At 37.1% G+C, this 144,179-nt stretch overlaps 2 protein-coding genes and 1 long non-coding RNA gene across 4 annotated transcripts; all 3 read left to right on the plus strand.

The window, feature by feature from the left end:
- Positions 1-2,448: 2,448 nt before the first annotated feature.
- Positions 2,449-64,514, plus strand: LOC139123633 (transient-receptor-potential-like protein). Of its 2 annotated transcripts, none has more exons than XM_070689803.1 (10): positions 2,449-2,661; positions 9,677-9,819; positions 19,642-19,792; positions 27,138-27,313; positions 57,811-57,975; positions 58,226-58,938; positions 59,527-59,770; positions 60,957-61,118; positions 61,281-61,349; positions 61,472-64,514. In XM_070689803.1, the coding sequence occupies exons 1-10, from the start codon at positions 2,538-2,540 to the stop codon at positions 61,739-61,741; spliced, it is 2,217 nt and encodes a 738-aa protein (XP_070545904.1). In that variant the 5' UTR covers positions 2,449-2,537; the 3' UTR covers positions 61,742-64,514. The 2 variants fall into 2 exon arrangements, with proteins under 2 accessions (XP_070545904.1, XP_070545906.1); XM_070689805.1 differs by having other exon boundaries at positions 57,814-57,975.
- A 10,812-nt stretch (positions 64,515-75,326) lies between these two features.
- LOC139123710 (uncharacterized) lies at positions 75,327-81,535 on the plus strand. The gene is made up of 3 exons (XR_011549774.1): positions 75,327-75,465; positions 77,251-77,401; positions 81,363-81,535. It is a non-coding gene; the product is annotated as an uncharacterized lncRNA (long non-coding RNA).
- A 6,194-nt stretch (positions 81,536-87,729) lies between these two features.
- Positions 87,730-90,083, plus strand: LOC139124129 (transient receptor potential-gamma protein-like). Its single transcript, XM_070690272.1, has 4 exons — positions 87,730-88,249; positions 88,886-89,047; positions 89,212-89,277; positions 89,410-90,083. The coding sequence occupies exons 1-4, from the start codon at positions 88,187-88,189 to the stop codon at positions 89,539-89,541; spliced, it is 423 nt and encodes a 140-aa protein (XP_070546373.1). The 5' UTR covers positions 87,730-88,186; the 3' UTR covers positions 89,542-90,083.
- Positions 90,084-144,179: the final 54,096 nt, after the last annotated feature.

Below are 144,179 nucleotides of genomic sequence, written 5' to 3' on the forward strand. Positions count from 1 at the left end.
ACTAGGGAATAACAAATTAGCAACCTGTGGGCGAAACAGAAAACATTTCGTCAATACTTTTGCAGACCCACAAAACGTTGGCCACAACGTCAAAAGCCCGTGGACTCTATTGTCAGCAATGTTTTCACCCGACAATATGAAAGCATACTGCCACATCCGGGTTTTTGGTCTTTACATTTTAATGAATTTGCAACACAACTTCCGGGTCAAAACTAGAGCTTATTCTGGCGTACTGTATAAAGTAAAGTAAAAGGAAATTTCCCCAACAATTCTGCGTTTTAAACTTCTCGAACCATTTTTTGGAATAATATCAATACGCCGTTGGGGATTTGTCAATCATTTCTAGTCGTCGGTCAAGTGAGTGAGGAACACGGCGCTTACGTCTGTGTACGGAGCAAATGACAGATTACCTCACACAGCACGTAACTTCAGCGAAGTTATACACGATTTCAAAGATAGCATAGGGCTAGAATTTAACAAAGTTACGTTATTTTTCGAGAACAATAAACCCACAGAATCTCGGCGCGTGCGCTGTGTAACGTCTCGCTCGTCCGACCGTAGCCTGGTTTCAATGCTTACGAAACGCACGGTAATGCAACCAGCTTTGAGTTCGTTGCTTCCGAAAATTATATCTACCTAATTCCTTCTGAATATACAGATGTTATACTCTTACGCTTCCGTAGTTTAGATTATTATTGTCTTAGTCCATGAAAATATTGATTTCATTGCACGACTCTTTTTGAGGCTCAATCTGCGGCGTGAGTGAGCACTAGACTACCTATTGTTGCAGTTCAGGTGGCCATTGGGCCAATACGGATACGAACCCCAATCATGACTACAAAACTAAAATACGACTCAAAATTTGTGAAGTGGATGGATTTTGCAAGACTCTAAAAAAGTTACGACTGTTTTCACAAATATTCAAGTCGAACAAAGTTTGATCGCAGGAGAAATACGGGCCGCCATGTTGATTGTTCATTTTGACGTAAGAACATCGAAGATCGACGCAAAGCATGTTCCGACGCACCAAAATTGATGACATAGACGCGGTTTGCCGTTACGTAAAACGACAAGAGTTAAAATCCCGATATTTCTGTGCAGAGACGACAGACTTTGCCTTTACGTGTGAAAAGAAGTTTAAACCATGGAATGATTTTAGAAAATCGATAACTGATGAAGTTGTAACCTATAATTTTTTGACTGGTGTACTCGCCGCGTAGTCCATCACCTAAGGTTAAAATTCGAATATGGCTTGCGAAGATGCAGGTGAGTGGCTATTTATGATGTCGGGAAATGGACAGAGAGGGCGCTGTGAGAAACTAATTTGCTTTCGAAAATTTGGCAGATATATAAGCCAACGGGTGAAAGTATTTTTAGAATCTGGATCCACAGTTATTCTTTTTGTTTGCAGAGTTTGTCATCTGGCTGATTGATTTGCACTATTGCAGAGATTGTGATATCATTGATGTCACGGTGATCAGTATTGAAATGAGAGGTTACATCGGTGTCGCTTGTGGCGTGTTGTCGAAAGATGATTGTTGAAACGCTGCGTAATGGATATCTCAGTGCCCCCCCACGTAATTTTCAGCGGACACTACTCATTGCTCCAGCACTGCCAATAGCCACCAACTATGAATTCAGAAACAACATTCTGTCAGACTAAGAACCTTATATTGCTCACTACGTGCAAACGCTGCTTAAAACAACATGTAATCTGTGAAAACAATAATTTATTTATTTCTGCCTTACAAAAGGTCACTTTCTTCACTGAAACTCCACACATTGGGAACTAGGTAGCAAATTATTTGTAGAAAATTTGTCGGGAAATTTTTAAGAACAAACTCAATAATAATATCCCAACACCTGCATGTCATTCTAACTGGACAAGAGATAATAGTGTGAATAATTTCAAGATACCAATCGTACAGAACAAATCCTTATGAAGTATAGAGTACAAGTGCTCTAGAATGCTATATGTGTCTTATAATTGTTTTATCACTAGTGTTGGTTTATGGTTCATTTGTTTTCCTTTGTATTCTGTTTAATGTGTTTTTTCTTCTCTCAGCCTACTTTATTAGATTAGTTTTAACTGTTTTATAGCAAATATAATATTGTTCATTTGAATTCACAGTTTTAGGTTTTTAAAAATGTTAACTAAAATATGACTTTTTATATTTTGAATATACCATAATTGTTACCCCTACTTAGAGATTTTGTACTTGTTAGTTTGAACTGCCTACGGTACATCTGCAACCAAACCAGGACTGAATTCCCCTCTGGACGGAAGGGACATTATCTAACTGCAAATTTGCAAGTACAACGTAAAGCCATATTAAGCGTTTGACTGTGATAAGCACGATTTGCTGTGAACAATGGAGTTTGTTAGAACGTAGGTATGAGAGGACAGTTACTTAGCAACGAATGCGTGTTTGTAATACTGTCTTAAACAGGAATAAGCTGGACAATTAACATGTCAGAGATATAGCATTGCTTGGAATCAGCATTGCCATTCAACGAAGCCTTTCCATATATGTAACATGAACTCGACTGACTTTGCGACTGGCGAAAGTAAAAACGCGTTTGTTATGGAATCACTTTCGGGTGTTAGTGGAGAAAAAAACAATCCACCAGACTCTGAAGAGAGAGAGACATATTACTATGGTGAGTGATCAGTCGTTCAAAATTTATCTGATCAAGTTTTATGTGCTAGTTTTTCCCATGTAGTCTGCACTCAATAGTTCTTTGACAAGGGTTTTATCTTCTCATTGATTTTCATCTCGGACTGCCAGTCGTTAAGCGTATGTTCACCGACTTGATTTTATATTGCGTGTGAAGTGAAGAATACATACGCATCTTCTCAGTTTTACTGGACGTGTTTAGATGACAGTTCTAGGGCGAGTACGAGGAGGTTAATGAGAAATGCTGAGAACTTTGGTGGTCTCAGTCAAGTAACATTTTGTCGGCCAAAATAATCCGTGGCACATTTCGGTCAACCAATAAACTAATTTTCACCTCCAAAAATGAAAATCGTAATTGAGCTAATTTTCATTTTTCATATGGTGTTGTAATCTTGATTTGTAACTTTTAGGCCCATTTTTAAATTTAAAATCTTTGGGCTGATGGCTTTCACAATTTTTACAACGTGCAAGTTTGCGACATTGACGAGGAGCGCATAGAAGATTAGTAGGTCAGGTCAAACTGATTATATCGGACTTTTCTTTCCGACGGCGACAAAATTGTTCTTTGTATGTTCGTTACTAAGATCCATTGAAAATAACTTGCCCGTGCAAGTAACTATCACAATTTGATGCATTCTCAGGCCAAAGATAGATACTATCACCTGCCACGCCCAAAATAAAATAGGAAAAAGAGATCTTAGGTAAACTGAAAATTGGGAAAACGGAAATAGGGCATTTGTCCGAGGGAAAATTGGATGGCTGCAAAGTGCCATTCTCAGGGCAGTATACACGTAATTCCTATATTGCAATCTCAGGTCGAAGATTTTAAATTTAAAAATGGGCGTGGAGATGGTGCCTTGGATATACCTTCCCTTCGAAATGTCATTCCGTGTTAAATAAAATCCTGGTCCGTTGTTGATATGCCTCGCCAGCCGACAATATGACATTAAACTGGTCCAATAATCATTTTCATTCAAGGTAATACATTACCAGGTCCATGGGACATTGAGATTTAGAAATTTAAGTAGGACCATCCTGAACCACTGATAGTTAGTGGTGGTACCAGGTGTCCGGAATGGGTAAGCGTACCCTGCTAGCATGCTACACCCGTCAGGATTGGTCCCAAAATTGTCTAATATTGTATGAAGTGATACAGTTTATGAATCACTGTTATAAGTCAAAGCCGGGAATGCTGTCGCTAATCATTTGAGTGACCGAGGTGTCATATTTGGCCACAATGTCATTATATCGACCGTAGAACTTTTTGAAAGTCCTCACGAGTCTTTTGGATGTATATCCCTGTCTCACTAGTTTTGATACTAATAAGCTGTGTCTCATTTGAAAATCCGCGTAGGAATTACAAGCCCTACAATATCTGAGAAGTTGAGACACATACACACCATAAGCAGGTGCCGATGGAATATTACTTGATAAGTGGGGATAATTTATGATTTTAAAATCAAAATCATCCCTTTTGTCATACAGCTTGGTGTTTAGCCCATTAGTACCCACTTGCAGGAACAGATCAAGATATGAAACTGAGTTCCTACTCTCAGTTGTTTCTTTGATTTCCAATTCATCAGGGTATATATGATGTAAGTAATTTGATATGTCTGGATTGTTTAGACTAATCAGATCATCAATATATCTGTGCGTGTTGTTAAAACGCCTTGCAAGTTTTTTAGACCCTGCTTTGTAGAGAGATTGTAGGAACTCTGCTTCATATGAATAGAGAAATAAGTCAGCAAGAAGTGGTGCACAATTTGTACCCATTGGTATGCCAATAGATTGTTGAAAGGTCATACCACCAAACTTAACAAATATGTTGTCGATTAAGAAATTAAGCATGTTAATAATTTCTTCATCTGTGTATTTGTGCTGGGCATCCATGTTGTTACTAAAATAACCTGACCCATGTTTGATGATAATGTATTGGTACCTTCTACTGCCATTTTTATGCAGGAAAGCTTGTTTAACAAGAGATGACAGCCTTGTTTTAAGTTATCGTGGGGAATTGTGGTGTATAGTGTGGAAAAGTCAAATGTTCGGATTGACCTGTACTTGTTTTTCTTGACTCTTAAATCAAGCAACAATTCCTTTGAATTTTTTAATATCCACATTTGATTCAACCCACTCGTTTCATACACTTTGTCACAATATCGAAAAAGACCATTTTTGATGGTTGTTAAAATTATAGTCAACAATTGTGACAGATGTTCAGTAGTGCATTTGCTTGATCCTGCAATAAACCGATGTTTGTAAGGGTTCTTGTGCAGTTTAGGTATCCAATACAACATAGGCAGTGTTTTGTCCTTCTCTTTCAAAGGAATGCCAAATTCATTGAGCACAGATGAATGGTTTGAAAAAATATCTTCATCAGAAAGGGAGGAAAGAGTATAGGTTGTATTACTCTTATCTGAATGAAGATTTAATTCATCTATTATACACTGGATATAATAATTCCTACAGACAAAGATTATGTTGTTTGAATAATATTGCTAATATTTACTCTAATTCTACTACAAGGGGGCCGAGATCTCCATGCTCACCTAAGCAGCGCCCATGTATGTACTCAAACGGATCTCCTCTGTCAATGGGCTGGAAAGTAGTATCCGATGCAAAGTCAAGCGTAAAGATTGTGGACCGAAGTAAGCAGTTATTGTCTATAACTGCATTTGAAACATACCGTTGGAAATCGCCCTTCAAAATTCTGACAGACTTTATGAACCAAACGTTATTTCTCACTACATCAAACTGGATTCCTTCATCATCATAACACCCGAATCACAATACATGATATACTTCCAGTGAAGACGACCTTTAAAATGATATAAAACCATAACTACATGGCTAAACGTTGTCCATACGACGTTAATTTGCATATGAGTTTTTTTTTTTATCACAAGAACGATAGACTTGTCTAAGGAGAGTACGAAGGAGTGACTGCGTACCTGTACTGGGAGAACTGGCAGTATTGGAAATTAAGTGCAACCGAGTGTGAAACATGAATGCAAAAACAAACATATGGTCATCGAAAAGTCACTCATAAGTTACAATTATCCAAATTAAAACAGTCAGCGTAGGTGTTGGAGTAGATATGTGACAAAGTCGTTTTACGCTGTAACAACAACCTTAATTGCAAGTTTCATGAATTTAACGAAAACACGATTGAAACAAATTTTTAGGAATTGGCTCTTTTAATTGTTCAAATTTATCAACAGTGTAGGGTGCCCTTTTGCTGAAAGTCGCAATATTACAAATCACAAAAAAAACTAAAAAAAAAAAACAAGTGAGCTGAGTTTAAATTTTCTGATTAAACCTACATTCATGGAATATCCAGTCATCCCAAATTACTTCAAATCGTGTTTGATAAACACTGAAACGTAGGTCGCAAATACAGTCAAAGTTGACAAGCCGAGAACTGGGTATTTTAACATGCTGAGGTCCGTAGACAAAGAAAGTGATGTGATTATGCAAAAAACTTGAGAAGAAATTTGTCAAAAGTGACTTTGTGTTGAATTTCTCTTCTATTTCTATAGCTAATACCTTATTTCATGGAATTCTTCTCTACATTTACACATATGTTTAAGAAAATATTATATTTTCACATGATTTCATTTTCTCGTTGGAAAAGGTCATTATGAAATCTTAGCTTCAAGAATGTAAGGTCTTGTGGGGATCATGAATATGGCCAACAGCACAAGCAAAGGACATCAGCTCCAGATAGATACAATACTACAGCCGTATCCAACTCATCAGCTGTATGGGGCTTTCCATTAATGAAGGAGATACGCACGCAGAGGCTATGATGCCATCTCGTACGACAACATAATGCGAGTTTTTAGACAAAAAGGTTTTGACCTTGCAGAGCTGTAGTTCCACTTCACAGGCTACAAACTTTTCATTGGGCTACCAAAACCCATGAAATGGTAGTCAACAGGAACTACCAAAGCCTGATACATAAACCTCTGTAAAGTATTTGGCCTGTGATATCCGTCAGTTTTGGAGGAGTTGCAAATGCACAGTCAACCGTGCTGGACACAAAATGGCCACACTATGACTTTCTTTAGGCAAATTAAAAAGGCTACAGTGCTGATATGCTTGGATGATAGGGACAGGAAATGATAGCCAATGAAAATGCGCTTTCATTGAATTTTGATCGTAATGCATCAATCCTAATTACGTATAAATATATGTCTCATCCCAACAGAAAGCCAAAAGCCCGGCTAATGTATGCCTCTATGCAATCACTGAGTGAAATCATTGTCATGGCGACGATCAAAGTTTGCATACAACCTCTGGGGTTGAAATCAGTCGACAAACGGTCACCAAAGTTTTGAGTGTCACTGTTGTCCATTATAACGGTTTCCCTCGGCTAAGTTATACAAGTATTCACGTCAAAAGACTAAAATTTCACTTCATGGGCAGAATCTCGCAAAATAGGCCTTTTTCGTTTGGTGATTGGTGAATAAATACAACATTCCAACTTTTCCCCACACAGAAACTGGCCTGCTTGGGATTATAACACATGCGTTAATACAATTGTTCTCGATGTTAAAGTACAAATGTTAGATCAGCCCAATGTTTTGACACCTTTCAAGAAATTTCGTTTAAGATGTCATGCCGAGTTCCTTCTCAGTGGGTTCTAACATAGGGGCGGATTAGATCAGACACTAAAAGACAGCAAACGATACAGAACTGTTGTAACATACATTACAAGTGAACATACATTGTACAGTATGGCAATCGAAAAATCCGAACTTCGGTTATATGTTTTCATCTTGATATGACGGAACAAATGACTCAAATTATGTTGGGGGGGGGGCTAGAACTGCAACAAATCGACATCAAATTGAAAAAGAAAACTAAATTCCATGGTGTCCAACCAATGCAAATGGTGGATCCATTGAGTAAAAATCTATGATGTCCCCTACAGCACAGACAAGGTCTGTGCCTACATGGATTGTCAATACTAAAGGGTCCGTTTGTGTTCTCTAAAATGTTGCTACAAGCTTTAACTAGATGTTAATTTTATGCATTCAATCTCGCTGTATAGAGAAAAAAATTCTCATGTTTTTTGATGAACCATAGGTACGATGCTGTGTGGACCTTTGTGTACATGTTCCGTTCACTATATTACCCTGCACCAGAATAGAGGGAAACACTGGGGACGAACACAAATCACCATACACAGACTTAGGTGGTTGCAAAGTTTGCAAGGACCAAAGACCACGTGTACAATAAAAGAAGGGCCTTGGCTACTTCTTAGGCGTCTATACACATGCGCTACTCCGCTCTGCGTGGCAGGGCTATAATACGGTGTAGTCATAGCAAAGCACTCTTGATTCCAACCGGCCATAGGGCTAATGCATCGGTTGATACGGTGACATAAATTGCTTTGATAGTAACCTCCTTGGCTTTATTTCTAGGTCACGCGTACGTCAGCCCAAGGAGGTAAAAAGCTCTCTTTTACCCCCATGGTTAGTCATGGAGCCAGGAGCGGAGGTATGGTCACGGTACCTCAATGCTATACGGCAAGCACTGTGGTATATCTTGGTCATTGCATGCTCACTGTTTCGAATGTCATTACAAACGGCTTTGCTAGATCTGCATAATTTTCCCTGTTTGATGAACTTTAGTGTTGTAATTGTAGGGGAATTGGTGAAAGCAACAGATTTGCCTTGCTTTGTTCAAAGTCGCAACAGTCTTACAAAGAGCATGGATCTCGCTTCATGCAAATAGTAATCTTAATTTACTGTCCACATGTGGGGGTTGTCAACCTGATGAAACAGCCATTCCCCAGATGTCAAACCGATAAGTGTGTGCGTAAACAAGAAAAGTAAACTCATGAATTTTAATAGACGTGTTGGGTAGGGCGATTTGGCCCAAATAGGCCATACCCACCACGTCTAAATCTGAGCGGGGAAAAGCTGTGATGAAAATATCCCTCAAAAAAATTTATGAGCTACCAGGCATCGTCATTGAGCTAAAAAGCTCTTAGAAGGGTAGCCAAAGCTGACTACCATGGGAAAACTTAATTTGAGCCCGGGCTTGCAATACTGGACGTTTGGCAGAGCACTTGCTATAGCAACGACAATAATGGCATAACAAGCCCCTATAGAACACAGTGGGTTGGTATTATGGTAAATGCAAAATATGTGTGCAAAATTACCATTTATGTCAAACTTTTTGACTAATTAAACAGGCAAACTGTATTTGCCTGGGTCTGACAAAGTGTGGGCGATTAACTGTGCACATCAGTGGGTGACCCAAGAAAACTGGGTGTTTGAATTTATTTTTTCGCATTTCGTATTGGAACCTGTAATGTAACAATTATATCCATTCCATTCTTTCTCATTATGAACCATTACTGTTACTGACTATGTAAGGGTTGACTGTTCATCTTCAGATGAAAATAAAAGTCTTCGACCTCCCACAACCACAAGGACTGAGCCCCATCTGATATTATGAAAACGAGGGAATCAAAATGAAAAACAAAGTCAAAATCGTCAAGTTTGATAGTTCTGTCCCAAAGTTCTTCACAAAAATAGGCAATATTTTAGGGACCCACAGTGCATTACGGACAGAATAAATGAAAAGTGCAACTCGCTTTCACCGGGCAAAATGCTTGATATACAACAATATACACACATATACTGATTCTGTACGTGTCAAATACAGTAAGTATACAGTACGTATGCTAATAAAATGGAAAACTACAGTGTACACTTAGTGTGAAAAGATCTGCATAAAGATATACACTGCGTATGCAATTAGTATTGTGTTCCATATACGTTAATATACGTAAATATGCTACGCGCATATCAAGCATTTTGTCCAGTGTTTGCATAACACCATTGTCAAATATCTTACTCACCCTCTCCGATAGGGAATCCACAATTCAGGTTACATTTGGGTCTCAACCTTGTGTTCCGATAGTGAACCCGGCACCGAAACATAGTATGTTTTAATCGATCACAATAAACTTTTTTTTTCAGATCATGAAAACATTGCAGACTTTTTGCAACTTCGTCCCAGAGTCAGAGACTGGCTTGAGAAAAAAGAATTACAAGAGAACGAGACGGCGTTGATTGACTTAATCGAAACTGGTGATTTACCTGGAGTCGTTGCATGGATCAAGGTATATAATGGTTTTACTATCTGTCAAATGAACAATATCCACGTCTCGCTCGATTAAACTGACTAATATTGTTTATTTCATTGAAAGAGCTTTAGGTTTGTCAGCTGGTGAACTCTTCATTGTACTTAATTTCATGTTTGCAAGTTATTCTACTCTGTATGGTGACGCTGTTGATCGGCTGCCTTTTTAGTGCGCTCTTCAAGTTTTATGGTTTACCGAACAGTCCGGCGTTTTTTACCGTGCGTTTTTATCCTGTGACTTTTTAAAGACTCAGTGCATCTACCGTCGATTTTACTTAAGCAATAACCCCGCCGCAGGAGGGTATACACGAGATTTTGGTACAATGCGCGACATATAGCACGAGCCGATAGGCGAGTGCTATATGGAGCGAATTGTACCAAAATCGAGTGTATACCCGACTGCGAAGGGGGTTATTGCTATTATATTATATCAACTTGTGTGTCTTTGTTGTCTTATTTGAGTATTTTCGTCACTTTAAGCCCCAAATGCAGAAAATGGACGTGTGAGAGATCGATCGTCGGAAATTCTGCGCCCGAGACCGAGCATTTTTAGGTTGGGATTACGTACACGCACACAGTATCGTACGATAAATACGCATACGTTCATCAACATTGCATTTTATTCGCATGCAACGCGAAGACTATGATATAAATACCTGCTGCAGACACAGAAAACAGGTCAAGAGTTCAAATCAAAAGAAAAAGTAACAATTTTTTCGTAAATTTACATATGAACAATAGTCCTGGTTTTTTTGGCATACTAAAAATAGATTTGTCTCATTCTGTACCGCTTACGCGTATACGGTATACCGTACGTCGACCGTCGCGACATTCAGAGGTGGTACAGTGAAGTTACAGGATGTATTTTTGATGGATAATTCGGACGTACCAGAAAACATGCAGTTTTGAAATAATCCAGACGTACGATGACTGCAATTGTGATGAACAGTTGTACAGTGTGTGTTGCCCGATGCAGCGAGAGCTGGACGCTGATATTGTTCGTAGCATTTGATGTCAAATTTTGTCGCAGTCGCCAGAAGTCTTCCATTGTTATTTTGAACTTCTTGGTCTACATCGTTAGGACACCCTGGTCTGTTGCAGCCCAAACTTTTGTAAAGAATATCTGACATACCGTTACTGTGAGGAAATGTCAATTTATTAGTGTGTGAACGAATACTAACTTCATTTTAAAGAGCGGTAGGATATATCGCGTCTTGATTCCCGCAATATCAAGAAAAGTGCACGTTGCGCTGTCGCCTCAATGCAATAATTCGTCTACATCACACTCAAATGTGCTGCTTCATAGATGTATTTTTATCATCGATCCCAACTTATTTTAACCAAGAGGTGAGTTACAGACCCACACTTTATCTGTGTATCAAAATTCGGTATTCTTTCTTTGAAACAAAGCGGACTTTCGGTTTTTCGCGAGGGTCTATGGTTTAGATGGGTACGTTCAAATGCAGCGAGTGGGAAATTTTCGAAAATGCTGGTTTAGGGGCCCGTTTTACCACTGCTATCAATGCTAAAACAGTATTTTAGCATCGCTGGAATGAGCTCTCGTCCAATCAGAATGGCGCATGGTAGCATGATATAATATAATAGTGTTTTTACCTATCCTTGGAGCTGTATTTTATCATTGACTTTTTGTGTGGTCTTGGCTCAACGCTGGCAACATGGCAGTACAATCTTCGTTTTCCTGTGTTCGTCGCACCTTGAGTTCTTCTTGGCGGTCTATGACCAATCGCTGGCAACCGCTTAGGCCACGTGGGCGAAAAGCTGGATGGAAACACCCAAAACCCAAGTTCCGAATTCCAACTATTGTTACTGACCATTGGAATCGAAAGAGGCCTTGTGAACATATTCGGACACGGGCACTACGGCAGATTCCGATCTCTAAACAGGTTGGTGCAAATAAACAATGCGTTATTCAAACAGTTATAACACCTGTTCCGCCGACCAAAATGAAAGGAGCTCCGTTCTGGTGAAAATCCCAAGGATCTCTACTTGTTTCAAGAAATTACAGCTGAGTGCAGCACTATGGAACACGCGCTCGATGAACGGGAAAATTGCTGCCGTGGCGACAACCTTGGTCGAGGAACATCTTGACATTCTAATTAATCACAGAAACTGGATCAAAAGTCAGTCCGATCCAATCTTGGCGGAGTTTCATTCTTCGATCAGCGGTTACAACGTCAACCAGCAACCTAGGGCTTAACGGAAAGGTGGTGGTGTGGCTGTCGTAACAAGATCTAATCTTCAAGTTGTTGAAAAGCAGTCCTGCGCATACCAGTCATTTGAATCATTAATCATAACTCTCCGTTCATCCAGTCAATTCCTGAACATTATTACTATCTATCGTCCACCAAAATCATCGAAGAATACCGCAACTATAAATCAATTTATCTCCGAATTTTCAACTCTTCTTGAAAGCGCCGTAACTCTACCAGGTCATCTTGTTATCACCGGCGACTTTAACTTTCACTTTGAGGACATCACTTCACCAGACACTGTCAAACTCTTCAATCTACTTCAGTCGATGGGATTGCAGCAGCATGTGCATGGTTCAACAACATCAAAGGACACACTCTCGACTTACTTATCACAAGATCAGCTGACCAGTTTTTACATTCTATCAGAATCGACAATTCTCTCATCTCCGATCACAGCCTTGTCCATTTCAGCATGAAAGTACAGCGTCCACCGAACTCCAAAGTCACTACTTCTCGCCGGAACTATCGGAAGATGAATATCAATGATTTTCATAGTCAAGCTGCAGCCAAATTCTCTGATTGCCCGTGCGACTCCAATCCTGAAATATTATCAAATTTTTTCCACGCGACTGCTACGGACGTGTTAGATGATGTTGTTCCTGTTACTACCAAAGTTATAATCAATAAAGTCCGTGCACCTTGGTACACCGAGGAACTCCTACTACACAGGAAAAATCTACGGCGTCTAGAAATGAAATGGCGAAATACACAGCTTGAGATAGATCGACAAATTTTCATCTCCGGGCGATCTGAATACTTTCGTCGCTGTGATGACGTGAAATCCAGGTACCATCGACGTCGTATCCAAGGGGCGGACTCTAGGAAACTATTTAGCATAGTTGGCGAACTTTCAAACGCGAATGCAAGTAACACCAATGCATTGCCAAACAACATACCTCTCACGGACTTGCCATCCGAATTTCTCACCTACTTTGAATCCAAGGTAGCGAAGCTCCGAAACGGACTTTTAGTTCAACAGGTCGACTCCCATGATATCCTACCACCCCATGTATTCACTGACTTCCATCCGGTTACAGCCGATCAGGTACAGACAGTCATAAAACGATCCTCCTCGAAGTCTTGTGCCTTGATGTCTTACATCGGACATTATCAAGAAATCTGTCAACACTCTCACACCTTTCTTAGTTGACTTTTTTAATTGCTCGCTCCGGACAGGCATTGTCCCAACTCACTTCAAATCCGCCATTATTCGGCCACTCCTGAAAAAACCGGACCTAGACAAAAACATGTTGAAGAGCTATAGACCGGTGTCAAATATTACATTTCTTTCAAAAGTTCTTGAAAGAATTGTTGCACAGCAACTACATAGCCATCTTAACAGGTTTGATCTGTTCTCAAAGCGCCAAAGTGCATACCGTCCTAACCACAGCACCGGAACAGCTCTACTGCGGGTCCATAATGACATCATGCGCGCCCTAAACGATAAAATGGACGTCATTCTCATCATGATGGATTTGTCAGCTGCGTTAGATACGATCGATCATGACATTCTATTACACAGACTGCAATCAAGATTTGGCATAACTGGCACCGTTCTGTCCTGGTTCCGATCATATCTGTCAGATCGCAATCAGTGTGTCAAAGTCGGCAATGTAACATCGTCCAGTTCGACAATGAAGTATGGTGTGCCACAGGGATCGGTACTCGGGCCAATCCTTTTCACACTATATACATCACCTTTGGAGGATATCATCGAAGGCCATGGTCTGGATTGTATGATGTACGCAGACGACACCCAAGTCTATGTTATTTGTAGGCAACCGGATGACGTACTCGCCTCTCTCCAGGAATGTATCGACGATGTACGTAGCTGGATGAAGTCAAATTTGCTCATTCTGAACGATGACACAACTGAAGTTGTCCATTTCTCGTCACGCTTGAAATCTGATGCGACGGGACTATCTAGCCTAAGGATCGGCGACACTGATGTCATCCCTTCAAACTCTGTACGTAATCTTGGCACGATTCTAAACAGGAATGGTGCTATGTCTGATCATATAAACCACGTTTGTAGAAATGGCTACTACTCATTATATAGAATTGGCAAGATCCGTAACCTTCTCGATCAGGACACCACCGAGACATTGATCCATGCCTTTGCAACATCTCAGTTAGATTATTGTAATAGTCTATTGTATGGAATTAACAAAGATCAGCTCCACCGTTTGCAATCTCTTCAAAATGCCGCAGCACGTTTAGTCAGCCGTTCCCGCAAATTTGATCATATTACACCTGTACTAGTTGATTTACATAGGTTGCCTGTTGAAGCACGTATTAAGTTCAAGATTATGTTAATTATTTTTAAATTGATCAGAGGCTTGGCACCTGTGTATTTGACAGAGCTGATAGAGCAATATGTTCCTACCAGTTCTGCAGACAAGTTACGTCTGATTCCACCTCGCGGAAAATTCAGTAAAGCATACGGCCAGAGAGCCTTTCAGTGTGTGCGCCACCGTTGTGGAATATGTTGCCTGTAGAGATTCGTACTGCAAGAAATGTTGAGTCTTTTAAACGCGGTCTGAAAACCTATCTTTTTAATCTGTATTATCAGTGATTTGTTTATGCTTTGCGGCACATTTTCTTCACCGCTCGTGTGGTGGGTTTATATCCCTGACACTTGTATTTTGTAAAATTGCATATTCTTTTGTGTGTTCTGTACAGCGCACTGTGACGTATGTGTAGTGCGTTTTTTAAGAATTTTTAATAATAATAATTAATATAAGTATTATATAGAAATAATAACGCGAATAATAATAGGTTCAATTTCCATGAAAATTTCACCATTAGAGTATTTTGGGTCGAAAAGACCAAATATGATATCGATTTCACTGCCCCATGTTTCCATGGTAACCGTTTTAGGGGATGAAAATTTCAATTTTTCTAATATCCATGAATCCCATGAAAAGTTACCTTGATTGATATGAAAATTGTCTAGTGGGGTAGTTCGGGTCACAGAACACAAAAACCAGACTTATTTTAATGTTTCAAGTTGCCATGGAAACTATTTTGGCATCGAAAATGTTACTTTTTCCCTAATTCCTATTAAAAATGTACTCGGACATAAATCCCGGTATTTGGGAATAACCTCATTATTATACACATTTTTTAATTCAATTTTACCTCGAAAAAAATCTAAGTTAAAGCTTTTTTGGGGATGCCCGTCCCGCACTGCACTGAGCGATCGCGAGCAAACGAGAGAACGCATTAAGAGCGTCCGCTAAGCGCACAAAATGAAATTTCAAACCCGCGCAGCGCAGTGTAAGCTTACGTGTTAGAAATTGTAGGTCGGCAGCATAATTTCACCCGAATTCACAGGCTTTTGATTCACCACTACTAACTTTGTGAGTACCGAATGTTTAGAAGTATTTCCCCGCATTGACGTTATGGTGTTTTGAGGTCAAAGGTCAAACACCGTCCAAAAACACCAAAAGTTATTGTACTCCGCGTCAAAGATATTGAACTCTGCGTCCTCTGATACCGAAATTTACTGTACGAAGAAAACTCAATAGATTGCAGACGCAGGTGTATAATAAAGATAATGTATATTGGGCCATTCCGGTCAAAATTATGTTTTCCGTTGATTTTAGTGTGTTAGAATTAATTTTATATGGACCAGAAATAATTTTTCAAGCATTTTTAATTTTGTTTCATGCAGTCATCTCAAATAAGTGTTATATAGTATATTACTAACTTATTATGCATTCATCGAATCAAGTTTATGCCTTCAAATTAATTTTGTGATAAAATTAATTCTACTAGTATCTCAAATTAATTTTATGAACCCAATTCCCCTTAGCACCCAATATACCATTATTTATCACAAGCAGTAACAGTAGCGCACAGTTTTTTTATTTAACACATGATTCACTGGTAATTATTATTTTATGGATTTACAATTAATGATTTCTTTGCCTCATTCCAGGAAGAATAATGAAGACAAATTATTTCTTATTGTTAAACTATAGTAAAATTATGACCATGTAGTAGTGCATTATTTTAGTGTGACCTGGCGTGACCCCATAAACTCTATGATTAGCTAGATCCCTTTCCATGGTAGCAACGGCTAAATTTGAACATGATGCCTGTATACCTTTAAACACTTTTTTAAATCCAGCAAGCCAAGCAAGGGGGAAATATTACAAGATAAATGTTTCACGTTTAATACTGCCCTACTTGACATAGTATAGGGCCCTCACTTGTGCGAACGTCGTAGGAAACACTTATTGCAACAATTTACCCTAAATATAAAGAATCGGCTGTCAATTAAACTGCGGTTGCTAACCAACTGGAGGTAAACAGTGAGACTAAACGTACCAAGAAATACAAGCGCAATAGACTTAATCGTTTTGGCGTGTGCCAACTTACAATACACAATTATAGAAAACCGCAAAGACTAGTCGTTTTGGCGTGTGCAGGCTAATCGGCTAACAAAAAACAGGAAACTACAAGACCGCAAAAAGTGTTAAAGAAATGTAAATAGCTATTAAATAGTTTCTATAAATTTAAAGCTCTACATATGTAACGTCAACCTGGGGAATAAGATTTGACCTGTAGCACAATGCTCAATTGAATAGCCAGTATTATTGTAAAAGGCGATAGTCATATCAAACTATTGACATGTGACAAAAATAATTAATCTGTCCACCTTTCAGCTTGGTGAAAAACGCATTTATTGATTCGCCAAAGGCCTGTGGATTCGGTTAATTTTGCACAAGTGCTACATGGACATAGGAAAAAGTTCGACTCACCCTCTGGATTGTTGAGAATATAACTGACTATTTCAGTGAATCCGCCATGATGAGAGTTCTCGATCTCGAATCCAAAACTGTAGCCGTGCTCGAATACAAATGTCTTCTCATTACATGTAAATTACGTCATTGTATACAAGAGTTAGCATTCCAAAGTCTGTCACCCTGTTTTTTCGAAGTTTGGAGAAGGGCGGCATTTCTATCTGAATGATTGAACGACGTGAAACACAAAATTCCATCGCACATGTTCCGGCAATATGTACAGTAGAAATACGCTGCAGTTACGTAAGCTTATAAGCTTATACTCCACAAAATGGCCACAGGCGGCGTGAACTTTCTGAAAGGGTTTTCATAAACGTCCTACTTGGTACCTTAACACTCACATGTGATATCCTGAAAAGTATTCTCTGCAGTAATTCCAGTTTCTGTCAATATTCAACTGTTCAACGAGACGATAGCACTAGCATTACTGACACGCGCACAAAGACTCCATTGCGCATACTCTCTGAAGGGCGTGCGCGTGAATTGCGCGTGAACGTTCCAACAGTGAAGAACGCAAATCGCAGGATCTCTGCCTAGACTACTCTGGCAGGGCGAAACAAGGGAGATGCAAAAAATGTTTATTCTGCAATGCCAATATGACGCTTACGAGGTTCGGTGGCCGCAGTACAGAAATTTCACTGCACACACAGAGAGAGAGAGAGAGAGAGAGAGAGAGAGAGAGAGAGAGAGAGAGAGAGAGAGAGAGAGAGAGAGAGAGAGAGAGAGAGAGAGAGAGAGAGAGAGAGAGAGAGAGAGAGAGAGAGAGAGAGAGAGAGTGTTATGTGGAAATCTTTTTCATTGTCGTGAGTTTAGATGGATGAAAACTAAAATTAAATTGAACTGATTGAACGTGTATCCATAATGTTCGCACAAAAGTCAAAAGTCTAGGCCTGCTGGTATCGCTTAAACTGCTTAATGTCACTTTTCCGACATGCATTACCCCTTAGGTTAATGATATCCCCCCTCTCTCCGAACAGTATGACGCATAATTCTGCGCTGCACGTACAACAATTGGAAGTCACCCCATTGAAAAATTAAAATAAACAACACCTCTTTTTCAGAATTCCAACACAGTTTCAATGAACTGTTATTTCTATATAATACTTATAGCCCCTAAACTTGTAATAATAATAATAATAATAATAATAATAATAATAATAATAATAATAATAATAATAATAATATTCTATAGAATGACTTATGTTTCAGGTAAAGAACTCTTCAGAAGTGAAATAGCAAAAGTGTCCTTGAAAAATACATTTATATAGATAATAATATTGCTATTTTGATTTCATAATTGGTTCAGTGTTTGATATTGCCGAGTTAGTATATGCAAATGTCACTCAGCCATATTTTAATTGATATATACCTGTAATTCTCTCCGGAGAGAATATACTTCGCACTTTAAACTCCTGTTTTAGGACATCAATTTGATTAAAAAAGGCGAATTTCATTAACTTAACTTAAATGACAACATAAGATGACACATTGAGCAAGCCAGGAATATTAACGGATTCAGTAAACACATGCACACTCACATAACTTGACCAGCTGTGGTTAAAATAAAATTTCGATCTTTCACTTTCTGTTTTACGTAAGGAATATCAAATAAAACAAAGCTAAAAGGTAATTTACTTGTAGTCCTGGTTATCAAACACACCCCTTAATTACAGCAGAAAATGAACATTTTATCGCTTTGAGATTCAGGAAAGAAAACATAATATTGGAAACGTGTTTCATGCATTATTTACTTACGCAAACATTTGACATTTTGTAATCGAAATGAGAAACGTTTTACCATGGTAGTAATACTTGACATTTGAAACCAATCTTGTATTTATCAGTCTACATAACTACAGACGTTCTTTTGTATTTCACATGAATAAAATGATTGTCATCGAGAGAGATTCCACCGTGATAAGGTGGTTATCAGGATCTGTCAACAGACCATATCAATATCTATTTGACGTGTTTTTTTTTAAAAAGACGATTCGTACATTTTAGAGTTCACTAAAGTGAGTTGAATTTCTGGTCCTTTAAAGTGTAGACAGTTTCGACCTTACATGGTTCGCCAACATATATTTAACATTACCGCCAAGACCCCGGTCGTGATACACAACTATATATCCTGAAAATTTTGGCATACAGACATATTCTGTTGTAGAGTGACTCACGTGTCCGACAGAAGAAATATGTTTACTTTTCTAATAAAGGCGTACATACATACGTACATACGTACATACCTGCCTTCCTGCCTACCTACCTACTTACCTACCTACCTACCTGCTACCTACCTAAATACATACATATATACATACGTATGACCAGCTGTGACTATTTTTTGCAAAGCATCATTTTGAAAAACAATCCCCCCGTTAGTCCTATTCAGTCCCTTATGAAGGATAGCCTTTGGTTATTTCAGAAGGTAGTAGTTATGCTTTATGGTACTTTCGAGTGTAAACCCCACCCCAGGGCCTTAAAGCGCAAAGGGTCAGCACAAGAAATGATGTAATACTATGAATCATGACAGAGATTAAAGTGTGAGATTACTTCTTATATCTCGTACGCTCTGTTTGAATATTTAAATGAGATAAAGTTTTTGTGCTATGTGTGATAGTGTGAGAACAAGCGTGAGTGGGAACTCAACAGCGTATGGAGGGGTCACAGTCAGAAAAATTGTAATAACTTAGTTTCGTCTACCTCCCCTTCTCTTATCAGGAAAGAAACTTCAACATCAATCGGACAATCTCAATCAATGGAATCATGGTTACTGCGTTGCAGGTGGCAGCAGAGAACAACAGTTTTGAAATGGTTTACTATCTACTAAGTCATGGAGCTGAGAGACTGAAAGAACCTGAAGTATCCACACGTATGTATATTATGAATTTTACATACATACATACATACATACATACATACATACATACATACATACATACATACATACATACATACATACATACATACATACATACATACATACATACATACATACATACATACATACATACATACATACATACATACATACATACATACATACATACATACATGCACAGAAAATGAGGCTCTCCTTGTGTGTCCTAGTCCGTATCAATAATATCTTACTTGACATATAATTTTCATTTGACCTTTGAACTTTCAAAGAATACTTTTCAACCTTTACACATAATCAGGGCACAGCATCCAACTTTATATTTGTTGTTGACATCAGTTCTTTTGAACCCCTTATTCGCATGACATACATTTATATCAATTGTCAACATTTATAAAAGTATTGGAAAAAATAACTATTGTTTCCTATAACCTACAATGTATTGTAAAATAACATTTTTGCGATATCCTTAAATCATTTTTTTGCACATACATGCACTTGTAACCACAATGATATAATCACATACATCAATACCAATTACCAGGTGTCTATAAATGCACAAATGTAGCTAGTTTTGTATTGTTAAACATATTCATATTTTCCTATACACTACAATATATAGTGCATAAACATTTCAGTGAAATCCAAAACCAAATTTCCTGCACACACATGTACTGGTCACCATCCCTGTGTAATCAAGTGCATTAATATCAATTATCAAGTATCTATAAATACACAGATTTGATTAGTTCTTTAAAATACTCGTAGTTTCATATTAGACTACAATGCATAGTGAATCAACATTTCAGTAAAATTCCAAAATCAAATTTAGGAGCATCTACATGGTCCTAATATCTGCTCCTATACTGATATAAAATCACTACCACACTATTGTCCTTTGACTCGAGAATGGATACCTGACAGAAAATAGACTCATCACAACCGAGTAGTACAAAAGTGTACTTTACCTCTGTGAACTTGACAGTCAGTCAAAGTGGCTCGTCAGAATATTTGATTAAAAAAGCATTTGCGTTCTTATTTATATTTTTTAAATCTGATATTTAAATATATGTTATTATATGTTATTATAAAGTCCATAGTTCTTTGCAAACACCATATACAACACCATGCTTTCAAAAATTGGAGCGATTTTTCCCAGTTTTCAAAGTGTTATAAAAGTTGTATAATGTACATGGCATCACACTTGTTTCTCTTGGTCAACTGGAAAATGTTCTTTTTCTGAACAAAAGTGCTCTTTTCTGCTTGTTATCACCTGTTGAGACAAAATAAAGCCATGTTTGCATTCTGTCTTGTATCCTTTTGGTCAATTCTGGCGAAGGTTGCCATACAATTTGACCCCCGGCCCCCAAGCTAAATCGGTTTTGTAAAAGTCACCCCATGATTTCGACCGTCTCCCTTCCCTGCAAAAAGCTAATGCTTCCTTTTTTTAATTATGCATGATAGAGCGATAAACGACTAAACTTCCATGTGACTGACATGTGATCATTATTGTGTTGTTATAGGTTTTAAGCCCCAGGAGTCACAAAAAATCGATTACCTGTTTGCACAATAAACAATATTTTATCACACATTTGATAGATGGAGGACCAGGGAAATCGATGATTAGCTACTCAAATACAGTTTTAATCGCACTCTGACTCACTCTCGGCCCAAACAGGAACTACTAAGTCTGCGTCTGCGTCTGCGTCTTGGCAATGACTCGTGAATAATCGTAGTAACTTTTCTTGTTGCCAAATATTAACGTGTTAGACTTGGTCGCTCACTTCACACAGCCATGCAAAAACAGCACATCGTAGTCACTGTCATTTTGAGAGTGAATTAAGCAATACCCCCCCCCAGGAGGGTATACAGAGATTTTGGTACAATGCGCGACATATAGCACGAGCCGATAGGCAAGTGCTATATGGAGCTAATTGTACCAAAATCGCGTGTATACCCGAATGCGAAGGGGGTTATATGCTTTTATATTATATCAACTTGCGTGTCTTTGTTGTCTTACTTGCGTATTTTCATCACTGTAAGCGCAAAATGCAGAGAACGGACGTCTGAGAGATCGAGAGAGATCAGAAATTCTGCGCCCGAGACCGAGCAGTTCTATAAGTTGGGATTACGTACAGGCACACAGTATCCTACTTTAAATACGGATTACGTTCATATCGACATTGCATTTTATTCGCATGCAATACGAACACTTGTCAAAAAATACCTGCTGCAGTCACACAGACAATCGGTCAAGATTTCAAATCAAAAGGAAAAAAGTAACAATTTTTTTTTGTAAATCTAAATTTACGACTGCAACTGTGATGAACAGTTATGCAGAGTGTGTTGCCCGATGCAGGGAGAGCTGGACGCTGACGCTGCTCGTTGCATTTGATGTCAAATTTGGTCGCAGTCGCCAGGAGTCATCCCATTGTTATTTTGAACTTCTTGGTCTACATCGTTGGGACACCCCGGTCTGTTACAGCCCAAACTATGGTAAAGAATATCTGACATACCGTTACAGTGAGGAAGTGTCAATTGATTTATGTATGAAAGAATACTATCTTCATTTTAAAGAGCGGTAGGATATATCGCGTCTGGACTCCCTCAAAGTTCACGGTGCGCAATGTCGCCCTAATATTTGTATGCATCACTCCCTAAATGTGCTGCTTCAAAGGTGTCTTTCATCATGTATCCCAACTTATTTACACCAAGAGGTGAGTTAAAGACCCACACTTTATCTGTGTATCAATATTCGGTCTTCCGTCTTTGAAACACAGTGGACTGTTTCGGTTTTTCTTGAGGATTTATGGTTTAGATATGTACGTTCAAATGCACCGACCGGGCAATTTTCGAAAATACTGATTTAGGGGCCATTTTACCACCGCTATCAGTGCTAAAACAGTATTTTAGCATCGGTGGAATTAGCTCTCGTCCAAGAAGAATGGCGCATAGTAGCATGATATAATAGAATATCGTTTTCACCTCCTGTTAACTACGTAATAAAGGGTCGTAATACAGGCAAGTGTGTAGTCCCTTAATCGTTCACTTCTACCATTCTCTGCGCCTAGTGATTTCACATTGTATTCTCATCAGCATACTTTTCTTCACTGTGGTGACGCAGTTGTAACTCGCAGGTGACTCAGCAGTTTTTTGTCTCATGGACAAGATTGAGTGTCATGGACTACTATCCATTTTGCACGTCTACAAATCACGCATAAATGTCTTGCATCCAGATTGCGACCCATTTTATGCACGACCCTTCCAACACTGGTAGAAATGAGACGGTGCCAGCAGACCAGCTGGATCAACTACGTCATTGACTGCAGTGCTCATAAATTTCACCATTTTAGCTCAAGTGTTCACACACGTATGCTAATGTCGTAGCGATATCTGTCTGTCTGTCCATGTGTGTGTGTGTGTCTGTCTGTCTCTGTTTACACGATAACTCAAGAACGCCTGAACCAATTCAAATCAAATTTAGTAGACATGTAATATTTGCTAATGGCAAGAACTGCTTAGATTTGGATTAGTGTGGCTTGCATATTTATGACGTTATGAAATATTTTTGTTTATATAATGCGCTCCTATGGAGACAGAAATGACAGTGTCGACATATATCAAGAAATACTTTACAAAATTTTATGAAACGTTTCATTGATGTCAATCTCAGAACATCATGACGATGCTGTGAGTGTCATGTCAACTTTCCGCACATTTGCATATTCAGTGAACTTTTGTATTTAGTGATATAGCTCCGAAATTTCTTCGACAAATTTTGATGACGCTTGCTAAAAATATTGCTGCGATGGATATCTTATTGTACTGAGAAGCCTTGAACAGTGTCAAGTTAATAAACAACTAATTTGCATAGTTAATGAAGTTTTGTAATAAGTTATAGAACATCGAAATAATTGCACGAAATTTGATAAAATCTTCCTTCTGCAGATACTGATCCGACAGACATCTGACTGTGTTGTAAAGCATATAGTGTGAAGCCAATTGAGGATTGATTTGCATATTTAATGAATTTTGTAATTAATGATATAACTCTGAAATTACTGAACCAAAATTTGGTAGAATCTGCTACAGATATTGATCTAATAAATATCTAGTTTTCCCGTAAAACATTAAGCAGGGTCAAGTTTGTTAAAAGGTTCATTTGCATATTTAATGAACTTTGAAATTACAGCATTACATTTGATGAAACGTGCTACAGATGTTGATCTGATACATTTCTAATTGTCCCATGAAGCATTCAGCAACGTCAAGTTAATAAACAGCTCATTTGCATATTAAATTAAAGTTTTGTAATCAGTGATTTAACTCCGAAAGTACTGTTGTAAAGCTGATGGAACCTGCTACAGATATTGATCTGACAGATATATGATTGTTCTGTGAACAATAAGCAGTGTCGGGCTTCGAAAAAACCTGTGATCATCCGTCGAATGCCCATCAATTATCTCATTTCGACCTCCAGATTCTATTTTGGGTGGTCCATCTTGACCACCAAGTTTTCGGCAATCACACTGGTACACTGCACAGCTGTAAATGTTACACGCCTCACACAGGGTTATTGTTAGAAATATTAAGATACATAATAGATTGTCGTCAGAGATAGATACCTTGGCAGTTATGTCGTACACATCTTGTCTGTTCAATAACAGTCCCTCCACTTTATCAATGGCAGTCAATCAACAACAACCCCAGTGAATTCCACTCAGCCGTCGTTTGAATAGACAATATCTCTATTTACTGCTTACTGCAATAATTAACTCTTCAAACGTTGCATGACATCTTTTGCAAATTTCGTCTAGTCACCAGGTGAGACAGATCAAGGTACAAATCTCTTACATGACTTCATACAAGTCCAAAATTATGCAATACGTGTCAAGTCACCATGTGGTATGTATCTTAAAGGCCAGGGCTGGGTATAAATAGCAACCTCCCCCTGTTGGAGTTAGTTTATGCAAAGCGTGGCTTGGGTGGCGTCACGCTTGATCGCTCTGTAAAAACCATGCCAAAATGGTCACAGGCGAAGAAACTTAGACGTCCATGCACATGCACCTAACTATGAATGTCTAGTGATTATATATATAGATATTTTTTTTTGATTTGAGCATAAATAAAGCTGATTTTGGTCGATGAATGTATTTCTCTTTGTCTTCAACTTGCGTGGCAAGCGGCCACAACAAAGGTCTGCAAGCTGTCAATCAAAAAAGGACGCGATACAGGTGTGAATCGGTAAACGTTTGCGATGTCAACATGTTAGGTACGCACAGCCATGTAATTAGATGGGGCGACCGCAGTGCAGAGCCGCATGCACAGGCACTCTTTAGCTGGGTAGTCTGCTAAATAGATCGATTTTCAGCTCGATCTATCGATCCCGTAGTCGATATGCCCACCTATTAAAACACCCATTTAGATTGCAGTGCCGGCATGTCGACTACGGGATCGATAGATCGAGCCGAAAAGCGAGCAGACTACCCAGCTCGAGCCCCTGTGACTGCAAGTATGCCACCCAAGCCATAGCGCGTTCTCGCGTAGACGTCGTACACGCCGCTATTTCCGATCGTTTCTTCCACAGAACTAGTCATTTAAAGTTCAGATTCAAGTTCTTTTAGATTTTTCTGTCGTGAAAAGTATTATTAGGCCTATTATCGTCTTGCCGTTTTAAAACATTTTTGATGACCTAAACGACATCGTGTGTTGTTCCATTGCCATGGACACAACTTCTGGCGCAATCAACGCGAACCTAAGTTGCGGTTTGTGCACGTGTCGCCCAATCTGCGTTGACGTAATTCACACAAACTAAATGTCAATCACAGACTTTTTTAGATACATTTGTGACGTTCTTCTAAGATTCACTTGCCGACCGTGCAGTACTTCAAAATAACTTATGCGGCCTCGCGAGGTAGACAAACTTTTTTGGCAGATAGTTTGTGGAGTGATCGCTGTAAATATGAGTATTTTACGGTAATATTTGCACTAGCGCAAACAAGGCATTGTGCATTTTCGCGAGCCAGAGCGTTATTTCCGCTCCGTAGACCTAGGCACAAGTCAAGCAAAGCTGTTGCCGTAAAGAGGTGCGTTGTTTACGACGATGGGCATTGTGTAACTCTGAGAAACGACGTTGTGGTGATTTACGACGGCGCCACGAGGGCCAGCGTGAGTGGGATCGTCTGAGAACAGAGAATCGACGACTCGATGTGATGATTAGAACGATGTTTTTTGACACAAGATCTAAACAAAAGCGTTATGATGAGGAAAAACGCCGTAGATGTTATCTCCCGAAGTGGAAAGCACAGTGGCCTTCATATGTGGCCTTGAAATATGACGGTTCCAAAATGTTTTGTTCATCGTGTCTCAAATACCCCATCATTGCCAAACCACTGGGAAAGCGAAATGCTTTTCTTGACGGATGCGGCATGTTTTGCGTTGAATCGATAAGGTCTCACGCGTAATACTGAGCCCGATACGGTTTCACTTGCCAACACCCTGATCGCATGCACTCGCAATGCGTGAACCGAATGACGACGACCAGCGACAGAAACTGACCAATCTTTTTACGACGGCATTTATGCTTGCCAAACACGGGAAGCCGATGTATGATATGCCCGGATGTATGTACCTTCATTGATGTTTGACCTGCGTACAGCCTACAGGTCTGTGTGTTCCCGGCGTTATACAGCCTCTTGTGATGGGGGGGCGTATAACGCCGGGAACACACAGACCGTACGCAGGGCTACTTCAATGTGAACTTTTGAGAAAAATCCGCGTCAACATCGGCGAAAATTACTAAAACAAGAAAGCCCTGAAAGCGGCTACGGAATTCGCTGCAAGTATTTTGGTCCTGATTATTACAAATGGAGGACAAGTAAAATTTTTGTGAGGACAAGTGAAATTGAAAATCCACTTGTCCGACGGACGAGTGAAGTGGAAAAAAAATTGTCAAGCCCTAGTAATAACGTCGTTAGTTGCAGCGGCGGCGTGGTGTTGTACCTTTGTCATTACAGTTGAAGTCGTTGAAGTACACCTGTTATTGCTACAAGCACCGCGGCTTCACAAAACGTTGTTTCTCAGTGTACTGGTCTCGCCGTTATATTCAGTTACGTATAATCTATTGTTTGCATGTCGACACATTGGCCTGTTTACAACCTCCTGTGCACACTAATCGTGACCGTAATTTGCAAAGACATAAACATTCGATCCCGCCCGTGAATGTCAAAGGTGAACGGCATTATAATAACTTGATCCCGGGTATCAAGTCCCTAGCCTTTAAGCACACACAACGACAAGAAAACTAATTAGCTTGTCGGATTCGTTTACGTTAATGCAGGTAAGAGAGAGGATATCGATATTGCTTTAAAGCTTCAGCTCTTCAAGTTCTATGCAGCAATATCTAGTCCGGCCTACATTTGTTTTACCAGTGATGATCCTCTGCATACAGCCTTTGAGATATCAGAGAGACTTCGCAAAATGGAGAAAACTTATGGTCCGTGCAGCACCTCTAACGTGAGTGACATAGAAAGCCTATTGTAATACATGAATGAATATCACATTTGACAAATTATGAAGGTGATATGTATAAATATCTTACATATTAATCCTGATTGTTATACTTTGTTTCTTAACTTTGTTACCTTCGTCATGATATATGTATCCATGTATGCAACCTGTTTTTCTTCCTCCCCTCTCATATCTGTCTACCTGTCTGTCTATATGTCAGTCTGTGTGTCTGTGTGTCTGTCTCTGAACTTCAATCAAGGAACAATTGATTTGAGATACTATGGTGGACCCCGTCAGAGCAAGCAATTAGTCAAATGTGTCTAAGAGGAGCAGTCTTTTTTCTGACAGACAAAATACTCAATATTCATAATAAATTAAAACTCATTTCCGTTGTCGAACGTCCTACAAGATACCATTTGAAAGAGTAACACTACATTTGAACTATTTGAGCAAATGTGTGCCATCAAAGTAAAAAACAATAAAATATATTATCTGATGATCACGTCATTGCATGAGACTCGGGTTATAGGTAGCACGTGATGATCGCCAGTCTTGTTGATTGATCTGAAAAGGAATCAGCAGTGTAACCAAAACCTTCAATCTGGACTCTTGTCATTCTTTTTGAACCAATGCACTGTAATCTTACAAGTATTCTCCAACAATTGACAAGTCTTCAGTGACTTCAATGACGTAGTTTTGAGATGTTACAGTTTGCAAAGCTTACTGACAAGTCGCTGAAAATTAATGTTACCATGATGCTATATTAGTGAAGGCAATTATGCACTGCCAGATATTAGTTATCAGCCCAGTCCTGTGCATTTGCGTGTTTGGTGAATTTGCCTTCCCCAAAAATATAGCGGTCGTATCTGTAGGGGGTATTGTTTAGATTTTAATACTAATTGGTTTCACTGTATCAGCAGCATGTTTACCCTCTCTGACTGTCTAACTGGTATTTTTACTGCTGCAGTACCTTTCTAATGACTTAGCTGACAAGGCTTGTCATTGATGTCTACAGTACTCTTCTTATGCAGTACTGCAATATTTTTTATCTTCCCTGTTGGTGTTACAGATGAGTCCTTAGAAAAAGAGAAAGTACAGTATGTCCCATTTCCGATACATTTACCAGTCTCTATGATATCTTTCGATATTGCAGCACAGACTTAAATGTGGAAATATCGCCTGAATGATGGAGCACTAAAATCTTCCTGTTCATAGTGAACGCTCACATAACCCGTCATTTCCCATGTATTGAACACCTACCTAGTGATCATGGGACATTCCTTGCCGTGGAGGCACTCGGTATTTTTGGGTAGGGTGTCGTTGTTGGTAACTAAAAGTGACAATTTTTGAGTCTCTACTAATATTGAATATGATGATGAACTCACTTCTTATGTTGACTACAGAGTATCGGAATGGCGTTATATGATATCAACCAGCGTATGGGTTAAAGGCAGGGGGAGCCAAAATACTCCCTATCTCCCTGGGCATTCATAATCCAACATGAGTGGCACATGTTAGCAGCGTCAATAAATGCTTCCAAAAATCTGGATCTTTCAAGCACCATGGTGTAAATTAAAGCACTGTTCCAAAATATTACGTTTTGTAAATATTTGTGGAATCACCTTGTTGGTGAAATTCTCTCATTTTTTCTATTTTAAGTTGCTTTTTGATGACAAAACTGTTCGAAGCGTTCACAAAACAATAGATGAAAGCATTCAAACAGCTGCCAATCACGAGGGGACGCGCAAAGGTGCAAACGATCAAACGTTTGTTGTGTACATCGGATCGATTACGACGTCAACAATGAATAAACGATCCTTACTATCTACTGAGCAAAATCCTTGACCAACGGTTACATAGACAAAACCCGCGACATGCGGACTCACTCGATGACGAAGAACAACTTTTCTAACTACTTTCAGCCGAAATCAACTCGATTCCGATCTATGCCTTCACATGGAGCTACCAAAGTAGTAGCTTCATGGCCTACCCAAATCACTCAACCGCTCACAGACGGCGAAAAATTGCTCTCGTGACGTCCAAAACCGTTGTTTGCTGGCGATGCACGGTCAAAGACCAATGCAGTGGCCGGCCACTGGAAACGTTCTTGCGACGATTGTACAGGTGCCCATGAGCTGCATTATTTCCCGGCGGTCAGGTTGGGGCAGTGAAACTAAATCGCTATCCATTCCTCTCTGTTGGAGTTGTCCAAAAAGAGACACTTGCCATAGATTATAGCATCAGATGGTGACCGTTCAGACTGAAACATGAAAGGTCTGAAGATTGCCGTGATGTCGTTCTTCTCTATGCGTTTTTCTGGGCTTGTTTTTTGACAAAATTGCTCTAATATTATCTGACGTTTGTTTGAAATCTTTATCAACTTTGCTTTACGGACCAGGGCGCAACATTACCTTTTTTACTTTCATAGTAACCTAGGATTCATTTAATTCGCTGATTAATATACTCTTCTGTCCTTCCTCGATTGTCTGTAACTGATTTTACTTTTCCGATATCGATATCAAGAAATTTGAACGAGTAGTCGGCAAAATTTACAGAAACTAGCAACAATAATTAAATGTGTAGTAATTTATCGTCTTTAGCCTAAGCGGTTTGCTTGGCGGAAGCAGTATATAACGATCTGAGTTCTAATTTTTACCCTACAGTGTGAGTGAAGTATTCGAACAACTGAGATCATAATCTTACCCTGTTCCGAGTGGCCTTAGGATTATTTATAATATACAATAAATTGACGCTATCAAAATTACTGTTTTTTTTGCATTGCTTGCATATCGATATTTTTTCTATATTTTTTGCCTTTGATTTGAAGTCTTTTGATTCTCCATTGGCTTCAGCTCGGGATTTTTCAAGATAAACAGCCCATTTTACATTTCCTACATCTTTGAAATGGGGATTACGGTAATCTTTCTTTTGATGGAAAATTTTTGATAGTCTTTGTAAAATGTTCCCACCATGAGTGTGAACTGATTCTTTGTTAGTAAAAATCGTCAAAAATGGTCCAGTGGCCGTGATAAAATAGACTCGGGTGCAGAAATTCACATTGCGATATTTGCTGTCGTATTTCTCAACAGGAATAACCCATTTTTTCGCATTGTGTATAAGAAGATCAAGGTGTTCGGCAGTCAATTGCTTCTATCATAATAATAATCTTGATCGCAGCTATTAGGCGAGAAGACAGCGAGCTCTGATTATCTCGCAAAATTATTGATATTATGTCTTTGTGTTGAAAATTTTCGATCGAAGGCAGCAGCTCAGATCAACAGCCGTGGTATAATGGGTGTTTATCACTGGATGCAGAACTACCTTGATATCAACATTACGTTCTGTACCAATGTACGCCCCTGAAAGTTATAGAGTCAGCTGTGGCATCGGCAGTTACACATTGGTCGTAATCTTTTCTTATTCTGCCCCGTCTTTTGTACGATCTACAAATTTCAAAGCTAGAAATGTTTACCGTGACACATAACACAGTGACCTTGCACAATAATGATTATTCACCAGTTTCTGTTGGAGTTTGTTGGTTTTATGATTTGCCCCGTGGCCACGGTAAAATATTTTCCATACGATACAGGGTTTAATTTTTTTATGTACATTTAGTATATTCCCAGTTTCTGGGGAACAGTTGTCTAGAATGAAAGGTTGAGTTGACGCTGATGGAGTAGATGTCGGGCCCGGCACAGTTGACTGAGGTCCGGTCGGTTTGGGGTCGTTTAGTCCAAAAACCTGCAAAGTTCTGTATGATCATCGTTCGGCATTGGGGTGTTTTAACTAAATTTTTTTGGACAAAGTAATTCAGTAATAATGTACGCCAGATTCCTTGTGTTGTTTTAGCCACCGTCATACGCGTATACGGACGGCTTAGATTAAAAACGGTAAAAATGTTCAGTGCTCGTAAATGCGTGCAAAGTTTATTTAGTGACTGTTTACGCAGTATAGTCATCAATACGACTAGGATTTGCCACCACGTAACGTCTGTAATCCCGTATCAATAGTCCATACGAAAATTATGTGCTGAATCGAAGGAGGTAAAAATTACGGTACGAAAGGTCGGTCCATTTTCCGTCAAAGTTGTTGATCTGCAAAATCTTCAATGAGCACAAACTACATGCGTGGCTGTTATAGGTCTACGCGTCCCAGGTGCTTTCCACTGTTCCTTGTTACGAGCTATGTTCAAAGCGCGGAGTTACAGATATTGGTGAAGTACCGGGTACATTGATTGTGTTCAAAACCTCTACCTGTTTGCTCCTTGTGTTTTTTGTGTGTCCCTAACGTCGATTGGCTCTATGCTGTATGTTGCGTACACACACAGCAGTCGGGATTAGGATTTCCCGGGTAAATATATACACTCAATAGTTTATTCCGCCTCTGACGCAAAGATACACACTGTTTTACATGTGCCACTCCTAGGCACTGGGATCGATTGCCATACCTTTAAACTCTGTACATTCAAATCCCAATCTGTTAAAAATCAAATCCTTTCCCTCCTTGCCCCTTGAAAAAATAGTCTGGCCTTGGGTAAGCACCTTGCAAATTTTGACTCGGAATATAGGTAGTCCCTGCTTGTCGATGTAGGATCATGCTTTGGGTCTTCAAATTAGGTAAGGTTCGCCCTCCCCTTTGGGTTCCCCATCTGGCAAGATTGGTCCTTCCCTTCAGGACCCCGTCTTGTAAGGCTGGCCCATTCCTTGGGGTATCATTTTATGGCAATGCTATTCCGTTCCTGGAGGTCCGAGTCTAAAACGCTTGGTCAGTCTTTTGATGTCTTTAAGCTCCAGCGAACTTGTCTTGGTTAGGTCCTTGCCATTGTCCAACATCACACGTGTGGTTACACAGCTTTGCTTCCATCTGATAAGGGTGATTGCATTCCTTTTGATTCAATCACACAATTCTTACGATCATACCCTTGGGATACACCAACACGTGAATTGTCATTAAAATCTTGTAATCTTTACAGCAGAAGTTTCATAGGTTTATAACTATACCGTAGGGGTTTCTTCGTACAGAGATTCTAATAACGTTTCCCTATCCTACAGAGCAGAACATGAATAAACCATTAAACACCTCATGGACGAAGATGGGGATATGCAATATAACTAGTTCATATACCTCAACAACATTTCAGTTTCCTGTAGAAACATTGAATATGGAATAAATATAGGCAAATAAGCGTATATAGGCTGTAGAATTAAGCGCAAACTATGATTTCACTTTTCCGATGAGCACATGTATGTTGGTACTAGCATAAACAGCCATCCAGTATACTCGTCATGTTCTTACATATTTCTTTTTATATACCACGCCACATGCTTGTTCAGCAATTCGCCAGATAGCGTCACGGGATGAGAAAATACCTACGTCTAGTCCCTACTGCTTGGAAAAAGTGACATCAAAGGGTATTTTGAACGGTTTCCTTCGGGACACTGAAAAAATGCCTGGTTATATGACCAGACAGTCACTTAGTTAAAAAAACACTGTGGAGTGTTTAGAGCATGCATGTGCATCAAACCCCTGATTAGAACAGTAAGATTTTCTGTTCCAGCAGCGATTGAACATGAAGAGTTCATTGGTAACAATCATTCATTTGTAACCTAGACAGTATGCTAAACATACACGTACGTTTTGCATGAATGTGCATCAAACCCCTGATTAGAACAGTAAGATTTTCTGTTCCAGCAGCTATTGAACATGAAGAGTTCATTGGTAACAATCATTCATGTGTAACCTAGACAGTATGCTAAAGATACAAGTGAGTTTTGCTTTATTAAAATAATTAACATAAGTATTATACAGAAATAATAATGCGAATAATAATAGGCTCAATTCCCGTGAAAATTTCACCTTAAGAGTATTTTGGGTCGAAAAGTCCAAATATGATATAAATTTCACTGGCCCCATGTTTCCATGGTAACCATTTTTGGGGGTGAAAATTTCAGTTTTCCTAGTATCCCATTATAAGTTACTTTGATTGATATGAAAATTATCTTGTGGGGGAGTTCGGGTCAGAGAACACAAAAACATACTTATTTTAATGTTTTGAGTTGCCATGGTAACTATTCTGGAATTGAAAATGTTACTTTTTCCCTAATTCCTAGTAAAGAACTATTGATGTAAAAAAAATGATAATAAGGGTTTTTCTGTAAAGCAATAAAATCATACTCATTTTAATGAGAGATGTTTCCATGGCAACCATTCAGGAGTAAAAATTACCATTTTTCAAAGATTCCACCAAGAATCACCAGAATGTGTTATATCAAAAGGGATATTTTGGGTAAGAAAGACCAAATATCAAGTGTAAAAATCCAGTAATCAACAGAAATATTATACCAAAGGGATATTTTGGGGTAGACAGACAAAATATGATATTCCTGTTGAGAAATACGACAGCAAATATCTCAAAGTGAATTTTTGCACCCGAGTCTATTTTATCACGGCCACTGGACCATTCTTTCTGCCCTGTGTTTCCATAGTAACCTATTTGCATTTTAAGATTTCAATTTTTTCCAAATTCCATTAAAAGTAATCCCAGCTACTATGCAAATGTTCTCCTAAGTGTATTTATCACAGCATGAACTCCATGTTCATTTTTGTTTTATGTTGCCACGGTAACTATTTTGTTAACAACAGTTTTTTTTTTATTCAAAACCATAGACCCTTGAGAGGATCTATGCTAAAACATTATTTACTGTTTAAATTAAATTTAGTGTGTTAAATTAATTGTATATAAACCAGAAATAATTTTTCAAGCATTTTTAATTTTGTTTCATGCATCATCCCAAATAAGTGTTATATAGTATAGTACTAACTTATTATGCATTCCTCGAATTAAGTTTATGCCTTCAAATTAATTTTATGTGCTATGATTAATGCTATTAGAATCCGAACCCAATTCCCTTTATCACCCAATGTACCATTATTTATCACATCAGGAACAGTAGAGCACAGTTTTTTTGTTTTATTTAAAACATAATTCACTGGTACTTATTTATTTTGTGGATTTATAATTAACGACGTATTAATGTTCATTTTATTATGATTTATTTTGATTTATTTGCCTCATTCCAGGAAGAATAATGAAGACAAATTATTTCTGATTGTTTAACTAAAGTAAAATTATGGCCATGTAATGGTACACTACTGTGGTGGACGGGACTCCGCTTAGGATCAGATGGATATCTGGTAACGTGGCTTCGATCCAACCAAGAGAAATCCCGCTCCCCAACTGTTCTACACACACATTGTTTAAATGTCCTCTCCGGCTACGCCACTGGGTAAAGACCCAGAAAAACGCCCCGGGTAGAAATAGCGACTACTACCAACGTCCTAAGCTAAATAACATAAGGATCTTGTGATTGCTGAACTCCGGACTGGCTACCACAGCAAGGAAAAATTGAAATTAACTAATACTCGACAGAGCTGAGCGACAACGATGTCGACACTACGCCATGGAAAGTTCTTCTCTCTGAAAGCATGCAAACATTCCACAAAACACGTGACTCCTATCGCACTTCTTATTGGCCACAACCCCCCCTGTCGAGCAGGTAAGGAAACCCGTCACTCACGGCCGACAAGTGGGGAAGTGAAGCCGAAATGAAGCAATATACCGACCACGTATCTCATTAGCATTTCCATAACATCTCCTCCCGACCTCAGCGTTCGAAGTCCCTTGAGAGAATAAGGAATGACAAAAATATAGCAAAGACTAGAAGAAAAGAGGATAGCCATCCCGGAGTCCTGCAAATCAGGGAAAGACTTGCGATATCCGCAAGGTCCCTATCGTCTGTCAACAACAAAAACCGTCGTCGTAGTAACACAACTAAAATCCGCTGCCATGTGCAAAATGCACACTTGTCACCTGTCTACAGTCTGTCCAGGCAGCTAACCAACAACTGCTGCCCTATCATAGGTCCTACACTACCTACAAAAACTTTGAAAACACTGCAACACCAGAAAACAGTCAGCAAAAATGACTGTCAAAAAAGCAGAAAATTACATTTACTTTACTGTATCAAGTGTAAAAATCTCAATGAACTACCTCACCACAAATGTTTACATGGTCCGTCAAAATTTGAACCGTGAAAATCTTCATCTTAGAAAAATTCATAAAAATGCTTCTGAAACTCGTCAAGCAGTCGCTAACTACAAAGTTTGGTCACACAATCTGTGTAAAAACCAGCAAAACCCTCGCTGAATAAGTAATGAAACCTCTCTGATACTAAATCTGTCAAAACTCAAAAAACATTTAGACTGGCATCAAAACTTTACAAATGGGTCCTCATCTTTTTTTTTCTTTTCTTAACACTAATTCCGTGAATTCACAAATCTTTGAAACACAAGGAATTCTTATAAAACTTCTAAATTCTCATCTCAAGATATACGACATCTTTGCACTGTATCCATACTACTTAGGTGACTTTTTCTGTCGTCTAGGATACCTAGTCTGCTCTGTGGATTTCTGACTCTCAACCACAGGATTAACACGACTATCACTTTCGCTGCCTACTTCAGCTAAATCTGGAGTTTCACTTTCTATAAACACCTCCACTGACTCTTTTACCACTTGGGCAAGATCAACTATGGGTTTTGACTCAGGAAGATGACTCAGTTTTGTTCTCACCGTCTCTCTTTACACTTTCAAAACTCTTAGAAATGACTACATCAGATTTACTATCCTTAATTTTAACAGTTGGTAATACCCCATTGGATGGTTTACCGATCTGCTGTCTTTCATCAACTTGCAACAATTTCACCTGGTCTAACCATGAAGTGATATCTTTCCTTTTATAAGCCTTTAATTTCTCATAATGTACAATCTTAGGTTTAGCTCGTGGACTTCTCTGTATGCGATATACAACATCAGTCAATTTACTGATAACCAAGTATGAACCATCATATGACAACTGAAGCTTTGAAGAATAGCCTTTTCTCCTCCTTTCATCCTTCAACCACACGAAGCTTCCCACCTCAAACCCGTGCTTTGCAGCAAAACGATCATAACGAATCTTCTGCCTACGAGCTGTAGTTTGCAAATTAGCCCTGGCATGTTCATGTGCCTCATGCAATCGTTCCCTTAAATCGGTGACATAATCTGTCTCCTTAGACGTATCTGGTGGCTCAGATGCAACTGCTACATCTAATGGATATATCATATCCCTACCTAGCATTAGCATATTTGGAGTTTCCCCAGTGGAAGGATGGCTACTGCTACGGTACGCAAAAGTTGCAAGACTCAAATTCTTATCCCAATCTGACTGATTTTCTCTTGGATCCATATATGTACGAATATAACTAACAATACACTGGTTAAAACGCTCCACCAAGCCCTCCGATTGAGGGTGTCTGGGGTTGTGCATTTTTATTTACTCCAAGCAGTCGGCACACCTCTTGGAATACATGTGACACAAAATTCCTACCCAAGTCGCTATGACACTCTAGCGGCATACCAAACCGACTCAAAAAGTTGTCCAACAGTACCTTTGCAACCGTAGAAGCTTCCTCGTTCGGCACAGCATATGCCTCCATCCATTTAGAGAAATAATCTCCAACTACAAGAATTTTCTTATTTCCTGAACTTGATTCAGGGAAGGGTCCCAACACATCAATTGCTATCCTTTCCATCGGAGCACCAACAACATAAGTCTGCAAGGGTGCATATTTCTTAACCCTCTGTGTTTTGTTACGAGCACACAAATCACATGCCCTCACATGAGCACGCACATCTATGGACATGCCAAACCAATGGTACTTCAACCTTATTTTACTCAGGGTACGACTTGTACCACTATGTCCTCCAAACAACGAATCATGGAGAGTCCGTAGGACCAGTCCTACAAAAACCCGTGGCAACACTATCTGCCACCTGACTATTTTCCCATCTGGTGATTCCCATAAGCTGTACAGAATGCCATCATGGACACGCATGAGCTCATACATAGACCAGTATGACTTCAATGCAGGTGAGCGGGATGATACATCAGACCACAATGGCTTTTCTTTACCCAGGTCAACACATTGCATAAGAAAACCAATGTTTGGGTCGCTCATTTGCTGCTTCCGTAATTTTTCCTGTGACCACAACGGTTCATGCTTGAACATGGCATCACTGCACACTTCCTCATCATTGAGATGATTTACCTGGAAGGATGACTTGTGCACTAAACCTTTTTGGACGAGGCGTCCCCCAACCTCAAACTCGTCATTAACCTGACTTTTGTGAGTTCCCACTCCCTTAAGGACCGGATCTTTTGCCCCATCAAAAGACCTATAATCACCAAAAACATCACCTTCAATTACCAGACTGACCAATTTCCTGGTCCAACAGTAAGTCAAACTGTTTGTTGTTCCCATCTTGACCTATGACTTGCATAGAACAATTTCCACAGTGCTGTCTACCACACTGCTTACATGGACGAAACGGTACCCTACTAAACGCATCAGCATTGGCATGCTCATTGCCCGGACGATGGAAAATCTTGAAATCAAACTGACTTAAAGACTCTGGCCAACAAGCTAGCTGACCTTCAGGATTTTTAAACCGTAGTAACCAAACTAGGGATGCATGATCTGTCCTGATGGTAAATGGTCTCCCTAACAAGTATTATTATTATATTTATTAATCCTCGCTGGGAAATTAGATTGCTCGCCACAAAAATAAAACAGAAGCAAGTCACCACAAATGAAAACTACTTAAAAACATAACACTAAAATACATACAGTAAGAAAGACAGGTAGACATAAAAGCATGCACATATATACATCTCTGCATGTTAAGAAGATGTGCGAATGGTCATGTGCGCGGTCCTTAGTTTCTATGAAAAACTTCTAAATGATAGACCGAAATTGCTCTTGGAACAAAAGACATTTTGTAACGCTTTGTATTTGTTCGTGGTATTCTCAGTCGTCCACTCCTGTCGATACGTTCATTGTCAAAGTTATTGTACAAGGGATGAGTCGTGTCAGATAATATATGTCTCACTCTATCAGTAAGTCGTCTGCTATACAGGTCTTGAATGGATGCCTGGTTTTCCCCTATGATTCTACTGGCTTTCTTAACGATTTTCTCAAACCTGCCCTTGGCATGAACAGAAATCACATCACCCCAGCAGACAATGCCAAAGGAGAGAATACTCAAAACTGAAGCATTGTAAAACATGGAAAGGAGTTTTCGATTAACATCAAATGATCTTAATTTACGAAGGCAGTACGTGCGACTATTAGTTTTCTTTATGATAAAATCAACATTATCACAAAACTTCTGTTTGTCATCTAGTCTTGTACCAAGATATGTATATGTACTAGTTCTCTCAACCTCAGCCCCGTCTATTAAAATGGGGTCAGGTTTTTTCGCATTTCTCCGAAAGTCAATGTGCATTTCCTTGGTCTTCTTTACATTAAGATGTAGGTAATTTTCTTTACAATACTGTACAAAGTGATCAATTTCATCAATATGCTGAGAATGATTGTCCTGGCTAATTTTGCCTACCAAACACGTGTCATCTGCAAACTTGACAAGTGGACAGGTCTCAGTGCAACTACGACAGTCTGCCGTGTATAAGGTAAAAAGAAATGGGGCTTGGACAGTACCTTGGGGTGCACCTGTGTTAGAACTAATGATGTTTGATTTGATGTCTCCTAATCGAACATATTGTGACCTGTTTGTTAGATAATCAAAGATCCAGGCGATCATGTTTATGGGGACCTTCATTCTCAGTAATTTTTGAACTAACAGATGTGGCTGAATGGTATTGAAGTAATGTCTGAAATACACAACGGCCAACAATTCTTTCCGTGTAACACAGTAATTCCGTTCCTGTGGACTCAATACACGATCTGCAAAACTTATGGGACGCTCTACACCATGCTGAATTTGACTAAGACAAGCACCGATTGAGGACTGTGATGCGTCTGTATCCAAAATGAATTCCCCCTTCTCAGGTGGGAAGGCCAACACAGGGTGAGATGTCAGTAGTTCTTTCAATTTGTCAAAGGCCCGCTGGCATTCATCACTCCACACAAAGATTACATTTTTCTTTGTCAAGTTCGTAAGCGGTCTTGCAATTTCTGCAAAATCCTGTATAAACCTCCTATAGTAAGAAGCAAGCCCAAAGAAACTTCATACCTCGGACAATGTTATATATATAGGCACGGGCCAATCTTTTAATGTATCGATTTTCTTTGGATCCGTTGACACACCCTTTTCTGACACAATATGCCTTAGGAATCCTACCTGAACTGCAAACAAAGTATTTTTCTTGGCCTTTAACTTCAATCCAGCCAAACGCAATTTGTTGAAAACAATTTGCAACCGTTCTAATGCCTGCTCAAAGGATTCACCAAACATGATGATGTCATCTAAGTCGAGTAATAAAATTTCCCATTGCAATCCTTGAAAAACCTTTTCCATCAATCTTTCAAAAGTACCAGGCGCACCACATAATCCCATGGGCATTGTAGTCCGTTCTAACAGTTTGCCCGAGGAAGTTACCATCGCAGACTTTTCCCTACTATCTTTGTCAAGTTTAACCTGATGAAATCCCATATACAAATCTAAAGTGGAAAACCAACAAGCTCCATACATTGCTTCTAAATAATCTTGTATCCTAGGAATAGGTTGTGCATTTTGAATAGTGACTGCATTCAGACGTCTATAGTCCACCACTAATCTTTGACTTCCATCCTTTTTGCCCACCAAGAGACATGGCGAACTCCAAGGTGACGTTGACTCAACTAACATGCCCTTGTCTATCAATGATTGAACTTGTCTGTCAATCTCTGTCTTTTTCCAAAATGGTGCACGATACGGTGCCATTTTGATTGGGGCAGTTTGCTGTGTATCAATTCTATGCTCAACCACATCCGTCAACCCTAAGTCATACTCATTTTTACTAAACACATCAGAATTGTTGATCAACATTCTTTTTACCTGTTCCTTTTGTTTATCAGACCCAAGATGTTGTACACTACGCATGTACAAATCTATTAAATGTAATGGCAACCCCTCAACACTCAAAGCATCAGACAAAACTTCACAACCCCCTGCAACAGCGCTACCACAAGAGGGCGCTCTATCAGAAACAACTGCAGTACCATCAAATTGTGTACTGACATTACAATCCACCGATCTCTCTAGTTTGTATAAACCTACAACCTGACCGCGCTTGACTTCTATGTCCTTTGTCCCTAAATTTATAACTCTAACAGGTAATAACCTTTGACCTGGCATCACCAGAGCAGATGCTGTCCCCATTCCTACAAGGAAACTATCGTTTGTACTAGTAGGCTCCACTTTAGCAATTAACTCAGACAAGGGTAGAGTACTTGCTGCAGTTTGCTTACAATGAGATGTTTGTGACCCTTGACCCTTGAAACTGTCATGGCCCAGTTGACCTTTTCTTGGTTGTTTTGTCTTTTCTAGCTGGTATAATGGACTCATGTCCTGCTGGAATAATTTCATGAGAGACAGCCTGTAGCCTACAACAGAATGGTTTCAAACTTTCAGGGTTGGTTTTCAAAACTTTATTGCCAACAATCACTGTACCGTTCTGCAAATTTAGTTTACAGTCAAACTGACTCAATACATCCATACCAAGAATACCTGCTGACCCATTAAGATCATTCCCAACAAGAACAGAAGTGTCAATTTTTCTGGAACCAATTTCAATTTGCACTGTAATACTGCCTGCTATATCAAGCTGAGATCCATCTGCCTGAACCAAATGATGACCAGTTTCAGACAAATCGGGACGCACGTTGTCTGGGATAGTGTTATAAAAGTCAAGCGATATCAATGTATGTGTACACCCAGTGTCAACAAGCATTTTCTCTGACACACCTTGAAATTTCACATCAAGCATCATACTACTGACGGAATCCCTACTTCTGTTACCAACTTGCTTAGTTTTATTCATATCACTAGTTTCAGAACTACAAGGCATGGGCGTTACAGAGCCATTGCCTTTGTCGTTTGCCATAACAATGTTCAAACCAATTTGACCTTTGCCCTTGTTATTGAACTTCGACCCTACCTGGGATTATATATTTCCAGGTTGTCTCACTGGGACTCTTCGACGGTCGGCCCAAACAGCCCGCTTGTGATTAACTGCTTATTCATAGTCTTTCCTTTTTGTTTAGGTTGAAAATCCGGACAGTCCCTTTTCAAATGATCAGGGCTATTAGTTTCTATGAAAAACTTCTGAATGATAGACCAAAATTGCTCTCGGAACAAAAGACATTTTGTAACGCTTTGTATTTGTTCGTGGTATTCTCAGTCGTCCACTCCTGTCGATACGTTACGATACGTTACCATTTTCTAACTTGTCTAGTCGTTTCATGACCTTCGAAAACATCTCCTGTACATCATTTTGTTTTTCAGTAGACTGACCTTTGTCATCATCAGTTGCCTGTGACACTTTACCCTTTGACCTACTATGCCTCTGTAAAGCCTGAAAATTTTCCTTTAACAAGACAGCCTTGAGGACACTTTCCGAAGTAGCATTGGGCAACCCTCCAGCATCATGAATCTTTCTCTGCAAAGACATATCGGGAATTGCTTCGAAAAATGCTTCAATACACAATCTTTCAAAAATTGAGCCTGTCATACCAGGGTAAACTTTTATTATTATTTCGAGGACCTGTTGTGCCAACTCACGCAAAGGCTGGTTCTTACAACGTACAATGGTTTTTGCTGAAAGCGTATATACATCTTGCATGTGTGTGCTGCCAAACCGCTGACTGAGTTTTCACATTGCCGCAACCGTGTGTAACAAAACGCAAAGCCCTGTCTCGAAGACGAGACATAAGAACATTACATTTCTGTTCTGGCGACCAACCACTGAGATCTGCACAAATGTCAAAGTGAGTTTGGAACTCACAGAAATCAACACTACCATCATAGGTTTCTGGCTTCACAAAACTAAATTTCCCTGTACCCGTATTTGATACATTCAGAGCTGTGTAATTTGGTCTTGACTGTGACATTTTAAAGGCAACAGAACCCTCATCAGTTGTAACAATAGGGGTAGGACAAGAGACTGTTGTTACCATAGTACTTGCAGATACTGATGAAAATATTGGCTGTGTTGCCAATGGCAACCAATCCATTCCCTGAGAACTAACTGACCTCGCGACCCCTACTGCTCTTCAGTTGCTGTAACCGAACCAACCTCTGGTTGTTTATTGAAACCCAACCCGCTACTATTCAACTCACCAGGCTCCGCACGAGAAGGTCCACCAAAAGCACTTCCTGTCATTACTATAGGCGTTACCACTGATTGGCTCGTCCCAAAGTGACGGACGCATCTTTCAACCTTTCAGCTTGGTGAAAAACGCATTTATTGATTCACCAAAGGCCTGTTGATTCGCTTATTTTTGCACAAGTGCTACATGGACATAGGAAAAATTTGTTGAATACTCACTGTTTCAGTGAATCCGACATGATGAGAGTTCTCAAATCAAAAACTGTTGCCATGCTCAAATACAAATGTCTTCTCATTAAATTACATCATTGTTATACAAGAGTTAGCATTCTAAAGTCTGTCACCCTAATTTTTCAAAGTTTGGAGAAGGGGGTATTTACATTTGAACGATTGAACGAATACAATCCGGCAATATGTACAGTATAAATACTGTATACGCTCCAGGTACATATAAGCTTATACTCCACAAAAAGGCCACAGGCGGCGTGAACTTTCTGGAAGGGTTTCCTAAACGTCCTACTTGTTGCCTTAGAGACTCACATGTGATGTCCGGAAAAGTATTCTCTGCAGTAATTCCAGTTTCTGTCGACATGCAAAGCTCAATGACATGATTATAGCATGAGACGTAGTGTACAGATGACACATTCATGCGCAAGTAGACTCAATTGCGCATGCTCATATTGGCAGACTACAACGGCAAACGAGTGTGCATGTGTGAAGTTATATTTGCAGCACAGATTTTGAGGAAAAACTCATGCTTTGCTCTATTTCCATCCCAAAACTTCCTCGATTGCTTACAGTAAATGCACATGAACAAAATAAAACCCAACAACTTCAGCACAGGGAGAGTGTTAATGGTTTTCGCCACAACTACAAATACCACGCTGAAGATACATTTAACACTCCACTGGCATAGACTTGTGCCTTCTTTGTGAGAGCCCAAGACTGCCATGATGGGCCTGCAATCGAAGGCTATGCTGTGCAGCTCAGCAGCTGTGAGCACGCGCTGCCAGACAAAACGACTGTTGGTTTTTGCAAGTATATGAATATTCATAAGGGTAGTGATGTCAAAAGAAACACCTATCTAACTGGGCGGAGAGAATATACGTACGACAATTAGAACCCCTATTGACAAAATTAAATTAAACAGCACCGTTTTTTCAGAATTCCCACAGCTTCAATGAATTGTTATTAGATTTCTATATAATACTTAAAGCCTCTAAACTTGTAATAATAATAATTAATATAAGTATTATATAGAAATAATAAAGCGAATAATAATAGGCTCAATTTCCTTGAAAATTTCACCATAAAGGTATTTTTGGTCGATAAGTCCAAATATGATATCGATTTCATTGCCCAATGTTTCCATGGTAACCATTTTAGAGGTTGAAATTTTCAGTTTTTCTAATATCCCATGAAAAGTTACTTTGATTGATATGAAAATTATCTAGTGGGGGAGTTCGGGTCAGAGAACCCAAAAACCAGACTTCTTTTAATGTTTGATGTTGCCATGGTAACTATTTTGGGATTGAAAATGTTATTTTTTTCCTAATTCCTATGAAAGAACTATTGATTGATGTAAAAAATTGATCATAAGGGTTTTTCTGGTTAGCACACCAAAAAAATCACACTCATTTTTAATGTGATATATTACCATGGCAACCATTCAGGAGTAAAAATCACAAGTTTTTCAAACATTCCACCTAATATCCAGTGATCAACAGAATATGTTATATCAAAGGGATATTTTGGGTTAGAAAGAACAAATACCTAGTGTAAAAATCCAGTAATCCACAGAATATTATACCAAAGGGTCATTTTGGCTTAGAAAGACAAAATATGATATCCATTTTTACTGCCCTGTGTTTCCATAGTAACCTATTTGCATTTTAAAATTTCATTTTTTTTACAAATTATATTAAAAGTAATCCCAGTTACTATGCAAATGCTCTCCTAAGTGTATTTATAAGAGCATGAACTCCATGTTCATTTTTGTCTTATGTTGCCATGGTAACCATTTTGGTAACCACAGATTTTTTATTTAAAACGTAATTCAGTTTCTATTGATTTTATTGATTTCTAAGTAACAACTTTTAACATTTGTTTTATAATAATAATAATTGTAATTTCTTTGCATCAAGCTAGGAAAATAATAAAGATAACGTAAATTGGGGCCATTTTGGTCAAAATTATGTTTTCCGTTAATTTTAGTGTGTTAGAATTAAATTTATACATACCAGAAATAATTTATAACCATTTTCAATTTTGTTTCATGCGGTCTTTTCAAATAAGTGTTATATAGAATAGAACTAACTTATTATGCATTCATTGAATAAAGTTTATGCCTTCAAATTAATATGATGTGCTAAAATTAATTCTACTAGTATCTCAAATTAATTTTATGAACCCAATTGCCCTTAGCACCCAATGTACCATTTATCACAAGCAGTAACAGTAGCGCAGTTTTTATATTTAAAGCATGATTCACTGGAACTTATTTATTTTATGGATTTATAATTAACGACGTATTAAAAATAATTTATTTTGATTTCTTTTCTTCATTCTAGGAAGAATAATGAGGACAAATTATTTCTGATAGTTTAACTAAAGCAAAATTATGACCATGAAGTGGTGCATTATTGTATGACCTGGCGTGACCCCATAAAGTCTATAATTAGCCAGATCTCCCCTTTCCATGGTAGCAATGGCTAAATTTGAACATGGTGCCTGTATACATTTAAACACTTTTTTTAACCCATCAGGCCAAGAGAAGGGAGAAATATTACAAGTTAAATGTTTCGTGTTTAATACAGCCCTACTTGTAAATAAAATTAAACTAACACCAACTGTCAATGAATTTTGCCCTATTTCTCACTTGTGCGAACGTCATAGGAAACACTTATTGCAACAATTTACCCTAAATATAAAGAATCGGCTGTCAATTAAACTGCGGTTGCTAACCAACCGGAGGTAAACAGTGAGACTAAAAGTGTCCTGAGAAATACGAGCGCAATAGACTTATTGTTTTGGCGTGTGCCAACTCACTTATAGAAAACCACAAAGACTAGTCGTTTTGGCGTGTGCCAGCTAATCGGCTAACAAAAACAGGAAACTGCAAAACCGCAAAAACTGATAAAGAAATGTAAATTGCTATGGAATAGTTTCTATAAAATTCTCTACATATGTGTATATACCTTGGGCCTATAGCACAATGGAATAGCCAGTATTATTGTAAGGCTATAGTCATATCAAACCATTGACAATGCGACCAAAAGTAATTGATCCTTCCACCTGTCAGCATGTTGAAAAAACGCATTTATTGATTCGCCAAAGGCCTGTGGATTCGCGTATTTTTGCACAAGTGTTACATGGACATTATCCATAGGAAAAAGTTTGACTCACCGTCTCGATTGCTGTTTCAGTGAATCGGCCATGATGAGAGTTCTCGAATCAAAAACTGTAGCCGTGCTCGAATTCAAATGTCTTCTCATTAAATTACGTCATTGTTATACAAGAGTAAGCATTCCAAAGTGTGTCACCCTGCTTTTTTTAAAGTTTGGAGAAGGGCGGCGTTTCCATCTGAATGATTGAACGACGTGAAATGCAAAATTCCATCGCATATTCGGCAATATGTACAGTAGAAATACAGTAAACGCTCCAGGTTATACTCCAAAAAATGGCCACAGGCGGCGTGAACTTTCTGAAAGGATTTCCTTAACGTCCTACTTGTTACCTTAGAGACTCACATATGTTTTCCTGAAAAGTATTCTCTGCAGTAATTCCAGTTTCTGTCAACTTGCACATCATTTTAAAAGCTCAACGACACGCACGAGACGAAGAAGTTCCAGACTGAACGTTCACGCGCACGGAGATAATTGCGCATGCTCAAATTGACAGCTGCACTGGCATAGACTCTTTCTCCACAGTCGCTAGCGCTGTGCCCTGTTTTGTGCGCGCCTACGGTGGGCCTGCATTCGAAGGCTACTGTGCATGTGAGCACGCGCTGCCAGACACAGCGACTGTCAGTTTTTGCAAGATATGAATATTCATAAGGGTGGTGACGTAAAAAAAAACTATCTAACTGGGCAGAGAGAATATATACTAGCTGGTAGACCTATAGTATACGCGGTATGTTTTTATTTTTCATTTTTAATTTTATTTGGCTATGGTACTTGTCGTTTTTTTTGATTAAAGGATGTGTGCATTTCTCTAAAGTACCCGGATCAGGCTGCAATCCGACCAGTCGCTTGCAAGAACGTCCAGACCCTGGGATTCGCGTCGCGTCAGTACCTGCTTGTATCACTTAAAAACTGCTTAGTGTCACTTTTCTGACAAGCATTACCGTTTACCCCTTGGCTTAATGATATCACCCCTTTCTCCATACAGTATGATGCATAATTCGGCGCTGCACGTATGACAAGTCACCCCTATTGACAAAATTAAAACAAACAACACCTCTTTTTCAGAATTCCCACAGCTTCAATGAACTGTTATTAGATTTCTATATAATACTTATCACATGCACAAACCAAGTTTGTCGTCTCCGAACAAAAAATAAACAAACCGGAATTTATTCTCTGGTCGTTCTACGTCACGACAACCCGCGTCTATGTCATCAATTTGGTGCGTCGGACCTTTTTTTTGTCGATCTTCGGTGTGCTCGTAAATATATAAACAAACAACATGGCTGCCGATGTTTCTCCCATGATCAAAAGTCATGTAATGAAATCGATATTTTCACAGACTACGACCCCGGGGGGGGGGTACCTGGTCTGAGAAGTGGTAGGGGTGTGCGGCCGCACGTAAAAAACCCGGGGCCCATTTTAGACCTAAAATCTCGTTATTTTAGGACCCCATTTTAGACCTTATGACCTTTGACCTAGGTCAAAAGTCATAGTGTCAAATTTGCAAAAATGTAATCGGGTAAAAAGCAAGCATTTGCGTGACCGAGCTACCGGCAGAGCTTACCACTACACTGCATTTACGGTTTTGTTGTTGCTGGCCAAGCCATGATTTCCCAAAAACATTTTTGGAAATACTAAAAAAATTGAGTGAAAGAAACTATCTTTCACCCTCACCAAAGTTTTGTCCAGCTTCTGAAATTATCACTTATCTGCAGTTACAGTCTAACTGGTGTTTTTAAAATTCCAAACTACAAGCAGCCTAGCCGTTCTTCAATAAGGCACTGCTAGTTTTCCGTTGGTCGACCTGTTATGAGAGTAGTAGTAGAGCCACTTTGTTTCGATATTTTCTATTGGGCAAAATTCTTCCATATATGGAATTCTGACCAATTAGTGACAGTGTTTTAAAACAAAGTCTACATTTATTTTGGCTAAAGCCAGGGGGTCTCTTTAATGGTTCCCCTGCCACACAAAAAGATATCGATGCTTATTGAGTGCAGCTCAAAACCCTGTGCTAGGAAGACGGGAAACTGACAGTTGGAATTTGTTTTTGTGTGGCACTCAAAAATCGACCCCATTTTAGACCCTGGTTTACTGTGAATTGATACCCCCATTTTAGACCAAGTTGCTGAAATACCCACCCCATTGGGCGGCACGTATACATATTGGCAAGTAATGGAAGTACCCCCCCGGGATCTACGACATTACTTATCCGAACGATGTAAACACAAGAGTGTACCGCCTGTATATTCCGAACGAATTACGTGAATAAAACGCGGAAACAACGAACTCGAAGTGGTCGCGTATAGGCCTACCGTATAAGTTCCGTACGCATTGCAAACAGGCGCGACCTTTACAGTGTTCGCGCCGTCGAGATTCAGTCGATATTTGTTCCCGAAAAATAGCGTATCTTCGTCTGTGATAAATTTCAAGGACTATGCTATCTTTGAAATAGATTATAACTTTACGGAAGGTAGCCTACGTGTAGACCGAAAGCTGTCATTTGCTCCACACACGAACGAACGTGAGCGCTAACGCACCCGACGGACGACTGGAAATGATTGACAACTTGTGCACGGCGTACTGATATTTATTCCTAAAGTAGTTCAAAGTTTAAACGCGGAATCGTCATGGAAAACTTATTTTATTTTGCAAAAAATAACGAATTCTTGGCTTGTGCATGTGATAAGTATATTATTCCCTAATATTTTTCTTCATTCCGCTCGGAAAATACTCGTGACGTAATGACCGTGTCACCACCGTCTTCGACTCGTGGTGACACGGTCATTACGTCACTCGTATTTTCCTTCGCTGAACGAAGAAAAATATTAGGGAATAATATCTAATTATAGCCCCTTATCTTGTAATAATAAAATAATAATAATAATAATAAATAATAATAATAATAATAATAATAATTGATATAAGTATTATATAGAAATAATAACGCCAATAATAACAGAATCAATTTCCATGAAATTTCACCATAAGGGTATTATCGATTTCACTGCCCCATGTTTCCATGGTAACCAATTTTTGGGTTGAAAATTCCAGTTTTTCTAATATCCCATGAAAAGTTACTTTGATTGATATGAAAATAATCTAGTGGGGGAGTAAGAGACAGACAACACTAGAACCAGACTTATTGTAATGTTTCGAGTTGCCATGGTAACCAGTTTGGAATCGAAAATGTTACTTTTCCCCTAATTCCTATGAAAGAACTATTGATTGATGTAAAAAATCGAAAACAAGGGTTTTTCTGGTTTGCACGCCAAAAAAAATAACGCTCATTTCAATGTGAGATGTTGCCATGGCAACCATTCAGTAGTAAAAATTTCCAGTTTTTCAAAGATTCCACCTAAAATCCAGTAATCAACAGAATGTGTTATATCAAAGGGATATTTTTGGTTAGAAAGACCAAATATCCAGAGTAAAACTCCAGTAATGAACAGAAATATTATGCCAAAGGGTTATTTTAGGTAAGAAAGACAAAATGTGATATCCATTTTTACTGCCCTGTGTTTTCATAGTAACCTATTTTCGTAAAATTTCAATTCTTTTCAAACTGCCATTAAACGTAACCCCAGTTACTATAAATACTCTCCTAAGTGTATTTATCACCGCATGAACTCCATGTTCATTTTTGTTTATGTTGCCATGGTAACCATTTTGGTAACCACAGTTTTTTATTTAAAACCATAGACCCTTGAGAGGGTCTATGTTAATACAAAATTCACATTTATTTTATGGATTACTAAGTAACAACTTTTAACCTTTGTTCTATAATAATAATAATTGTAATTTCTTTGCCTTCATTCTAGGAAGAATTATGAAGATAATGTATATTGGGGCCATTCTGGTCAAAATTGTTTTCCGTTAATTTTAGTGTGTTAGAATTATTTTATATAGACCAGAAATAATTTTTCAAGCATTTTTAATTTTGTTTCATGCAGTCATCCAAAATAACTGTTATAGAGTATAGCACTAACTTATTATGCATTCATCGAATTAATTTTATGCCTTCAAATTAATTTTATGGGCTATATATATTACAATTAATTCTACTAGTATCTCAAATTAATTTTATGAACCCAATTCCCCTTATCACCCAATGTATTATTATTTATCACAAGCAGTAACAGTAATGCAGTTTTTTGTTTTATTTAAAACATAATTCACTGGTACTTTTTTATTTTATGGATTTATAGTTAATGACATATTAATGTTCATTATATAAGAATTTATTTTGATTTCTTTGCCTCATTCCAGGAAGAATAACGAAGACAAATTATTTCTGATTGTTTAACTAAAGTAAAATGTGGCCCTGTAGTGGTGCATTATTTTTTGTGTGACCTGGCGTAACCCCATAAACTCTATGATTAGCTAGATCTCCCCTTTCCATGGTAGCAATGGCTAAATTTGAACTTGGTGCCTGTATACCTTTAAACATTTTTTTAAAACCCAGCAGGCCAAGACAAGGGGGAAATATTATAAGTTAAATGTTTCATGTTTAATACTGCCCAGGGCTCGAAATTAACCTTTTTGCCTGGTAGTCCACTTGGGCTACCATTTTTTGAAGTTGGTAGCCTGCGCCCGCCCGATGACAGTGGCTGGTAGCCCATGCATATTTTGGATCAGGGGTATCTTTTTTCTTTAACCAGACAAGAAAAGGCTATTTTACAAGAGTCTCCCCATGAAGTGAATTTTCTAGTCTTTTGATGTGTATACTTGCACACCTTTAATACCCAAGGAAACGGGTATAATTGACGACAGTGGGACTCAAAATTTTTGTGACCTATGAACAACCTGTTTCACTCTCAGAGTTGTATGCAAATTTTAAAAGTCGCCATGACAACATGACAACAATATGGCCTTTTCAGCACTGAGACATACTGTAGCACGGCTAAAAATAGACTGTGGCCCTTCTGTTGGGAGGAGGCATAATTTCTGTGTCATTGTGATTGATACATTATTATCAAAATGCAACGAGAATGCGGTTTTATTGGCCATCGTTTCCTGTGCCTGTCATTCAAGTACGTCAGTTCAGTTATTGAAACTTTGTTGCAAAGTTCCACTGCACGGCCAGTCGTCTCCAGAACAAAGTCATACTATGGCATATTTATATGCCAAGCTGGGTTTGACTGCATTCATCTAGCTCGTACCAAAGGGACGGACGCATCTTTCAACCTTTCCGATCGGTGAAAAACGCATTTATTGATTTGCCAAAAGCCTGTGGATTCGCTTCTTTTTGCACAAGTGCTACATATGAAAAATTGTTGAATACTTACTGTTTCAGTGAATCCGCCATGATGAGAGTTCTTGAAATTGAATCAAAAACTGTTGCCCCGGGCTGTTGCCTTGCTCGAAATCGAATACAAATTTCGTTCTCATTAAATTACGTCATTCTTATACAAGAGTTAGCACTCCAAAGTCTATCACCCTGTTCATTTCCAAGTTTGGAGAAGGCCGGCATTTACATCTGAATGATTGAACGACGTGAAATGCAAAATTCCATTGCATATTATCCGGCAATACAGTACAGTAGAAATATCGTATATGCTCCAGGTACGTATAAGCTTATACTCACAAAATGGCCACAGGCGGCATGACGTCCTACTTGTTACCTTACAGACTCACATGTGATGTCCTGAAAAGTATTCTCTGCAGTAATTCCAGTTTCTGTCAACATGCAAAGCTCAACGACATGATATTGCACGAGCGAGATGTAGTATACAGACTACACATTCACCATTCACGCGCACGTTGACTCAATTGCGCATGCTCATATTGGCAGACTACACTGACAAACGAGTGCGCATGCGTGAAGTTATATTTGCAGCACAGATTTCCATCCCAAATTCCTCGTTGCTTACAGTTAATGCCCATGAGCAAAACAAAAAACAACAACGTCAGGACAGGGAGAGGGTTTATGGTTTTCGCCACAACTACAAATGCCACGCTGAAGATACGTTTACAAGGCATTCATTCCAAATACTCACTTGTGTGTTTGTTTCCATGCTCGTCAAATAGTTCCACATATGCGCAGTACGTTTTGAAGCGATGTTACACTGGCATAGACTCTCCACAGTCGCTGTGCCTTGTTCCACGATGGGCCTGCATTCGAACACCTCTTTTGCAGAATTCCCACAGCTTCAATGAACTGTTATTAGATTTCTATATAATACTTATAGCCCCTAAACTTGTAATAATAATAATAATAATAATAATAATAATAATAATAATAATAATAATAATAATAATAATAATAATAATAATAATAATAATTATTATTATTATTATTATTATTATTATTATTATTATTATTATTACAAGTTTAGGGGCTATAAGTATTATATAGAAATCTACAAAACAATTCATTGAAGCTGTGGGACTTCTGAAAAAAAAATGTTGTTACTCCTGAATGGTTGCCATGGAAACATCTCACATTAAAATGAGTGTGATTTTTTTTGGTGTGCTAACCAGAAAACCCCTTATTATCAATTTTTTACATCAATTAATAGTTCTTTAATAGGAATTAGGGAAAAAGTAACATTTTCAATCCCAAAATAGTTACTATGGCAACTCGAAACATTAAAATAAGTCTGACATTTGTGTTCTCTGACCCGAACTTCCCCACTAGATAATTTTCATATCAATCAAAGTAACTTTTCTAGGGATACGGATAGTTTTCAATCGGATTCGAACCCACAACATACGGCATCAGTCGCCTAGCTGAAAGGCCAGAGACAGAACCAGTCGGCTAAATCTCCACTCCCAAAAAGAGTGGTTCAATAGCCGCTAAGATATTAGAAAAACTGAAATTTTCAACACCTAAAATGGTTACCATGGAAACATGGGGCAGTGAAATCGATATCATATTTGGTCTTTTCGACCCAAAATACCCTTATGGTGAAATTTTCACGGAAATTGAACCTATTATTATTCGTGTTATTATTTCTATATAATACTTTATTAATTATTACAAGTTTAGGGGCTATAAGTATTATATAGAAATCTAAAAAACAGTTCATTGAAGCTGTGGACTTCTGAAAAAAAGGTGTTGTTACTCCTGAATGGTTGCCATGGAAACATCTCACATTAAAATGAGTGTGATATTTTCGGTGCGCTAACCAGAAAACCCCTTATTATCAATTTTTTACATCAATTAATAGTTCTTTTATTGGAATTAGGGAAAAAGTAACATTTTCAATCCCAAAATAGTTACTATAGCAACTCAAAACATTAAAATAAGTATGGCATTTGTGTTCTCTGACCCGAACTTCCCCACTAGATAATTTTCATATCAATCAAAGTAACTTTTCATGGGATATTGGAAAAACTGAAATTTTCAACACCTAAAATGGTTACCATGGAAACATGGGGCAGTGAAATCGATATTATATTTGGTCGTTTTGAATCAAAATACCCTTTTGGTGAAATTTTCACGGAAATTGAACCTATTATTATTCTTGTTATTATTTCTATATAATACTTTATTAATTATTATTATTATTATTATATTAGTAATAATAATATGACAGAACCCCATGGCCGGTGAGTGCAAGCGCGCCATACTAGCAGTATTTGCTCGAGTGCTGAGGTGTATTCGGCGACAGTCGCGAGTGAAAGGACAGCCGAATACACCGCAGCACGAGTGCAAATACCGCTAGTATGGCGCGCGTACACTCACAGGCCATGGTGTTCTGTTATTATTACATATGTTCTGTCTTTTATTTGCATCATTTATCGAGACAATCGACGATTAGTCAAGCATACTACTTGTCTGTCAAAGCTTCAGGGCTACCCTGCGGAGTTATATAAGATTGATATCACTGTAATGAGGCATTGAATCAGCTTTCACTGTTCATTGGTCAACGCTGCCACACCCTCTATTTTGATTGGCTAAACTATTGTTTACTTGTTTATCAAGGATGACGTAAGACGAACGTCGAAGGGCTCGAACTTCGAGGTCTGCTTGCGATCGCTCGCACGTACACATACGTAGCAACATGCCATAGATAGTCAAACGAAGAGAACTATGAACATGGAAGCAAACGCTTTTGATTTTTTTACATGTTGAGCTCGAAATTCTTCTAAATGATCGATACAAATAACAGTTTGAAGATTTTTACGGGAAATTTAAGAGTAAGATACGGCAAAACGACTTGGAGACCCTCTAGCATGTTTCGAATTTTCCACGCCGCGCTGCTGCCCCACTGCGCGCTGCGCTTCAATCTCTGTGTGGAGATTTGCAGAGACCCTGCGATTCGCGTTCTTCTCTGTTAGAACACGCGCGCCCTACAGAGGCGCGACGTGAATCCCAGAGCATGCGCAATTAAGAGTGCATGCGCGTGACAGTAGAATGTCTCCGATCTCGTGCTATTGTGTCGTTAGCTTTCGAAATGATGGAATGTTGACAGAAACTGGAATTACTGCAGAGAATACTTTTCACATGTGAGTGTCTAAGGTACCAAGTAGGACGTTTAGGAAATCCTTTCAGAAAGTTCACGTCGCCTGTGGCCATTTTGTGGAGTATAAGCTTATAAGCTTACATAACTGCAGCGTAAAGAGTATTTCTACTGTACATATTGCCAGAACATATGCGATGGAATTTTGCGTTTCGCGTCGTTCAATCATTCAAATGGAAATTCCGCCCTTCTCCAAACTTTGAAAAAAACAGGGTGACAGACTTTGAAATGCTAACTCTTGTATAACAATGACGTAATTTAATGAGAAGACATTTGTATTCGAGCACGGCTACAGTACAGTTTTTGATTCGAGAACTCTCATTATGGCAGATTCACTGACAGTCAGTTGTATTCTCAACAATCCAGAGTGTGAGTCGAACTTTTTCCTATATATGTCCATGTAGCACTTTTGCTAAAATAAGCGAATCCACAGGCCTTTGGCGAATCAGTAAATGCGTTTTTCACCAAGCTGAAAGGTGGAAAGATTAATTATTTTGTAGCATGTCAATAGTTGTATATGACTATTGCCTTTTACACTTATACTGGCTATTCCATTGAACACTCTGCTAAAGGTCAAAATCTTATTCCCCAGGTTGATATACATATGTAGAGATTTTTATAGAGACTATTCCATAGCTATTTACATTTCTGTGTCACTTTTTGCGGTTTTGCGGTTTTCCTAATTTTTGTTAGCCGATTAGCCGGCACACGCCAAAACGACTAGTCTTTGCGGTTTCCTTTAATTGTGAGTTGGCACACGTCAAAACGATTAGTCTATTGCGCTCGTATTTCTGGGCACATTAAGTCTCACTGTTTACCTCCGGTTGGTTAGCAACTGCAGTTTAATTGACAGCCGATTCTTTATATTTAGGGTAAATTGTTGCAATAAGTGTTTCATACGACGTTCGCACAATTGAGAGCCCTATCTATGTCAAGTAGGGCAGTATTAAGCGTGAAACATTTATCTTGTAATATTTCCCCCTTGTCTTGACCTGCTGGTATGGGTTTAAAAAAGTGTTTAAAGGTATACAGGCACCATGTTCAAATTTAACCGTTGCCACCATGGAAAGGGATCTAGCTAATCATAGAGTTTATGGGGTCACGCCAGGTCACACAAAAATAATGCACCATTACATGGTCATAATTTTACTATAGTTAAACAATCAGAAATAATAAGGGGAATTGGTTTCATAACATTAATTTGAGATACTAGTAGAATTAATTTTATCACATAAAATTAATTTGAATGCATAAACTGAATTCGATGAATGCATAGTAAGTTAGTAATATACTATATAACACTTATTTGGGATGACTGCATGAAACAAAATTAAAATTGCTTGAAAAATTATTTCTGGTCTATATAAAATTAATTCTAACACACTAAAATTAACGGAAACATAATTTGACCAGAATGGCCCGAATATACATTCCACCTTCGTCTGCAATCTATGGAGTTTCTTTGTACAGTAAATTTCTGTATCAGAGGACGCAGAGTCCAATAACTTTGACGCGGAGTACAATGACTTTTGGTGTTATTGGACGCTATTTGACCTTTGACCTCAAAACACCACTACGTCAATAAATCCTGGTATTTTGGGAATAATCTCATATTATTCTTCCTAGAATGAAGGCAAAGAAATTACAATTATTATTATAGAACACATGTTAAGAATTGTTACTTAGAAAGCAATAAAGTAAATAAAAAACCCCGATGAATTATGTTTTAAATAAAACCTGTGGTTACCAAAATCGTTACAATGGCAACATAAAACAAAATGAACATTGAGTTCACGCTGTGATAATTACACTTGGAGAGCATTTGCATAGTAACTGAGATTACTTGGAATTTGGAAAAAATTGAATTTTAAAACGCAAATATGTTACTATGGGAGCACAGGGCAGTAAAATGGATCTCATATTTTGTCTTTATAACCCAAAATAACCCTTTGGTATAATATTTCTGTTGATTACTGGATTTTTAACTTGATATTTGGTCTTTCTAACCCCAAAATATCCCTCTGATATAACACATTCTGTTGATTACTGGATTTTGGGTGGAATCTTTGAAAAACTGGTAATTTTTACTACTGAACGGTTGCCATGGAAACATCTCATAGTAAAATGCGTTTGATTTTTTTGGGTGTGCCAACCAGAAAAACCCTTATGATCAATTTTTACATCAATCAATAGTTCTTTAATAGAAGTTGGGAAAAAAGTAACATTTTCAATCCCAAAATAGTTACCATGGCAACTCGAAACATTAAAATAAGTCAGGTTATTGTGTTCTCTGACCCGAACTCCCCAACTAGATAATTTTCATATCAACCAAAGTAACTTTTCCTGGGATATAAGAAAAACTGAAATTTTTGATCCCTAAAATGGTTACCATGGAAACATGGGGCAATTAAATGGATATCAGATTTGGTCTTTTCGGCCCAAAATACCTGAAATTTTCAAGGAAATTAAACCTTTTATTATTCTCGTTATTATTACTATATAATACTTATTATTTCTTATAGAGCGCATTAAATTTTAAAACTCTCAATGCGCTTTACACAAAACTAATAAAGAGGTATATAACAAATAAAAATTGCGAGAAAACACCAATAAAACTCAAAGAGATAAAATCAAAAACATGTCCAGGAATAAAATGATCTAAAAAGATAAGTTTTTAACTGACTTCTAAAATTGTCATAAAAATTAACAAGCCCTATCACAAATGGTAAAGCAATCCGCAAATAGGGAGCACATACAGAAAAGGCTCTGTGGCCGTGTAGCAAACAGGCTGATGCAAAATGATCACACCACTAGACTGGGACCTAAGTGTACGACCAGTATGACGTACTGTAAGCATTTCTTCTAGATAGTGGGGGGCTTGGCCTGTAATGATTTTGTAAGTGAAACAAAGAATTTTAAAATCAATTCGTTTCTGGACTGGAAACCAATGTAAATTTTGTAGTTCTGGTGTTATGTGGTCCATTTTCTTCTTTCTTTATGTTGAACAAAAATATGCATTTCTGCGGGTATTACTGCTATCTCTATTTGAAATCACCCAGTAAGCTTCTCAAACTATGCTGTTGCAGTGCCTATATCTCTGAACACAGTCAAAACAAAAACATTAAAAATCATAATTATGTGGTGTGTTATATAATATATAGCCTCTTCTCTATACAGGCTATAACACCAATTTATTACCCCTCGTGGCCTTGCGTTATCAGAAACACGTCGCTTCACCTTTCGGTCTGTGGCCTCTGGGATGGGAATATATTTATGGTAACGTATGATCTCCCTCAGGGTTATAAACTGTCGCTATGGTCCTCACTGCCAGGTAATAGGAGAAGACTGGTACCCCTAGGAAAAAAACAGTTCAGTGTTATACACTGTTACACATATTACAGGTGTGTGTTTCTTTTAATTAGCAGGTAGATTTGTCGAATATTTTCATGAAAATTGAAGATTTCACTGTTGAATTATTGGAAATGTGCGAGGACTCAGCAACAGTACAGACCGTACTTCACGGTGAACCATTGAAGAATGGTCGTTGGAAAACTGTGAATGAGGCTATCGCTAAAAATCAAAAGAAGGTATATATAGCACATTTATATCAAGACAAACGTAGGTTTATACAAGTTGAAGGGGCTAGAGAATTGCCCTTATACCATTCGTTTAACAAAAACTTTCCATACCCTAAACTGCGAAAGTTGCTTAATCAATTTTAGGATAATTGTATTAAAGTTTATAATTCAGCCTTATTAACCGATATGAAAGACAGAGTGTTCATTTGTTGTTGTTGTTTTTTCATTTACCTGTGTACGCCTGTACTTTCTCCTACAGTTTATTAGTCATTCTCACACTCAGGAAATCCTACGGTCGGCATGGTTAAATGGCCAACCTAAGTGGTCAGAATATCAAGGATTTTGGTGGAATATCCTCTACGCCGTATTTGCAGTGGTTGTCTGTGGATTGTTACATCCCCTCCTTGCACTTTTGCACATAGCATGGCCTCATACACCATTCATCATGTCACCAAAGACTAGATTTATCTCATATTTGTTCTCGTATTTTGCATTACTATACATCATGCTAGTGCATAGAACCCCCTTTCTATCCTTTTTGCAAGCATTAAGCTTCTTAGTATATGAACTGCAGCAAGCCATGGAAATTGGTTTCAGCAAGTACATACGGGACGTTTGGAATGTAATTGACATTTGCAATTTTACAAGCTTGGCTCTCTCTCATTTCGTGTATTCTTTATCCCAGCTGCCACTGTCGGCTTTAAGCTTTCATACATTGTCTGTTTTATTGATAATTTTTTCAAGATTAGGAGTAGTTACTCTGGTATTTATTAATTTGAGAACTCTTCAATATCTTTACCTTCTTAAGAATGTTGGCTCCATACTAGTTATCTTTATTCAGATGTCGTCAGACATTTTTAACTATTTTTGCTTGTTTATGCTTGTGGTCATTATTCATGCGATTGGTATTTTGCACAATTATGATAGCGTAAAGCAATTACCGCGTTTCGAGGCATCAGAGAGCTGGAATAGGTAGGTTTCCAATAGCAACTACCTTTATATTTCAAACACACCGAAAGATATGATAACGTCAATATTTTAAATGCAGTGTAAGGGTGTAAGAATGCATTGATTGGTGAAGCATGTATCAACTGGACATATTCCCAACATGCTTTAAATGCGTATTTAACCAGACTCTGATTACCAGTCTTCCCGCGTATCTATTTTCTTCATCAAACGCTCATTTGACAATTGATGAGTAATTGTCTTTTTCAAGTTTTCGCTATTAATGAAGTAGATTTTCTGGTATCTGAATCTCCATTTTGGTGTGCGAGGTACCATAATATCTTTTTGAAAAGCAGGGTTGCTCCGTTAGGAAGGAATAGGGTTTATTTTTGCATGCTTAAACAACGCAAACGGATAAAGGTGTAAAACAAAAACTTGATAAGATGCAATGTAAAGGGAAACAATACAACAATAAATGGTCACATAGGTGCTATTTGTTTGTACATCAGAAAATTGGTTTCGTGCATTTTGAAATCATCAGATATTGTATAAATCCTGATAAAATCCAAAACAATGTTAAATGTCTCATGTTGTTAACTTTACTTTTGACTTCAGATGGTATAAGGCTATACTGAATCTGATGTGGTCTCTCTACGGCTCTAATTACCATGATGAATTAAATGTTTCTCTGATAAACACTGGTGTAAATGAAACCTCTGGAGAGGAATTGAAAAAACTCAACGTTTGGGCTATCTCTATTACTGGTAATATATTGTATGGAATGTTTTGCTTCTTCATAATTACCATACTGTTAAACCTCGGCATCGCTATGATGTCTGAAACCTACACGAAAATTAAGGTATGTATTTTATTATACTTGTGAACTAACACAATGTTTGATATCGTGAAATATTTCGTTTACCAAATGTAATTCAAATTGATTTGTGTAGTTTGTTAGACACTTAGGCAAGCTATCTTGCTGAACGACAGAGACCCTGTGATAGGTGAAGTATTAAATATTCTCAAATTGATCCAAAATAACAAAAAAGCACCGATTCATAGTTTTTGTCTGACAGTAAAGCCCTTCAACCTTTACATATTTGACTGCCATTTGGGATATGAGGCCTGACTAGGAATTACATTCTACTGCTCTTATTTGATCATTGCTTGAAAAAAAATTTCAATGTTATTAAATAATTAATTTTAAATAGGAGATTGAAAACCTTGAAAGAATATAACATATCTTGTTTCCCCTCTAATTACCTTGAGGTGATTTCACAAATAAATATTACTATTTTTGTTTACATCCTATTTTCCAGGTCGTTGTTGTCTGAAAGTGTCGAATAATGTGAAATAAAACGCGAGTGTTTAATTACAATTTACAGTTTTATAAATAACTTACTGCTGAACACAGATTTTTCTCATACTTACATATTTAAATGATATGGTTGCTTCACATATATATTACCTTCTGCTGTATTGATGTAAAATACGTCCCGGAGAGAGACACGGGTGCGTTATTTTTTTAAATACTTTTCTGATCTACCATCGAGGGTAGGGTTTCTTTTAAATGTCTTGAAAAAGGATCATGTCACTGTCTTACTTTGTCGTAAATCGAATATTTTTTCCCGATAGAGTTAAGATAGCCTGGGATGACAGCAATCTTCAATGTCAAACATTAGAAACATATTTCCACCCTCCTCAATCATCGCATTCCTATCTTACTCCAATTGTTTTGGTGTTAGTGCTACCCCGTCATGATGTCGATGTAACACAGACGACAAACTAGGCGAATTGAAGCGGCCATTGTGTTACATAATTTTGATTTGGTCTCAATGTGGAAATGTGCTCATACAACGTTTCTGGGAAATACAAGAAAAACAGCAAACCAATTTTTGTTACAAAATATTAATAGAAATTTGAAGTTTCTGACATCAAAATCCCGAAATTGAGGATGTTACCTTGCATAAAATATTTACCCACTTTGCATTTGACATCATGTACCCGAAGCAAACAGCTCACTAGCTATTGATGATTTTTTGCAGGAAAATATTGACATCGAATGGACTTTCTGTCGTACAACACTATGGATGGACTTCATCAGAGGACCTATCTTGCCACCTCCATTCAACTTGATCCCAACTCGCAACTGTATAATGAAAATTTTCAAATCGATGTTCTGCAAATCGAACAGCACAAGTCCAGAGGTATGTTGTTTTTATTTTTTTCACAACACACGGTATCGTCCTGCAAGCATTGTAAAACTGAGATCTCATCACATATCTCAAAAGCACATCACTATTTCAACTGATTTCGTGGTATCTATTCGCTATTATCAGAATAACGAAAAATTCGATTTTTCTCTTCAGAATGTTGGAGAGGCGGAGTTGTGCCACCACGGACATGGCGAAAACAATAGTGAACTGCCTTATAAAGATGTGAGTTGTGATATTCCTCTTCGTTCACATCATCACTTTCACCACGTGTTTGACTTTCTTGACCATTGCAACTTATGGTAATGCGATTTCTAACAAGTATGTAATATGCCTTTCTTTGACAGGTACTTCGTGTTCTCACCATGCAGTATGTCAGCAAGCACATTAAACTTGGGAGTCAAGAGCCAGTACACAGACGCGCGTTACTTTACCGCTTACTGTCGATGATGAAATTAGCGATGTCGTATGCATGTAAGGTAGAATTTGGGACAGTCATTCGAACTCTCGAATTCGTACATTACAACTATTTTCTTAGTGACAGCTCACTTTCAAGCCCTTGCAGTAAAAGATTCACCGACTTTCTTAGTTATATGAGATATATGAGGATGGATTGAGCAAGCGTTTACTTCGCTTTCGAAGCAAATGCCAACTTAACGCGACACTGAAGGATTTGATCACTGTCTAAAAGGCAATAATACAGATAAATTCACACTAACTTTGTTGCTTGTTCATACACGTCAATTCACAGGATTCCACACAAATAGAGGTTTGCTAAGTATAACAGGTCGATTCTTGACTGTATTTATTTGTAAATGCACTATTCAGGCAATAATCCATGCTAAGTATTATAGGATTTCACACAGTGGATGTGTGTGTTAGGTTGTTCATGTTACATTATTTCACAATACAGTGCTCTACATTTACAATACTTAAATTTGGTAAAGAGTTATGGACTTTTCTTTTCCAAAATATTTCATAGACTTAGTTATTGCATGCAAGCATGGATTCAAATTAAAATTTCAATTAACTTAACAAACTTAACAGGTTTGCCAGAAAATATATTTTAGAGTAAACGACAAGAGATGACATAGCTATTTAAAATTGGTGTGTGATGACATGACTGCCGTAATCTACGTTAATGGTATCCTGTGTTCAAACATATAAACTAAATTCCAGATAGTTTAACTACATTTGTAGACAACTTAAATAGCAGTCGTCTAGGGATCTTTCAATATGACGCCATCATAACTGTGATTTCAGTGACGAGTTACATATATTTGCCAGAAGGGATATTATTGTGTTTACAATTTCTATAAATCATTACAGCATGGTTTGTGCTTTTAAATTTTACTCGTATGCTTTTCGTGTTAAAAGGCCAAAGAAGCATTTGACCGGCCTACTAGACATAAAGGGTTCACAGGCATGTTATTATGGCAAATGATTAACACCTTGAATATTGTCTCATCCTACCAGCTGTTTTGTCATTTGACATAATCCATACACAACAAATAAATTTCATTGTGATGTTATTTCTTATTATATCGTACATAGAGTGGTCATCTTCATGCATATATTAACTTACTTATTCTCAAATATGTAATTGAAGAGTGTTTTAATCACTTACCAGATAATACAAGAACAAGGATTGTCCGCAAAGCTTATTCCAATAAGCAATTGAAGGGAAACGTTCAGCGATGCTTTCTCGCTCACTGCAATATAATGATTTGTCATATGTGAGAAGTCAACTCAAGCAATAATGATTCCGATAAAGTGCAAAATCATCGAATGGAATTCACGAGCAACTATATGAGTATATTAGTCTCACTTCCACAATCAGTATTAGTGAAAGGCATACATATCTGATCTCGAAGCTTTTATTGATGGGCAAAATTCAGGTTTTAGAATCTTTTATTATTTTATTTTAAGAACAACAGTTGAAAATATTGAAAGCAGCAATGTTATCATCCCAAGTGTATTATATAAGATACTTCTTATTTTCTGACGACAGTTTATATGCGAATATATCATTGAAAATAAAAGTTTGATGCAGACTTAAGATGTTTCAATGTTTAAAGTGTCACAGAATCATTGATTACACGCAGGCAGGTTTTAGGGAAACCTGTTGCAATGTCGTTTGCAACAACTGTATACACGATTAAATTTTTCAAAGGAGTTAAAGCTCTCGTGGATGTATGCTATGTTACAGCCGACATAAAATAGAGGATACAATTGCGACAGAAGAGAGATCGTGACGCAGAGCTGCTTACGCATTTCGTACGACTAAGGTTATGCACAGTTTAAGTTTAAGAGGGAAAACCCACGCACCTAGTCACATTATTGCGTCGACTAGCAAATTGTTCTTGATATTAGGTAATCATAAGATATTATATAAATCTTGAAATTTCTGTCAAAACTATAGTACAAATTCATTGTGGTAAAAAAAACAACCTTGATGTTAAAAGCCTGAATTGGTAGCCGTTTATGTCCTTTTCACGGTAACATCTCAATCTCTCTCATATACGAGTCAAGAAATTCAAAAATATCGTATCGTTTATAAGCGGCAAAGAAAAGATTTATCTTAAAGCTTGAGAAATATTGGAATCTCTACAATCATTTATTATTCTTAACATTATTTAATATATTCTTATTTGTTCAAAAATTTATACAATCGGACCCTCTCTTTACAATTATTTAATTTTTTGTCACTAAACATTGTATGATATTTATATTATTAGACCGACTCTTGCAAACAATGCCTTGCACAGCAATTATTGTTATCAGTTTTGTCACGGAAATCCTGACTCGATCTTGTTAAGTAAAACATTATTATCATATAAACAATTTACGTTTGTATTAAGGTGGAATGCACCTCGGTCTTTTTTTTTTGAATATCGAAAGTTGCAGCCGTTTTGAATGTCAAAAAAACGGTAAGTGTTATGTGATTTGTTTTGCCAGTGCCAACATTTGCACGAATTTTCCCCCCCAATTTTTATTGTGATTTGGTAATTTAATAGTCGAAAGTGTCATTTAGGAAAGCTTTATCAAAAGTTTAAAGGTAAACTGTCACCTATTCCAAGTTTGCCACCGTTACCATGGAAGAGAAAATCTAACCAATCAAAGATTTTAAGCGGGTGGCCGCTTTTAAAACCAGCGTCCTCACATGGGCATTTGAATACGAAGGAACGCACCTTTGACCATATATGGGCATATTTAGATTACAGGTGACTGTATACCTTTAAGTCTCTCACTTTCGAGGCGCGTACTACCTTAAGCAATACCGAAGGGATTCGATGCATGTCAGGTAGAGTTTGAAGTTACCCATGTTTACAATGGTCATAAATGTTTTTATCAGTTAATCGATCGATAGTTCCAAATAAATGTAATGTTAAAATACAACAGTGTCTGATCTTTTTTTATGTTGAAACTCACCTAAAACACGATTGCAACTAATTTTAGATGTTAATTGGATCTTCATTTTCATTTTTAATTTTTCTAAAAAGTAAGGTGCCATATAGTTGAATGTTGTAACATTACAAATTACTCATGAAGACGAGAGTATAACTTAAAAAGAAAAGCAGATAAGCTTACATTTGCAGATTAAACCGACATCACTTCACCATCAAATTATCCCAAATTAGTTCCAATCATGTTTTGAATATAAAGCACTGCACTTAATACCAATCAAGAAATGTTTTGTTACTCTGTCGGTCAACGTATTTTCCTGAAGAGATGTATATTGCTTTGCTATATAGCCAAACAACATTCTCAAATGATAATGTTCTTTGTTCACTTTGAGTCCTTGTAATACATAGTAAAAATCCAACTTCAAAAATTACACTGTCAGATTAAGAGATTTCTCCTAGCAAAAATACCAGTGGACATCACTCAGTAAATATGATGCAGTATACAAGACTTGGTAAACGTGGCCGCACATCAACAAGACACAGATAAGTGGAGCAGATTACATTGACGCTGTCGATATCGTCTCCATATGGGATTGTATTTGAAACACAACCAAAATCTTCAGAAGAGGTAAACGGACTCAACCACATCGCAGGGAGAACTATTTAGATTCCCTTGTTGTATAACAATCGATAGCCGTCAGCATGACCCTCTTTTTCAAATATTTTGAGTTCACTACAACGTCGTGTGGAAAAGAGAGTAGCCGAAATATTGTTTTGCTTTCACTTGTCAGTGGGTCACACGTCAGAGGGCCACACAATGTGCTCTCTGCTTGTTTTGAAGAGACATTTTTCCACAACAAAAAATTTCAATGGAACTACAGATTCAATATGCTATCAGAGTATTTACTTGCAAAGGTGAGTGTACGTACAATAGGTTGCATTCCAGTAATATACCAAAAACATTATGGCTTAAGCTAAATGTTTCCCAGACTATTTTGTTTTTAAGGAGCTAACACTCACCGAAAATTGTCATATGCAAGCAATATTACGCGTCAACGCTACTTTACAAGAGAAACACCTGTTTTTGTGGGGAAGACTTCAAAGACAACAATGGTTACTATGTAGTTTTTATCAAAGAGAGGAAGTTACATTTCTGATAGGTTTGATTTACTTAGACAAAAGGTTATGCTGCATTTCTTTCCTTCGCTATTACATCACTCTAAAAGGGAAACCACTACGATCAAGAACGCTATACTTACCAGACGACGATGGGCGAAATCCACCGTTGACAACATTATCTAAATTGCTACAGCCATAGCTATGTATAGAAAACACCACTCCTTATCTGCCTTTAAAGCTTTGCAAGCCCCTCTTGTCATATCTACGCTTCAACAAAATGTTGTTTGATAGGGAATGGAGGTGAGACTTGCCTGCCAAAGTTTGTTTTTACTCAAATTATTGAGTTTATATCTTATTTACATTTTACAATAATTGTGCAATGAGGAGCGTTCCATTCTTATAACTATGAAGTTCCAGTCTCTTTACTCATTTCACTGCAAGTTAGCTGTGCACCTCCATAGAGCTGCATTCATAGGTAAGATTATCATTTGTGATGTTCATTTCACATTACCGATTCCGTATGTTACTAGGGAACAACAAATTCACAGCCGATGGCGAAACAGAAAACATTTCGTCAACACTTTTGCAGACCCACAAAACGTTGGCCACAACGTCAAAAGCCCGTGGACTCTATTGTCAGCAATGTTTTCACCCGACAATATGAAAGCATACTGCCACATCCGGGTTTTTGGTCTTTACATTTTAATGAATTTGCAACACAACTTCCGGGTCAAAACTAGAGCTTATACTACTGTATAATTGGATACAGAGAGAGTGTACTTATAAATATATGTTTTAAATACAGATGTTCGTAATAAAGAAAACCAGTGCTTTACTAAGATATCGTTCCCTTATATTTTCTTTGTTCAGCGAAGGAAAATACGAGTGACGCGATGACCGTTGTCACCACCAGGCGAAGACGAATGGTGACACGGTCATCAGTATCTTCTGAGCTGAAAGTAGAAATATTAGGGAATAACATACTTCTCACATGCACAAACAAAGAATTTTTTCTTTGTAAAGTAAAAGAAAATGTCGCCAACGATTCTGCGTTTTAAACTTCTTTTGAAAAACTTTTGGAATAAAAGCATTACGCCGTTGGGGATTTGTCAATCATTTCTAGTCGTCGGTCAAGTGAGTGAGGAACGCGGCGCTTACGTCTGTGTACGGAGCAAATGACAGATTACCTCACACAACACGCACTTTCAGCGAAGGTTTACACGATTTTAAAGATAGCATAGGGCTAGAATTTAACGCAGACAAAGTTACATTATTTTTCGAGAACAATGACCGACCGAATTTCGGCGCGAACACTGTGTAAAGTCTTACCCGTCCGAGCGTAGCCTGGTTGCAATGTTTACGAAACGCACGATAATGCGACCAGCTTCCACTTCATGGCTTCCAAAACTTATATTTACGTAATTCCTTCTGATATACAGACATTATACTCTAACGCTTCCGTAGTTTAGATTATTATTGTCGTAGTCTATGAAAATATTGCTCAGCGAGCGGCGTGTATGAGAACTTGACTCCCTTTGTTGCAGTTAAGGTGACCATTAGGCCAATACGGATACGAAGCCCAATCATGACTACAAAACTAAAATAAGACTCAAATTTGTGAAGAGGAGGTATTTTTTTTAAGGCTCAAAAATAATTTTGACTGCTTTTAACAAATATTCACGTCGACGAAATACGCGTCGCCATGTTGATTGTTATATTGATGAAAGAACATCGAAGATTGACGCAAAAATGTTCCAACGCACTAAAATGGAAGACATAGACGATGGTCGTCGTGACGTAACGACCAGAGAATATATCCCGGTATTTTCTGTTCAGAGATGACAAACTTTGCTTGTTGATGTGATATAGAACTTTAAACCATGGAGTGATTTCAGAAAATCAATTAATGATGAAGTTTTAACCTCTAATTTTGAGACCTGTGTACTCACCGCGTAGTCCAACACCTCAGGTTGAAGTCAGGCGTGTGAAAATGCAGATGAGTGGCTATTTGTGATGTTGGGAAATTGGCAGACAGGGCGCTGTAGAAACTAATTTGCATTCGAAAATCGGGTGGATATTATAAGCCAACGGATGAAAGTATCTTTAGAGTCTGGATCAACAGTGATTCTATTTATATGCGGAGCATGTCATCAAGCTGGTTGATTTGAACTTTTGCAGAGATTGTAATATCATTGATGTAAAGGTGATCACTATTAAAATGAGAGGCTACAGCGGTGTCGTCTGTGGCGTCTTGTCGAAAGATGATTATCGAAACGCTGCCTTATGGATTTTCAGCGGACATTTCTCATTGGTCTAGCCATTAGCCACCAACTATGAATTCAGAAATACAATTCTCTCAGACTAACAACTTTATGTTACTCACTACGTGCAAACGCTGCTTAAAACAAAATGCAATTTGTGAAAACAAATTCAATAATTTGTTTATTTCTGCCTTACAAAATGTCACTTTCTTCATTGAAACTGCACACAATTGGAACTAGGTAGCAAATTATTTGTCGGGAAAATTTTGAAAACTAATAACAAACTCAATCATAATATTCCAACACCTGCATGCCATTCGTACTCTAAAAGAGATAATAGTGTGAGGAATTCGAAATGCCAAGCGTACAGAACAAAGCCCTATAGAGTAGAGATGCTGCAGACTGCTAGTTATATATTTATTATCGCTTAATCATTAGTGTTTGTTTATGGTTCATTTGTTTCATTTGTATTCTCTGTTTAATGCGTTTTTCTTTTCTCAACCTACTTTAATAGATTAAATTGTAGCAGTCTTTACTGTTTTGTAAGCAAGGATGAATATTCCAAATATTGTTAATACGAATTCAAAGTTTTAAGTTTTTAACAAGTTTACTAAAAATATGACTTTTTTATATTTCCAATATACCATTACAATAATTGTTAAACCTACTTATAGAGTTTGAACTTGTTAGTTCGAACCGTCCACGGTACATCTGCAACCAAACTAGGACTGAGCCCCCCCCCCCCCCGGACGGTTGGGGGTGAGACATTGTCTAGCTGCAAATTTGCATGTACAACGTAATGCAATACTAAGCGTTTGACTGTGATAAGTACGATTGGTTGTGAACAATGGAGTTTGTCAGAACGTATGTATGAAAGGGACAATTACTTAGCAGCGAAATCCGTGTTTTTAATACAATTACTTTTCATTGGTTTGAAAGCTTTTAGCATGTGTGTATTGGATTGCTCTGTTGTTTCATTATTCGTTATGATATCCATCCATCTCTCAATCTATCCATCTGTTTGTATCTCTGTCTCTCTGTCTCTCTCTTTCTCCCCTCTGTCTCTCTCTGTCTCTCTCTCTATCTATCAATATCTATCTATCTATCTATCTATCTATCTATCTATCTATCTATCTATCTATCTATCTATCTATCTATCTATCTATCTATCTATCTATCTATCTATCTATCTATCTATCTATCTATCTATCTATCTATCTATCTACCTACTTACCTATCTATCTATCTATCTATCTATCTATCTATCTATCTATCTATCTATCTATCTATCTATCTATCTATCTATCTATCTATCTATCTATCTATCTATCTATCTATCTATCTATCTATCTATCTATCTATCTATCTATCTATCTATCTATCTTTCTATCTATCTATCTATCTATCTATCTATCTATCTATCTATCTATCTATCTTTCTATCTATCTATCTATCTATCTATCTATCTATCTATCTATCTATCTATCATCTGTCTGTCCCTTTCGTGAAGTATTGACCAACGCGACAACTTCTACAACTGACAACAGTGAGCAAACGTAACATCGATAACTACAAATTGGCGTATTTAATTTCGGTTGGTAACATCATACACACTCGCAGTACAAAACGTACCTCTAAACACTTAATTACCTAAAATGTTTTAAATTATAATTACACTGATTAGTCACGTGATATTCGATATAAATTGCAAAGGGTGCGAGCGGCAATTGCGTTTCGACAACGTTTTTATAATTATATGTTTCCGCGTTTTGAACATCACGGCGATATCGTCTTACTGTCCTTAACAAAAACAAGTTGGACATTTCACAACGTCAGAGATATAGCTTGCTTTGGAATCAGCATTGCCATTCAACGAACCCTTTCCATATCCCCTATATGACATGAACTCGACTGACATTACGACTGGCGAAGCAAAAACGCGTTTGTTATGGAATCACTTTCGGGTGTTAGTGTCAGAAGAAAACAATCCACCAAACTCTGAAGAGGGAGAGACATATTATTCTGGTGAGTGAACAGTCTTTCAAAATTTATCTGATCAAGTTTGTTGTGCTGTTTTTTTTTCATGTACTCTTCACTCAAGCGTATTTTAAGGCTCACTAATTTGACAATGGTTTTATCTTCTCATCGATGTTTATCTCGACCTGCCAGTCGTTAAGGTATGTTCACGACTGGATTTTATCTTGCGTGTGAAGTGATGAATATATACGCATCTTCTCAGTTTTACTTGTGTTGAGATGGCATTTTTAGGGCGAGTACGAGGAGGTTAATGAGAACTGCTGAGAAATTTGGTGCTCTCAGTCAAGTAACATTTTGTCAGCCTAAATAATTGTGGTACATTTCGGCTAACCAAGAAACCAAGTTTACACTTTCAAAAAAGACAATCGTAAATCAGCTAATTTTCAATTTTCATATGGTGTTGTAATCTTTATTTGTAACTTTTAGGCCCATTTTTAAATTTTAAATCTTTGGGCTGATGGCTTTCACAATTTTTACAACGTGCAAGTTTGCGACATTGACGGGGAGCGTGTAGAACTTTAACAGGTCAGGTCAAACTGATTATATCGGACTTTCCTTTCCGACGGGGACAAAATTGTTCTTTGTATGTTCGTTACTAAGATCCATTGAAAATAACTTGCCCGTGCAAGTAACTATCACAATTTGATGCATTTTCAGGCCAAAGATAGATACTATCACCTGCCACGCCCAAAATAAAATAGGAAAAAGAGATCTTAGGTAAACTGAAAATTGGGAAAACGGAAATAGGGCATTTGTCCGAGGGAAAATTGGATGGCTGCAAAGTGCCATCCTCACGGCAGTATACACCTATGTTAAATTTAAACATGGGCGTGGAGATGGTGCCTGGGATGTACCTTACCTTCGAAATGTCATTCCGTGTTAAATAGAATCTTGGTCCGTTGTTGATATGCCTCGTCAGCCGACAACCATCGCTAATATCTACTCTAATTCTACTACAAGGGGGCCGAGATCTGCATGCTCACCTAAGCAGCGCCCGTGAATGTACTCCAACGGATCTCCTCTGTCAATGGGCTGCAAAGTAGTATCCGATGCAAAGTCAAGCGTAAAGATTGTGGACCGAAGTAAGCAGTTATTGTCTATAACTGCATTTGAAACATACCGTCGGAAATTGCCCTTCAAAATTCTGACAGACTTTATGAACCAAACGTTATTTCTCACTACATCAAACTGGATTCCTTCAACATCATCACACCCGAATCACAATACATGATATACTTCCAGTGAAGACGACCTTTAAAATGAAATATTGTATATTTTAGACTGAGGTGTCATCACTTTCTAGCAACATACGCAATATAAAACCATAACTACAAGGCTAACCGTTGTCAATACGACGTCAATTTGCATATGCGTTTTTTTATCACAAGAATGATGGACTTGTCTCAGGAGAGTATGCAGGAGTGACTGCGTACCTTTACTGGGAGTGCTGGCAGTATTAGAAATTAAGTGCAACCGAGTGTGAAACACGAATGCAAAAACAAACATATGGTCATCGAAAAGTCACTCATACGTTACAATTATCCAAATTAAAACAGTCAGCGTAGGTGTTGGAGTAGATATGCGACAAAGTCGTTTTACGCTGTAACAACAACCTTAATTGCAAGTTTCATGAATTTAATGAAAACACGGTTGGAACTAATTTTGAGGAATTTGCTCTTTTAAGTGTTCAAATTTATCAACCGTATTTGGTGCCCTTTTGCAAATCACCAAAACAAAAACAAAAAACAAAACAAAACAAAAAACAAGTGAACTGGAAAAAGGAAAGACGCTGGGCTTAAATTTGCTGATTAAACCAACATTAATAGACTATCCCATCATCCTAAATTACTTCAAATCGTGTTTGATCACTGCTGCTGACACATGGTCACAAATATAGTCAAAGTTGACAAGCCGAGAACTGTATATTTCAACATTCTGAGGTCTGTAGACCCAGAAAGTGATGTGATATTTGCAATAAAAACTCGAGAAGAAATTTGTCAAAAGTGATTATGCGTCGAATTTCTCTGCTATTTCTATGGCAAACACCTTATTTCATGGAATTCTTCTCTACATTTACACATATGTTCACGAAAAATTTATATTTTCACACGATTTCATTTTCTCGTTGAAAAGGGCCATTATGAAATCTTAGCTTCAAGAATGTAAGGTCTTGTTGGGATAATGAACATGGCCAATAACACAAGCAAAGGACATCAGCTCCAGATGGATACAATACTACAGCCGTATCCAACTGTTCAGCTGTATGGGGCTTTCCGTTAGTGAAGGAGATACGTACGTCACGGCTATGATGCCACCTCGTACGACAACATAATGTTGTTCTTTTCAATATTCATTTAACAGCAGTTTAAAACTTATAACTAACGAGAAAATCACGCCAAGAATACAAGGATTGAACTCACATTTCGAAAAGCGCCATCTGTGTCAATAACTTAATGCAAATGCGAGTTTTTAGGCAAAACGTTTTTGAGCTTGTAGAGCTGTAGTTCCACTCCACAGACAGACTACCAACATTTCATTGGGCCTACTCAAACCCATGAAATGGTAGCCATCAGGGACTACCAAAGCCTGAGACATGAAACTCTATCAATACTTGGCCTGTGATATCCGTCACTTTTGGACGAGATGCACAGTCAACCCTGCTGGACACAAAATTGCTACACTATGACTTTCTTTATGCAAATTAAAAAGACGACAGTGTAGTTGAATTTTGTGATATTTGCAACAAAGTTTCAATGTCTTTACTGATATACTTTGAGGATAGGGACAGGAAATGATAGCAAATGAAAATGCACTTTCATTGAATTTTGATCGTAATATATCAATCTTAATTATGCCTAAATGTATGAGTCATCCCCACAGAAAGCCATAAGCCCGGCTACTGTGTGCCTTCATGCAATCACTGAGTGAAATCATTGTCATGGCTATACCGGTTTCCCTTGGCAAAGTTATACAAGTATTCACGTCAAATGACTAAAATTTCACTTCATGGGCAGAATCTCGCAAAAAGGGCCTTTTTTGTTTAGTGAATAAATACAACATTCCAACTTTATCCCGCACACAAACTGGCCTGCTTGGGATTATAACACGTGCGTTAATACAATTGTTTTCGATGTTAAAGTACAAATGTTAGATCAGCCCAATGTTTTGACACCTTTCAAGAAGTTTCGTTTAAGACGCCATGCCGAGTTCCTTCTCAGTGGGTTCTAACATAGGGGCGGATTTAGATCAGACACTAAAAGACAGCAAATTAAACAGAAATTTTGTAACATACATTACAACTGAACATACGTTTTACAGTGTGGCAGTCGAAAAATCCGAATTTCGGTCATATGTTTTCACCTTGACGTGACGCAACAAATGACTCAAATTATGTTGGGGGGGGGCTAGAACTGCAACAAATCGACATCAAATTGAAAAAGAAAACTAAATTCCATGGTGTCCAACAAATGCAAATAGTGGATCCATTGAGTAAAAAACTATGATGTCCCCTACAGCATGGACTAGGTCTGTGCATACATGGATTGTCAATACTAAAGGAAATGCTTCAGGGTCCGTTTGTGTTCTCTAAAATGTTGCTACAAACATTAACTAGATGCTAATTGTATGCATTCAATCCCGCTCTACAGAGAAAAAAATTCTCATGTTTTTCTGATGCACCATAGGTACGATGCTGTGTGGACCTTTGTGTACATCTTCCGTTCACTATGTTACCCTGCACCATAATAGAGGGAAACACTGGGGACGAACACAAATCACCATACACAGACTTAGATGGCTGCAAAGTTTGCAAGGACCAAAGACCACGTGTACAATAAAAGAAGGGCCTTGGCTACTTCTTTGGCGTCTATACACACGCGCTACTCCGCTCTGCGTGGCAGGGCTATAATACAGCGTAGTCATAGCAAAGCACTCTTGATTCCAACTGGCCATAGGGCTAATAGCTGACCATCGCGCATCGGTTGATACGGTGACATAAATTACTTTAATAGTAACCTCCGTGGCTTTATTTTTAGGTCACGCGTACGTCAGCCCAAGGAGGTAGAAAGTTATCTTCTACCTCCATGGTTCGTCATGGAGCCAGGAGCGGAGGCATAGTCACGGTACCTGCATGCTATACGGCAAGCACTGTGGTATATCTTGGTCATTGCATGCTCACTATGTTTCGAATGTCATTACAAACGGCTTTGCTAGGTCTGCATAATTTTCCCTGTTTGATGAACTTTAGCGTTGTAATTGTAGGGGAATTGGTGGAAGCAACAAATTTGCCTTGCTTTGTTCAAAGTCGCAACAGTCTTACAAAGAGCATGGATCTCGCTCCATGCAAATAGTAATCTTAATACTGTCCACGTGTGGGGGTTGTCAACCTGATGAAATAGCCATTCCCCAGATGTCAAACCGATAAGTGTGTGCGTAAACAAGAAAAGTAAACTCATGAATTTTAATAGACGTGTTGGGTAGGGCCGATTTGGCCCAAATAGGCCATACCCACCACGTCTAAAACTGAGTGCGGAAAAGCTGTGATGAAAATATCCCTCAAAAAAATTCATGAGCTACCAGGCATTGTCATTGAGCTAAAAAGCTCTTAAAGGGTAGCCAAAGTTGACTACCATGGGAAAACTTAATTTGAGCCCGGGCTTGCAATACTGGACGTTTGGCAGAGCACTTGCTATAGCAACGACAATAATGGCATAACAAGCCCCTATAGAACACAGTGGGTTGGTATTATGGTAAATGCAAAATATGTGTGCAAAATTACCATTTATGTCAAAATATTTGACTAATTAAACAGGAAAACTGTATTTGCTTGGGTCTAACAAAGTGTGGGCGATTAACTGTGCACATCAGTGTGTGAACCAATAAAACTGGGTGTTTGAATTTTTTTCGCATTTCGTATTGGAACCACTAATGTAACAATTATTTCCATTTCATTCTTTCTCATTATGAAGCAATACTGTTACTGACTATGTAAGGGTTGACTATTCATCTTCAGATTAAAATAAAAGTCTTCAACCACGCACAACTACAAGGACTGAGCCCCATCTGACATTATGAAAACGAGGGAATCAAAATGAAAAACAAAGTCAAAATCATCAAGTTTGATAGTTCTGTCCCAAAGTTCTTCACAAAAATAGAAAATATATTAGGGACCCACAGCGCATTACGGAGAGAAGAAATGAAGAGTGCAACTCGCTTTGCTGAAGGGCATAACACCACTGTCAAGTCTCTTACTCACCCTCTCCTATAGGGAATCCACTATTCTGGTTACCTTTGGGTCTCAACCTTGTATTCCGATAGTGAACCCGGCACCGAAACATAGCATGTTTTAATCGATCACAATAAACTTTTTTTTCAGATTTGGAAAACATTGCAGACTTTTTGCAACTTCGTCCCAGAATCAGAGACTGGCTTGAGAGAAAAAAATTACAAGAGAACGAGACGGCGTTGATTGACTTAATCGAAGCTGGTGATTTACCTGGAGTCGCTGCATGGATCAAGGTAATGTAACGGTTTTACTATCCGTCAAATGAACAATATCCACGTCTCGCTTGATTAAACTGACTAATGTTGTGTATTTTATTGATAGAGTTTTAGGTTTGTCAGCTGGTGAACTCTTCATTGTACTTAATTTCATGATTGCAAGTTATTCTATAGAATGACTTATGTTTCCGGTAAGGAACTCTTCAGAAGTAAAATAGCAAAAGTGTTCTTGAAAAAATACATCAATAAAGATAATAATATTGCTGTTTAGATTTCATAATTGGCTCAGTGTTTGATATTGCCGAGTTAGTATGCCATATGGTAATTGATATATACCAGTCCTATAATTCTTTCCAAAGGGAATACACTTCGCACTTTAAACTCCTGTTTCAGGACGTCAATTTGATCTCAAAAGGCGAATTTCATTAACTAAACTTAAATGGCAACATAAGATGACACATTGAGCAAGCCAGAAATATTAACGGATTCAGTTAACACATGCAAACTCACATTATTTGACAAGCTGTGATAAAATAAAATTTCGATCGTTCATTTACCGTTTTACGTAAAGAATATCAAATAAAAAATGCTATAGGTAGTTTACTTATGTAGTCCGAACTGGTAATCAAATACACCCCTTAATTACAGCAGGACATGAACGTTTTGTTGCTTTGTGACTCAGGAGAAAAAACAATATTGAAAACGTGTTTCATTCATTATTTACTGACGCAAATATTTGACATTTTTTCAATCTAAATGTAAAAAGTAGGTCTATGGTAGTAATACTTGACATTTGAAACCAATATGTTATTTATCAGCCTACATAACTACAGATGTTCTTTTGTATTACATATAAACAAAATGATTGTCATCGAGAGAGATTCCTCCGTGAATAAGTGGTTATCAGGATCTGTCAACAAACCATATCAATACCTATTTGACGTGTTTTTTTAAAAAGACGATTTTTACATTTTAGAGTTCACTAAAGTGAATCTAATTTCTGGTCCTATAAAGTGTAGACAGTTTCGACCTTACATGATTCGCCGACATATATTTTACATTTCCACCAAGACTTCTGGTCGTGATACACAACTATGTATCCTTAATACGTTGGCAACTAGATATATTCTATTTCAGAGTGACTCACGTGTCTGACAGGAGAAATACGTTTACTTTGCTAATAACGGCGTATATACGTACGCACGTACCTACATACCTACGTACCTACCTCTACCTACCTGCCTACCTACCTACCTACCTACCACCCTACATGCCTACCTACCTAAAATATACATACATACATACATACATACATACGTATGACCAGCTGTGGCTGTTTTTTTTTTTGCAAAGCATCATCTACCTACCTACCTGCCTACATACATGCGTGCATATATACTTACGTATGACAAGCTGAAACTATTTATTGCAAAGCATCATTTTGAAAAACACTGCCCCTTGTTATTTCTGTGCAGTCCCTTATGAAGGATAGTCTTCAGTTATATCAGAATACAGTAGTAATGCTTCATGGTACTTCCAAGTGTGAACTCCACTCCAGGGCATCAAAGTGCAAAGGGTCAGCGCCAGAATGATGTAATACTATGAATAATGACAGAGTATAAAGTGTGGGATTACTTCTTACATCTCTTACGCTCTGTTTGAATATTTAAATAAGATAAAACGTTTGTGTGCTACGTGTGATAGTGTGAGAAAGAGCGTGAGTGGGAACTTAACAGCGTATGGAGGGGTCAGTCAGAAAAATTGTAATAACTTAGTTCGGTCTACCTCCCGTTCTCTTATCAGGAAAGAAACTTCAACATTAATCGGACAATCTCAAGCAATGGAATTATGGTTACTGCGTTGCAGGTGGCAGCAGAGAACAACAGTTTTGAAATGGTTTATTATCTACTAAGTCATGGAGCTGAGAGACTGAAAGAACCACAAATATCCATACGTATGTATATTATGAATTTTACATACATACATACATACATACATACATACATACATACATACATACATACATACATACATACATACATACATACATACATACATACATACATACATACATACATACATACATACATACATACATACATACATACATACATACATACATACATACATACATACATACATACATACATACATACATACATACATACATACATACATACATACATACATACATACATACATACATACATACATACATACATACATACATACATACATACATACATTCATACATACATACATACATACATACATACATACATACATACATACATACATACATACATACATACATACGCACACATGTGTACAAATTGCACATCAAAAAGATCTCTTTTACGTCTTTTAGATCTTTTACTCGAAATAATAAAAAGCTAGGAGAAGTTGCATTTGCTTGTAGGAGGATATCACGGCATTCATTTTTACGGTAAGGGGAGGGTTCGCTGGAACTTAATGTTAAAATGAAATCCAAAAAACAACCTTCCTAAAATTGAATTCCTAAAACTTAAGGTTCCAGGACAAGAAATTGACCTTCCAAAGCTAACGATTCTCTATTGATTAATAAGCTAAGAACCCCCGTAAATTATATATTTTCCGAAACCCTATATATAGGGGAACATTTATGTTACCATAGTGTCAACATTGTTGACATAACTCTCACGTGATAGGTAATTTGCATAACCTTCCAAAAATCGGTTTTCCCTATGTTTTGTTTCAAAGCTTTGAGAAATATGGCTGAAATTTATGTTAGTGCAAGCTGTCCCAGCGATCTTACAAATTAGATTATGTCTCAGAATTTTTTTAAACCTTCTTAAACAATTTTTATGCCAGTAAAACTTCAAGAGCAACGAATTTAACACTAGTTTATTTCTTTAAAATTATGTTTAAAAAAATTAACCAAGATATAAAAAATCTGAGACACACTTTAGAAGAGCGTTGTGACAGCTTGTATTCCAGCAATTTAGAGTAAGATAATTTGAAGTAGGAGACAAAACATAGGGCAAACTGATTTTTGAAAGGTTATTCAAATTACCTGTCATGTGATAGTTATGTACACAATGGTGACACTGTGGTTACCAAATGGATCCCCTATATCTAGGCTTTCAGCAAACGTATAATTTATGGGGGGGGGGGGGTGAGCTTATCAACCACCAGAGAATTGTTATATTAAAAGATCAATTTCTTGCCTAGGGTTTTTCAAAATGATGTTATGCAAAAAATAGCCACACTTCAAAAGTGTTTACAGGAAATAGAGGGACCCTCCTAAATTTTCGTAGGTAAAAATGAGGCTCTCCTTGTATGTCCCAGTCGATATCAATAATATCTTAATTGACGTATAATTTTTCACTTGACCTTTGAACTTTCAAAGAATACTTTTCAACCTTTACACATAATCACGGCAGAAATTCCAATATAATATTTGTTGTTAACATCTGCTCTTTTGAACACCTTATTCTCATCACATACATTTATATCAATTGTCAACATTTATAAACTAGATAGGTTTGTATCGGAAAAAATAACTATTGTTACCTATAACCTACAATATATTGTAAAACAACATTTTTGCGATATTCCTAAATCAAATTTCTTGTACATACAGTACATATATGCACTTTTAACCACCCTAATCTAATCACGTAGATCAATACCAATTACTTGGTGTTTCACTGCATAAATGCAGCTAGTTTTGTAGCAATTTTTTTATGTTAAAAAATTCATAGTTTCCCCATAGACTACAATGCAACATTTCAGTGAAATCCTAAATCAAATTTCTTGCACAGACATGTACTTGTCACTATCCTTGTCTAATCAAGTGCATTGATATCAAATATAAAGTGTCTATAAATACACAGATTTGATTTGGTATTTTAAATACTCGTACTTTTACATTAGACTACAATGCATAGTGAATCAACATTTCAGTAAAATTCCAAAATCAAATTTAGGAGCATCTACATGGTCCAATTATCTGCTTCTATACAGATAAAAAGTCACTAGCACATTATTGTCCTCTCACTCGTGAATGGATAGCTGACATAAAATAGACTGGCTTACCATTCATCAGTCAAGCGACTCATCACAACCGAGTAGAACAAAAAGATATACTTTACCTCTCTGAATTTGAGAGTCAGTCAAAGTGGCTCGTCAGAATATTTGATTAAAAAGCATTTGCGTTCTTATTTATATTTTTGACATCTGATATTTAAATATATGTTATTATATGTTATTATAAAGTCCATAGTTCTTGCAAACACCATATACAACACCATGCTTTCAAAAATTCGAGCTATTTTACCTAGTATTTAAAGTGTTATAAAAGTTATATCATGAACATAGCATCACAGTTATTTCTCTTGGTCAACTGGAAAATGTTTTTTTTCTGAACTAAGGTGCTCTTTTCTGCTTGTTATCACCTGTTGAGACAGAATGAAGCCATGTTTGCATTCTGTTTGCAGAATGTTTGCATTCTCTCTTTTTTATATAATGCTTTCCTATGGAGACAGAAATGACAGTCTCAATATATATTAAGAAATACTGCACAACATTTCATGAAACTTTTCACTGATGTCAATCTCAGAACATCATTACGATACTGTGAGTGTCATGTCAACTATCCGCACATTTGCATATTTAATAAACTTTGTAATTAGTTATATAGCTCCGAAATTCATTCAACAAATTTTGATGATGCTTGCTACAAATATTGATGCAATGGGTATCTAATTGTACTGAGAAGAATTGAACAGTGTCAAGTTGATAAACAGCTGATTTGTATAGCAAATGAAGTTTTGTAATAAGTTATAGAACATCGAAATAATTACACCAAATTCGATAAAATCTGCTGCAGATACTGATCCGACAGACATCTGACCGTGTTGTAAAGAATATAGTTTAAAGCTAATTGAGCGTTTATTTGCATATTTAATGAATTCTGTAATTAGTGATATAATTCTAAAATTATTGCACCAAATTAGGTTGAACCTGCTGCAGATATTGATCTAATAAATATCTAGTTTTCCCGTGAAACACTGAGCAGTGTCAAGTTTGTTAAGGGTTCATTTGCATATTTAATGAACTTTGTAATTAGTGAGCTAGCTCTGAAATTACAGCATTATATTTGATGAAACGTGCTACAGATGTTGATCTGATACATGTCTAATTGTCCAATGAAGCATTCAGCAACTTCGAGTTAATAAACAGCTCATTTTGCATATTAAATAAAAGTTTTGTAATTAGTGATTTAACTCCGAAAGTACTGTTCTAAAAATGATGGTACCTGCTACAGATATTAATCTAACAGCTATCTGATTGTTCTGTGAACAATAAGCGGTACTAGTGTCGGGCTTCGAAATATCCTGTGGTCATCCGTCAAAAGTATATCAATTATCTTATTTCGACCACCAGATTCTATTTTAGCTGGTCCATCTTGACCACCAAGTTTTTGGCAATCACACTAGTACACTGCAGAGCTGTAAATGTTAAACGCCTCACACAGGGTTTATTGCTAGAAGTATCGAGACACATAATAGATTGTCATTAGAGATAGATACTTTGGCAGTTATGTAGTACACTTCTTGTCTGTTCAATAATAATCCCTCCACTTGATCAATGGCAGTCAATCAACAACAACCCCAATCAATTCCACTCAACCGTCGTTTGAATAGACAATATCTCTCTATTTACTTCTTACTGTAATGGCAAGTTGCATAATATTTTTTTTGTAAATTTCGTCTAGTCATTAGGTTAGACAGATCAAGGTACAAATCTCTTACACAATTTCATACGTCAAAAATTATGCAATGCATGGCAAGTCACCACGTGTTATGTATCTTAAACCAAACACAGCAACAAGAAATCTAATTAGCTTGTCGGATTCGTTTACGTTAATGCAGGTAAGACAGAAGATATCGATATTGCTGCAAAGCTTCAGCTCTTCAAGTTCTATGCAGCAATATCTAGTCCGGCCTACATTTGTTTTACCAGTGCTGATCCTCTGCTTACAGCCTTTGGGCTTTCAGAGAGACTTCGCAAAATGGAGAAAACTGATGGTCTGTGCAGCACCTCTAACGTAAGTTACATACAAAGAGTATTGTAATACATGATTAACCAGATATGAACTGAATATGCTCACGTGTTTTACAACAGGTTCATCAATAGTAGTACGCTTCACAGAACAATGAGATATATGTTATCACTATATGTAGCAGGTTTTTTCAACTTCGAACAGTACTCTCTGAGTTTAATCACTAATTCAAAACTGTATTTCATATTCAAATGAGCTCTTCATTAACTTGACACTGCTCAATGCTTTATGGGACTATTAGATATCCATCAGATCAACATTTGTAGCACGTTTTATTTAATTTAATGTGGTAATTTTAGAGTAATGTCACTAATTACAAAGTTCATGAAATATGCAAATAAACCGTAAATTAACTTGACACTGTTCAATGATTCATAGCACAATTAAATATTTATCAAATCAATATCTGTAGCACGTTTCACAAAATTTTGCTGCCGAAATTTTAGAGTTATATACCTAATCATAAAGTTTATGAAATATGCAAATGAACCCTTAATTAACTTTACACTACTAAATGCTTTACAACGCAGTAAGATATCTGTCGTATTAGTATGTGCAGCAGTTTTCATCACATTTGATGCAGTTATTTCGGAGTTATATGACTAACTATAAGACTTCACGAAATATGCAAATGAGCTAATTATTAACTTGACACTGCTCAATGCTTCTCAGTACAATTGGATATTTATCAGATCAACATCTGTAGCAAGTTTCATCAAATTTAACTCTGTAATTTTGGAGTAATATCACTAATTACAAACTTCATTAAATATGCAAATGAACCCTAATTAACTTCACACAACTAAATGCTCTACAGCACAATTAGATATCTGTCGGATCAGTATCTGCAGCAGATTTTATCACATTTGGTGAAGTTATATTGGAGTTATATGACTTATTACAAACCTTCATAAAATATGCAAAGGAGCTATTTGTTAACTTGACACTGCCAAATGCTTCTCTGTACAATTAGAAATTTATCAAAACAATATCTGTACCCGATTTCACTGACTTGGGTGCCGTAATTTAAGAGTTCTATACCTAATTACAAAGTTCATTAAATATGCAAATGAACCGTTAATTTATTTCACACTACTAAATGCTTTACACTACAGTTAGATATCAGTCGGACCAGTATCTGCAGCAGATTTCATCACATTTGGTGAAGTTCTATTGGAGTTATATGACTAATTACAAACCTTCATAAAATATGCAAATGAGCTATTTATTAACTTGACACTGCCTATTGCTTCTAAGTATAATTAGATATATATCAGATCAATATTTGTTGAAAGTATCATCAAGTTTGGTGCAGGAATTTTAGAGTTATCTCACTCATAACAAAAGTTCCTTAAATATGCAAATGAGAAGACAATTGACATGACACTCACAGTATCATCATAATGTTCTGAGATTGTCATCTGTGAAAAGTTTCATGAAATTTTGTGCAGCATTTCTTGATATATATCTACACTGTCATTACCGTCTCCATAGGGAAACCATTGTACGGAAAAAATGATATTGCATAACTTCATTAATATGCAAGCCACACTAACCAAAATCTAATCAGTTCTTGCAAGTAGCATATGGTACCTGTGTACCAAATCTGACTTGAATCCGTTCAGGCGTTTTTGAGTTATCGTGTAAACAGACAGACAGACAGACAGACAGACAGACAGACAGACAGACAGACAGACAGACAGACAGACACACACACACACACACACACACACACACAGACAGACAGACAGACAGACATCGCTATGACATCAGCTCACGTGTTTACACACGTAAGCTAAAAATCATACTTGACAAATTATAAGATGATTTCTTACATATTAATCCTGATTTTATACTTTGTTCTTAACCTTTGTTAACTTGCTCATGGTCAATTTATCTATGTATGCCAACTGTTTTTCTTCCTCCCCTTTCTTCTCTGTCTGTCTGTCTGTCTGTCTGTCTGTCTGTCTGTCTGTCTGTCTGTCTCTCTCTCTCGTCTCTCTCTCTCTCCTCTCTCTCTCTCTCTCTCTCTCTCTCTCTCTCTCTCTCTCTCTCTCTCCTCTCTCTCTCTCTCTCTCTCTCTCTCTGCATTACTATTAGGGCTTTAATCTAGGAACAATTGATTTGAGATACTATGTTGCACCCTGTCAGAGGCAAGCAATTATTCAAATGTGTCTAAGAAGTGCAATGTTTTTCTAACACGACAAAATACTCAATATTCATGGTTAAATTAAACTCATTTCCGTTGTAGAAGCTCCTATAACCTACTATTCGAAAGAGTAACACTAAATTTGAACTTTTTGAGCGAATGTGTGGCATCGAAGTAAAAAAATAAAATATATTATCTGATGATCACATCATTGTATGAGACAGGAGTTATAGGTAGCACGTGATGATCGCAAGTCTTGGTGATTGATCTAAAAAGGAATCAGCAGTTTCACCAAAACCTTCAGTCTGAACTCTTGTCATACTTTTTGAACCAATGCACTGTAATCTTACAAACCGTCAAATGCATTCTCCAACAGTTGACAAGTCTCCAGTGACTTCAATGACGTAGTTTTGAGATGTTGCAGTTTGCAAAGATGCTCTGCAAGCTTACCCACAAGTCGCTGGAAATTAATATTCCCATGATGTTCTATGAGTGAAGGCAAATATGCATTGAAAGATATTCGTTATCAGCCCATTCCTGTGCATTTGCGTATTTGGTGAATTTAGAATAGAATCTACTCTATTTGCCTTTCCCCAAAAATATAACGGTCATATCTTTAGGGGATATTGTTTACATTTTAACACTTTCTATCAAGTCAGCATCATGTTTATCATCTCTGACTGTCTAACTGGTATTTTTACTTCTGCAGTACCTTTCTAATGACTTAGCTGACAAGGCTTGTCATTGATGTCTACAATACTCTTCTTATGCAGTACTGCAATATTTTTTTTCTTCCCTGAGTCCGTAGAAAGGAGAAAATACAGTATGTCCTATTTCTCTTACATAGATTTCTTAACTCGTCCCCTTCCTATACAATGAAACTTCCTATACATTTACCATTCTATAATATCTTTCGACATTGCAGCACAAATTGAAATGTAGAAATATCGCCTGAATGGCAGAGCACTAAAAGCTTTGTCTTCATAACGTGAAAGCTCACATAACCTATCATTTCCCATGTAATGAACACCTACCGAGGTGATCACGGGAAATTCCATGCTGTGGAGGCACTCGGTATTTTGGGGTAGGGTGTCGTTTTTGGTGACTAATGATGACAATTTTTGAATCTCTACAATATTGAATGTGATTATGAACTTATGTAAAAAGCTCACTTCTTATGTTGACTACAGAGTATGGGAATGGCATTGTATGGTATCAACCAGTATATGGGTTAAACTCTGTATCTTGAAATCCCAATCTGTAAAAATCAAATCCTTTTCCTCGATGCCCCCTGAAAAAAAGTCTGGCTTTGGGTAACCACCTTGCAAATTTTGATTCGGAACATAGGTGCTCCATGCTTGTCGATGTAGGATCATGCTTTGGGTCTCCCATTTACCTAAGGTTGTCCCTACCCTTGGGGGTCGCCATCTGGTACGGTTGGTCCCTCCATTTATGACCCTGTCTGGTAAGGCTAGCCCATCCCTTGGTGTATCCTTACGTGGCAATGCTGTCCCGTTCCTGGAGGTCCGAGTCTAAACGTTGGTCAGTATGTTGATGTCTTCAAATTCCAGCGAACTGGTCTTTGTGAGGCCCTTGCAACTGCCCAATCACATGTGTGATTACATAGCATGGCTTCTATCTAATAAGAGTGATAACTTTCCTTTTGATTCAATCACATACTTTAATGATCACACCCTTAAGATAAACCAACACGTGAATTGACATTAAAACTTGGAATCTTTAAACCAGAGGTTCATAGGTTTATGACTACACTGTATGGGGTTCTTTCGTGCAGAGATTATAATGAAGTTTCTCTATTCCTGCATAGGAGAATATGAATAAACCATTGAAACACCTTATGGACTAAGATGAGAATATGCAAGCTAGCTGTAGTCCGTATACCCCCGCATCACTTCACTTTCCCATAGAAACATGGAATAAATGTAGGCAAACAAGTTTATATAGGCGGTAGAATTAAGCGCAAACTATGATTTCACTTTTCCGATGAGCGCATGTATGCTTGGTACTAGCGTAAACAGTCATCCACTATACTTGCCTTGTTCTTACATATTTCTTTATTATAACAATCTATATGTTCATTTCGCAATTAGCCAGATATCGGCAGAGGACGAAAGAAGCATACGTCTAGCCCCATTGCTTCGAAAAAAGTGACATGAGATGGTATTTTTGAACTGTTTCCCAAGGGAGGTTGAAAAATTCCCCAAACATGTGACCAGACAGTCACTTAGCGAAAACAATGGCAAGTTTTGGAGCGGGGATGTGCATCTAACTTCTGACTAGAATAGTAAGATTTTCTGTTCCAACAGCTACCTTAATTGGGAATCACCGAGTAAGCTCCTCAAACTATGTTGTTGCAGTGCCTAGTAAATATCTAAGCGCAGTCAAAGCAATAACATTTAAAAGCATGATTATCTGGTGTATTATAAAACATTTATAACCTTGTCTCTATTCGAGAAATAACGTATTTATCGTGGCTTCGTGGCTTTGCGTTAGCAGGAAGGCGTCGCTACACCCCCCAGCGTAAGGCCCCGGGAATAGCAATATGTTTATGGTATTGTATGACCCCCTTATGATAATAAACGGGCGCTATGATCCTCAAAGTCAGGCAGTAGGAGAAGACTATTACTCCTATGGAAGAAACAGGTCAGTTTCATGCACAGATAGAGATATAATATTTGTGCGTTTTCCTTTAATGTACAGGTAGATCTGTCGAATATTTACATGAAACTGGAAGATTTCACTGTTGAATTATTGGAAATGTGCGAAGATTCGGCAACAGTACGGACCGTACTCCACGGTTCATCGTTAAAGAATGGTTGTTGGAAAACAGTAAATGAAGCTATCGATAAAAATCAAAAGAAGGTACATATACATCAAAATTAATGTCAAGAAGGATCAAGACAAATGCATTTTACCTTTATTTTCAAAAACAGTTTTCCTACCCTAACTGCCAACGTTGCTGTGTCAATTTTGTCGATACTTATATTGAAGTTTATAATTCAGATTCCGATGACCAATATTTTGTTTTTTCACTAACCTATGGACGCTTGTACTTTCTCCGACAGTTCGTCAGCCATTTTCGTACTCAAGAAATCATGCAGTCAGCATGGTTACATGGCCAACCTAGGTGGTCAGAATACCCAGGATTTTGGTGGAATATCCTCTACGCCGTATTTGCAGTTGTTGTCTGTGGATTGTTACATCCCCTCCTTGCACTTTTTCACGTTGCATGGCCACATACACCATTCATCATGTCACCAAAGACTAGATTTATTGCTTGTTTGTTCTCGTATTTTGCATTATTATGCAGTATTATCTACTTTCGAAACCCTTATCTCTCGTTTTTGCAAGCATTAGGCTTCCTGGTATATGAACTGCAGCAAGCCATAGCCTTTGGTTTCAGCAAGTACATACGGGACGCTTGGAATGTCATTGATATCTGCAATTTTGCAAGCTTGACTCTGCTTCATTTAATTTTTTTTTTTTCAAGCTGCCGCTGTCGCTTTTACCTTTATTGATAATTTTTTCCCAATTAGCTGTAGTTAATACGGTATTTATTAATTTTCGAGCTCTTCAATATCTTTACTTTTTTAAAAAGCTTGGCTCAATGCTTTTGATCTTTACTCGGATGTCGTCAGACGTTTTTACCTTCTGTTGCTTGTTCATACTTGTAGTCATTGTTTATGCGATGGGTATTTTTTACAATTATTATAACATAACGCCTTTACGACACATCGAGGCTTCAGAGAGCTGGGATAGGTAGGTTTGCAGTAAAAACTGCTTTTATATTTCAAAATACACCAAAAGAAACGATATCTTCAAATTTTAAATGCAGTGTATCCTTGTAAGAATGCATTAATTGATGAAGACAACATGACATATTCGCATCAATCTATAAATGCGAAATTAACCAGTCTCTGATTACATAATTGCTATTCGTTTTCTTTATCAAGACGCCCATTTGAAAATTGATGAATAATTTATCTATAACGTAGGTTTTCTTGTATCTTCATCCCTATTTGGGTTAGAGAGGTACCACAAATTCCTTTGAAAAGCAAGTTTGTTTATGCTTAAACGCCGCAAACGAATATACGTGTAAAATGAAAATTTCATACGATGCAATGTAAAAGGGAACAATACACAATAGATGGTCACATACGTAGTATGTGGTTAGAGCATCAGTAAAGAGGTTTCGTGGAAGTTATCACAAATTTTTATAGATACTCATAAAAACAAAAACAACGTTTAATATCTCACGTTGTTAACTTTACTTTGACTTTAGGTGGGATAAGACTATAGAGAATCTAATATGGTCCGTCTTCGGTTCAAATTATCATGATGATTTAGATGTTTCTCCGATAAACACTGGTGTAAATAAAACCTCTGGAGAGCAGTTCAAAGACCTCACAGCTTGGTCTATCTCCATTACCGGTTATATACTGTACGGAACGTTTTGCTTATTTATGATCGTCATACTGTTAAACCTCTGCATCGCTATGATGTCTGAAACCTACACGAAAATAAAGGTGTGTACTTTTATGAACTCAGCAATCTACCCAATATCGTAGCTTCACGTCTGGTTTTTTTCTGTATTGAGGTACAATAAGTCTCGGGAAGAGATAGATGGGTGCTTTACTTTGCAATACTTTTTCTGATCTACCACCTAAGGGGGGGGGGGTTCCTTTTTAAATGTCCCGAAGAAAGAAGCGTTTCACTGTCTTATTTGGTCGAAACGTCTTTTCCGCTAAAGGTTTAAAACAGGGATGTTGGCCATTTTCAAATATCAAACGTTAGAAAACATATTCGCACACTCTACAATCAGCACATGCCTATCTCACTCTAGTTATCTTCTTGTTAGTGCTACCCTATCATGATGTCAACATTACGCGGACAACAAACGATGTGCACTGAGGCGGCCACTGTATCACATAGTTAAAATGGCTGTCAATGTGGAAATGTGCTTATACAACGTTTCTGAGAAATACAAAGAAAACAGCAAACCAATTATTTGCAAAAACAAATATTAGTCGAAAATTGAAGTGTCTGACACCACAATGTTGAATTTACGATGTTAGCTTGCATAAAACATTTACATACTCTGCATTTGACATAACTATACCCGAAGCAAACAACTCTCTATGACCTATTGATGATTTTTGTAGGAAAACATTGACATCGAATGGACTTTCTGTCGTACAACTCTATGGATGGACTTTATTAGAGGACCCATCTTGCCACCTCCATTTAACTTGATCCCAACTCGCAAGTTTATCGCGAATATTATCAAATCGATGTTCTGCAAATGGAACAGCGCAAGTCCAGAGGTATATTGTCTCTGTTTTCTTTTAATTCATGGTACCCTTCAGCCAGCATTGTAAAACTGAGATCTTATATCAAAAGCAAAATATTTAAAAGCGTTAACACAAATAAACTAGAGGTATAATCTCGCTATTATTAGAAGAGTGAACTATTCATTCTTTCTCTTCAGAATGTGGAAGAGGCGGATTTGCGCCACCCAGGACACGGCGAAAACAATGAACTGCCTTACAAAGATGTGAGTTGTGATATTTCTTCTTCCTTCTGATCGTTCATATCATCACTTTTTCCACTTTTTCGACTTTCTTGATCATTGCAACATATGGTCATATAGTTTCTAACAAGTATTTATTGTGTATTTCTTTGACAGATACTCCATATTCTCACCATGCAATACATCAGCAAGCACACCAAATCTGGCAGTAAGGAACAGGCATCCAGACGCACGACTACTTTACCGTATACTGTGAACGATGAACTTACCGAGGTCGTATACATTTAGGTAGCATGCGCCTCGAGTACAGACATCCGGGGTCTCAAATTTGTATAATCTTTTCCTGACATACCACTTGTGATGGCTTACTTAAAGCTCTTGGTGTAAAATATTCACTTTCCCACTTGTTTAAAACTAGAAATTTTCACTTTTTTGGTAGAGCTAATGCGGTTATGGTGGCCATTTTCGATTTCGAATATCTGTAACTGTCAGGCAGTTCATTTCTCTAGTAATAAATTTAAACTTTGCACAGTTAAAGGAGAGATATATTCCTAGTTTGGTAAGAGAATTCTTGAGAGAGAGTTACATAAGAACATATTGAGCAATAAGTCTTTCAGTTTCCATACACAAGCTACCTTAACACGACACTGAAGGATACGATTGGTGCCTGAGGTTGCTCTTGTTTCATAAAACAGTGCTCTACCATTTCCAATATTATTTTGATTAACATTTACAGGTTTTTCTTTCCAAAATATTTCATAGACTTAGTTTTTGTCTTGCATATCATGTGCAAGCATGAATTCAAATCAAAATTCCATTAGCTTGATAAGTTTGCCAGAAATGTATTTTAGGGTAACGAATTTCAAAATTTTAAATTACTATTTAAAATTGGTGACTTTGTGATGACCTGCCTTAATCTACATTTATATATATATATATATATATATATATATATATATATATATATATATATATATATATATATATATATATATATATATATTTACTTTGACATATTTGTAATTGAAGAGGTTTTAAATTACTTAACAGACAAAATAGAAACGAAGAGTCTACGTAAAGTTTATTACAATAAGCAATTTGAAGGGAAACATCTAGCGATACTTTTTCGCTCACTGCAATGTACTGAAATGTCATCAGTGAGAAGTCAGCCAAACATTAATTATTTCGATAAAATGAAAATTCATTGAAAGAAATTTACGAGCAGTTATTTGTGTATATAGGTCTACCATGCACAATTAGTAAGGTTGCGGGCATGCGTTTTGGAAAACGAAGCATTAATTGATGGACAAAATTCAGGTTTTTCGATTGAAATTGTAGTATGACAATAAAGGAACTTTTATGGTTTTAACTACTAAAGTTGAAAATAATCAAAGTGAAAATGTTGTCATCCCAAGTGTATTATATAAGATATTTCTAATTATATGATGATTGTTTCCAAGCAAATGTGTCACTGAAAATGTGTGATGTAGACTTAAGATGTTTCGTTGTTTAAAGCGTCTCAGAATCATTGATTACACGAAGGCAGGTTTAAGGGAAACCCGTTGCAAAATAAGTTTGCATCAATTCTATACATGATTACATTTTTCAAAGAAGTAAAACCTCTCCTATATGTGTTCTTATTTAGAGTCGACATAAAAAAAGGTTAAGATTGCGGCCGTGGCGGCAACGCAACGCAGGGATGCTTACGCGTTTGTACAACTAACGTTATAAACAGATACAGTTTAAGAGGGCAACTCACGCACTCAAGTCACATAATTGCATTGACAAGAAAATTGTACTTGGTATCACTTAAACATAAAGATATTATAAAAACCTTAAATTTAAAATTAAATTTGTAATTGGATAACCGTACTAATCCATTTTGGGAAAACAAATGACAACCTTGACGTATGAAGCCTGAATATATAGCCGTTCACTTCCTTTTCACGGCCATGCATCTTAATCTCTATCATATACGATTCAAGAAATTTAAAAATAATATATATCAACGGTTATAAGCGACCATTAAGAATTATGTATTAAAGTTAGTAAAATATCGGAGTCTCGACATGATTTCTTCATAAACATTCCTTAATTTATTTTTATTTCTTCAAAATGTACAATCGTTTCTTTTCTTTACAAATTTGTAAAAATTAGTTTTACCACAAAAAAATAAATTGTATGATAATCTAAACCATTACACCGACAGTTGTACACAATGCCTTAAGCTTGTACAGGAGTTATTGTGATCCTCTTTGCCAAATAATTCCTGTCTCGATCTTGTCAAGGTTGAATCTGTTTAAATGTCTCAAAATACTGTAACATTATAAATGAAGTAACTGTGTATTGTTTTGATTACTTCTTTTCGAAGTTTTTTATTATACTATTAGTTGGTATTAAGTTAGTAATCGCCTCGGCCTCGTCTATGGAAAATCAAAAGCTATTTTCTCAATTGCATTAACACAGGAGTGGTAGCCATTTTAATTGGAAATAACTTAGAATAATAGGATAAGCACAATTTCTCAACTATTTAAGAAATTCGTTTAACATTACACCACATTGGCTTACCATCTGTACGATTGCATTCAAAATTTGTGATGTTGTGCAAATCTTACTGGTAAGAATTATGCATGACAGTATCTAATAAAATACTGTTCAAAGAAAGATGAGCAATATTTGTGTTTGAACGAAAATGTGTGAGCTTGTCTATGTTTTCTTAATTACTGAAATACTTGTAATAATCTCAATTTTTTGCTTTGCTTCGACCAAAATGAAGTTTTTCGATCGATTTACGGTTTAGTCAGTTAGGGTCATTTCAAATATGCCCTGCCTACATTTATTGGTTATAAAGCCCCCAATTGACGAAATAAGCAAGGGACGTTTGGAAGTGCGCTGACTCAAAATTACACAAAAATTAAACTTTTCCATAGAAATGAGTTCGACTGAGGAAAAATAAAATAATCGATGTTGTTTTGTTCTTTGGTTCAATGAAAATGATGTTGTAATTTTAACATTATTATGCAATTTAAGCTGTAAAAATTCGATTTCATTACCCTTTCCTTATAATTACTCTGATTTAATTTCCTAATTTAGTCTTTGCACGATGACCCTTGGATTTCTATTCTGATCTGATGAGGGAGTTTCATTCGGTTTAAAGATATACAGGCACCTGTAATCTAAATATGCCCATATATGGTCAAAGGGGCGTTCCTTAGTATTCAAAATGCCCATGTGAGGGCGCTGTATTTAAAAAGCGGCCACCCGCTTAAAATCCGTGATTGGTTAGATTTTCTTTTTCCATGGTAATGGTGGCAAAATTCAAGAAACAGGAGACACTATACGTTTAAGTCTTACAATATCGAGGCGCGTGCTACCTTAATGCAACACTGAAGGATTCGATGTGTATGAGGGTGCATGTGATATTGTTTATGATTGCACAGGTCATACATATTTTCATCTGTTAATTGATAGTTTGGTATAAATAACGGATTAAATGTGATGTTAACATACAACCGCTCAATATTTTAACTCTGGCTCTTTATGTCACGTACCATCTTAAATTGAAAGCATACATATATATATACATATATATATATATATATATATATATATATATATATATATATATATATATATATATATATATATATATATATATAATATATATATATCAATTCATGTTTCGTTCCTCTTGCAGTCGATTCTCCTCACTGAAAAAAAAAACGTATATTGCTTTGCTGTACGATTAAGTTTAAGGGGTTTCAATACCAAAATGATAATTCCGTGAGGTTTTGAAATTTCCATCTGATTATGCTCAGTGTGCGTTTTTAGTCCTTGCCATAGTAAACAGGACAAGCTAAACGTGACGCAGTAAACGTGACACACTAAACGTGACACACTAAACGTGACACCGTAAACGTGACACTAACAGGACACTGTAAGCAAACGATAGTAAACTTGGCGCAGTAAACGTGACTCAGCAAACGTGACATAGTAAACATGATGCAGCATACGTGATGTGGTAAACGTGACCACACATTCACGAAACAGGAAAAAATGAGCATTTACCTTCACCATTTTGGATTTAAATACACCTTATCAACTATGCAACGATTCAACCTCGCGCTTTTTAATGCGTAAATATTTCTGTCTACGCAAATATTCTGCTATACTCTGACCCTATATTTGCTTATTATGTATGAAAGCCTATGTTGTTAAAATTGGCAGGAATTTTGAAAATTTTGAGAGCTCATTTAGACATAGTTTTGAAAATGCTTAAGCTTAGAGGTTTAGATATATCGCGGGGAATTTCCTCTCCTATCGAGATTACAGATGTATGCATTTCATTGGTGCCTTGGGTTCATAAGATTAAATTTGTCGTAGTCATTCCTTCTCGATACTTTCCGTAACATCAGGTGGTCTAGCTGCCGACGGAGCGGGTACCGTCAGATGCGTAAACTCTACTCATTTAAAACACATACAGACATATTTGTCTTGAACGTGACAAATTTTCCATTACAAAACTATTGCTAAGCCTTAAAAGCCATTCGATATCACTTACAGAATATTATTATCTCTTTGACCGGCGTGCATGCGCAATGCTAGTTATGATGGAACAAACACATGACGAAACCACTAACATCCTTTCTATTGACAAGGCACAGCCCAAATATTTTAAATGATTTAGTGGAGTACAAACCGTTACTCTATCTGCATTCACATTAGATTTCAGTATCCTTTCCTTTAAAAGTATTTTGAATAGTGTATGTTCTGACATTTGAGGCCGCCAGATAAGCTTATCGCATTCACCATGTGTTGCAGAAAGCGTACAGCAAAAACAGAACTTATAAACTTATAGCTGTTCAATTGTGTACTTCACATCTCGCATCTATTTGAGAGGGCGCGTTTCCTGTTCCGAATTTCAAATGTTATCTTCTACTTTCACATAAGTAAACGCATGATAGCGTGCCCAAGCTGTGTTTATAATTTATGAGCCAACAGTTACGTATAGTCGTGAGAGTGTCACACAGTAAGCTCATATGGTAACACTCGTACTGTCATTCAAATGCAGAACCCCTTAAACTCGGAATCAAGCTGATATAAGGGATATGATTAATGAACATCAATAATTGTGACAGAGAGATATACATCCGTATTTTTTACTTTAATAAGACTTCCCTTTTTTGTACTTCGTATTTTGATTTCATTTGTTTCATATTGGAGTAGGTGTCATTTTTTTCCCCGCGCCATACACAAGAAGATGTCCAGTATTTGACGCACCACAACTAACATCGATGTTACTATCGCAAAGAAAATTCGAAATAGCCTAATAAGGGATTTATCGCATACCCATCACTCTAATATAATTATGCTTCCCGTCTTTATAGCATGGTTCTTTGCAGGTTTAATATTGAGTGAACTCCTTCAAGTTGGGATTTGACTGCATTCAAATTCGTTTGTTTGCCGGAATGCAAAACGGCAGAAAGTTCAACAATGGCTTTAGAGAAATTTGTCATCAGAGAAGCTTCATTTGCATTGCAATCACGCAACACTGTTTCAAATTCTTAAAATGGATTGTTGACAACAAAAATCCTAATTCAGACACTTTCCTTTCCTCTGAAAGCTAATAATAAAGTTCGGGAATTTGGAGATTGGAATATGCAAGAATTTTGGAACTTTTAAACATTTTAATATCTTTATTATATACACTCGCATTATTATATATCTCGGATATGGTTATTCACCGCAGGGGTTTATCTGAACGATTATATACACATACATTGATTCGTCTTATTCCTTTGAAAAGCTGTTATTTTTCTCACGATGTTGTGAAGATTCTATGACCCACCTTTTGCGTATCTCAGCCTTTCTCAGTCATCATGATCACTAAGTGCACTGTTGATATATTTGGATTGCATACGGCATGAGTTGTACACACTCTCTGAATACAGGTATAAATTTAACCAAAAGTCTGTTCAGTAAGGCCGAAAAGTAATGTTGGTCACATAGCCTCTATAAAAATATTTCCTACACATAAACAGAATTGCTCAGAGCCCTTTCAAAAGTACCTGTCTCAAACGTCCGTGAGAGGAGCGTTTTCCACAGGCATTGACGCGCATGCGCGAATGACGCACGCGTGCGGAGCAAATCCAAGAACAGTGGCTGCCCGAAACAGGTTGTACAAAGTTAAAAGCACGGGCCGACAGTTGTCAATCGTATGATACTTTGTTGTGAAGATTCTTGGTTGTGGACATCTTGTGAAGTTACACCTGTATGGGTAGGTTTTTTAGAAAAAACATTGTAAGTTATGTGTCCCATAATTGATAAATTACATAAGACGAGTGAGCATTCGTGGCATTGGTCTACTTGGAGTTACCGCCCGCGGCTTAGAATTTTATGACTTCAGTGTGCTTTGTAGTAGGGCCAGTTTAACGTAAATGTGCGATTGACAACTTTGTCTGTCTGTAGCTGATTTCCGATTCAGGTTGAACATATAGAGGTTTGTGTGGATCCGACATGTTAAAAGGTGATACGGTATATCATGTTTATTTGGTTTATTTAACTATGAGTCGATTTTATCTTCCAGCATGACTGTATTGTAAAAAGTTTTATTCACATATGAGGAAATACAAATGTGATCGTACTAAATCCTTTGTGTTTTGTGATGAAAACGTCGAAATTCATTTTCGGCAGCATCTGTAAGAGTGTTATGTTATTCGCGGCGAATTACTTGGTACGTTATTCAGTCGCTTGTTTTCCGATACCCGCTGACCGGCCTTGCTGCAGTAAAAACTGTGATACACGCTGGCCGGCCGGCGGCCGTAATGCAGTACACACGGTGTTTACTTCAGCACGGCCTGCCAGCGTGTTTCGGAAAACAAGCGACTAAAGTACTTTATAATTGTGCAAGCCCATCATTACTATTATTTGGTACGTAATTAATTGTCATAAGGCAGTTTTACACTTCGTCTCGCCATAAGTTTTCCCCACACAGCAAAACATTATCGTAAACATGAATCTAAACTTCCCTATACAAATCCGAAACGAAACAAACACTATTTATAACACAAACAATCGGATAGTAATGTAGGGATCCTATTTCACACATATCCGAAACGAAACAAACACGAAGGAATCACAAACGTTCGGATAATAAGGTGGGGAGCCTCTTTCACATTTTATAACATACAATTGTGGTGTGCCATCCGTTAACGCATTACTGAACGGCGATACGCATAATTTTGTCAGCTGCACTTAGCTGCGGCATGTAGCAGTCACAGGAACTGCACGCAAAAGAAACAGCCGTGTGTGAATCCAGCTTTTACTTGGCAATTGTGTAACCTCGTACGCAAAATATTAACAAGAGCCTTACATCGCATCGCAAATAAACTGTACCTAACGAGAGTTGTACCTTTTCCAAAGTTGAAGCATTTGTGTATATATATATATATATATATATATATAATATATATATATATATATATATATATATATATATATATATATATATAATATATTATATATATTATATATATATAATATATATATATATATATATATATATATATATATATATATATATATATTATAGAAGTCAGAAATAGCCCCATTAGAGACAGGATTCTTGCAAATTTGAGTGATTTCTTGACCTAAAAATAATCTCTTGAACGAGACAGTGCTTTAAAAGTTAAGGGATATGTGTACCAGCAGTAGCCTGACCAACCATTTCACACCTGATTTAGTCCACTCTTGTTGTCATTGTAAAGTTACCTTGCCTGTTACCACTCCCCTGTGCAAGTTTGTAAACACGCTTGTTTACTTACAAAAACAGAGTGTGTTTATTGGATAGCAAACATTGTGTACACTCCTGTATTGTCTTTGTAATGAGTGTCTAGCAACAGAGTCTGTGCTACGGCTTTTCTCATAAATAACTTGTTTTTCAATGGATACTTCGATATGCAAGTCTCAAACAAAATATATTTCATCTGATAATGTTGTCGATTTCGTTTTTTTAGATGACAAAATTAACTCAAATAATGTAGCCTCAGTTTATAAGAGTTTTGAAGTTTACATACGGAAATGGCGTAACTTTCATAATACACATAGACACATACATACATAGATACTTACATAGATACATACATAGATACATACATACATACATACATACATACATACATACATGCATGCATGCATGCATGCATGCATGCATACATACATACATACATACATACATACATACATACATACATACATACATACATACATACATACATACATACATACATACATACATACATACATACATACATACATACATACATACATAGATTCTTACATACATACATACATACATACATACATACATACATACATACATACATACATACATACATACATACATACATACATACATACATACATACATACATACATACATACATACATACATACATACATACATACATACATACATTCTTACATACGTACATACATACATACATACATACATACATACATACATACATACATACATACATACATACATACATACATACATACATACATACATACATACATACATACATACATACATACATACATACATACATACATACATACATACATACATACATACATACATACATACATAGATTCTTACATCCGTATATGCATACATACATACATGCATGCGAGCGTACATACATAATGTATCCAAAATATTGCAAAAATGGCTTCCAAATAGATCCGCATTCGAACGGAAACGTGTGATTTAAAGTGTATGAAATGATAATCTGTTGGACTAAACACTGTTAAAGTTTTGAGAGAAGCAAAAAATGAACGTTTTCAGATTTGGGCATTCAGCGAAAGTAAAACAATTGAATTTCATACAAAGGGAAATTTGCATAACTAAAGGCACGAGTTGACAATGAGAGGCAACGTAAAAAAATACACAACAGTTATTAAAAATTAAAGAAAAAATATACAATACATGATGTAGAGACATTTCCTATTGCGATATCATACTGAATCGTGAAACATAGAATTTTGCTTCTGAGGGTGTGACATAACGCAGTATGATGGAGCCGGCCGTTACCGCGCACACTACGAGATCTCACACAATAAAATCACAGAAAATGTCAATATGTCACTCAACAGCTGATAAAACACTTATGAAAAGTCACAGTTATAACAAATGCAAGTGAAAATGTTTTGTACAGTACTTTCTTTAAAAAAACAGTAAAGTAAATGTTTTTTGTATTTTTGTTCGTTCATTTGAGTTCTTGTTTCTTAAGTCAGTTATTTCATTCTCATGGTTGTTCGTTCTTTGCGCACAAAGAAAATGTCTTTACGTTTTTGTCCGTAAGGTAATCTTTTACTTCGTTGGGTAGCTGGAGTTCACTTTCTTTTCTGGTGCTTGTATAGTTCGTTTCAATTGGTCGTTGTTCTGTCAAAACTGTTTGGTTTGTAGAGTTACCGAGGTTGGTTAATTTCCTTTCAGTAATTCTATTCAGCGATCTCGTCGTTTGAAAATTTTCTCACAGTGATTGCATACAAACGCAGGTTTCGAAATGGCAATATAATCGAAAAATTGAAAGCCAAGAATCGTACTCAAAAATTTCCTTCTTTCCCAACCCGCTTGAATTTCGTTATAATATTTAAGTATTCCATCCCGCGTGTAGTAGGCTCGAAGATTTGCTATGTGTTACTTTGTCGTAAATATGCGATTAACGAGCCTTTTAAAATTAAAAAGAAATAGGAGAGCATATTCTAGTTCTCACATTAATCGAAAATACAATCATTAAACAAACCTATCATTCTAAATTTCAAACTTACTGATCGCATCATAGAACTACTGCATTGAGATTGTTCATCGTTGATAGTGGGTGGCCCGTTTCCTCGTCATAGGAAGAGTGGATTCTTCGTCTCCAAGATGTCGTTCTTCGGGGAATTGCTCGATGTGAATCTTCAAGTTGATATGATAGCTTTTTGAGAGTGGATTGTAGAGGATTTACTCACACGGGGAACTCGCTCTCGGCAATGTGTTCGGCGCTTGGCAATGGTGACTTTTGTGCTTCGGGGAATGATCGTAGAGCTTCTCGCTTGGTGACGAGAGGTGACAGACGACCCAAAGTCAGTCTTCGCACCGGGTTTGGTATCTCCACCATGTCATAACATGAAGGAAAGAAGCTGGATCTGACGACGAGTGCTGATGTATAACTGGAACTTATTTATTGAATACGGAACCATGACTAGGCCTCTCGGCCCAGCCGCTGATACATGAGTCTGTCTGAGTCCCAGTTCCTAGTTTCGGTCAAAGTTCTAGTTTCTGAGTGAATGTCCTGTCTCGGTCACTCCACAAGAGAGTGACCGTGGTTATCGGTCCTCTTGTTAGTCTCTGAGTTAGTGTGTCAATTTATACAGTATCAGGATTCAGGCAGAGTCACTCACTGATGTGGCTGGGCCGTTCGGCCTAGCCACGGTTCCGTATTCAATAATAAGTTCCAGTTACATGCATCAACACTCGTCGTCAGTTCCAGCTTCGTTCCTTCACGTTATGACACATACATACACACAAGAACCTCCCTTATAGCTCGTAAGAGCTCGTATGCTATACTTAAGGCTTATAATAATCTATAGTATTTTTCTCTGTTTGATTTCAACTTATACAAGTGCTTTTCGCATCCAGTGTGTCTCGCGCTGTCCAGAGGTCAGAGTAAGTCGGTCATCGGCAGGCCGAGAAGTTTCTCCTACTGCAGTCACAGTAAATAGAGCCATTTAGGCTATTTTCAAATATACTAATGAGGTAAATGCTGCAACAAAATCGAATCAGTAGTTCTTATTCTGAGAAGCGTCACGGCATTCCAAAAATATAAAAAGCTTACAAGCTTGATTACTCCCGATAGAGTCTGTTCATTTACTCCAATGGCAGAGGGTCATTTGTGATCGCTTAACTGCCTTCGACAAATAAATTTTCTGATCATTCAACATTATATAACATGTTGAAAAGGTAACTTTAATCAAATTTTTGTAGATATTGCTCGATGTTGGTTGAATCTTGTGCTCTAAACAAAATGATATTTATGCAAATTGAATATTAGATTTTGTATCTTATCATTTCCCCCTTTTTATCTTCAGTGGCATTCTCTCTCAAAACACGACAATGACTGGACGGAGACAGGTTTTGCTCGTGGGAATGACAGCTTTTGCGAGTTTCTTCACGGGCTACATGCTGGCTCAACTAGGAGAGCATGCAAATCGCGTCGGCGTACAGACCAAATATATCAACAGCGCACTTAGCTACCTTGATGACTGGAGAAAGGCTGAGATACGCAAAAGGTGGGTCATAGAATCTTCACAACATCTTGAGACAAATAACAGCTTTTCAAAGGAGTGAGACGAGTCAATGTATATAATCGTCCGCGTAAACCTCTGCGGTAATTAATCGTAACTGAGCCGATGGTAAAAAATCATATTAAAATGTGTCTAGTGAATATACATTAGCGTAGGGCCATTATGTTGTTATTATCCGAAGTCAAACCTACTAATATCTTCAAATTCGAAACATAAATAAACGGTTTTGAGGGACATAGATATGTCTAAATTTCAAATTTATATTTAAACTTCATAATTGCAATACACATGAAGTTCACCTGGCAGCAAATTTTTAAACTTCCTGTTCTTCTTTATTTCGGGTCATGAAAGACTAAAAAACTGGTCGAAATTCACCAGGATCTGATATAATCTGAACACATGTGAACAACCATACTAACACAGCAAATATGAATGAAGAGTTGTGGTTGTGTGATGAATCGTTTATTGCTGGTATGCCAATTTTTCAGAGCGATATCAATATTAATGTTTGTTGCACTGCATTGCAAACTCGACATCGTTTTGTGTCTTACGCCGAACAAATGACACTCATTCTAATAAGACACAGGAACGAAGGACATTGATTTGTAACCTTGGTGTAAATTAACAAAAAGTTAGGATTAATATTCCCCTGTCGCCTTTTTACATGGTTGTTTACTCGTCACATTATTTATACAACTATCTGCAGTTCAACATCTCGAAAACTAATACTAACATTGCCGACAGTAAACTCGGTGTGGTCAATTTTAATAACATTTTATGAGGAAAGGCTGCATCGGATAACACTTGAAGTGATCACCGTGGCTGATACAGATAACACATTGTTTGAAATTAGGAATCTGGCACTAGAGTTTAATCTAGGGAATAAGAACAACGTCTATTTTATTCAAAATAAAGTTTCGAAGCGGAAGTAACGGCTTCAAATGTCATGTATACAATGTTATATAAAATTCAACATTGATGAAAACACAAAATTGAAGTGTAAAAACTGGTTAACAGAGAAGACATCTTTCAAGTACTAAAACCACTAAAAAACTATCCAAAAACGATGCATGAAAATAATAATCAATTATATTTTAGGTTCAAACTCTGAATGGCGCAAGAAAAGTGAAGACGAACGACTGACGACGTTGCCGTTTGTACAATACCATAATTTTCTAAGCTAAAATTACAGCTGCCCTAAAACACTGTTGACAACGACAATGAAGTCAACTTGTTCTGTTAGGCAATTCTACACCGCACCACACTTACATATAACATGATCACATCTTGACAGTTGGAGATTACACATTGTTTACACGATGGAAACACCGTGCACTCAAACTTGAATCAAGGTCAAGAAAGGTTTGCAGCACTTAGTTAAGCGTAAAAACTTTATTGTGAATAAAGTAGAAGTTGTTTTCCTTCCATCGACAACTCTCATCCAGTGCCCAGTGTTAATGACATCCGACAGACCCTCCCTCCCATTTCCCGACCACCCTTGCTCCCCCCATCGATTAGGAAACCATGTTGAGTGGCTGAATATTTTGGATTAAGGTCTGGAATGGGCGAACTGTTTAAAACTTGGCAGTTTCCAAACTACTAGCAGACTGTTCGTAGTTAGGTGGTAAGTTCATTCCTTCATCGTCACTCAGTGACCTTGTCATTGGTTGATTTCGATAGCTTCCTTCACTAATATGGTGTTCGATTATGACGCATTGCTTCCAAATGTGTGATATTTACTTCAAAGAATGACTTAATGCTGATGGAACTAAATTAAGATAAAGGTCGCATATGTTCACTGTTTTGATCTTTTCGTGTTGTGCATGTTCAGCAATAAATCGAACGCTGCAGGAAGTCTAAGAAGCCTGTGATGCATATTTAAGGGGCAGGTATTTTATCAGCCCTATCTCTAATAAACAAGTCGCGTATCTGTGAACAAATTTCGAAGGAGAACAGAGGACAAAGATCTTATAAATACTCAACAATAAATTATGCTGAACCGGGTCCATTTCAAGAAGAGGTTAAAATCTTTATAAGCAACAGTAAATTGTAAGTGAAGAAAAAAGCATACGCATTGGAACATTGTGACCTTCAAACTTTTTATAAAACTTAGCAGCCCGGAATTAAATAAAAAGACTTTATAAACAATTGCAGTGGATAATGATTGGTATCCAAGCTTTCGATTTATCTCTGCAACACAGGGTGTCAGCGGTCTTCGGTACCAAACTGCTTCGGCAGGTTTGATGACCCTTCTTGCAACATTTAAAGCGTCATAGTGACAGAAAACGTTTTACAATGCTTGTCATTCATCAACACAATGGCAAAAGGCTAGCGCTTCGAATTGCATAACAGCATTTTAGATACCACTGCAGCAAAGTTAGGGAGCCTCTCACGTCCATGACTCAACCGGGGTTTGCTCACAGTAGTAGTCGAGCTATCTATTTTTATCACCCCACTTTCGCAAACCCACGTGATCTGCCAGCCTCTCACACCACACCCATATGCCTCGTCCGCCGCGTCCTGTGAAGTCCCAGACAGGCAATTATTTTCTATGGACTCATTTACTGCAAAAGTGTTCGGACGGATGCAGCATTTCATTAACTTCACAGCATGTTGTTGAGCGAAAGATTTTTTACTTGTTAGGAAATAAATTATCATGCTTTGCTCTTTTGTTTCTTCAGCTTTGCAGAAGGACCAGATGGTAAACAACCAGCAGTGGAAGGACAAGGGTAAGGACAAAAAACTGGCATTCAAAGATGGAAAGTTTAGATAAAGGTGAAAATGATTTATTTCCAAACAGTTTACTCCGCAAAATATTCGATTTTCGTGACATCTGCGACTAATTAACGACATGTCAGCCCACTAGTCCATGAGTATATAAAAGTTGGTTTGTAATACGCGTTGTGCAAAATTAAATGAATTTGCAATGCGTAGTACTCGAAATTTGAACTGCCCGCGAATTTCGCGCACTTTTGTCGCGTTCGAAAATTTCCGGGTCATTGAACATGGCAGAGGGTTCATATGTGTTTATGATAAATATTTTCACCGCCATTGATTTCCATCAAAATCATTAAATATGTTAGTTAATTTTGCAAGCTCGACAAGGCTGGAAATTGAAGGGCCTACGCCGAATAATGTCAAAAGGCTGCGTGATCGTAGGCGTGAAACCTAGGGAGTCCCTCTGTAAAAGTCTGATAGTTCCGCTCTGCAGATTGGTCCTGCATTATTCAGAAACAAACCGATATCAGTGTGATGTTCACTTCCAGACGTAAACGAATTGAAGAAATGGTAATATCATGAATAAACTTGATTAGAAGAATCAAATGTTCGTCGCCAGAATTTCTATGCATATCATCGAACATAGCATAGGGAAATGTCCAACAAGAAACGAACATTTCGACAGTTAGCAGGTCCAAACAGACAAAGATAAACCAACACTGGCGATTGGTATGACTTGGCATTTTTGCTATCATTATTTATGCTGGGACTTACATACGTTCTCTCTCTCTCTCTCTCTCTCTTCTCTCTCTCTCTCTCTCTCTCTCTCTCTCTCTCTCTCTCTCTCAAAAAAAAAAAAAAGACCAAGAAAAATATTGCTAGATTGCGGTGCCAACGTAGCTTCAACAGTCAATCTGTTTAGGGAAACGTACCCGGATGCAAAAGATTACATCATCCACTCATTTGAGATTGATGCAGGACTGGCACCATATTTGCGTATTTCCAGGACAAAGGTCACACACTTCACTGCCCTGTAGGTGTTGCTGATAAGGACGGTAAGTTGACCAACTTTATTCTAACTGACCTGAACTAGGCCAAATAGCCTTTGCCACCTCTGGTCCTGGGCGAGATTTATGAAAAAAAAGATAAGCTTATCTTTACTTTGCACTCATATGGACATTGAAATTTTCTCCATACCGCTGCACTAAATTTTCGACCCTTGACCTAAATACAGTAAGCAACGCGCCATTCCATCTTTAGGATTTATCCTATCTTCACTGCATACTATGATAAAACGTTTCATTTTTAGTCCGTGGGCTGGAGGGGCCCACCGTGCACCCCCACATCCCTACTACATGGGTATTTTTTGTTTTTAGGACCTGCTGAACAAGAAAAAAGATGTTAACATTGGATATTTTGGAATGCACTACCTATCTGGGTTGGTTTTATTTCATGTACCGCAAAAAATGGCGAAAATGGGTAGGGGTAGGGGGTACTCTATCCTCCCCTACATTAAGTAAACTAGCATGAAATAGCACACATCATACATTTTTGGAAAGCTCAGATTCTGCCGTTTATGACAAATACCAATTTTAGCGAAATTAATTTGTGTACATAGAATAGGACGACTTTAAATGAATTTTTGACAATTTTGAAATTTTTTACCCCAATACCATGTAACAATTGTGATTTACTTTTTATGAAGCAAAATTTTCACAGCTTTTTGTATATGAATTATTTATTCCCACATATAAAACAAGAAAAAAGTGTTAACATTAGATATTTAACTATATACTACTTCTCTGGAGTCAATTTTGAATTGCGTGTATCTGTATGGGGTGTTCAAAAGCTAGGGGTAGGGGTACAACATTCTTTCCTTGATGAAGTTAAATGGCTTGAAATGCTATATACCTTATAGTTTTAGAAAGCTTAGATACTGGTCTTCCTAAAATGCATAAGGTTTTAGTAAAAAAATATGACGTCATAGAATTGGATAACTTTAAATCGATTTTTCTGGTAATTCAGTATTTTTAACCGGAAGAAAATACGATAACTATGGTTTCCTCCTTATGAAGCAAATCAAACATATTTATGGATGTTATTTACTAATTGCAATGTGCTGAAGAAGAAAATAAATGTCAAAATTGGGTATTTACCGTGCATTATTGTCTCTAGTCACTAAAATAGCAAGTTTTTTACATTGGTATATCGTGAATAGGCATTTTATTGTTATGCAATGAACTAATGCACAGCCTGAAAAAAAAGGCTTTAAAACGTGCACACATAGTCACATTGCCATGTTCTCCTTCAAGTAAATAGATTGTTGACGACTGTCTATTTAATAATTTTTTAAATTTTTAAATATTTTTCTATAAAATAATTTTGGTAAGACGTATTTCGAAAATTGTCTATGCCTCCTTGTCTTACGTTACTTATACAGCTAGCATTACTAACAATCTATTAGGCCGAGGCTAGAGGGGGCGTCTACGTGCACCTTCCCCCCCCCCACCAGCCCCACAGGATAACAAACCTGTAATTTTCAGAAGCCTTGGGATCCCTAGAATAAGAAATGGGATTTTAACAGACAAAATATAGGGACTCAATAGCTGTTACGGTCATGTTTTAAAGGGTACCACAAAATCACGATTTTGTGACCCACATGGATTTTTGTCAAACCTGTCTTCTTGTACGTGATCTGCTGAGCTTACTATTTAACATGACATAGGTTATGGGGTATCATTAGAAAGGTGATTTATTCTTCTTGAAAATGGTATATAACAATATGCAATATCATCTATAGTTTTCATGAAATAGGGCCATAATTTACCCCATACCCCAAAGTTTTATGTATCAAATTACTGTCAAAACCGCTCTAAATTATTTAAATTATTTACCTATACATAATACAAAGGGCAATGCTGTGTATTAACTTTGTGTTATTTGCTACATGTTAGAAACTTGGAATAAACTTTTAACAGAAAAAATATTTGGATCCTGTAGCTGTAACAGTCATATTTTGAAGGGTACCGAAAAATCACAGTATTACTGACTCGCATTCATTTTTGTTAAACCTGTCTTCTTGTAAGTCTTCTGCTGAGTTTATTTTGAACATAACGAGGCAAATGGGGTACCATTAAAAATGTAATTTACTCTTCTTTAAAATGATACGTTGCAATATGCAATATCTTCTATAGTTTCATGAAATAAGATCAAAACTTACCCCATACTCCAACGTTTTATGTCGCAAATTACCATCAAAACTAATCTCAAATTCTAAAAATTATTTTCCTAGACACTTTACAAAAGGCAGTGCTTTGTATAAAATATATTTTATTTGGTACAGAGACATGTCAAATACGGCTAGTTTTCAATCGGGTTCGAACCCACAACATACGGCATCAGTCGCCTAGCGCAGAGGCCACAGAGAGAACCGCTCGGCTAAATCTCCACTCCCAAAAAAGAGTGGTTCAATAGCCTGCTAAAATATGAGTTAAACTTTTAACAGACAAAATATTCGTATTGAATGACTGTTACTTGCATATTTTGAAGATTTCCGTGAAGTCAGAGTATTACCGACTCGCATATGTTTTGTTAGATGTGTCGTCTTGTAAGTCTTCTGCTGAGCTTACTTTTCACCATAGCCGAGCTTATGGGCTGCCATTGGAAAGACAATTTATTTGGCTTTAAAATGACATATTGTAATATACAATATCTTCTATACTTTTCATGAAATAGGACCAAATCTTACCCCATACCCAAAAGTTTTATGTTGTAAATTACTGTCAAAACTAATCTTAAATTCTACCAATTATTTACTTGGACATTATACAAAGGGCAATGCTTTGTATCAAATTTGTTTCATTTGATACAGGTAAATGTTAGAAACTTGAAATAAACTTTTAACAGAAAAATATCCAGATGCTGTAGCTGTAACGGTCATTTTTTGAATGGTACTGCAAAATCACAGTATTGCCAACTCGCATACATTTTTGTTAAATCTGTCTTCTTGTAAGTCGTCTACTGAGCTTACTTTGTAACACAACGTAGTAAGTTTGGCATCATTGGAAAGGTAATTAACTCTTCTTTAAAATAATATTGCAATATGCAATATCTTTTATAGTTTTCATAAAATAGAACCACAACTTACCCCATACCCCAAAGTTTTATATTCCGAATTACCATCAAAACTAATCTCAAATTCTGACAACTATTTACCGGGACATAATATAAAGGGCAATGATTTGCATTAAATTTAGTATATTTGCTTTAGGTTTATGTTAGAAACTTGAAACGAACTTTTAACAGAAAAAATATTGTGATGCCTTAGCTGTAACAGTCATATTTTGAAGGGTACCACAAAATCACAGTATTGCCAACTCGCATACGTTTGGTTAAACCTGTCTTATTGTAAGTCATCTGCTGAGCCTATTTTTAACTAGCTAACTATTTTTTAAAAGCTAGGGATCCCAAGGCTTCTGAAAATTACAGGTTTGTTATCCTCTTGGGCTGGTGGGGGGAAGGTGCACGTAGACGCCCCCTCTAGCCTCGGCCTAATAGATTGTTAGTAGCTGTATAAGTAACGTAAGACAAGGAGGCATAGACAATTTTCGAAATACGTCTTACCAACATTATTTCATAGAAAAATATTTAAAAATTTAAAAAAATATCAACATAGACGTCGTCAACAATCTATTTACTTGAAGGAGAAAATGGCAATATGACTATGTGTGCACGTTTTAAAGTCTTCTTTTTTAGGCTGTGCATTAGTTCATTACATAACAATAAAATGCCCATTCACGATATACCAATGTAGCAAAACTTGCTATTTTAGTGACTAGAGACAATAATGCACGGTAAATACCCAATTTTGACATTTATTTTCTTCTTCAGCACATTGCAATTAGTGAATAACATCCATAAATATGTTTGATTCGCTTCATAAGGAGGAAACAATAGTTATCGTATTTTCTTCTGGTTAAAAATACTGAATTACCAGAAAAATCGATTTAAAGTTATCCAATTCTATGACGTCATATTTTTACTATAATCTTATACATTTTAGAAAGACCAGTATCTAAGCTTTCTAAAACTATAAGGTATATGGCATTTCAAGCCAGTTTACTTCGTCAAGGAAAGAATGTTGTACCCCTACCCCTAGCTTTTGCACACCCCATACAGATACAAGCAATTCAAAATTGACTCCAGAGAAGTAGTGTATAATTAAATATCTAATGTTAACACTTTTTTCTTGTTTTATATGTGGGAATATATAATTCAAACACAAAAAGCTGTGAAAATTTTGCTTAATAAAAAGTAAATCACAATTGTTACATGGTATTTGGGGTAAAAAATTTTAAATTGTCGAAAAAATTCATTTAAAGTCGTCCTATTCTATGTACACAAATTAATTTCGCTAAAATTGGTGTTTCTCATAAAGAGCAGAATCTGAGCTTTCCACAAATGTAAGTTGTGTGCTATTTCATGGTAGTTTACTTAATCTAGGGGAGGATAGAGTACCCCCTACCCCTACCCATTTTTCGCCATTTTTGCGGTACATGAAAATCAAAACCAGCCCAGATAGGTAGTGCATCCCAAAATATCCAATGTTAACACCTTTTTTCTTGTTCAGCAGGTCCTAAAGAATAAAACAATACCCATGTAGTAGGGATGTGGGGGGGGGGGTGCACGGTGGGCCCCTCCAGCCCACGGTTATTTTTGGTAAATTAGGCCAAAAGTGTAAAAACAATTTTGATCAAAGAGTTGGTAATAAACCCATTGTTTTACTTCCTTCTACTGTATGCGTAATTTGAAGAAGATAAAAACTACACTGTGATTAAATGTGTGCCCACTCATTAAATCGCAGCCCCATGGATACTGTGCATATCTACACTAAAATCTTTACATAAACTGCACTGAGTAGTCCAATGTAATGCATGGGGGTGAAATTTTCAACTGTGACATTGAATGCTCTGTTTTCTTTTAATATTATCAATTTTTTGAAACTGGTGGGAACTTGAAGTTGTCAAATGTTTCACAAAGGAGTTGTTTCCTGATGCAGTAAAAGCTCATATCCCTTCAGAGGGTAGAACTCAGAGAAAACCAGGAAAGAATAGGAATATTTTGAGGTCAAAAAATTTCAAGAGTTACAGCTAGTGGGGACTGTAGTTTATTTGATGACATAGTAAATTGTTTATTAATATCGACATTTTAGTACCTCGTCAAAATTAAGAGGACCTAGAGGTAATACATTTTGGCCAAAGAAGCTGTGTAGCACTTTTTGTAGTTCAAAAATTTATTTTGGAAGTATTTGAGAGTTAGTTAAGCACGCTTCAGACCGCGTGCTTGATAAGATATTAACTTTCAATTAAAAATATAACAAGTCATGAAAATTGATGTCTTTCTTGCAATGTACTTTAAAAATTTGCACATATGTACAAGACATGGTCAACTTGAAGGAGCACGCCCTCGCCAATAGTTGACTTTCTCGAATCTAAAACCTCGTCCGTTCACATGTTTGTTTTGTGTCTAAAAACTGTTTATTTTAATCTATTTACCATATATATTCATGGCAGGTAATATGACTGCGTATAACGAGGGAGTGTGGTTTCCAGGGAAAGTAAACAACGGACGGGATATGCAGTGGGGAGGTGGAAGCCTGTTTGTCAGTGGAAATGAAGGCGTTGATAAAGAAGATGGCGGTAGCAGAAAGTTGTCTAGACATGACGTCATCCCTACGGTTGACCTGTCGCAGTGGATTCAACGGAATGTCAACAAAGAAGACTATGTCATCTTTAAACTGGACGTGGAGGGCGCAGAGTATGGCATTCTGCGGAAAATGCTAAAAGATGGTACATTTGCGTGGATTGACAAGTGCGTATTGTTGTATCAATCGACAAAATAACCAATGACCCTTCGACCTTCCCTGTACCTGTACTCGTATCTTTCTTCTAGTCATTCTCTGTCTTTTCCAGTATTTCACTTTCCCAGTCTGTTGTCTGTCAGTATATATGTCTGTCTGTCTGTGTCTGTCTGTCTGTCTGTCTGTCTGTCTGTCTGTCTGTCTGTCTGTCTCTCTCTCTCTCTCTCTCTCTCTCCTCTCTCTCTCTCTCATATAGCAGCTAACATAGACGTAGACATAGCTTGAGTCGACGAAAGTGAAACGAATTTTGTAATAACGAGGAGAGTAGTTACTTTCTCGAAAGCAAATAAGATTAACTACCGGCATCATTTGCTATATATTTATACTGTATCATTTTATCCACATTTCTTCTGTTTCAGGTTTTATGGGGAATATCATTCTTGGCAGCCAACAGGTGAAACAGCTGAAGAAAAGAAACGAATCACCGACGCCGTAACAAAGGAACTAAGAGACATTATCACGTGGTCAGCAGAGACAAAAGAATTCGAAGACTTTGACATGGTTAACTTACCAAGGGTAAGTTTCATTTTCCTTTTCAACCACAGCATCGAGTCTACGCGGTTTAGGAATTCTTACAGTGTAGAATTATAACCATGTACAATTTCAAAGGTAGTGTCGGACGAGGGACGACGGGACGATGTCAATCCGGCAAACATTTATCATAGTGGCCTTTAGAGGGTAATTTGTAACGCTTTGAGGGCGTCGTCACATCTGAGAGCTCCCTCTAAGGGGTAAATTAGTTTTTGCGGGGGGGGGGGCAGGGGGATTCATACCTCACCAGAGGACGAGATTTCAGTTAGCTTCCACCCGCCCCTACTCTTGAAATTCATTATCTTCCACCGTGTAGTGCATTATATTCTCATACGAGTGCTTTATTGAAGTTTTTACACGTGTGATTGCATCAAAGTTCTTTCTATTGTATCTACATTAATAGCGTTTCTTGAACTCGAAGCATCGTGACTTTATTGCATCCGTTGAACGGCAGTTTATTTCCCAGCAGGTGCAACATTATCAGACTCCCAAATTTTTACAATTCTTTTCTGATACATCACTTGTTGGGATCATTTTAAAGCTCTAGGTGAAAGAAAACTTTCAACAGCTTAGTTTTTCTAAATTCGAAATTTCACCACAGAGTTCACGCGGGATGAGACATTTTGAATTTTAAATATCGGTTACCCCGGAATTATATTCTTGATTTTGAAAAAAATGGTTGAAAGATTCCTTAAGGAAAGCTTGACCAAAAGTTTGTCTTTCACTTTCGAGGCGCAGACTACCTTAAAGCGGACACCTTGCCTCAGACCGCCAATTATATTTACTGCTTTCTTTCTTGTAGCCCGTTACTTGCAGAGGGTAATAGGTGTATGGCTTGATCAAAGGTTGTTCGGTTTCGAAAGTATATGCCATGACCATTCGAAAAGCAGATCTTGAAGACATTTTCACTTTTGCCAATGGCTCGGTGTCATTTTTGTACACCTGTAAACCATATTTTAGCGTAAAGCACATGAGAATAGCTGAGTTGTGAATAAACCAAATTATAAGGAGAAAACAAGCTGCAAAACGTTGTGACTTGTACCAATAGACTATATTTCTATGCAAAGTACATAATAAAATAGTGTACATTAAATTTCAAATGGATAACACAACTCAGAAAAATCTTTCCTCAGAAAAATGAGTGTATGTCGCTTTAATGAGGAGTAATACAAGTATTTTGTCAGAATGAATTCGTTATTGCAGCAAAGTGGTTTTGAACGACTGACAAAGACACGTTGGAAAGTTTCGAAACGCCGTTTACAAGAATAACAAAATATTGAATTCAATTCGCTAAGATCAAATCATTATCAATTACACAAATATAATGTTAACGCATCACTAACAACCGTAAACCGAAGTGTGAAGTTGCCTTCATTTGCTTTGTTTTTTATTGATTTCATTCATATTCTGGTATTTACAGATTCCAGATGACACGCCTGGTTCAGAAGGGCAAACGATCAACAGCTGTGGCGTCATCGACGAGAAAACTGTCGTATCCGTCGTTATAGAAGTTGGAATGAATGCCAAAAGAGCGCTAAAACTAATCGCTACAATTGCAGCATACCCCATTTATGTGCCCTTGACCTTGTTCGTGTACGGTGACTTTGCAGAGGAATTCCCGGATCTTGTTAAAGAGTGGAGTACAAAGTATGAAATTGGTATTCGATGTGACGGACCGATGTCATCTGGTCAATGGGAAATACAGTACTCAAATGCCATAAGACTTTCAATCGTCAGCGCCGAGAGGAGATTGTCTGACATTGGTCTCCAAGCTCGCTATATTCTTCCGCCAGGTGTCACCAAAGTAATTTCTGATGTTGTGACGAAGAGGAAATTTCGATTGATACAGCCTACGACTACCTTCCCGCCACAAGGTACGTTGTTTATCATAAAACTCGTGAATTAACTGGCCATTGAGCTGATAACGAGGAGGATGCCCATTCAAACCATTCAGGATTACTGACTCCGTTGTTTTGTTCTTCCCTTGGTATCTCCTTACTAGAGTCATCAGTTTACACGTTTTAGCCAGGGCTCCCTGCGAAATACCTGGTCTTGAGTTTTAAGATGCACAATGTATATATTATATATATATATATATATATATATATATATATATATATATATATATATATATATATATATATATATATATATATATATATATATATATATATATATATATATATATAATATTTATATGTATATATAACACGATTGGAACTAATTTGGGATAATTGGATGGTGAAGTCATGTATCTTTAATCTGCAATTGTAACCTTGTCTGCTTTTCATTTTTAGTAATACCTTTGTTTTTATGACATATTTGTAATATTGCAACATTCAGCGATAGGCCACTTAACTTTTTTGAGAAATTCGAAAAATATGAATATCCAATTATCGCTAATTAGTTCCAATCGTGTTATATATATATATATATATATATATATATATATATATATATATATATATATATATATATATATATATACTTTTTAGACAGATATAGCTAAACTTTCGATTCAGCTCGTTGCGAGGTACTACTGAGCCATTCGCAATTTGCTGTCCTATTCAAAGTTAGAATGTCTCTGTCTGATGCTTGTAGATATGCATGAAAATGAAGTTAATGTCTGTACTGGCTGATGTAATTTTATAATAATACCATTCTGCTCCCCTTCGGCTTACACCATCAGCAATATGACAGAGCCGTTTCTGTGACAAACGTAATATTTGCATAATATTAAATAATTAATGATGACATTTGCATAATATTATTAATAATATTTCCACCAATACCACAGGATTCATGAACGTCGGACACCTTATACTGACCCGCTATGTTTTTCTTTTATCTAGCTACAAGTGGCAATCTTACACCCCAAAACTACCACAAGTTCCGAGATGTGGAGAAAGTTCCCAAGGCTTTGAAAATGATCCACGATGGATTGTCCAAGTCTGGAGGAATTTTAAGTCTAGACTCCGATTTTCCCGATAATTACATGATATCAGTTTTCTTGTTAGATTATCTTTACCAGACATCGGGACATGAAATTGTGGATTTGTCTACATGTATTCGCTAGCGCGAGATGTGTCCTTGACTGCCTCCACAATATTCACAGGCTATGAGGTGTTTTTCGTACGTTGTTAAATTTAAACCTTTATGAAGACTGAATTTTCTTTTCATAATGAATTATATTTTTCGGAATTTTGTACTTTCCTAGTTACGTAACGATCAATAGCCTGTCGTATGGTTCATATGGCTTTGACATTTGACCGTAGTGTACATTGCTTTGTTCAAATTGCCAACGCAGCATATATTGTGTAATCTCTGCTTCTTTTTTTTTATTTAATTCAAAAAAAGCACAACAAGAAAAGAGAAAAACAAGAGGAAAGGAAAAGACAAAACCCACGGGGAAAAACTACAAAAAATGAGAAATTAAATTTTACAAGTCTTTTAAGATTCTATCTAACACCTGCATAGAATCCCTAGTCTTACGGTTGTTGCTATTATATTCGAGAATTTTTCTATAATATTAAGCTTTTCTACGAGTACGGCCGGCTTTGGAATGATTTTGGCAAATCTACAACTGTAAATATATCTTTTTGTTAAAAGACAAATAAGATTCCAGCTCTGAAACAAAGTTTCTGTATTTGTGATCCCAAGAATTACTTCCTTTTCTGTAAAGTTAACATTGCTTCTTGTGAAAAGAAAATTCCAAATTTGTTTCACTGGGAACATTCGTAAAATAGATGTCTAATGGTTTCAGTCTCTTGGTTACAAAAAGTACAAGTCTCATGTTCAGAAAGGTTTCTCAGGAAAAGAAATCTGTTGTTACAATAAACGATTAAGGACTTTGAATTGAAGGCTTTGAAGAGCCACATCATCTGTCACTTTTTTGGGTAAAATATAATATTTCGAAAAGTTCTCTTTACAAACATTGAAAATAGTACACCACGTCTCCCTAGAGGGCTGTGGTTTAACCTTGGCTTTTACATCTAATTCAAGATATTTAGCATACACGGTTTTACAAATCTGTTGTTTATAATAGGATTGCGACTGAAATTGTCATCCATCTCAAAACCTGAAACAATTGCCTTCTTCCAAACTGGGGGAATTGCATCAATAATACCATAATCGGTTGAAAAATCATATTTTCTGCAAAAACTTGTAAAAGATAGAAAATTTCTATTTTCGTCCACAAGATCTCTTATTAAGTAAACACCTTGCTGTGCCCATGACTTATAGAAAATGACGTCATCGTTAACACGTATCGACGGGTTAAACCATAACACTTGGTGTATATAATCACTAACATTGCATGGTGAATAAGAAAGTTCCGACCAGTCATAGAAAATTCACTCCAAAAAACATACTTGTTTAGTTTACAGTTGATTAAAGTCTTAATGTGATTTTTCCCAAGATAACGAAAGACTCTGGTGTCTAATTTCAAAAAGCTGGAAAGCAGATTCTTCCACCGACTTTTGCTCTCAGGGTTTAGTAGTCTCTGTATCCAGGCGTGTTTCAAAGATTTTTGAAAAGTCAACAGGTTGTACCATATTTAGCCCACCATCAAGTAGATTTAAGCAAAGTCTGCTCCTATTTATATTATCTTTTTCACCACCCCAAATGAGGTTGTAAAAGAAGACTCAAGTTTCTTGATCTGCGAAGACTTAAGTAAATTTGGGAACACTGAGAGGCAATGAGTCAGTTTTGGAATCGCTAACGTTTTGATAACTGTAATTTTACCAATCAGTGTTAGTGGACACTTAGACCAACTTGTAGAAGATTTTTAATCTCGGTAATGATTGGAGAATAGTTCAGATCGTATAACATCTCCAAATCAACATCAAAGGTACAACCGAGGACGGTGAAGGGCTCGTCTGTCCACTTTAATTTTTTATAAGGAATAAGGATGCGTTTACTATGTCTTGATGCACCTATCAAAATCACCTTTGTTTTCTCAACATTAATCTTAAGGCCAGAAACATCAGAAAATTTATCAAGAATATTCAAAACTGAAATAAGGCTATTTTCAGTACCATCTAAGAACATGAAAGTATCATCAGCATATTGCCCGAGAAGATAACGTTCATTATACAAAGTAATACCATGAACATCGGGGGAATTTTTTAAAGCAATTGCCATTAGCTCAACAACAATAATAAAAAGGTAAGGACATAAGGGATCGCCTTGCCTTACTCCTCTACTTAGATTAAAAAAGGGTGAGAAATAACCATTGTCAGGACACAACTGCTAGTATCATTATAAAGAGTCCAAATCCAATTTCTAATACCGTTACCAAAATTAAAAAAAATTAAAGCATTATCTATACATGTCCATTCAACAGAATCAGAGGCCTTTTCAAAATCTATTAACAGTAGCAATCCTAGGACATTTTGAACATTTGTCTGCTGTAAAATATCATAAAATTAAACGTGTATTTTCACCAATATAACGACCTTTGATGAAACCCTTTTGATCAGGACTAATGATAATATTCAGAACTCGTTTAATACGAGTAGCGATAACAGATGCAGCAATCTTATAATCGGTGTTTAACAAAGTAATTGGCCGCCAGTTTTTAATAAACTGTCTGTTTTTCCCTGGTTTCGGGATACAGGTGATTACACCTCGACGCTGGGAAATCGAAAGTGTCCCAGTATCGAGCGCTTCATTTAAACATCTTACAATCAGTTTACTGATGTCCTTCCAGAAAAATTTATAAAACTCAGCCTGGAAACCATCACAACCTGGACTTTTCCCATTATCCATATGTTTAAGAGCATTACTACACTCCTCCATCGTCAATAAGCCCTCTAAACTTTCACTTTGTTCCTCCGACAATTGGGTACATCGTGGAGACGAAAGTCGGACATAAAGGAGTTAATTGAATCTTTAACCCCCTGACTGGTAAACAACTTTTTATAAAACGTGGCAGCTTCAGTTAAAATGTCCTCCTGGCTTGTCAAAATCGTTCCATCATTACAAGTAACTTTTCCATGGTTCTATGAGTGAAGCGACGTTTTTCCAAATTACAGAAGTAACGTGTAGCTCTTTCACCATTTTGGATCCGCCTCGCTCTAGAACGGAGGAGCACTCCTTTCATATAATACTGACGTATTGACTCTAATTCAAGCTTTTTCTTTTCTAGCACCTCGGCAGTATCTTGATTTGAATGGAGACTTACCTGCTGTTCAAGACAATCTATTTCTTTCTCTTTCCTTTTATCTCTTGTTCTTTTCAGCCTTGCAGTATATTGAATAGTAGCTCCACGAATATTCATTTTGATAGTTTCCCATAGCAAAGAAGTGCTAATTGTAAACTCTGCAGAACTAATATCATCTACCTTACTATTCTTAGAATACGCTAATAAAGTATCATTTATAATATTTTTAACCATGTTTACATATTCATTATCGGTAATAAGACTTGCGTTCAACTTCCAAAAACCCTCCCGCTATCAGACTTGAACAGATTTAAACTCAAACAAACTAAAGAATGGTCTGTGCGGTAACCTGGTTTGATCACACATTACTTGTCCGAGCTTCAATATCAGGGGTAAGAAGAAAGTAGTCAAGACGACTTTGCTTGAAAGGTCGTTTCTGACGCCAGGTGAAAACATGCTTGTCTGGGTGAAATGAACGCCATATGTCAACAAGATAATATTCATCAACTAACCCGTCAACAATTCGTTTAGCATTTGGGTTATTCATATTCATATAACCTTTAGTGTCCAGCTGATAGTCACGTACAACATTCCAGTCCCCACCACAGATAATAGACTCGTTTCAAAGGAATCAAAGTAAATCTGCAAATCGTTAAAGAATTGAGGATTGTCGTCATTCGGAGCATAAATATTTACAAGAGTCAACCTTTTATCACTAACAGAAATATCAATGCAATAATTCTACCCTCTAAATCACATTTAGTATCATGGATTTTATATTCAAATGAGTTATTAAACAAAATTGCAACCCCACCTTTTTGACCAGAAGTTGAATTAACAATACAGGAAAAACCCCATTGTAGCTCCCAAATGTTTTTCTGGTCAGGAGGGCAATGTGCCTCCTGGAGGAAAATTATTGAAATACGTTTGTTACGTAGCCAATTAAAGACATCTTTACGTTTTTCAGTATTGTTCAGCCCCCGTACATTTAGGGAAGCAATAGAAAAAGGGAGAGACATAGACTACTGTGGGAAAGTTTCGAAACATATAAAAACGTGAGTAAAGAAGGAACCGAGAAAAGGAAAGAGGGGAGAAGGCCAAAAACGCAAGGAGGGAGAGAGAAGAAAGACAAGAGAGAAAACCAAACGGAAACATCACAAAAACAAACAAACGAAACAAAGCCAAAAAAAAACCAAAGAAGCAAAGCAAAAAAGAAAAAACAAAGGGCCAGGGCGAAAAGGACAAGAAAAAGAAGCGAAACAGGCAAGAGAGAGAAAAAAAACTGGAAACTGCCCCGATACAATCTAAGCCACGTGTACAACAAAGAAAAAAACCTGTGCAATATCTTTACCGATACAAAGTTATACTGTCAATATGAGAACGCCAAATTATCTACTGTGAAGTCTGAATTACGTGTCCATAAAGTCAATTTCGATGAATTTCACCGGAGAACTTGCTTTGCTTTTCTTCACAAAGGCCACACCATTTAGTGTCCACGTACTGTGCCATTTCTTGTCTTTTACCATCTTCCTTGCCGAGTGAAATATATCAGCGTTGATCTTTGTCAAGTTTTCAGAAATAAATAGGCGCTTTGAACCTTCTGGAAGACCGATTCGTGCTCCGTCGACATCCTTTAACTTTGTTCTGGACATGTAGATCAATTTGGCTGAATGGCAGGATTTGAATTTGGCGAGAAGGACCGGTAAACCTTGACTTTCTCTCTTCAATGGATGGCAAATGTCGAAGTCGCGTTCAACCAATTTGTACCCAAGAAAGCTGCAAATTTTCATCACACATTCTGTTGATGTCTTGACCGACCTATCTGGTAAATTTACTCCATGGAACTCAACGGAATATTTTCTTGTATATTGCTCAATTGTATTGTACTGTTCGTTCGCTTTTTCCACTTGCTTTTGGGCGACTTCCATTGCGATTTCCAAACTGGCAAGTTTAGCGGCATGACCGGCCGTAGTTTCTTCCATATTTTCCAATGACTTACGAATGTCCGCAATATCACCTCGAAGTTCACAAGTTGAAGTGGATATCTTGTTACACAATTTTCTGTATAACTCTTCATTTGACATGTTTGACGTACCTGTGTCACTGTCAGGTGTACGTGGAGATGACGTGGCCATCTTAGTCCTTTTGTTTTTGGGTGGCTGCCACGTCGCTTTCACTGGTGGAAGTCGCAATTCGACGATTTTTACGCTTATTACGTTTATGCCTCATTGAGACAGTAACGATAGCATCTTCTGCGTCGGTGTGTTGTTGTAAAACACGTTGTTATGAACACTTGAAGAGTACCGGGTCAGAAAAACTAACGAAAAGACGGAGCGGCAGACAAACACATGCTGCTCGCTCGGAACACCAGAGCGCCCTCGTAATCTCTGCTTTTGTTGACGATGCAATTTCAGTCCGGTGAGGGTTCGTCCTTCCCACAAAGCATTGTACACAATACATGCTGTTCACGATGCTACATCATATTGAAATTCCAAATTAAGTCACAGGGGCAGAATGTGTCTACTGAGAAGAACAAATGAAATGAAATGGTACCAAAACTTGCCGTTATCTATCGCCCTTTTACTTATAATTATTCGGTGTAAAGTGTCAACAGTATTTTCATATAAGAACAACACACCTTAATACGAGGTGAAAAACATGTGTGCGTCCTTTATGATGTTGCGATGCCAGTGATGGGCGAATTGCTAAGAGCACCGCCTTTGCTTGGAAAACTGGCCTACACTATATTTTTCGTTAACAATAGCCACTTCAACAGTAGTGGACTGTATCGTCACTGCAATTTTCGACGATTGAATTTGGCACTGACCGAAAACTTAATCCCAAACACGGTAGATTTGATATATCAAACAGTCGCGGCGTCTGCATTGCCCTCAATGAATTGTGAGTCTTCTCCGGTGAACAAGCAGAGGGGTTTTTTCTGATTCCCCGAGGAAATAAACTCTCTTCCTCCAATGGGTAGCCATGTGACTTTATATGCATTTTTAAGGCAACGAATCATCAGTCAATGGATTAAGCTGATACACTGTTATCTTTTACGTCAAAGGAACGTTTAAAAGTCATTTATTTTGCGTCTTTTTCATGTGACGGTTGGTCATTGATTTGAGGGGCGGAAGCCCTGGTGACTATAACCATAAAATAAACTTTACGCAACAGCCCAGCATTCAAAAGGTACAGGTGAACTATTAATTTCTCTGCATAATATATACTATGCAGAGTTTTGTTACCTTACTTTCAATTAAGTAGTATGCGCCTCGAATATGAAACACTTAAACTTTTGCTCAGTTAACTTTCTGCACGGAATCTTTCAGCGATTATCTGTTAACATCACGAATGAAAATCGAAGGGTCACCGTGCAAATGTTGGAACTAGAGGAAGAAATTATCCAAGATTTATCGAACTTGAAATTCACAATGGCCGCCATCTCTGTGTTAACTCTATTGAGAAAAATAAACGTTTGATTTTTGGAGAAACAAAGACGGAAAATATTTTTCTTACACCAAGCTTTTTGAAATGAACCCTCGCAAGTAGTAGATCAGAAAAGAATTAGAAATGTTTGAGAGTCCAAATATCTGTCCCCGAGGCGCATTCTACCTTAATACTCTGAAGGACCGGTAAGAAATTAAAGGCTAAGAATTTAAATTTCAACAGGAATGGTTCAAACCATCGTGCAATCTAATTGCCTTTTAATATCGTTGATATTGTTTGATTGCAACGGTGTCACCTGTTTTCTATTGTCCAGTAGGCGGAAGAGGTAACACAAAGCAAAGAATATGCGTGTCATTACAATTAATCAACGGAGTAATCATTCAATGGCTTCTCCTTTCGTAACGAGAGTTGTAAAATTTGACGACGTTTGACGACGTTCGACGTTTGGATAACCTGTGCTGCCGTTGTCCGTTTCTAATAATAATAATTCGAAATGTACTCAAGAAAATGTAATTTGGGATATCTATCTATCTATATACCTCTCGTTCTATATACCTCTCGTTCTCTCTCCCTCTCTCTCTCTCTCTCTCTCTCTCTCTCTCTCTCCATATATATATATATATATATATATATATATATATATATATATATATATATATATATATATATATATATATATATATATATATATATATATATATATATTACATGCACAAGCCAAGTTTTATCCTCTTTAAACAGAAAATACCGGGATTTATGCCATGGCCGTTTTACGTCACGACAAACCGCGTCTATGGCATAATTTTGATGAGTCGGAACTTTTTTTTCATAGACCTTCCATGTTATGCGATGTGCTCGTCAATGTATAAAAAACAGCATGGCGGCCCGTATATCTCCCGCGATCAAAATTTGTGTTACGTGAAAATATGCCAAAATCAGCCATTCTTTTTGGAGTCCGACAAAATACATCCCCTTGGCAACTGTTGAGCCATTCTGGTCATATTATACTGAGAATATTGACAACCTTAAGAGCGACACTTGAAAGTGACAATAACGATACTTGTTCACAATATGTAAATGAAAGTAATGAAGTTCATAATAAATTTATTTTGGTTATAAATACGTGCTTGTTCAATTAGATTATGAAAGCTACACATTTAATCACAATAACAATGCCATAATCTGCATGGTAGTCATGAGTTCCATAGTGACAACCTCAATATGACAAACACAAACAGCACAGCACAGAGAGACAGACAAAAAAAAGTTCTGGGCGGTACACATAACCAAATCAAATCCTTAGAAGAAAAATATCTCTGGTAAAGGCAACTGAGAAGTACGTCTGGCTTTTCAACACTTTCACCGCGAGAGGGCGCATTCTGCGCAAACACGCATGCCAACAAGCGCCAAGAACTTACGCGTTTATATGCATTCGATAAACGTTGGCTTTGTCTGCTCTACATCATGTTTTTGACTATTTCTTCAAGCCTAGCGTAGCGTACGAGGTAGAGGTCAAACCAAAATGAGCTTGTGAGCTAAAGTTGTAAACAAATGCCGCCATAATCGGTCATTTTTCGCCCTGATTTGTAAAGATCGTGTGATTGATTGTTGTTTTTCTGTCAGAGGGTATTTAAAAATGGAGACACGGGCACAGTTTAAAACCGACGAAGCCCTTGAGCATGTTTTTTATTGGACAGTGATAGTGAAATTGACACTGATCGTGAAACTGAACTGGACAGAGGTAGCGGAAGTTAAATCACCCGACAACAACTCTAATAATGAACTTGAAAATGCTCCCGAACCAGTCGAACATAGACAGAGATTGCAAGGAAGACAGGAAGGTAGGCCAGCTGAGCATGCTGTGAGAAGAGTACGCCAAAGGGCCTATGACCGACGTCACAACGATAATGGGGTATCATGTGGATGTTTTGCGACATCAATCTATCAATGACAATTACACATCGGACTGGCTACCAGTATATAAGCTTATATATAATGTAGCGTTCTTTTGAATGTCAGATGATACCTGTTCTTTGAAGAGGCACTTGTAATAAATATGCATATTAACCTCATTTTTGTGGAATATGTTTTAGTGTATGTGTTCCCCCTACTGAATTTGAGTTAATAAAATGTATGTAGTAGTTTTAGAATGTTACGCTGGAAAGAAATACATTATACATTGAAGTAACAAAAAAATCCACGGTTTTTTATTTTTTTTCTACATTCCAATATGGCCGCCATGATCAGGTGACCTTTTGTGCATTTTTTGATGCTCTGTAATATTGCAATACTCACTGAAAAATTGTCCTGGGTGCTCTTATAATAAAAAAGATACAGCTCATAGATGTAAATCAATAATTATAAGGCCATTTCTCCATAGAAAACTACGCATACGAATGCATGTATACAAATTAGTAACGCAGTGAAAGTGTCAACAATGGTAAGTGCATATTGCCCCACTACATACTGCCCCAATACATACTGCCCCACCACACACTGCCACATACAAATACTTCGACACCATATGCTGTCCAATCACATACTGTCCCACCACACAGTTTCCCCCACTCACTGCAGCACCAAATACTACCACACCACACACTGCCCACCACATACTACCCTACCACATACTGCCACACCACATACTACCACACCACATACTACCATACCACATGTAGCTCCAACACATACTGTCCCAGCACATACTGCCAAACCACAAACTGTCCCACCACATATTGCCCTACCACATACTGCCACACCAAACTGCCCCACCACATACTGCCCTACCACATACTACCACAAACTGCCACACCACATACTGCCACCTCACATACTGCCCCACCACATAATGTCCCACCACACTGCACTACCACATACTGCTACACCACAAACTGCCCCACCACATGTTACCCCCCCCCCAAAACACTGCACCACATGCGGCAGATACACCACGTCTGTTTTTTTAAGTATAAGTTTTTTGTTTATTTTTTCTTTAAAATTCGGAGATTCATATCAGAAAACTTAGAATGAAACTTTTGTTTGCACATATACAACTTTGCTTGGTATTCCTAAAATGGATTTTTTAATCCTGAATAAAACTATGTTTTCAAAGACGGAAATAAACGGTATTGCTTCCGGTCATTTCTCACTCTGAAATATTAAAATTGACTCTGTTATGATTGAGGAATTATCCCTAAACTCATGTTTACTGATGTAACATTCTTCAGTTATACATGTCTTTGATTAAAAACTAAGCACATCAAAATTTAACACATCAAAGGCATGCACCATAGGCTGACAAAAAGTTCAAAACATTTGTAAAACTGTTACAGTTGACCTCAATACAGTTACGTAAAATACATATGTTTCAAAATCAGTAATCAAAAGTTAAGAACAAAAATAAAAAAGAGAAAGACACGTTGTTTTTTGGGTTTTTTTTGTTTTTTGTCAACATCTATCCACTGAAGGAACATGACTGAAGCAAATGTCGTTCGAAGAAAAAGCCTTTTCAAGACAACAACTCTATGTTGTCACTGATAATGGTCAATGTACATCCGATATAGGAAAGTTACAGAAATTGCTGACTTCAAATTTTACAGATGATTCCATTGGAAAATTAGGAACGTTATTGAGCTTTATACAATCAAAAATATCAATTTTTAGGCATCATTTAGCAAGGCTCAATAATGGCAGAAATCGTTACCTTCAACCATTGCATTTGCTGGAAACCATCATTGCACAGTCAATGTAACCTTAGGCTTTACATTTTCCTTTGTGTTGATAAGATAAATACCAAGTATCTCAATGTACTAAATGAGTCTTGATCATTTCTTGGTAAAAATACAGAGGAGTCGTTAAAAGACATCACAGTCATGGTGATTTAATACTATATATCTCAATACAACTGCCAGGTGTCAGGCGTAGTTTCTACAAGGTAGTTGTTGCCAAGGAACGGTGGATTTGTGATGGAATGTTTTCGTGTTGTCTTGGAGTGTGAGAAACACGACAACAGAAAATTTTCTTGGCGGCATTTCGGTACTTCGAGTTGCAAAGCAAATAGATTAAAGGGTTGATTGAACATTGAATGACCAGTAAAGATTGGCAACTGATAAATATGATAAGTAAATTACAATTCAATACGACAAGTGAAGCATGGGGATGTCTAATTAAAGATATTAATACCACGATAATGTCTACAACTATAAATGGGAAAGAACCGATAAAATACACAACAGTCGTGACGACAACAGTCCTAAATACTCGTCTTGTATCTTGTACAAGTGACAGTGTTTGAGGTAAAGTGGACGATTTGCTTCTTCTGGCCATCTCTTTTGCGACCAATGTGTACAATATAGGCACAGTAGTGATATTAATAAGAAGAACGATCGCTATTAAAAAGGTTGTTATAAAATAAAGGGAACGAGAAGGATTTAATGTTGAACAAAGTTCGAACTATCCAATTAAGCAAATAGTACTAAGCAACCATGTTATTGAAAGCATGATAACGACGTTTTGCATCTTCAAATATACATTTGCTCTAAATGGATGGCAAATGGCAATATATCGTTCAATTGCAACCAACAGAATCGTAAAATTTGACTCCATTAGTGATATCCAAATGAAATTGTTTAAACATGTGGTCAGAATGCCGGAATAACCTAAGATATAATCTGATATAATGTATATGACTCGAAAGATGTGAAAAAGTATATCTGACACGGCTAAATTAACCAATATAACATTCGTTTTGCTGCGCATGTCCTTAATTTTACCGAACACAAATACAAAGAAAGAATTGTTAATCAGACCAACTATCGACATTGCCATTCCTAGGAAGATCATGTAATTGACAGCATGGCAAACACTGGCGGTGATTTCTGTAAAATTGTCTCCTGAAAGTGTACTTGATGAATTGTAAGTGAAATTCATCATATTAAGCAATTCTGGATATTTAGTAATACAGACAACTCAGCTCCTCCTAAGTAAATGTGATCCTTTCACACGCGAGGCCGTTTTCGGTGACGCTGATGTTTGGTATCTTGGCGTTGGTGACAAGTATTTATGTCAATCTGCTTCAACTGTTGTCCTTTGCAGTTTCAAAAAGAGGGAAGACAATACCACTTGTGAATCAAGCCGTCACTACCTGAGAACAATTGATATAAATAATGAATGCAATAACAATTTGTCTGATTGACAGTTTTAAGCATACTCTTGTCCATTCCGTATTGTCAACAAATGGCCGAAATTACAGTATCAATTTATTACACATACTGTCCATTTAACACTCTAAACGTTTGGACGCTTATGACGCGTCGGATGCGTTCAGTTTCATCACAAGGGAAGTGTTATATGTGTTCAAGTATTGAACTTTTGTGTTCAGAAATAGAATGGATGTGTTCAGCCATAGACCGCTGCCATTCTAACACCAACTGACAACAGTGTTTGTCGCGTGTTTTTATCCAGACAACATTATTTTTTGTTAGAAACACACATCACGATATCTTTAGTTTGTTTTCTGCTCCAGTAAATTCTGAAACAAAAAAAAACGAACAAAATATTTTGTTTGACTCGTATATATGTGAATTTGAGTCAGTGAACACTTTTGAAATCAAAGGCACATGTTGGTAGTTCTGAAAATGTTTTCAAGTTTATTAATTGCTTATAATAAAAGGACGTAAATGTCTTTAAACTCTTATTTCGATAAAATCTTCCGGAACACTGGTGTTCAATTTGTGAATATTCGTATTCTAACAGGACACCAAACAGAGAACACTAGTGTTACCAACTAAATGAACACTTGTGTTCCTCGTTGGCCCGAGTATGACGTCACGGATAATCGGGCTTCCTCGGGTCACACCGGAGGGCCTCCCTGAACATGCGCACATTAGATGCAAGCCGCGCTGCTGCTGCAGACCACACATTTTGTTGCTGGTGGTATTTTCACATTCTATGATTTTAGCGATTGAGTTCTGCTAGTATTTTGTGACGGTGTGATAGCTGTTTACACAGAGAGTTTGACTGCTACGGTAAGTATTGTATATCGGGGCAAAATGGCATTGAATAGGCACGAGTGTGAACTGTGGCCCGGCGATAAGCACATGTCACTCCTCAGAAGTGTATTTTTGCCGTAGAGTACCCTCTCTCGCAATATTGTGAGTCACGTACGGTCTAACTTTAATAATTATCTCGTTTTGTGTTAACACTAGATAGTTGCAAATTTTCGGGTCATATTCGTTGGTCCAAACACAAATTTGAAAATCAAAAATAGAATGCTAGTGTTCGGTAACTCCTAATGCTCAGCATTGACCATGCAACATTTTTCTAATATAACTGTAACCCAAACGTTACAGTCTGTTGTTACATTTAAAATGCATTTCAGGCCAGTTAACATGCCATTTTGCCACATTACAATATTTGTCAGTCACCACATTTCTATGTGTACATTATTAGGTGAACACATGGTGGTCTCAGTGCTTTTCAGAACACATGCATTCTATTTGCTTACCCTGCACACTTACATTGTGCTCAAAAATGTTACAGTGTTCTGATGCGTAAACAGTGTTCTATTTCATGTAATTTTGAACATATGAAATGCATTCAAAAATAAAGACACTATATGTTCTAAACCTGAACACATGCATTCTAGTTTTCTCACTGAACACTTAAACTGCGTTCAAAAAGTGTGACAGTTAAGCGTTCTAATATGTGTTCAATAACTGAACACATAACTTTAGAATGTACGCATGCCATAACCAACGTCTAATCCAGGCAAAGCAGCAGAGTTTCAGCCCTTGTAAGTCATGTTCTGAATGTAAAGCATGATAGGGGTTTAGACAAACAATTGGACGACACCGAAACATACCAACTCACTGATCGTATACACTTATTTCCACCCATCGACAGGCGTGTAACAATGACGATGTAAAAACTACATTGTTTTATGAATTCAAACAAAATAACGATTGCCTCCTGATTTTGTTAATTTATAGACATTCTTAATAAGTAGATCGATTTTTCTTCCCCTGATTAATTGTGACGCAATCTGTTGAACACTTATAGGATCACTTTTCAATATTTTGCTAATGTTACCACGATAAGCTCAAAGGATCGTCAGAAAACCATCGGCAAACTCCTTTCTTATTTACAAGTGCTAGACGCTCCTTTCAGTCGGTGCATCTTCACTAAAAATATCAACTAGGTTATTATGGAACGAAATATTTATATGAGAGTCATATATGTAAATATAAATATCAAGTCGTGAAGAAAAGCTGGGTTATCAAATTGCCAATTTTTACAGGCAGTGTTGATGGTCTTACACAGAACAAATAAAATTGTCATCAAATGAAAATGTTCCCTGACGACTAATAGTTAGATATACAGACAGAAAAAAATATGTATCAAGCAAATCGCAATTAAAATATATGCTCTCAAAACGGATTCCAGTGAATTCTATATATAAGGTAAACAACGAGCTATATGAAATGTGATCTTTGCTTGGTTTAACAGCTACAGATCATCAACGGAGATAAGCCCAGTCTTCCCAACAAGCGTTAGAAGCTAATCCAAAAATGCATACAGAGAAATAAATTTATCTGTCAAAGTCTCGTACCGCGCACTCATGCTGGATCCCTCAGTAGAATCAAAGGACAAGAAATTAAACACACTAGACAGTCAAAATATCAGTTGAGTCTACTTGCAAGCTGAAGATCGGTGAAATCCTTGAAACTCTTAGTTATGATGAAGTTGTTTGATAACCGTGCATTGTCTCCTCTGTTGTACATGAAAGAAAATTTGCCTCTCCAATAAATATAAAAATGATCATCGATTGTGATGGCCTGGGATGTAGTCTGAGAACGGAAAAATCACTTTTTCATTTGAAAGACAAACAACGGGAATTATGCAGTAATCAATATAATCCCGAAGGACCCCACCTCGGGCGATACAATTCAAATTCAAACTGCCTCTTATTTATGCCCCTATTCACTTTCACGGACAAGCGCAGGATTCATGAATGCCCCACCCATTGGGATAGGGGAATTGTGGGCGGATTTACCTGTCTTAGGTGGGGATTTTGCAGATTGTCTTGCTCCAGAGGGGGCATTTCATAAATTTCACAAGACCAATTTCCAAATCTCCAACTATGCCCCTATGTTGGGGATTGGGGTTTGATATTGACTGTCTCATAAGAGTCATTGTGATATTTTCGTTTCCTTTCTCAATTTTTGTATAACTCCAGATGACAATTAACTGCTTTGATAAAAAGGAAAATAAGTAATTCAGGTTTTGCTGGATAACACTGTTTTCGCCAACGTTCAATATTGAAAGCGTACTTGAGAGAGGTGACTTTGATACGTTAAAACAAATGCAACCATGTGTTTGTGGACATATAACATCTTTGAACAATACTGGCCTTTTTAGTGAACGTCATAAACCAAGAAAACTGCACTGCTGGCCTTTTCGTAGGAAACACCGTGAATGATAAAATAATGAAAAAAAAATCTTTGAGTACTCTGAGGTGTACAACATTGAGTGGCAATTGATCACGTTCGCCCAAAGAAACGCTACAACTCTGCTGCACGTTAAAAAAAGCGTTTCTAATACTTTTTATATCATGCATAAATATTAAAATGATATGAAGAGTCACGAGATAATAGAATCGGTTCACCCCATCGCTGGCTCTACTAGCCGTCTTCAAGTTCTCAACACCGTGACATTAAAAGTAAACTACACTAAATTATAACATCCCATACGAGAAATGAGCTTCCGTTTTACTGCTTACAGTAAAATCTTTCCGACTTGCACGATTTTGATCTCGTTTCTTATTTTGCCCCTTCGTCGCGCTATTAGTCGAAGATGGACGTCATTTTAGGGCTCCAGACTACCTACGATTTCAGGAATATGTTTACATGGAAATTTTGTGATAAAATACCGTAAATTGACTAAAATTGTGATGGCTATGATACGAAATCAACTCTACACTTACCTAACATATAGCGACCGTGTTGGCAACGCTTCGAAAGATTGTCCAATTTTTTAAGCCAGAAACATCAACCCATACGTTCACAGCCTGATATCGTTTGATATTTTGCGAGGATGTGAAAGACCCCCGTGCAATTTGAGCGTTTTGTACACAATATAAGGCGTGGCCTACAAAAATAGTTATTTTCTAGCTTTCAATTGAATAAACAGACAACACTGCGGCAATCGTATTAGTAATAACAACAATGTTGTTCTTCCTCATGTTGCAAAGCTACACTTGTTTTTACATGGTTGTGAGGTTATAAAGTATCCATTAAAATCGTTTTCCTTATCTCTATAAAAATAACAAAGCTGACAATAGACATGTTCCTCTGTAGCAACACAAAAATGGAACATAAGATACTTAGGTTTATTCCAAAACGAGAACACCTTGGCAACAGAAAAAATACTAGTAATAATAAGTGTAGTCTACTTCTTGTATTTGAATCAGAAGTATGAAACAAATTGAAAAAATCTTATGCTTTACGAACGCTACGTTCAAAAGGAGTATTTTCAAAAAAAACTTAACATATATTATGTCATCTGCTTCACTTCTACTATCGTGTACTTACGAAATGCGTACAGAAGGCTCTGTCCCCAGCACTTTATTTTCGCTCATGATAATAACTCGATACCGGGCTATTCCACTTCTCCGAAGGATTTAATTTGTTCGAAGACCTACACGACAGTTTTAATTTCTTGGGAGTATCTCATGGTTCGTGTCCGAAACTTACACGGAACAGGATCATGGCCTTTGTGAGACAATGTGATTATACATTCTGAGCTGATTGTAAACATTGATACGTGCAACTAATGTGTCGTGCTTTTTTAGAGGTGTAGTCGGATATTTTCGTGGGTAATTTAATTTATAATATATATATATATATATATATATATATATATATATATATATATATATATATATATATATATATATATATATATATATATATATATATATAAACACTGTTAACGAAGACACTTGTCGTTTGCGCACGACAGGGACCGTACTTTTCAGTAGCGTAGACGACATAAAAACACAGTACGGGACCATGCACGATGAGAGGTGTCGCGATATCAGTGCAATGCATGCAGATTTTCTATTCGTTTGTTTGCTTGTTTTTTGTTAACATTGTGATCGTACTTGAGTGCAATTGAAAATAAACTGAGAGAAAACATTAAAATTGTGACTAAAACTACAAATGACCTTTAGTTGTCTGATAAGTTCTGTAAGTTCAGCTGTTTTTATGAATATGATCATACCAACGCGTACACCTGTCTGTAAGTATTTAGGTACTTCCGGTTACGGTGAAAATGTGGTTCATATTCAACATGTTCAACGGAAACAGTCGTCGGAACTGCGCCCGTGCGAGTTGCTTGTTTACAAACAATTTATTTCGTGCTCGATATCTAGATTAAATCATAATCACAGCTGCAACATTTGAATTATACGATGAAGATTATGGCAGACATATTTAACTTTCATCAATCACCAACGTACCTTGGATACAGTGTTTACATTGGTCATAAATTGCTTGAAATAGGATAAGGATACTTAACATCGCAATAATCATCACTGACGACGAGACTTTTAAATGATGTATTCAAAAAGTAACTTTGTCACTTCGTTACTGCTGAGGTATGACGGTCTCTAAGCCAACGCTAATATATGATTAGCTATGCGTTTTGATCGGAGGGCTAGGAGATTAGAGTTAATGTTCGTACATGTAAAACGTCGCAAAACAAAAATTACATCGCGACGTTGACATTGTCAAACCCCTCTTATCTGGCGTACTGTAGCGATCGAATTCCCCACTGCCGGGACACGATATGCGATCAATTTCCCATGTTGCTCCGCAGCCCCTGTAGAAAACATTGTTAGGTGCATAACCCGCCGTGTTTTCGTGTTTGATACATAACCTCATCCCTGCATGGAAGTTATGAGATCGCCAAAATCGAGTCAAAACTGTCGCGCCACGCCATCGTTCGATTTGAAGTTCGATCGAGTATAAACAGTTGAGAGCATGGAGCAAGCAGGTCTGCAACATCTATGAATGCACAGTGGATATAATACACGTACCAGTCAGTTTATCTCGAAGAATTATACATGTCCCCTGGCGTCAAATATGCCGAATTTACCATTTTAGTTAGCGGATTAGGGAAACATGAAGTGATTACACTGTAGAGTAACTCGATCGTGATTTTATTGCTGTACGAATAAAACATTTGAAAGGTATTTCCGTTTCGTTCCTAGCTTGTGTAAATAGAAGTAAACTTCCTTTAACAAACTAAGCGAAAGTTTTAGTTTCCCTAGATCTTACATTGAATCTGAAACCCGCAGCGCACTTGTGCCACCACACACGATCATGACCTGTGAATCTCACAGACAGGTACAAACGGAAATATTATATGCACCTTCAGCCTTGTCTGTCGCGAGTATTTTCAGTGCAGTTGGATTTTTGTTGCTCATTTACGGCTGTAAACGATGTAATTCACCGCCCAGATACTTAAGCTCGTCATTAAAAAGGAAACTTATGGTTAAGTGGTTCTATCTCGATGCACAGTCGAGTCAACCGATATCTTCCATGAAATTTTCAGCAGCGTGGACGAAATGAAAACACTGCACTGCCACGGGACCGGCCGTGAACGATGACAGGTGTCGGCAAATGATACAAATTTTCAATATATTTGTTTGTATCTTTTTGGTATGACTGTCCTTGTGCCTAAGTGCAGTGCCATGAACTGACTGCAAACAACAAAATCTTGACCATAATCATAATGACGTTTCGGAGTGTCATTTGTCTTATTTGCTCAGCTGTTTTATATGTACATATACCAATGAAGGTCATGCATACCAGCGAAGGTCACACGTACGCGTATCTATAAGTAGTTCGATTACAGTGAAAATGTAATTCGTATTTTCACTAATTAAAATAGGGTTTATATCAGTACCGTCCGAACAATAGAAGAATGGCAATACAGGAATAGCATGTATGATAAATATATATATTAAACAGATATTGCTCAACTTTCGATTCAGCTCCTTGCGAGGTACTACCGAGCCGTTCAAATTTTTCAGCCCTTTTCAAAGTCGGAATGTGTCTGTCTAATGATTGTGGAGATGCATGAAAGTGAAGTTAAAAGATAATATAAACTGTACTTGATGTCACTTTATCTTTATATTTCGACTAACACCATCAGCACGATGATAGAGCCGTTCCTGCTGTAAACGTAAGTTTAAACGTAATTTGTTCATAATATTACATAATTAATAATATTATTGATATTATTAATATTATTAATATTATTTCCTCATTCATAACCGTCTGACACCTAATATTGACCCGCTATGTTTTCCTTTTTCCAGCTACAAGTGAAATTCTAACACTCGTAAACTACCACAAGTACTGAGGTGTGGAGAAAGTTCCCAAGGCTTTGAAAATGATCCACGATGGATTGTCCAAGTCTGGAGGAATTTTAAGTCTAGACTCCGATTTTTCCGATAATTACATGATATCAGTTTTCTTGTTAGATTATCTTTACCAGACATCGGGACATGAAATTGTGGATTTGTCTAAATGTATTCCGTAGCACGACAGTGTGCATGACTGTCCCCAAAATATTCACAGGCTACAAGGTGTTTTATTTTTGGCTGTTAAATTTGTCAATGACCTTGTGAAGACTGACATTTTCTTTCCATAATGAATTCTATTTTTCTTTGAATATTCTATTTTTTTCACACGTGATCAGTAAACATTCTTATGATTCATTTTTCTCTGACAGTTGTATTTTTATTTTTTTCTCTTTTAATACCCTTTTTTGTTATAAACGTATAATAGTGTATGTTCCTTTGTTCAACTTGCTAACACAGCATGAGATACTCATTATTCAGCTTGTCAACTCAGTCTGTACAACTATGCATTGATTGCACTGTCATTTAAAAAATTAAACAGCGAGGTGGACATACTTACCAATAACAAGGGTGGAATGCCATCCTGTCTTCCGACAATTTATTTTTTAAAGGGCGACCGTCTTCATGGGTTTTCAACCTTTTCGACAAATTGTTTTGAAGATCATAAGTCGTGTAAAAACAAGATATGCTTTGCTTCAACTTTGTAATATTCGAGACATACTATGCCCCTCAGTGGAATTGTCGACGCACAGTAAAGAGTATGCTTGTCATTACAATCTATGGAATCAGTCTATGTCTTGTTTTTTCATAATGAGCATAATAAAATTTGATTAAATAGTTTAGATGTTGGGATAACCTATGCTGCCGTTGTTACAGGCGATAAAATGCGAATATTGCAATGATAATAATTTTCAAAATCGCTACAGAAAAAACACCAAAATGTTGATTGCATTTTCTGATAACGTGCGTCCACCATTTATCGTTCGTATGCCAACGATCACATTAGTCTCCAGCAATACACCTCCAAATGTTTTGCTACTTAGCTCGGAACAAGTGTAACTAACACTTACTCGTTTAGTTACGGTGTGTCAGCCTATAGGGACGAAATGTGACCCGGCCATCTTACCTTAAACTCAAGCGTTTTTGCTGAAAGTGACATAAGCTGTAACTTGTGGCAAGTTTTTCAGTATTCTGCTTCTGTATATCAAATACCTTGTCTGACCCTAATCGGTTTGTCATGCTGAAATTTCGAGTATTCTTTTTGTCAACACAGCTTGTATGTGTGTAGTGATCATTGTTTATTGTTCACAAATGAATTCTAGTCCGGACTTGAAAACAATTGTCAGCAATAACAATGGAGATTATACTCATATAGGCTGTGTTGATATGCTAAATACTTGGCATGAAATTGCAGTTTAGGGACTCAATGCAGAAATTTAAAATTATGGAATTAGTTTTAATGAATAGAATTGAGTTCTTTTCTTGAAACCTCACATTACAACTTTGGTTTTAAAAAAGGAACATTCAACTGACATGTGCATTTTCATTCTGAAAGAAATCATTCACTATCATAGGAAACATGGTGGCAAGGTAATTGTAACTTTTATGGATGCCTAAAAAGCATTTGATCATGTTAATTACTGGACATTGTTCAAAAAGTTGAGTTTTTGTAAAGTGCCTAATTACATTGCCATAACTCTCGTAATTTGGTAGAGGTCACATCATGTATATTTATCCGTTCGGGGCTGTTGCATTTCACAGGTTGTCAAGTTTTACAATGGTGTGGGGTGGCATGTTGTCAACCCAACTGTTTAATATTTATATGATGACTTAAGCTCTAGGCTTGAAACTTCAAGAACAGGTCGTAATATTGGTGACATGTTCATTATCACCTCTTTTATACTTATGATAGGTGTCTTATTAGTTCCTCTGTTAAAGGGAAACAGAAATTGGTCACCATTTGCAGCAATTATAGTAACATCCATGACATTGTTTTTAATCCAAAAAAAAAACTGAATGTTTGTTTGTCACATAAGATAGTTCTAACGTTACGCAAATTCCGCTGTTTACCTCGGTGTCAAAATTGTTTTTGTAGAACGAAGAAATATTTTAGTTTGTTTTGGTTTTCAAATCACTTTAGAGTCGACGATAGCGATATTGAGTGACAAAGGAGAGCATTCCATGTGTCAGCGAATATGCTGCTTAGGACATTTTCATTATGCTCTGTTCAAGTGAAATGGAGAAGGTTTAAAGTATGTTGTCTTCAATTGTGCGATGGCCACCTGTGGCTAAACTGATGCCATGGGAAAACTGAAAGTTGCCACAACAAGGCCGCCTTTTTGCATTATGAGAGACGAAGTAATGCCAGCTTTATGTTTGTCACCAATGGGTTGTGCAACTTTGATATCCTTCTCAGAAAGCAAATATAGGGTTTCCTGGAACATTTATGAACATTTATGAACATTTATGAAATGGAAATACGAATGTACGTCACGTTGATGACATTGTGTATTTAATTTCTGATCTCAGCAAAGTTAGGATAAAATCACATGTATATTGAGCGGTTGTGGTTATAATTGCAACAATGACAATGTATCACTAATATGTCACTTCTTCAGAGTGTGGTATGATATTTATTTATCTGTATATTTATTTATCATTGTACAGAGAACTCTAAGTTAGTCCGAAATAAAGTATAATAATAATAATAATAATAATAATAATAATAATAATAATAATAATAATAATAATAATAATAATAATAATAATATCGATAACTTTTAAATTAAAGAAGTTCACCATAAAGTCTTTTTGGTTATAAATATCTGTTAGTACAACTAGATCATGGGAATGCCTAAAATGCACTTAAGCTACACATTGAATCAAAACAATAGTACGTTGCCATAATTTACATCACAGTCATAAGTTTCATAGAGACAAACTCAATATGACAAACACAATTAGCACAGCTCATATAGACAACAAACTAATTCCTTTACACACAACAAGGTCAAATCCGTAGATTGAAATATATATGGACCTCCGGTAAAGACAACCGAGAAGCAATGTCACGTTATGTTAAAATCGTAAGCATATTCTGCCTCACATGTAGCATATACACATCAATTTTTCAGGAATAAGTTCTTTCAATGTTTTTTCTTTTAAATATTGAAAATCGACACCAGAAAAATTAGAAGGAAACTTGTTTGCACATAAGAGAATTACTGGGTATTCCTAAAAGGGAGTTTTATATTCTGAATGAATAGCTGTTTACAAAGAGGAAAAACCTCTATTAATTGTGTTAATTCTTGCACTGAGATATAAAATAGTTCCGACCTGAATAATGTTATGTACGATACACATGTTTCATACATAATAACCCAAACCAAAGTTCAAGAAACACAGAGGAAAAACACATCGCTCTTGTTTTTTTGTTTTTTCAATATCTATCTATCAAAGAAATGAGACTAAAGCTAATTAATTGTTTTACGAATAAATTATTATCCTCCTTCCTTGATTCTGAAATATTGTTGATGGAAAATGTTTAGTAAAGATTACAGCTTACTACATTGTGAGAAATGGTCGACGCACAGGTAATATAGAAAGATTACAGAAAACTGCTAAATTTAAAGTAAACAGATGATTCCAGGGGAAATTAGGGATACTATTCAATAACTCTTAAAAAGCGTATTTCTTCTTGAAACCATCATTGCACAATATACCTTGGCGCTTCAATTTTAATTGTGTATTGGAAAGGTCAATACCGGGTATCACAATATATTAAATGATCTATAATAATTATTGGTAAAAATAATGCGTGTACGTAGCGTCCAACCAATTTATTGAAAATTGAAAATTGAAATCACCTTCAAAATGCAATTTTCATTTTAATGAAATAACAACCAATTTTTAATATTCGTTTTTCTGACAAAGTTTTATTTTACCGATTTTTTGGTACGGTTTTCGCGGCCAATCAATTGTCAACAATATTAAAATGCATTTTAGCAAAAAGCGTTATTTTAATGATTGAAATAGAATTTTATTTTCCATTTTCATCTTAATTGAAAATACCAATTGACAGACCAATTTTGATAAAGCTTCTATTATTTGGTTATTAATGAAACATAACTCTGTTTCGCCTTGTTCATATTTTGAATCCGAAATGCAATTATCTGTGAAAACAAAATGAAATTTAATCTATTAATTCTATTTTATTTCTTAAATTTCAAAATCACGTGTTCTGGATTATTTTTAAGGAAAGTTGCTTATTTCATATTATAATTTGTATCCTAAAATGATGTTTTTATTTTAACAAAACAAAAAAATCATTACCAGTATCAAAATATTACCTAATCTTAAAATAAAAAAATAGTACTATTTTCAAGATTCGTAAAATTTATTACGGGACATTGTACGTATTTTATGAAAAACGAAATGAAGAGAAAGGAAACTCATAGAAATAAAATCATGTCTTACCGATTTAAGAGGAATTTGCAATTTTACTTTGGTGCGTGCGAAAATTAGAAATTGAAAATTGAAAATTGTAAGTTTCAACCCTTTTCATTTTTTTGAAAATGGTCGAAAGACGACTCATTTGAATTGCTGTTCCCGGCCCTCTACCGGCCAGTGGGTGAGCAGCATCAATGCGTACGAGACTTCCAGTTTCCGCAACGCATACTTGTTCCCGCGCTCACTGCATGTGCTGCGGAAGACTGGCCACCGAAGACGATATAAAGGAAATTGAGGGCAACTCTAAACATTGGCCCTACGAGTATGGCGAGAGTGTCCGGCTTGGCTACGCCCCCTCCCACGGCGTAGCAAAAGCCGGACACTCTCGCCATACTCGTAGGACTACTCCACACATCGGCTCTACCAAGATTGTTAAGTATTACGATGTGATGAATAAAAGGATCATTGCATTTATTTTGTGTGGAATACATGGCTAGAGACCGGTGAATCGGGGTAAGCCTAATTCACGTGCCACGTGCCACGCGCCGCGAGCCAGAAGTAGGTGAATTTTCACTCCAATTTAATTCATTGATTCATTTTCATGAATAAATCAACATTCGGGCTTCAACGCCGCCTTCTAAATGCATGAACTGGGGACCAGCGAATGACCAGCGAATTCTGTGCATATGCAGAAAGGGACTCGAGAGAAATTATAGGGAGGGAGGCCAGTATTTTTCAAAATCACACTGCACGTAAATTTGTAACATTAAAAATTGATCAATCAAAATTCCGTACATTGATTTTGTAGACCATATGTTAAGGTTGCTATATTGCAAATATCTAGGTCCTATGGTGTCTATCGAACTGTGACTGGTATGGGCGTAAGCCTATTGACAGGTATCAATAAAAACGTTGCAAACAGGTTTATTTTGTGGACAAGTCCACCATCCTGCCAACTTGTATCAATCAAATGTTACCAAAACGCTGTATTTCACACGCTTGCAAGTAAACCACAGTCCCACCACAACACATAGGCTGCGGGCAGGCCTACATGAACGCGATAGGCATACTCGTGTCAGGCCAGGTCAACATTGATTTTCGAAACACGATACAGTCTTGGCCAGTCTTGCTGTCCTAATCACGGGCAAAAGACGACTCTCACTTTATACCTCCATGCGTAAACAAATGTATTTCCAGTTAACAACTGTGACGCTTACCAGAGACTCTGCATGTAGAGGTGTCGAAATTGGTCAAACTCTAAAGACTTTATTCCATCTAATCAATTTCAATCCCCGACTTATGTAAGTTTGGCGCAACAAAGGTAGTGTTGAGATGGGTATTGTGGTGTTGCCTGAATATACTCTGGGCATGTATAAACTAACGCAATTCCTAGATTCCGTATACTCTTTTTAATTAGGCCCTCCCTCCCTACAATTTCCCACGAGTCCCTGGCACGCGGCACGTGAATTAGGCCCTAGTCATGTGATCTGGGTTACCGGTAAACCGGTTTGTTGATTGAGTGATTCGTCTTAACGGAACCAAAAATGGGGTTCCTTCATCAGTCGCTCTCTTGTTTTGTATCCCCTCCGCTTGGTTGTGTGATGAAGTCATCTTCATCCCAGAGGAGGAGAAGCCAGATTCGTTATTGAGAGAGTTCAGAGAGTTAGCCACTCTATTGACTGACTATAGTGAGCGATCCGGTGTGTGGTGTCATATTATAATTAACATGACCCAGTATCGACCGGAGTTTCTAGACGCTTATAAGGACTTTTGTTTTAGGGCATATTTTGATCGTTGCTAGTGCTCGTTATGTTAACAGTAAATGTTGTACTAATCGTTGGTCATTGTTCGGCGTGTGGCATCGCTTAATTTCATGTATTTCACAAAATCTGCGCACTGATCTCTCGCTTAATCCTGACAGATTATGATCAGGAAACAAGTCTTTCAAAGTACATGCTATCTTGCGGTGTGTTTTACCTTCAAGTTCAAAAACGACCATTTGCCGCATAAACTCTTCAGAGACTAGGAGGACAACTCCATTTTAATTTACCGCAGTTCTTGTGTTGACGGAAGCCGGAAATCTCGCACGCATCGCTGCTCGCCCACTGGCCGGTAGAGGGCCAGGAACAGCAAGAAATTGAAATAACATGTAAGTCGTTTTTCGACCATTTTCAAAAAAATGAAAATGGTTGAAACTTACCATTTTTAATTTTCAATTTCGCAAGTAACAAAATGAACAGCGAATTCACTTTAAATTAGTTGGACATAATTTAGTATTAACGGGTTTCGATTCTCATCATTTTTGTTCTCCTTCAAATGTCAAAATTATCCTATATTTAATATTTTACAAAAATCGGAAGAAATACCATTTTTGTTATGTTAAGGTAAATAAAGTTTAAGACTTGAAGTTATTTTTATGCTTTGTTGAGAATGGCAACATCATTTTTAACTGAAAAATGAATTGAAATCAAAATATGAAACAAGGAACGTTCAATATAAAAGTAAACCCGAACTTGTGTCTTCAAATCTTATGAATGAAACAAAATTAATTGATTAACGCTTAATTTGTGTTTACTGAAAATTGCTTTTCAGATTCAAAATATAAAGAAGGCGAAACAGAATTATGTTTCATTAATAATGAAATAGCAGAAGCTTTATTAAAACGGGCCGTCAATCGTTTTTTTTTTTCAATGAAGATAAAAATGAAAAATAATTTTCGATTTGAAACATTTCAAATGTTGCTTTTTATGCCAAAAGGCTGTTTAATATTTTTGGGAATTGATTGGCCGCGAAAACCGTACCAAAAAATCGGTAAAATAAAAATTTTGTCTGCAAAAACGAATATTAAAAATTGGTTGTTATTTCATTAAAATGAAAATTGCATTTTGAAGGTGATTTCAATTTTCAATTTTCAATAAATTGGTTGGACGCTACATACACGCATTAAAAATACATCCCTTACTATCATTTGTGATTCAATACTGTGAATCACGATACAATTGTCACGTGTTTGTCACTTGTCAATTTCTACAAGGAATTTGATGCCAAGAAACTCAATTAATTTGTAATGAAATGTCTTCGTGTTGTCTTGGAGTACGAGCAACACGCGAACAGAAAACTGTTTTTACAGCATTTCTGTACTTCGAGTTGCACAGCAAATAAATAAAGGGATTGACTGAACATTGAATAACAAGTAAACATTGAAAAACCCCATACATAATATAAATTTTACATGTACTCAACACTAAAGTCGAAGCATGGGGATGTATAATTAAAGATCTTAATACAATGACAATAAATATAACTAAAAATGGGAATGAACCGAAAAAATACACAACAGTCGTGACGACAACAGTCCTAAATACTCGTCTTGAATCTTGTAAAAGTGACTCTGACTGAGGTAGAGTAGACGATCTACTTCTCGTATTCATCGCTTTTGCGATTAATATGTACAATATGGGCACAGCAGTTATATTGATAAGAAGAGCAATAATTATTAAAAAGCAAGTAATGAAATAAAGGGAACGCGAAGGATGAAATATTGAACAATCATGGAACCATCCAATTAAGCACAACGTACTGAGCAACCATGTTATTGAGAGCATGATAATGAAATTATGTTTCTTCAAATATAAATGTGCTCTTAATGGATGGCACACGGCAATGTATCGTTCGATGCAACGAAAGAATCGTAAATAGAATCGTAAAATTGACTCAATTTCTGATATCCAAATGAAATTGTTAATACATTTTATTAGAATACCGAAATAACCGAATAAATGAACTGATAGAATGTATATAATTCTAAAGATGTGAAAAAGAATATCTGAGACTGCTAAATTAACTAATAATACATTAGTTTTGCTGCGCATTTCCTTAATTTTACAGAACACAAATACGAAGAAAGCATTGTTACACAGTCCAACAATGGATATTGCCATGCCAAGGAAGTTCAGATAATTGACAGCATCGCAAGCACTGGCGGTGGTTTCGGTATAATTGTCTCCTGCATGTGTCGAAAATCCACTTGATGCATTGTATGTGAAATTCACCATTATAAGCACTACTGAGTATTGCGTAATACGTACGACTCAGAATATTGTTTTCAAGCGATCTAGTCCCAGCTCCTACTCGGTGAATATTTTCCTTTCACACACAGAGGTCGTTCTCGATGACGCTGATGTTAAGTATTTTGGAATTGGTGACAAGTAAACATGTCAATCTGCTTCAACGGTTGTCCTTTGCAGTTTCAAAAAGAGGGTAGACGATACCACTGGTCAATCAAGCCGTCACTACCTGAGAACAATCATAATAAAGAATGCAATGACAATTTATCAGCTTGACAGTTTTTAGCATACTCGTGTCTATTCCATATTGTTCACAAATGGCCGACCTTACAGTATCAATGTAACCTTACATTTATTGTACTGGAAGAGTTTTACTCATTTTAGTGTCATTCGTCTTCCCCTTGACAAAATTCAGATCTCCCTGAACGCTGATAAGAAAAGAAATAAAGCGAGTTGGTCTCTTCCAAAGTTTGGTTATGTACAAAGTCTTACAATACCAACACAATACAAGCTGTGCGTTGAACGGGATCTTACTTTGACACAAATTCGTCGTCCTGTAAATATAGTCTTTGTCAACTATTGTATATTTTGTGTCATGCTGTCCCCAGTGTACAAGGTATTGGCTAAGCTATGTCTCATAGGTAAGTACTTGCTATAATTTTATATTGTTGAGAAAGGATGTTGAAAAATGTCACACTACCAATGCATGTGAATCTTTTTGAAAAATACCGATCTTGCCATTAAACAAAGGACAAAAGCAAAAAAAAAATATTTTTGTATTCCCTTTTCAGTTCATGTAGATTATAATTTTATCGAAACAAAACAATGCGTGCGAATATGTTCCACCTCTAATATTTTCTGGACATGTAAATTGCACTTCTTTTGTACTTTTCACAAAGCAAAGTAAAACGGTTTGTTTACAAGTATGTGTGACATTAATTTTCTTAGAAATAAGGGTAAAATTTAGCTAATATATGCGATGTAGGTAAATATTTATTACATTTATTGTTCTAAAGCTATAATATGTAAATTGTTGAACCTTCCCCAATTGTAAAGGAAAGAAAGCAGTAGCTCGAAATCAGTTTGTACGGAAATGAATATCTAATTTGAATATACCTAATTCAAATTATTTGAACAAGTAGATTTTCTTCGACTTGTAATATGTCACTAGTAACACCTGTAGGAAGGTATTTCTCAAAATAATTTATGTTGCCTTTAGTCCTACGTTACATCCTTAATTGACTAGAAGTGCACCTACAGTCAATATACGTATGCCATAACTTACGATTCATCCAGGCAAGGTTGCAGAGTTGCAGCCCTTCATGCCAGTCATGCTCTGAATGTACAGCATGATAGGGGTTTAGACAAACAATTGGACGACACCGAAACATACCACTTTACCGATCGTATACGGTTGCTTCTCTGCATCGACAGACATACAACACTGACAATCTACGAAGTACATTTTTATATGAATTCACACAAAATAACAATTGCCTCCTGATTTGGTTAATTTATGGATATTTCTTTTGGGTATATCGACTTTTCTTCTCATGATTAATTGTGACGCAATCTGTTGAACACTTATAGGATCACTTTTCAATATTTTGCTAATGTTACCTCGATAAACTCAAAGGATCGTCAGAAAACCATCGACAAATTCCTTTCCTATCTACAAGTTTTCAAATTCCTTTCTTATCTACAAGTGTTAGACGCTCCTTTTACTCGGTGCATTTTCACTAAATATATCAACCGGATTATTATTGAATGAAATAATTATATGACAGTCATATACGTAAATATAAAGGGCAAGTCGCGAAGAAAAACTGGGTTATCAAACTGCCGATTTTAAAGGGTCAGTTGATGGCCTTACACTGAACAAATAAATTTGTCATCAAATGAAAATGTTCCAAGACAACGAATAGTTAGATATACAGACGGAAAAATATATATGCAGCCAATTGAAATGAAACTAAACGCTCTCAAAACTGATTCCAGTGAATTCTGCACATAAGGTAAACGACGAGCCATATGAAATGTGATCCTAGCCTGGCCTTACAGCTACAGATCATCAACAGAGATATGCAAAACATTCCAACAAGCGATCTAAGCTAATCCCCATATACAGACATGGAAATAAATTTACCTGTCAAAGTCCCGTACCGCGCACTCATGCTGGATCCCTCAGTAGAATCAAAGGACAAGAAATTAAACACAGAAGACAGTCAAAATATCAGTTGAGTCTACTTGCAAGCTGAAGATCGGTGAAATCCTTGACACTCCTAGGTATGATGAAGTTGTTTGATAATTGTTTGTCTGATAATCGTGCACTGTCTCATCTGTTGTACATGGAAGTCGATTTGCCTTTCTGATAAATTTGAAAATGTTCATCGGTTTTTCTGGCCTAGGAGGTAGTCTGAGAAAGGGGAAATCACAATTTGTTTTGAAAGACAAAGAACGGGAATAATGCAGCAATCAATGTAATCCCCGAGGGACCCAATCTCGGGCAATATGGTACAAATCCGGGATTAGACCGTGTTTGCCATGACACTATACCAAGGTTCGGGGGTGGGGCTATTGCCTCATATTGATGCTCTTAGTCACTTTCACGGACAAGCGCAGGATTTACGAATGCTAATGAGTGGGGGGAAATATGGGGATTTACCTGTCTTAGGTGGGGATTTCCAGTGTCTTGCTCCAGGGGGGTGAGGCATTTGACAAATTTCATGACTAATTTCCAAATCTTCCACTATGCCCCGAGGTGGTGGAGTGGGAGATGATATTGACTGCCCCGTAAGAGTCATTGTGATATTTTCGTTTATTTACTCAATTTTTGTCGAATGTTTC

The sequence above is a fragment of the Ptychodera flava genome (assembly GCF_041260155.1).
Source record: "Ptychodera flava strain L36383 chromosome 23 unlocalized genomic scaffold, AS_Pfla_20210202 Scaffold_23__1_contigs__length_28996876_pilon, whole genome shotgun sequence".
Classification (NCBI taxonomy): Eukaryota; Metazoa; Hemichordata; class Enteropneusta; family Ptychoderidae; genus Ptychodera; species Ptychodera flava.

Coding starts and splice junctions, on each gene's coding strand:
- LOC139123633 (XM_070689803.1), top strand. CDS start 2,538: ATGAACTCGACTGACTTTGCGACTGGCGAAAGTAAAAACGCGTTTGTT. Junction 57,976..58,225: donor TCGCTAAAAATCAAAAGAAG/GTATATATAGCA, acceptor TTTCTCCTACAG/TTTATTAGTCATTCTCACAC. Junction 61,350..61,471: donor GTGAACTGCCTTATAAAGAT/GTGAGTTGTGAT, acceptor TTTCTTTGACAG/GTACTTCGTGTTCTCACCAT.
- LOC139124129 (XM_070690272.1), top strand. CDS start 88,187: ATGATCGTCATACTGTTAAACCTCTGCATCGCTATGATGTCTGAAACC. Junction 88,250..88,885: donor AAACCTACACGAAAATAAAG/GTGTGTACTTTT, acceptor TGATTTTTGTAG/GAAAACATTGACATCGAATG. Junction 89,278..89,409: donor ATGAACTGCCTTACAAAGAT/GTGAGTTGTGAT, acceptor TTTCTTTGACAG/ATACTCCATATTCTCACCAT.